The 144,179-nt window shown below is 37.5% G+C and overlaps 2 protein-coding genes and 1 long non-coding RNA gene across 8 annotated transcripts in view; 2 read left to right on the top strand and 1 right to left on the bottom strand.

Annotated features, from left to right (window-relative positions):
* Positions 1 to 1,234, top strand: part of LOC120298626 — a 2,094-nt gene extending 860 nt beyond the window's left edge. Inside the window, exons 2-3 of the long non-coding RNA XR_005554157.1 lie at positions 989 to 1,087; positions 1,195 to 1,234. This is a non-coding gene — a long non-coding RNA (uncharacterized LOC120298626). The remainder of the gene's footprint in view (positions 1 to 988; positions 1,088 to 1,194) is intronic.
* Positions 1,235 to 25,240: 24,006 nt separating this feature from the next.
* LOC120298624 (testis development related protein) lies at positions 25,241 to 59,201 on the top strand. Of its 2 annotated transcripts, XM_039322578.1 has the most exons (5): positions 25,241 to 25,396; positions 26,091 to 26,279; positions 42,101 to 42,166; positions 54,013 to 54,116; positions 54,683 to 59,201. In XM_039322578.1, exons 2-5 carry the CDS (start codon positions 26,163 to 26,165, stop codon positions 55,026 to 55,028), a joined length of 633 nt encoding a protein of 210 aa, XP_039178512.1. In that variant the 5' UTR covers positions 25,241 to 25,396; positions 26,091 to 26,162; the 3' UTR covers positions 55,029 to 59,201. The 2 variants fall into 2 exon arrangements, with proteins under 2 accessions (XP_039178512.1, XP_039178513.1); XM_039322579.1 differs by lacking the exon at positions 42,101 to 42,166.
* Positions 59,202 to 66,389: 7,188 nt separating this feature from the next.
* Positions 66,390 to 91,739, bottom strand: FBXO25 (F-box protein 25). 5 transcript variants are annotated; one of them, XM_039322586.1, is made up of 11 exons: positions 91,601 to 91,739; positions 90,390 to 90,532; positions 82,065 to 82,162; positions 80,096 to 80,145; positions 79,325 to 79,417; positions 78,172 to 78,265; positions 77,725 to 77,909; positions 77,049 to 77,231; positions 76,305 to 76,448; positions 74,872 to 74,898; positions 66,390 to 67,517 (listed from the first exon to the last, which is right to left on the bottom strand). In XM_039322586.1, exons 2-11 carry the CDS (start codon positions 90,524 to 90,526, stop codon positions 67,428 to 67,430), a joined length of 1,101 nt encoding a protein of 366 aa, XP_039178520.1. In that variant the 5' UTR covers positions 90,527 to 90,532; positions 91,601 to 91,739; the 3' UTR covers positions 66,390 to 67,427. The 5 variants fall into 5 exon arrangements, with proteins under 5 accessions (XP_039178520.1, XP_039178521.1, XP_039178522.1 ...); XM_039322587.1 differs by lacking the exon at positions 91,601 to 91,739 and adding an exon at positions 91,437 to 91,540; XM_039322588.1 differs by lacking the exon at positions 91,601 to 91,739 and adding an exon at positions 91,497 to 91,516.
* Positions 91,740 to 144,179: the final 52,440 nt, after the last annotated feature.

Here is a 144,179-nt window from a genome sequence, read left to right as displayed (position 1 = left end):
ACAAGACATCTGTCAGAAAATCATCTGGGGGAAAAAGTGCCACAGTCAGAGATGTAAATAATTCACTTCCCTTACAATCCTGTTTTAAGTTTCTCTTTTTGTCTGCTTATTTATATTCTATGATTGATGAATGTTGATGGCAATTTCTGCATCTTAGCTGGAGGAGGAAAATCATTTTTTGGCAAATGAAGTCACCAGCCTCGCAAACCAAAATAAAGACTTGGCTCAATAATAGCAACTATGGGAGGGATCTAGGTATCTTAGTGGACCACCACTTAACAATGAGTCAGCAGTGTGCTGCAATTGCCAAAAAAGCCAACGCAATTCTAGGCTGCCTCAAGAGTGGGATTGCATAAAAATCCCAAGTGATGGTACTACTCTGTACCACATTTGTGAGGCCATATGTGAAATACTGTATCCAGTTCTGGTCGCCACGATAAAAAATGATGCTGAGAGTTTAGAAAGAGTACAGAGAAGAGCAACTAAGATGATAAGAGGCCTGGAGCCTAAACTGTATGCCTAGCCTATCAAAGAGAAAGATTAGGGATGACATGATAGTACTTAAAGGACAGTCATAGAGATGAAGATGTTGACTTATTCTCAAAAAAACATCTAAGAGCTAGACAGGAAGCAATGCGAGGGTGCTCCATCACTGGAGCTTTTCAAGAAAAGATTGGACATCGATTTGTTCAGGATGGTATAACAACTCCTGCTTTGGGCAGGAGGTTGGACTAGAAGACCTCCAAGGTCCTTTCTAGTCATTATTCTAAGTGATGAGAAAGCAGCTACTGTTAATCATAGCCATATTATGTATAAGGAAGGAAATGTATTCAGTTTTAACCAGATAGAGGAGCTACACTGGGGGGGGGGGAGCTTTGTGCTCTCTGAGCTTGATTGTTTTCTTCCAGACCTTTCATTACCTAAGTAAGTAACATTAGCAGTTCACCTTTACAGCCACTTATTCTTCTCTTACACTCCCTTCCCCCAGGTTGCCAGTGAAGGAGGAGCGGACAGCTATTACGCAAAATGCAAACAACTAGAAGAAGAAATACAGAGGTTCCAGAAAGAGGTAGAGAAAATGAAAATTGTAAGTATCTTACATGCTAGTGAGAATTAAAACAACCTCAGTAAGCAAAATTGTATAATGCATTGGAAGTTAAATTTTGATTGTGCTTCGTCAATTTTGTTTTATAGGAAGTAGAAGAAGAGAGCAAAAAGCAAAAGGTGATGGAGGAAAAAATAAAATAAATGTACACAGAATTCTATGATGATGGTAAGACTTGTTCTTTCGTTTCTGGAAGAGAAAGAGACATGTTTCAATTGATGACTTTGGGGAGTCACAATTGGGAATGTTGTCTCATCTCTTCATCCTCCCTCGCTGGAATTTTATAACCTTTTAGCAGCACGCTTTCTTTGAATACATCAAAATAGTTCTTATAGAAATCATATTATTCAATATGATAATATTTTGCATTGCAAAATAAGCAGTTGTAAGATTATAGGTCAATTCAATGTTAATAAAATGCATTTTTTCTTAATGTGATGTAGCATAAAAACAAAGAAATATCTACGTAATATTGTTTAAAATATCTGTTTCACTCTTTTCAAATTCTGCTGGAACCTCTGAAAAAAAGTAAGACTGTTAAAAAGATAAATAATACAATTTTAAGATTATTTTTATATATTTGGTAGAAAAGTTATCATACAAAATTCAGTAGTAAAATAAAATCAATTTTATTGTTTTATAGCACCTTGGTATCAGCAGCCACAAAGATTTTGCTGAAAGACAGTGTCAGGGTCCCCAAATAAATGTATTGTTTTCTCTTCCTATGCTTTGCTTGCCTTTGTAACCATTCTTTGGGGCCTGCCATTCTGTTGGGAGGAGGGATGCTCTGGGATGCCTTATACCAGTGGTGGTGAACCTATGGAACGCGTGCCAGAGGCGGCACTTGGAGCCCTCTCTATGGGCACGCACACCATGCCCTGGAGATAGCAACCGTCCTCTTCAACTAGCCACCCGCTAACTTGCCAAGATCCCACGTGGCCGGATGCATCCCAGCACCCATGTGCTTGCTGGCCTTTGTGTGCGGGGACCGATGGTATCAGGCAGCAGCCACCCCGGCCCCTGCCTTGCTTTGCCCTGCGATATGGCACCCCCGCCCTGCCTCGCCTCACCCTGCAGAACCAGCTTCCTGCCCACTGCCCCACCCGCCAGAGACCCCTGGATCTCCCCCAACCCTGCCCAGCCCCCACAGGCATCCCTCCCCAGGAGCAACATCGAGCTGGCCATGCCCACCCTGGCCATGCCCACCCATCTGCCACACCCACCCGGTGGGCCACACCCACCCAGAGGCCACACCCACCCAGCACCCGGCAATACATAAGTGGGTTTTGAGTTGAAGTTTGGGCACTCAGTCTCTAAAAGGTTCGCCATCACTGCCTTACACTGTTTTGCTGTTGTACCCTTCCCCCAGGAGAAGGAATGCATCTCCCTTATCGGGGTGACGGTTGGTGCCTAGAGCCAAACGAGAGAGACCTTGAAGAGCATGCCAACAGAGCCAGTTACCAAAACACTATGCCGATTGGCTGGAATTCAAATGGACACTAGGAACCTTTGGGGAGGAGTAATAAAGATTGGTTTTAATATGTTATTTGCATGGGTTTTTCCCCAGAACTGGCCTTGCCATCCCTGCTGTCACTAGCCCCTAATAAAAGTTCCTTTTCAGATAATGTCTGTCTCAAGAGTTCTGCTTTCTTGGGAGGCTTAGCTGAGGTGGGTATTTACAGACAGGAGCTTTATATCATGAACTCATTTTATAAGAAAATGGACATGGAAGAGTCATCTGGGTACACATCATGACTACATCATGTCAAGTGATAAAACCATATTCGGCAATTATACTCTCATCAGTCGCTTTAACGTTGGAAGTGACTGTAGAATGGTATGAGCTGAAGTGAAGATAGACTGTTGAAAAGAGCATATGAAAATGATAAAGACGCCATGAAAAACAAAAATAAAGAATGATAAGCAGTTAGAGAAGAATAGCGATTTTGAGATTAATTTAACAAATTGCTTCATTTTGTTGCAAGATTTGGAAGAGATGAACATTATGGAACAAAATGAACAAAAGTCCAAAGTGAATCTAGTATATCTATAGCACCTCTGGAAAAACACTTTGTAGAATCAAAAATCTCTGATGAAACTATTGATTTAATGAAAAAATGACGGGCAATGAAAAATGTTGGAAGTTTCATTAATAAACTGGAGTATGTTGAACTTTGCAAGGCCATAAGAAAATGTATCCAAGAATAAATGTGTCAGTTTAACATGAAGCTTGTGAAAATAGCAATTGTAGAAAACGAAGGGATTAATATAGCAAAATACAAGCTTACAAATACAAGACAGAAGGTTTTTGCATTAAAACTAAGGAAACTCTGAAAAATGAGATTATAAAACACCAATCTAGCACAATTACCACTGAGAAAAAAAATAAAGACCCTGGATGAAATCAGCATGGCTCATGTACAAAGAACTCTCTGAGAAATTGAGAGACAAAAAGGACAAGTATAAAAAATAGAAAGAGGCACACATAATTAAAACAGAATAGCAGCAAAAAGTCCGAATCTACAAAGTCAGGAAAACTAAGGGTCAGACTTGCAACAAATGTCAAAAATAATTTTAAAAAGTTTCTTTTAACATATAAAAAACAAGGAAAAGGTCAAGGAAAAAATCAGTCCTCTAAGAGGAGAAGATGGGAAAGAGGTGATGTGTAGCAAGGAGGAAGCGGAACTGCTTAATTCTTTTTTTGTTTCCATTTTTACACAAAAAGAAATATACAGTAATCCAACATATCAAAAGCAGTATCATAAAAGACAAAATAGGAATACAAATCAAAATAGAGAAGAAAATGTTAAGAGAACACTTATCCACTTCAGATGTGTTCAGATCACAGCCAGATGAACAGTCTCTCTCTCTCTCTCCCCCTCCCTCCCTCCCTCCCTCCCTCCCTCCTTCCCTCCCTCCCTCTCTCTCTCTCTCTCTCATAAAAAGTATGTTGAGGCATAATTTACAGAAATAAATACCAGCTTGATCATCGCCCAAATTACAGGGATAGTGCAAGGTGTTGGAGTTCCTGGACATTTGATGAAAAATGGACTTTGAAAACATGGCTCCTGGTTGAGTAATCATGGCCAGCAGCCTTGCCAGAAATAAATCAAACTGTAAAGACAAACCAGGGGGAATTTGTAGTAGAAGAAGCCAACACAGCTATTGAATTGTTTATATGTGGAGCCTATTCTTTGCCTCAGAAACAACAAAGTTCTTTAATGAAAGAACTAGAAGAATTGAATCAAAGAATCACTGAGTATATAGAACAGCATAAAAACAGAGGATAAGATGGCCTGCATTGAAGCTTGTTCAAAAGAGACAGTTAGCACAACCATTAAATGATACCAATATTGTAACAGCAAATATAAGTACTAGCTCACTGCAAGAAACAAACCAACTAATGTACAGCACAGCTGCAGTAAAACTGAATACCTGAGATGTAAAATCAACAAAGAGGGAGGAAAAAAAGCAAACGGTGCACCACCAAAATGGAAGATCGGGCTGGAAAATAAGATCATGAAACTGTAATTAGATGCAAGCACAGTATAACCAATGAAAGAAAAGAACCCAAAGAACAAAAAGACTAAATAATATTAGATCTAGAAACATCAGCTAGAAACAAAGAAGACTAAGGGAGCAGTGGAAATAACAAATTAACAAATAATGCTATAGCCAAGAAGATCAGCAGATAAGAAGCTTGAAGTACAAATTATAGACAGAACCTCCAATTTCAATCCAATCAGAAGCAGTTCTACCAATCCACCAATGGAGAGACTGCAGTGAATCATTCAGTACCTGACGAGGAAGAAACAGTGCAGTTCTGGGTGCAGATATGGGATAACCCAAAGAAGTTCAAAAAAGGTGCAGCTTGGTTAAAGGAAGTACTGTTTGTCATTGCAGTGATTCCTCTATCAACAATACTGAAAAACTCAAGCCATGGCTCTCAAACATCAAAAACATCTGCCAGGCTACCCCACCTGCTTTACATGGACAATTTGCAGCTATATGGAAAAACACCATCTGAAATAGCATCTCTGCTCAACACTGTCCAAAATATTGCAGTGGACTTTGGACTGGACAGATATGCTCTGCTTATCATTAAACATGGAAAAATAGTGAAAACTGATGGAATCAAGATGACCTATGAAATAATATCAAAAGTCTGGATGAAAATGATCATTATAAATACCTGGGCATCCTTCAAGCTGAAATATCAAGCACAATGTAAGAAGAATCAGTGCAGTTCTGGGCGCAGATATGGGATGACCCAAAGGAATACAACGATGCAGCTTGATTAAAAGAGATAGATGAGAATAAAAAAGAAGTTGAAATGTAAGAACTAGTAATAACAGCAGAATTGGTAGAGAAAAGAACAAAGAAAATCAAGAATTGTTTAGCACCGGGTGAAGATGGAACTGCATGATTTTTGGTTGAAACATCTAACTGTACCCACTCATTGCCAAGCAGCTTAAAAACATACTACAAGGAGGTGAAATTGAATATTGGCTAACATGGGGGAAAGCCTTCCTGATAATGAAAGATCTAGCAAAACGGGCAGCACCAGGCAACCACAGGCCAATTACTTGGTTATCAACAACTTTCAAATTGCTAAGTGGTCTGGTAGCTAATGCAATCCAACAGAATCTAGTTGAAAACAATCTTTTTTTCTCCTGAGCAGAAAGGAAACTGCTCCAATAGCACAGGAACAAAAGATGAACTCCTAATTGACAAAATGATTTTGGAAAACTGCAAGAGAAGGAAGACCAACATGAATATAGCATGGATTGACTCAAAAAGACATTCAGCTCTCTGCTTCGTTACTGGATAATCAAGTGCCTAGAAATAATAGGAACCAGTAGAAAGATCAGAAACTTTGTGCAAATATCAATGGCACAATGGAAGACACAGTTGCAGGTCAATGGTGAGAGACTAGGAGAGGTTAATATGAAGAGAGGAATATTTCAAGGAGACTCACTATCACCACTACTATTTGTCATTGCACTGTTTCCTCTGCCAACAATACTGAATAACTCAGGTCATGACTATCAAACATTAAAAACATCTGCCCGACTATACCTTTACATGGACGATCTGAAGCTGTAAAGAAAAATACCATTTGAAATAGAATTGCCGCTCAACACTGTTTGTATATATAGCCAAGATATTGCAACGGAGTTTGGATTGGACAAATCGAAAGAAAGATTCACTATCAATCAAGGAAACATAGTGAAAACTGAAGGAATCAAGATGCCCCATCAAAATAATATTAAGGGTCTGGATGATGATGATTTCTACAAATACCTGAATATCCTTCAAGCTGACAACTTCAAGCACACTGAAGTCAAGAAAAAGATTAGAGGTAAATACATCAAGACAGTGAAGAAGTCCAAACTCAATGGAGGAAATACCATCAAGGCAATCAACACCTGGGCAATTCCCAGGGCTTTTTTTGTCACAGAACTCCCAGAACGGAGTTCCGGCACCTTTTTTGGATGGAACCTTATAAGATAGGCAAGGTGGGTTGTATGACATGTGTGAGTTCTGGCACCTTTTTTTTTTAACAAAAAAAAGCACTGGCAATTCCAGTTCTTAGATACACAGCTGGACTAGTGGACTGGATTCAAGCAGAACTAAAAGCAATGGATAGGAAGACCAGAAAAATAATGACAATGTATCATGCCCTTCATCCTTGTAGCGACATTTAGACTCTATCTACTAAGGCAAATAGGTGGGCATGGAATGTTGCAAGTACATCAGATGGTTGAAGAAGAAAAAATGGCTTTGGAAGAATATCTGAAGAACAACAAATAAGATACACTGAAGTTAGTATACCAGGAAGGCTTATGGACTACTGGAGAGACCAAGCTGGCCTACAAGAAAGACCAAATGAAGAACAGAATTGAGGCATGGGAAGACAAAGCACTACATGGTCAGTACATTAAAAAAAAGTAGCAGGGAAAGCAGATAATGACAAGATCTGGCAATGGCTAAGAGCAGGAAAGTTGAAGAAAGAGATCAAGGGACTAATTCTGGCTGCACAAGATGAAGTCTTAAGAACAAATGCATACAAAGCCAGAATTGAGAAGCCTGCAAAAGATAATAAGTGCTGCCTATGCAAAGAAGTTGGAGAAACAGTGGATCACCCAGTAAGCTGCTGCAACAAGATTGCACAGTCTGACTACAAGCAGTGGCATGACAAAATAGCAACAATGGTACACTGAAAGGTTTGCAAGAAATATCATTTTCCTGAAAGCAAGAACTAGTGAGACCATAAAATAGGGAACGTCATAGAAAATGAAGAAATTAAATTGCTTTGGGATTTTAGACAGACAGGGACCTGCCACATAACACCCCGGACCTAACAATTGTTGATAATAAAGACAAAAAAGTATCGATAGTAGATGTGGCACTGCATGGAGACAGCAGAATAGAAAAGAAGGAGCTGGAGAAGATAACAAAATACAAAGACTATAAACAGAAATAGAATGACTGTGGCAAAGGCAAGCAAGGGCAGTACCAATAGTAATAGGTGCCTTGGGTGCGATTCCAAAACAACTGGAGCACCCCTCGAATATAATTGGCATTGACAAATTCACCATCCGTCAATTACAAAAGGCAGCTTTACTGGGAATAGCTTTCATCCTGCAACGATATCTGTAACAGCACCAAACATCCAGATCTGCGTATCCCAGGTCCTTGGTAAGGACTCTATAGGTAAACAAAAATGCCAAACCCAATCTGAACATCTAGCTGACTATGCGACAAACAATAATAAATAAAACCTTGAAATACAATTTTGGTACTTCAGCAAAATAGTACTGTTCTTGTCTGTAACTTACAGGATCCCAGTCCCAAGATGGCTTTCAGTTTACCTGGGACTGGGATCAACATAATAAACAAATATAAATATAATAAATATATTAGTAAACTGATATAAATATAATAAACAGTCCAAGTAGCATTTAATACCTTTACAATAGGAAATTAAAAGAAGCAAGATTATAGAAAGTATAAAACTATTTTCTTAGTGTATATTCTGAGAATTAGTAGAGAGGAGCTGTCTTCACCCTCTTTCTCTCACACAAAATATCTGGGCTGAGTTGCCTCTTATTCCTCTGGAACGTATCCTCTCTCTCCTGGTGATCCAGACTACTACATTCCATCACGCTCTACTTGTTATAATGTTAATTTGCACCAAGAGGTTCACCTAGAATCAAATCTCCCAAGCTAAAGAACACGTGTGCTGTTTTGCTTACATTACCAAATAGATTTTGTGACAAAGGGGAGCTTCTAAAGCTTGCCAACCAGATTTAATCTTGATATTCTAATCATTTCACTCTGCATACTGAAAGGCAACCTGTTACCTAGTGGTCTGTGATTCATAGGAATTATTAAACAGGTATGGAAGGAGCCGTTCATTGTTCAGGTAGGAGTATACTAATAAGTAGAGTCACTGCAGGTATTGGGCAACTGCCAGAGAAAGAATAATGCACACACAGGGGCAAAAATTCTATCTATGGTCCAGGAGTTGACTTAAGAGAAAGTCATTGGGATAATTTGATTTATGTGGGAATAATGTCCCCCTGGGTAAAAAATGGAAAGTGATGGTGGAGATCTCCCCCTTACTATGAGAAAAATGGGAATGGTCCCTGATCATGAAAACCCAAGTAAAAATGTTGTTGGTAGGGCTTGGTAAGGAAAAGGAAAAAAAGAATGGGGAAGAGGGGATGCAGGATATATGATGGGAAGGAAGGCTGAGAAAAGACTTGGAGATTAGGGAGATCGGTACAGTCATGAATTAGCCTTTAAGATCAGTGTGGTATTGTTGGAATATGACCAAATGGATTCCTATAAGGTAATGAATGGGAGCTGACTGCAAGTGAACAGGGAGAGGATACAGAGAAGGCACTGTAGTAATGACAGGTTGAGGAAGTATATAGGTAGTCCTCAACTTATGATCAGAATTGAGTCCAAAATTTCTGTTGCTAAGTGAGACAGTTATTAAGTGAATTTTATCCCATTTTATGACCTTTCTTGCCACAGTTAAGTGAATCAGTGCAGTTGTCAAGATAATAAGATGGTTGTTAAGTAAATCTGGCTTGCCCATTGACTCTGCTTGTCAGAAGGTCACAAAAGGTGATCCCATGACCCCAGGACATAGCAACGAACATAAATACATGCAAATTGCTAAGCAATTTTGCTAAGAATTTTTGATCATGTGACCATGGAGACACTGCAACGGCTATAAGTGTGAAAAAGGTCACCAGTCACTTTTTTTTTAGTGCTGTTGTAACTTTAAACAGTCACTAAATGAATGGTTGTGAGGACTACCGGTAGAGGGAGGCATCAGGCTGGCCATTCTAGAGAAAGGGGGATGAGTACTTTGGTGCCATCTCCACTTCTGGCCTAATTACTTTAGTCCTGATGGTCATGTTTTTGGAGACATTGTCTCAGACTTCTGTTGGTAAATACCAGGTCTGAATGGATTAAGCTTACGTTTGCATATAAGTTAGTGTTGAATTAAGAAATGAACCTGATGGGTATTATAAAAATCCTAGCCAGGCAAGGATGCTGAGGTTGCCTCATCAGAAATCTACCTTCCCAGATTTGGGATCATCCATTAGCCATGATCCTCAGATAGAGTAGTGATTCTCTGGATATTTGATAATCACTAAAGGTAAAGGTCTCCCTGTCAGTTGTGTATGACTCTACGGCAAAGTGCTCATCTCTGTTTCTTAACTGAGCAAGCCAGTGTTGGTCACGTGGCCAGCATGGCTATACACCAAAGGTGCATGGAACTCTGTTACCTTCTCACTGAAGTGGTATCTATTAATCTACTTGCATTTGCATGCTTTCAAATTGCTAGGTGAGCAGGAGCTGGAGCAAGTGGCAGGAGCTCACTCCTGGGCACAGAGGTCGGGTTTCTAACCTAGACTGTAAGCTCTCCACCTGACAAGCTCAGAGTCTTTAACCACTGAGCCATTGCACCCCACAATAGTCACTAGGTAGCTATATTTCTGTTGTGATAAGCTACGAGCATCTGTATTTGAGTCTGAATGATCAGAACAGTCTGGGGATCCTGTGGTTACACTGCTTACTTTGTTATATAGCAGATGTCTTGCTCAGCTTCCGGACTTGATTGAGAGCTGGATTGGGTGTTCAGCTGTTCTGAAGAACTTCAATCTCCATGCCATGCAAGAACTGACACCCAGATAGCAGCAGGATTGCCTACCCCAAGAAGAATCAATCCATCCAATGTGTACTACATTGATCATCCCCAGCCAAGCTAAAATACAGTGTAGAAGGGAGCAACAAAACTATAGGTTTTTAAATCAATGCTCTATTTCTCTGTCCTTATACCCAGAAAGGCAGATGGATCCTGCCCTGATGGTTTTTAGAAGAGTAGTTGAAATGAAACTCTTGCACAGAGCATTTGGTAGTTGTTGCACTGAGTATGTGTCAAGTAAAATTTTGTTATTTTACTATCGTTAGCCATGAAGGTTGTAAATTGGGAAGATGTCTCAGCCATCTTTTGTGATGAAAGTATATGGTTCTTGTCAAAGGTGGTAAAAAAAATTGGCAGGAGTTTTGGCTTTCAATCCACTGGAGTGATGCCTAAGATTTATTATTTCCTTTAATAGTGAAAAAGTAAAAAAGCTATAGTTGGCCTATTCCAGTGAAGAAAAATAGTGGCAAACATTCGATTGCATTCATCCTTTGTAGAAAGGTAATAAAACAACCTTGCCTTAAATGTTTACCTCTCATGAATCTCCTCAGCCTGAAGCACTGATATTCATCAGAGAGGAAGCATCCTGCTACTTATATTGTGCCATCACTCCAGAGGTATGTGAAATCCAAGAGAACAAAAAGCATTTCCCAAGGCAAAATATTTACACACGGGGGAAGAAGAATCCGTAAGTTTACAGGAAACTGTAAGCAGATATAAAACTATTATTTTAGCACCAGTGTAACAGTTTTGACCATGTGAAGGAATGCTGAACGTTTGAAGTTTACAGGACTAATATTCAGTATGGTAATATAATGGAGACGCTGGGAGTAGAAATGAAAGGAAGTCGTAAAAATAAGTGCTGAAACACAAAGCTTCAGCTTCAATCAGAATAGAGCTGGAAGGGACCTTGGAGGTATTCTAGTCAAACCCCCTGCTCAAACAGGAGACCCTATACAATTTGAGACAAGTAGTTGTCCAGTTCCTTCTTAAAAACCGCCAATAATGAAGCACCTACAACTTCTGAAGGCAAAGCTGTTCAGCTGGTTAATTGTCATCATTATTAGGAGGTTTGTCCTTAATTCCAGGTTGCTTCTCTCCTTGATTAGTTTTCATCCATTGTTTCTTTCTTGCCTTTTGGTACTTTGGGAAAGCACCAGAAGTGCTGAAATACAAAAGCTTAATATTTGGATTAAAGCATTAAAAATGTAAAGGTTTAATTTAGAATAAAGTTAAATGCTGACTTTGTGTTTCTCTAGTTCCTGGGTAATAAGCTACAATGAAAAGTAATTTAACCTCCACATGGAATTTTTCTCTCCTTCCTAAGTGCCTCATGTAGCAATTTAACACAAGCCTATGGTGCCCCAATTATGTCACTTCCAGGAGCACAAATAATAACCCTGACCAGGATGACTCAGAAAAAGATCCCAGGCGTTCTCACAGCAGTTAGAATGACATTCTGCCTCAATGCGTGTTCTCACCCTTGTTTCCTGGAACACAACAAGTTGGCCTAATAAGAGCACTGATTTCTGACTTCATAACTTTTGAAACATAACTTTTTGCATCTTAAGTGAACTAACAAGTCAAAAGGGAAGGAGAGCCACAGGTGGTTTGGCTACCACAGTAGCCATCTCCTTATCTGTTGCCATCCAACCCCTGGGAATGGTCATCTGTAACACTCTGGGGATCAAAGAGTCTTAGTTATTAACATTTATCATCAACCTCAATTGTCCAAACGTTCATGTAAAGGGAACAATGACAAATTGAAAAACTGCCTTGGAGACTTAATGTTAAATTTCTTTGCTGCAAATGTACTAATTAGAGAGGACTTTAATGCCAATGATAAGATGTCATATATCTATTACTGTTGATGCTCTCCTGACACCTGTGATGAAACCTCATTGCTACAGCATCTATTTAAAGTCAATATCACTAACTATATTGGCTACCATTCTAGCTCAACTAACTTACTGTTTAAATCTGAATATCCTAAATAGGGCAATGTTGAATGACTGTCCAGGAAAATACACATACTGGGGTGAGGGGGAGGAGCACCACAGATTATTTTATTTGTTTGTTGTTTGTTTGTTTTCATATACCACCTTTATTATTTTTACAAATAACCCAAGGTAGTGAACATACCCAATACTTCTTCTATTTTCTTCACAACAGCAACCCTATGAGGTGAGTTGGACTGAGAGAGAGTGATGGGCCCAAGGTCACCCAGTGGGTTTTCATGGCTAAGGCGGGACTAGATTATATCACAATCTCAAATAAAACTAGAAAGTGACTACCTCCCAGTAATTTTATTCTTCAAACTATTTGTATTTTACATACACATTGACACATTTCACCAAGCTGGCTTGCTGGTAGAAGATGACAGATTTAACAGGAGAATGAAATAGGCTGGTAAGATAAACTATGCTGTTATCCAATTATTACCTTCATGATAACGAAGTGATGCAATAAATTACATGTAAAATTATGACTGATGAGACCAATGGCAATGAGAATAATAAACTGCTGGACCTTGAAAAATCATACCATCAAATTACAGGGAGTTCTAATAAACCAAGTAGCAAAGATAGGCTCCTTAGGATACATGGCTCAAAACTACGGCTTGATAAAGACTGCTTAAAGGCAAAAATAGATCTTGCCCACAGTTACAATTAATTCACGAATAAAATGAGGTATGAATCCTCAGATTCTCTTGCAAATCATATGCCAGTAGAAGCATTTAATCATAGATAAAAAAAAGATAGCAAACATAGCAAGGGGTCTCAGCTCAGTGAAGCCATGAGGTTGAATGATTCACATACATTCTGGCATAACAACCCCAGGCATTAAGGATTGAATGCTAATTCCAGTCTTTACCCAGGAGGCCTTTTCCAGTGTCTGTACTCTCCACAACGTCGCACAGATGTCAGCACTGCGCTGGAGTGCATCATAACTCTTGAAGTGCTACAGTGTCGGCCATTTGTATCTATCAGAGCTATAAGACAACTAATTGAGCAATTGAAGTCCAATGAAGCCCTAGGTAAGGACTTTATTCCCAATGAAGTTCTCAAAAATAATACTGACTGGTGGGATCCCAGTTCTTATTGCATTTTTCACTATTATTGGCAACATCATTCATATGCTAGAAGAATGGGGTACAGCCATTATAATTCCAATCAATAAAAAAGAACAAAAGAAAAATCTGGTCAACTACTATCCAAGCAGTTTTTAAAATATAATTAGCAAGTATGGTAAACACCTACTTGAGAAATTCTATGACTGGATTGAAGATAATAATATTTTAGCTGAAGAAAGGCTGGTTTTAGACCAGGAAGATTTGAAATAGACCAGGTAATAATATTACAACACCTAGTAGAGAAATACATCCAAGAATCCAAAAGTTTTCTTTATGCAGTTTTATAGATTTCAAATCTGCATTTGACTCCATATCAAGAGAACTATTGTGGAAGCAGCTGTTATTTACCAACATAAATTATTACTTTTGTTAATATATAAACTTTACAGCAATGCCAACCTGAAGGTAAAATGCGGTTCCTGAGGGCAGCTAATTATAACAACAGAAAGAATAAAGTAAGCTTGTATTCTTGTTCCATTATGTTTTAATTTTTATATAAACTCAGTTACACAAACTTAAATAAGGCAATTTTCACTCACCAAAACTAACCAAAAGATGACTTTCAGTTCTCCTCTAGGATGACAACATGGTTATTCCATCATTGTCTGTGATTGGGATGTGAACACCCCTTAGACCGCTTGCTTAATATTGTGAAAAAGAAAAATTGATGATAAATTACCAAAAAGCAAAACTTCTGACCTTTAACAAAAGATTTATAATCCATATATTAATGGCAATAATATTGAGCAAGTTAAATGTTTTACCTACTTAGGAATTTTTCATTCTTCAGAATTGAATGCAGGGACTCACACTAACCCACAAATCATAGGACACCCAGAGAAGAGCTACTGCCATATTCTTCTTTGATTTCTCTAAAGGTTGGTGTTATATTACAGCTGAGCTAAAACTATTTGAGGCAAAAGTTATGGCACAACTACATGGAATTCTACTGGGGTGTTATATTAACCGAACTGCAGTCCAGAGGATACAATCCAAGTTTCTAAGATTGATCATGCAGGTTCCCAGAGGCATATCTAATGCAGCTTTAAGGCTAGAACTAGGTAGAAGCCAGGATCTGGATGGTTGTCTTTAATTATTGGCTAACCCAACAGGCTAACCCAACATACCAGGAACAGTTGCTGGAATTGGGTATGCCTAGTTTAATGAAGAGAAGGATGAGGAGGGACATGATAGCAGTGTTCCAATATCTCAGGGGCTGCCACAAAGAAGAGGGAGTCAAGCCATTCTCCAAAGCACCTGAAGGTAGGACAAGAAGCAATGGATGGAAACTAATCAAGGAGAGAAGCAACCTAGAACTAAGGAGAAACTTCCTGACAGTTAGAACAATTAACCAGTGGAACAACCTGCCTCCAGAAGTGGTGAATGCTCCAACACTGTAAGTTTTTAAGAAGAGACTGGACAGCCATTTGTCTGAAATGGTATAGGGTTTCCTGCCTGAGCAGGGGGTTGGACTAGATGACCTCTAAGGTCCCTTCCAACTTTATTATTATCGATCATCGCACAGTCAGCCAGATGTTCAGACTGGATTTGGCATTTTGTCTACCTATCGAGTCCTTACACAGGACCTGGGATAGGCAGATGTGGATGTTTGATGGTATTACAGATATCGTCGCAGGATGGAAGCAGTTCCTAATAAGGCTGCCTTTTGCAATTGACTAATAGCTAATTTGTCAATGCCAATTGTGTTCAAGTGGTGCTCCAGTTGTTTTGGGATTGCACCCAAGGAGCCTATGACTATTGGTACTACCCTTGCTTGCTTTTGCCACAGTCTTTCTATTTCTATTTGTATGTCTTTGTATTTTGTTATCTTCTCCAGTTCTTTCTCGTCTATTCTGCTGTCTCCAGGCACTGCCACGTCCACTATCCAAACTTTTTTGTCTTTCTTATCGACAATTGTTAAGTCTGGGGTGTTATGTTGCAGGTGCTTGTCTGTTTGAATTCTGAAGTCCCAGAGCAGTTTAATTTTATCATTTTCTATGACTTTCTCTATTTCATGATCCCACCAGTTTTTGCTTCTGGATGTTGTTCTTTCCAGAACTGGTGCATTCGTTTTAGATATCCTCTTCTTGTTGGACTTGATCTGTAGTAACAGATCATTATTTCTTTGTTTTCCATCACTGTGTATTTGCGACGGGTAAACACCTTTTCTTCCAGTAGTTCTGCAGCTGCTGGCCCTGGTTGCTCAGCCAACAGTCCTGAGTCCTGTAACCCATTTTTCACCAGATATCCATGAACTCCAATATCTAGTGCGGACCTTGTTAACCCGGGCGACGTCCGAGCCGGTATGGCATTCTGCAATTTACGTCTCACCATATTTTTTATGGGAGAGACACTCTTTGTCTGACTCCTCTGATGAGACCTGTCCAGTATGGTTGAACCTCTGGCATAGCTCTCATCTTCCTCAGAGTACACAAGCCCCACAACCACGTCGTTGTTGTTGTTGTTGTTGTTATTATTATTATTATTATTATTATTATTATTATTATTACAATTTTCTATTTTTTTGTCTGCCATTCCTGGTTTACAAGTGTAACTTCCAATCTACCTGGAAAATATCCATCAGAGAAATATCCATCAGAGAAAATATGGTTTCGCTAATGAAGCAATACAAAGAATGTGTCATGGTCAGACAAAACAATCATCAAATAAGAGGCTCCTTCATATGGGATGTCAACAAGATATTAGCTTAGTAACAAAAGTCTTGGAGACTATCTTTACCATCAAGCCAGCTGAGTGTTTGCTGATCCTTAATAAACAATAGATATCACTGAGCATTTGCTCTGGCTAGATTCAATGCTCTCCTTTAGTAGTTATTGATGGTAAATACCAATTGATAGTATAGTGGACTGAGAGACTGCGAATTTTAGTCATGCCTTGGGCAGGAAGTTAGCTATGTGACCTTTATCAGTTACTCTTTCTTAGCCTAGGAAGGAGTAGGCACTTGGTATAGCACTTCTGAATCTATCTCTGTACCTATCTACTTGCCTATCTACTTACTACAAATTGTTAGTAAATAAGCTAACCCTGAAATGCAAACAATAAAAACGAATGTCATGAGACAGTCAGTGCTTTCCTGCCAGCTGATCAAAAGTGTGAAAGCCATTCTGTCCTCAATGCTTGGAATCAGCCTACTGCAGGCACTGAAACAATTAAAATTCCCTCAATTGCTTCACATGGCCTACAAAAGCTCATCTCCCCAATAAATAAATAAATACACTGATCACACACACATACACAAACATTTCAAGTAAGCTTTGCATATATTTTGGCAACTGTTTGCAGAGGGAGTTGAGCAGTTGCTGCAATGGGCCAGCTGCAGATACGACAGGGTTTTTATTTTTTGTTTTTGTTCCCCAATCAGACACTATTACTGACAACTACAGCAATGGCTCTGAGGTGCCTCAGTGGCTGGATTATGATAGAGAACAAGATGATCTTCAAGTACTCTTGCAGACACTGGAGGCTGCATAATGATTCTGAAAGGACAGAAGTTCCTCCCTTGCTTCCTGCAAAAAGGAAAGAAAGGGCTAGCTCCCATGCTATTCACAAAGCTATCCCCTGGGGGAAAAAAAAGAAAGTGGAAAAAAAGATGATGCTTTGCGTACAGTTGATCTCTTACCAAAGATGGGAGGGAGCCAGACAAGAATATTGTAAATTTCACCCTAGCTTCCTTTACATAATTTACTAAGCAAGATCTATATAAAAGAATATACTTATATCACGCATAGATAGTCTTCAACAATTGAGTCTAAAACTTTGTTTGCTAAGCAGCTGTTAAGTGAATTGTGCCTCAATTTATGTCACAGTTGTTAAGCAAATCACTGCAGTTGTTAAGTGAATCATGCAGACATTAACTGAATCTGGCTTCCTGCATTGACTTTGCTTGTCAGAAGCCAGCTGGGAAGGTTACAAATGGTGATCATTCACCCCAGACAGTGCAACTGTCATATATACATGCCAGTTGCCAAGCGCCTGAATTTAGATCATGTGACCATGGGGATGTTGCAATGGTCCTAAGTATGAAAAATGGTCATAAGTCACTTTTTTCACTGCTATTATAACTTTGGTCACTACATGAATGGTTGTTAGTCAAGGACTACTTGTATATACATATACATAGAGGTAACGCATAGAGATATGATCAGCTCTGTATTTGACTAGTCATTAATCTGAATAGCTCTGTATTTGACTAGTCATTAATCTGATAAAGTATAGAATTTATTCCTTATGTGGCACTGATCACATCAGGGTCAGTTTCTGCCAGGAGCACCCTTTGCATTTGGAGCTCTGATAATACAATGGGGAGACTTCTGTAATATACAGCTAAATACTGAGGGAGACCCCTTCTTTAGACCACACAGAGCTTCCTGCACATGGGCTCACATTTCATGCAGTTTATTTATTTAAAGGAATTGTATAGCTGCCCATCTTCCACAAATGTAGCCAACTTACTGTTACTTTCCAAGTCAAGATCATTTATGAAGCAAGTTAAAAAGCACCATTTCCCACATAGATCCTTGGGAGACTCTAATCCTTACTTCTGTCCATATAGAGAATTGCCTACTTACTTCTGTAATTTGATTTCTACTTTTAAAGTGCAGATAATACTCTAAGACCACTGGACTTTTGGGTGAGGAATAGTTAACTAACATAGGGGTCCCCATTACCGGGCTGCAGCCCATTCAGAACTGGGCCACGGAAGTGGGAGCTGATCGTGCTCACGAGTACAGCTCCACTTACATGTCAGCGAGTGGGCGAGAGTGCACATGCAGTTCCATTTGTGCAAGCAATAGGTGCATGTGCCTGCCACATGTGTAAATGGAGCTGCCCCTGCGTGCTCACCCATCGCTCACATAGAACCATCCCTTCCCCTTGCCAGTCCGCAAAGCTGGAGAGGTTGGAGACAGCTGAACTACACATCTCCAAATGAGCAGAGATGATGTCACAGCCATGACTAAAGGACCAGCGAATAAATAATTTCTTTGGAATCTCTCCAGAAAAGGAGAGGATGGAAGATCAGCCACTTGTACTTTGGATAGCTGCTACTCCTGAGGGGACCACGGGACAGTGGTTCTTTGTAGGATTGAATACCAGGAAGACCAAGACAAACCATAAAATCTCTCAACCACAGCAGAGCCTTTTTAAGGATATTGGATCCATTAATCCCACTTTTGAATCGCTTTTGGAAATTTTTGAATTATCTGAAGGCTAATAGAGATCTTCAGAATCACAAGTTTGCAAAACTACCTGGTGAGTTTATCTTCATTGCAAAATAAAAGAAAACCTATAAACTTAAGAATTTGAAGAATTTGAAATTATTATGGGCCACAATTCAGAGCCTGATCTTGAATCTTATGATGTTGTTCCAGCCGAGCCTGTGCTTCAGAACTGTCAGCCTCTGGAATCAGTAAGTCAAGTTTCAGTTGAGGCTGTTCAGCCATAAGCATCTTCTATTCATCTGGAGCAGTCAGATTACAAAGTACAACCCTCAAGCCTCAGCTCTAGGAGCATACAGAAGTGAGCACACCAATGTGACTCAAAGAGGGTTCTCAAAAAATAAAGGCAAAGCATGAATAATTGCAGCCTGCAAGCTATAGACAGATTTAGGTATCTCCTGTGCTTGCTGGAGACAGCCATTCAGCTATCCGGCTCTTGAATTGTGTTCCTGCTTCTTGTTTTTAACTCTTGACCCTTGGACAGGCTGACTACTCAGTTTGGCATTCTGTGATTTCTGGAATATCTCTGGATTATCATTGCTTCCTGAACTGTATTTGGCTTCTTTTCAGGCAAGCATTCTTTACTAGTTATTGAATGACATTTCTCTTTTCTGTTATCTGCCTAAATTGTGGTAAATATTCCTGCTTCTAAAGTACTATGTTTGCTATGTACGTGTCAACAATTTTGAAACTGAACAGAAATAAAGAACTTTTAAAAAGCTATATAAGAGTTAACGTTATAAACAAATTAAAGGATAAGAAAAAACCAGAATATTAGGTCTTTTGCTATAAGCTTTTGGAAAGAAATATATAAATAAATAGCATCTCTGTGGAAACTAGTCAGGTTTTCAGTTATAAGAGAAATTTGAGACTTCGTGATTTCAGAAATTGGACACTAGAGGGGACTAAGGATTCCAGACAAAAAGGGGAAAAAAAGGTTTGCCTTTTATGTTTGGTCAGCACTACAGGCAAAATAACAGAAAATATGATGACATGGGAAATACTTCAGATCTTTGAAGACTAGGGTCAGAAAATAGGAATTGCAGTGTAACATGCTTGCTTCTATGGATAGATTATATATTATAATCTATAGATTATAGATAGATTCTTCAAGAAGAAATGACAATGTGAAAGAATACCTTGGAAGGACTGCAGGATAAGAACCTGAAACAAACTTCTCTTAATGCAGAATTATTAGAATATAAAGAAATTATTGAAATACTGGAAAATAAAAACTAATGTGGGTTATAAAACAGAGATGATAGTTTAAGTGGAAATGCCAATTAAAAGCCAAGAGAACAACTTTGATAATTGACCTTATTGGATTTATAAAAGAAGTTTACTAAAGCCTTGAAGAAATGTTTGAAATGGAAAAAAGGAAATTTAACAGAGATCAAATTCTATGATAATATCTGAATGAATTAAGGACTGTTAGAAACAAACACAAGGAGTTCAAAGTTGGCTTGTCTGACCCAGATTAAAATACATGTTTCTAAATGTAAATCTGGGAACCTTTTATGTGTATTTTACTGATACTGAAGGACTGAAATGCTAATGATTTATTGGTTTGTGTATTAATAAGGGATGGATTAAGGGAAGAAGAGATACTTTTATGTAACCTTATGGGGGATAAGAATTACCAAGTTTGTTTGCACTTGTGATGAAGATTGGAAATCACTTAAGTATTCCTTTCCTCCTTTTCTTTCTTTCTTTGCACATTCTATTCTTCCTTCTTCTTTCAGAGTTTACATTGTCCTTATTGTTATTATTTCTTTAAAAAAATCAATAAAATTATTTTTAAAAATATCCTATGACACGTAAAGAAATTGCTTGGGGAGCTTTATGAGACATTAGTGGACAGTCTTGAAGCTTTAGTTGCTTCCTGGGACAAGAAGAAAGCTGCAGCCTTGCATATGTTTGCACCTATCAGCTTCTCCCTTCTTGCTGATCCAAAGGGACTTCTTGGTTTAAAGAGGTTTTCTGGGAAATGAAGCAGTAAAAGAGGCCCTTAGAACACCGTTGGTGGAAAACAAGGAATGAACCTAACAGATTCCAGGAGAGAACATAATATACTAGGGCAACTAGGCTGGTAAAACAATATTTCTCAGCTTTCATTGTACACAAAGACTGCTTCTTAGTGTCCCTGTTTAAAGTGACCTAGTTCCCATTTGAGACAGATTTGCTGGAAGACCAATTACAGAACTTCTATGAGAAATATTCTCTGCATCTGGAGGATTAATCTAATCCTCAAATTCATTGGGATGCCAGCTGGGCCAGAAGTGACTTGTGATACTATCTGGGATCAGATAATGTGAAGCTTTAGGCTTATTTCAGCACAAGGACTGCACTGATTGCACTTGTAGATTATTTTTGGCAAGACCAGGTGTTGTATGATCTTTCAGTGTCATCAACCACATTACCCCTTGGACCACCTCTAAGGGTTGGGAGCCAGGAGCATTGTATTTCAGTGACTTTCTTCTTCCTGAAAACAGTTTCAGCTGATAGTGGTAAAGAGGGAGCAATTGAGTCTGAGGTGTCACAGGGCTTAGCACTTCACTTCAAAATCTACATGAAATTGTTAAAAGGAGTTGCGTGTTGGCATAGCTTTGCATCTTAATACCAAAGTGAACTGGCGCTCTCCTGGTTGGTGTCTGGATGCTTGAATAAAAAGAAAAAAGAAAATGCTTTGGTTTAATCCCAGCAACATGGCTTTGGATGAAGTCACCTAGTTCCAAGAATATTTCCAGGGATGGGGTTACATGTTTCCGTACTGATCTGGTTCATAATTTGGGAGTCCTTCTTGAGTCTCAGCTCCTGCTTGAAACTTAGCAAAGCCTCCATTTGCACAACTCAGTTTTCTGTGACAAATCATGACCTTTCATGAAACAGCAGACTCAATCACTCATGTCTTAGTCATATTGTGTTTGGACTATTGCAATGTATTCTACAGTCTATACTGTACATAGGGCTATATTTGAAAACTATATTTGAAGCTACAGCTGGGTAGAATGCAGTGGTTGAAATAGAAATGAATGCTTCATGTGACACTGCTGTTGTGCTATATTGGGAGCAACACCAGTTGCCAGTTGGCTTTCAAGAACAATTTAAGGTGCTGGTTATCACCTTTAGAACTCATGGTAGAGAATCTGGATATTTGGGGAACCGCCTTCTCCCAGTTAGCTCTGTCAATCTGATAAGATTTTATAGGAAAAAAAACTTATTTCAGGTCCCTTCACTTAAGAATCATCCAACATGCCCTGGAGTGAACCTTTTCTATTGCTGTCCCTTTTCTATGAATAATGTTACACTGAGATCTAGTGAGAATTTACCTGCTGGATTTCAGAAAGGCCATAACAAACTGGCTTTTTCAGCAGGCCCTGGGGATGGGGATGTTGTGAACTACAGGTAGTCCTCAACTTACAGCCACTCATTTAGTGACTGTTTAAAGTTACGACACAGAAAAAAGTAGCTTATGACAGTTTTTCACATGACTGTTGCAGCATCCCCATAGTCACATGATCAAAATTCAGATGCTTTGAAAGCTGGCTCATATTTATGATGGTTGCAGTCATATGGGTCATATGATCAACTTTTGTGATCTGACAAGCAGTCAGTGGGGAAGCCTGATTCACTTAACCACTGTGTTATTATACTCTGTGCTTTTTTTGTAAAAAAACAAAAAAAAGGTGCCGGAACTCACACGTCATACAACCCGCCTTGCCTACCCTACAAGGTTTACCTTTATAGTTGAAAAAAAAACCCTTCAATTTTTAGTGTATCTAAAAGACTAGGATTTTGTTCAAGGTAAGTTAATACTATTAATGTTACCATGCACTGTGTGGCTTTAAATTACAAGAAGGCATTTTATTAATCTTTTGGGACATTTACCACTAGCATACCCATTTAGTTTAATGAGTGGAAATGTCAGCTTTCTATGTGGAATGAAATTGGCCCAATAAAACAAAATTTGATTGCTTATAAAAGATTGAATTATGTTTAAGAAGTTGTCAAACAAGGTGGAAAAATTTACATTTGGAGTTTAATATAGATATTGAGTTGAAACAAATTAAAGTTGAAACTTTTGTCAGTGAACAGATTACTTTTAATTTACCTTTAAGTTAAACCCAATTTAATAAATAGATCTGATTAAACCTCATACTGTAGGTCTACTTTTACATCTGACCAATACATAATTAATATATACTATTATTAATAATACCTCCAAATCACAAGACATTGGCTTTATTCTTATTCTTCCCCTCTGCAGTTTGAATATAAAGTATAAAAGACTAAAAAGAGATTTTCGTAGATATTCCAGCCTTTGAACTACCTAAGGAACTGAAACAGCAAAGTTTCGCTGTCGGGCAAGCTTCCACGCCAGCAGCCTTTCTTTCTTCTCGCTGTGCCTCTTTTTAACCTCACACCCCACCTTCTGGAAGGGAAGGCAGAAGGCTCACTCACCCTCTTGTGAAAGATGGACTCCATGTTTATGTGTCTCCCCCACCACCATCAGCTTCCACACCACATGATCCGACCCAGCCAACTAAGCCATACTCTGGCTGTGGTGGTCCAGTGCCTCATGGCTCCTCCGAGAGGAGGCGGACAGTGCCGGAGGGGACCCCGCTCACACTGTACTGCCAATGGGACATTTTCAAAAGCAAACGAGGATAGGAAGGGCAACAATAGGAAAAGAACGCAACTCTGGAAAATCCGTCAAAAAAAGGTGCCGGAACTCTGTTGTGGTGCGTTCTGTGACAAAAAAAGCCCTGATAATTTAACAACTGTGTCAAGAAAGGTCGTAAAATGGGCAAAACTTACTTAACAACAGTGTTGCTTAGCAATAAAAATTTTGGGCTCAGTTGTGGTCATTAAATCAGCCATTTCGCATTGTAGTTAAGAATTCTCAAGTGAATGCCACTAAGACCCAGGGAACTGTTATATAACAGATACCTGAGCTTGTAATGATGTCCTACAATATCTTTTATTGTTTCCTTAGTGTTTTACTCATTCCAATTCCCTCCCTAAGTAATTAAGTTCAAGTGACTGTCCTATACCTTTTGCAGCAGTGACCGATGCAAAGAATTATTTCAGTTAATATGCAGTTTCCATATCTTCCTTGAACAACCATTTTATTTTTTTGTGGGATCATTGCCCAACTGCTTTCCTAGATGAGAATCACAGCTTCATGTGGTATCAAGTCAAAAGAGAGGTAGGAGGCCGGATAGAGATCAACAAATTTCATGCTTTTATATTATTGTGCTATCTAAAAAAAGGTGAAGAACACTTCAGCTAAGGCAGGGATGTCAAACTGCCAGCATACAGGCCGGTTGCATCATGTGGAGGTCACACCTACCCCAGCTCCAGCAATGTGAAAAAAGTTCCGATACGTCGTGACATGTCATGTGACACGGCAAGTTTGACACCTGTGAGCTAAGGTGTGGGGAGGGCAATATAAGATGCTATCCGTTACTGCTAAGGAAATGGCCTCTGCCATGCCATGCTGTCTGTATCTTTAAAATTGTTAAAACATTTTAATGGAAATATAACTTTAAAGAATATGGCCATAATGTGACCATTGTTTGATCTAACCATGATTCATGCCTATCAATGACTGGAAGAATTAATTCCATTTGTTTAGTTTTTCTTACATCTAGCATGCACTTATTTAATTTCTGTGTATGTCACCTTCTTTAAATTATATTACAGTAAATGTATGTTTAAGTCAGTTTTGACTCCTGGCAACTGACCAGTCCAGTCCAGTTTTCTTGGCAGGATTTTCGGAATCGGTTTTCCATGACCTTCTTCCTTCCTAGGGCTGAGAGAGTGACTAGATCAAAGCTGCCCGAATTAGGACTGGACCTCAGTTCCCCAGTTTCTAACTTAAGTGTCTTAAACTACTGACCAAATTAGCCCTCAGTCCACGGGAAAGCAAGACAGAAGCCTTGTGGCATTTCACAATCTTATGGCATGAGCTTTATTGGACAGTAGTCTCCTCCATCAGCCTCCTGTAGCACAACCTTCCTCCCCCCAATTTTGTGTCGCCTTAAAAACTATAGGAAGGCGGCTCACGTCTGCTATCAAAGAACAAGCACCCCGAAATACTGAGGTGGGCCTTCGTGGTCCGTGTTTAAAATCCCGAAGTACGCCCAAGGAAGTGCAATTTTGCGGGACGGAGATAGGAAGGCGGTTTTTCTCTGTACGCGCGACTCTTAGAAGCTACGGCACTGTTAAATTTCATTCCTGCAAGCGAAGGAAAGGGGGAAAGGTGTCGTATGAATTGGTCGGTGGGCTGGAGAGCAGACTGGCCGAGGAACAGGATGACGGATCCACTTTTGCCCCGCAGGCTTTTAAGTTATGGCACGAGTTTTCGAGGAATTCCCTCCCCCAATGCGGAGAGCGCGAGGCGAGCACACAGCGGGTCCTTGGGGAAATCTCAGCCCCGTTCCCCCCACTCTTTCTCTCCCCCTCCCTTTTAAGGCCGGTGCCGAGCGAGCGCGCGCGCGCTGCCAGGTTGCTGTGGCGACGTAGCAAAGCCCCTGTTCTCTTGGGCGCGTTCTCCCTCCCCCCTGCCGCTCGCGCTCTTCCTTGCTCCGGCTCCCTCCCATCGCCCAGTCAGCCGCAAACATGGCAGCGGCCGCTCGCAGGCTCTACGCTGCGGTGGCGGCTCTGACGACGACGCGGAACGGTCACAGGTGAGGGGGCGGGAAGGGTCGGGGTGGGTGGACAGGGAGGCAGTCTGACACCCCTACCAGGCCGCGGCGGCAGCAGTAGCAACTCCCCCCTTCCCGTGAGGAGCGTCTCTGGAGGGGTGGTGGTGGTGGTGGTGGTAGAGTGACGGCTTATCCCCGCCTCCGCTTTAGCAGACACAATTAGGGAGGGGGCGGGAAGGGGATGGGTTCCTTGCCTCCCTCCAGCTCTGAGCCTTAAGGTCGGGCGACTGCCCTTTTTACAGCTTCGCATACTTTGTGGCGTCTCCCGCCCGCCCCTTTCTCTGCAAAGATGCCTCTGAGCACGTACAGATTGCATCCACCCCTTTTACGTGACTGAGTCAGCGGGACCCATATATTTGACCTTCGGGAGAGCAATGGGATTATGCTCGGAGGGTGAGGGAAGAAACCTGCTCTGTACTACAAACCCAGCAGAGAAGGCGCTAGGTCTCTCTGTGTATGTGCGCGCAGTCGGTTGCGCGTTTCACTTTTTTCTCGTGCTTTTTTTTTTCTTTCTCCCCCCACGACAGTGGCTTTTCTGGAAGTCTGCCCGCACATCTTAGGATCAACCCGTTTAGCTTCCTTTAGCTGTTTCTCCAGAAAGCTTAATATCTGGAGGCTGGTGGCTGAATAGCAAAGTCATTGCCATTTCACCAGGTTCTTTTTCAAACTTTCTCAGGCATAAATAAGGACCAGGCCAGTTTTTACCTCCTCCCCCTTCCTCTTCCTCTCCCTCCCGCCTCCACTCATAATGTGGAAGCTCAACAAGAACAGTAAAGTTCTCCTGGATGATTCACCAGAGGAAGAAGACAGCCATCAGCAGGAAACGCCATCTCCACCATCTCCAGCAGGCACCTTTTCAGCTCAGGTAAAAATCAACAGAGTGCTGACTCTGTGGATCATAGTATCTTTAATACTGTAGTTCTGCCCTGGTGGTTCTCTCACCTTTTGTTCTTGTTCACAGAACATACTTTGTCTGCTTTTTCTCCCTTTGGCCTTTACCCAGGCCAGCATCTTGGTGTTTTCTTTTTCTTTTTAATAACTCTGATCTGGCATTATGAATAATCACTTTCTGTTCTCCTTGGATGCCTTAATAGTGATCTTGTGGCAAGAAGGAACTGGTATGTGCTGCTGTTTATCCTCTGAAAAGCTATTTTCAATCTTTTCCTAAAAATGCCCCACTCAGCAGGGTTAAACCTCTGCTGCATGCTTAAAGAACTTTTGTCTGTGCTTTTGAATTTAGGTGTCCAATTATATTTTTAATTAAATACAATAAGTAAAATTACATTTCATATCAGTTAAATGTAACAAAATAAGGAGCACTAAAAGAGTGCACTGTTGACATTCTCACAGTTATATTCAAAATAAGGAGTCATAAAACTTGAGGTAGAATTTTGTTGCAATTGAGCATGCTAACATGTTCAGATATATGAAAATACTTTTTATAACTCTTAGAATCTACATAATCTGCATTTTAGTAGCACTTGAAGACATGTTTTTGAACACATTTTGAACTTGTTCTTTAATTGCTTACTTTAAAAATTCTGCAAATAGTTTGTGTTAAGATTTAATTAAAAAGATATAATATTTTTATATTATTTTTTCTTCACCTTTTCTCAATTTTTATTAGTTTATCAAAATGTAAAATACAGAAATACAAAGACAAATGAAAAATGGGAAAATAGGGGAGGAAAAGGGGAAGAGGAAAAAGTGTAGGAGAAAAGGAAAAGAAAAAGCATCGATTTCCTACTCTTTTTGGCACAATAGAATAAGGTAATAATATACAACCTCAGCTTTTTACTATACAGTATAATAATATATACTAGCAATTTTCATAACAACAGCTAATCAGCAAAACCCAAAATCAAAGTTTCACTTTTTTTCCACCTCAATCACAAAGTCCAAAAGCGGTTTCCAAATAGAAACAAAATTAATTGTATTCTTTTCTTTAATCAAAGCAAATCAATTTAGCTATCTCTGCTAATTCCATCTACTTTTGCAGCCATTTGTCCACTGTAAATTAAAGTACCCTTCCATTTTTGTGCATTGAATATTCTTGCTGCTATCAGCATATATAACATCAAAGTTTTATTTTTTTCAAATTCTTTATTCATTATGCCCAAAAGAAAAGTCTCTGATTTTATCTTTACATTCACTTTAAGAATTTTCTGTATTAAGATGTGATCCTCCCCTACTCCAGTATTTCTTTGCTTTATCATAAGTCCACTAATTTTTCGCCACTTTTTCAGAAGTGAATGGTGTGGAGAAATGAAATAAACATTATCATGAATGCTTGAATTTTAAGATCTAAATTATATGCACTTTAAAACAGATCTCCTAAACTTCCAAAATTATTTTTCTTATTACAGAATACTAATACCATGGTCCTATGCACTTTATATTGAAATAAGTTCCATAATGTTTAGTGAAGTAAAGTTTACTTAGAATTGCAAATATAGATGTGCAATTATAGGTCCTTAAAACTACGTACGATGCCTAATCTGCTCAGAGGTGTGTATCATTATTTCAGAGGGGTTTACTCTCAGATTCATATGTGGAATACTGCAGCTTTATATTCATTTACCTCAAAGTTGCTCCTTAACTTGATGGCAGTTACAATAATGGAACTTTAAAAACATGTCTGTATTCAGGATTGCACTGTGAATTATACTTTTCTGAGGTTCTGCTAAAATTATATTTTAAAAGATAATAGGTTTGTTTATGAAAAGGAATATTGTAACAACTTTTATAAACTAAAATATAGGTCGCTTGAGCTTAAATATTTTATTAATTTAAACACAAAATTAAATGAATTAAATGTTACTTGAAATATCTAAAAGAGATTAATTTCTGATGAAAATAGAGAAATGTAAAAATATATTGTCAAGCAATTATGCAGAACATTTAGTGTTGTTTTAAAATTATAACATTATTTATTGCCACATTAAAAATTCATAAATAAATATAATACATTTGCAGTTGGTAAATAATATACCTGTTTAAATTACAATAGATGTATGTTCTCAGATTTTCTATAGTTCTATAGTTAGACCCTATTCAATGCAAGCAACATATTGTCCCAAACTACTGTTTTATTAATAAGAAATAAGCTCCTTTTATTTTGCAAAAAGTAGTCCTTTTGTTACCTTCTTAGCACTTTTGATGGTGTAATTGATGTCCCTGCTCATTTGGCCATGTGCTTTACCTAAGTGCAGATATTATTAACCCTGCATTCTGAGCAAGAGAAGTGTTTGTTTTCCTTACTTAAATGAAGACTAGGAAACAGCAGTGGAAAACTGGAAGAGACCTTACAGCACCTCTTTGAGTCACCTGTACCATTTTATATTCCATCCTAACAGACCCAGTAATGAGATGTAATTTATTCACTTTAAGTTGGTCATAACTTTATTAAATATAGCAGCTTTGCCTGAAACAATAGTTCAAGCTTTTAAAAAATTGGGAATGTTCAACTTTTGCTTTAATTTGCAACAAATAGCTTGTTTGTTTGTTTTTCCTACCTGTACTCTCCCTACCATAAAGAGCTAGCCGTTGTACTGTATAGTATTGTCTCTCTATCCACGCTCAAAACATCTTAGCAATATGTTAATATGTATCATTTTCTGAGAGATGTAAGATATTAGCTCTATATTATTGTGACAAGGAATAGTCTGTTTCTGAATGTTAATGTAATACCTTCTCTATTTAGGGATAATTACAGGCTATGAGCTCTGATATATGACTATCCTGTATTAATTTGTGCTTTAAATGCTACCTGTAACTTAAAGTATTTGCTTTCCGGTTTCATGAATTCCTAAGCACTCTAAAACATTAAAAAAGCACCTACAGGTAGACACATAAGGTCTCCTTTGAGCCAAGCTTGACTTGTATTGATTTCATGAATTTGTCTCTGTATTTTGTTTTCAACAGTATGGATTATCCATCTAAAAAGGATACCCAGTTTAACTGAATTGCATGGTTTTCCTCCCAAATTTGATAGCCACTGACTCCTTTCTTTCCTGGTTTGTCTTTTATTCCATCTGTTGGTCATGTGCTTTTGGGAGGGTTTTGGTACTTTTTGTATAGGCAGTGATTATAGCACCTCAGAAAGCTCAGCTTTCCTCCTGAGGAAATTCAGGACATCCAAAGAACAGGTGAATGAATGTTTGGTCACTAAACACTTGACGCATTCATGTTTGACCAGCCTGATGATTTATATATTTTAGCTGTAAGTGAATTTCTTCAGGATAAGTGGTTGTGATTTAATGTTGGCTACATATATAATATTGCATTCGAGTAATAGAGGATCAAAGAGCCTAAAGACTGCTTTGGTCTATCAAGGCCATAAGTACTTTTATAAAAGTAATAGAGTTGGTAAGGAAATTTGTTCAATTTTACTAGTTTCCTAAAGCTATATTTTTTTATATTTTCTGTTCAGATATTTCTGTGATATATAAACTCTGATAGTGACATACTTTCAGTTTCTGAGGAATTAAAGGATGGGATCAAGTGCCCTACTGACCCTACAGTTAGAGGGAAATTAACCCTGATTTTAATGAAAGGAGGTACCACTAACATTGTAGGGGTCTTGTTCCCGCTATACTCACTTATCCTTATTGAACATGGATTTGGCAGCCCTGGAATACTATATTAAAGGCATGGATTTTTTTTTCTGTATTTGCTTGCTGATCCCAATATGCCTGGTTTGAATAATTATGCAATTTAATAAGATCTTTTCTTTCACCTACTAATAACAAACAAACTTTTTTTCTGCTTTTCCAACTGTACATTTTCTTTAAATATATCTGATTTTTCATTTATTTGTTCAGAACACCTACATGTGGGCCAATTTCTTGTAGTTATTCAGCATGTTTATCAAATTTATTTCAGTAATTCTTCTTTCTACTTTTTATTAAACCTTCTTATCCTTTTTACTATCTTCCTTAATGCATTTAAATTATAATTTAATTGTCTTTGTTTTAGGATTCTTTATGAGAGATCATATACTTCAAGATTCTTGTCCTTATTTTAGTTTAAGTCTTGCTTCTTTCTGGAACTATTTCTTCTTTCCTCTAACAAAGTTTATTAGATGTCTCTCATCTTAAACTTTCTTAACATGAAGATTGGGTTTTATACCATTTTAAGCCACTTGTTCCCTTGTAATGGGAACAGGTTTAACTTTTCTCATGTGAGATGACTTTTTGAACTCTTCTGTAATATTCTTTGAAAATAAAACATGGCCATTTTAATAATTTGGAGATACATGTTTTGTATGCAGTCCCTGCATGTTGTAAGCTTTTCCTTCAAAGAATTTGCACAGTCACAATATATATAATTAGAATCCGGCTGCATAGTTGCATGCACAGCTGCAGTAATCCAATAGAAATATAGTAGTTTCTATGGGACTCTTCCATATTCTTGTATGCACTGGAATGAAGAATTACAGGATTGCTGTCTATCCTTTTCTCATATTGCACATAACAATGTTAACTCAGCAAGATTGTAGCTGTTTTATTTGTGTTTGGTTCAAGAGTTTCTTGTTAGTGAATCCAATCTATAGAAATTCACTACATATATACCATATTTGTTGCTAAGTTTACAAAATTATAAAACATTGAGATACCTCTGTCCCCCATTGCAGCCAGTCAGTGATTTGTCAAACATAAATAACTGCACTGATAGGATTTTTTTTTAAAAAAAAACCCTCAGTCTTATAAGTAAAATTATAAGTATAATTAAAAGTATAAAAAGTATAAGGCTGGACTGCTATCTGTAAATTAATAAAAGGAAAAAGTAAAGTAGCCTGAAATATTCTTTTGTATGGTCTTTTGGATAGTTTTCTTTAAAAATCTTGTATTATGTTGCATTTAAGTAGTCAACGTAAAGAGAAACATTTCACATTATTGACTTAGGATTATTGTAAAATGATTTAAAGAATTTTGTAAAATGGCAATAGCAAGAGTGCATAGACTTATATACCATTCCATAGTGCTTTACAGCATTCTCTGAGCTGTTTACAGTGTCAGCTTGTTGCCCCCAACAATCTGGGTCCAGAGATTTTTTTCCCCTATAACCTCTCCAGTCAAAGTCAAGCACAACAGGTTGAGTCTGCCAATAGCAATAGCACTTAGACTTGTATACCACTTCATAGTGCTTTATAGCCTTCTCTAAGCAGTTTACAGAGTCAGCATATTGCCCCCAACAATCCAGGTCCTCATTTTACTGACCTTGGAAGGATGGGAGGCTGAATCAACCTTGAGCCAGTCAGGATCGAACTCCTAGCTGTGGGCAGAGTTAGCCTGCAATACTGCATTCTAACCACTGTGCCACCACTGCACCACCATGGCTCCTAAAATAATTACACTTAATTTGATTAATTGAAGAAACCTAACTACATACACTGAGAGAAGTAGATAATACTTTTTGATGGATTTTAGTAAAGAATATCAACTGAGAAGAATGAAGCCAATTTTATAGAATATAAATATACACTTAAATAATTGATATAAATTGGGAAATAAAATTTTGGAACAAAATAGAAATAAACTGAAAATTGGATTATATAGGCAAGTTTATGTTTGGATTATTCATTTCAGTGATAGTACCTGTGCAAAAAATTAAAGTTTAGCTCTCCTCTCCTAGGAGTGTGTGTCCATGGTTCCAGTTCTACTTAATTTCCTTCAGCTTCCTCTCCCATCTTTTGAATTAAAAATCAATAATGTCTGAAAGTAGCTAAATATCTATAATACTTAAATAGTTTATTTAAAAAAATAGATTAAGAACTGATGAGTCGGAAGGTACTTTGCTATTTCAGGATACTTTCCTGTCTTGGTGGCATTAGTGTATGTTATCTAGTGTACTATTAGAAAGAATGGAATTCTGTCAGCGCACAATTTAATACCTATAAAAAGGAAGAAATGAGGGGTTGAGAAAATGCACCAAACAAAAAAGATGCTACGTAATCCTCCGTGGAAAAAAGATAAACTACTTGGGAGGGGATTGCTTTTTTTGCTTTGTGTATTTTTGTGTATACTTGTATTTTTGCTATACTATAAAGTACTTTGTAATTTAGAATCAAAAACATCATTGAATTCATTTTGAAACAGTCTATGTATTTAGACTATTTTGAATCTAAAATGCTACTCAGATTCTTCATCAGAAATAATTAATTATGGAAATCTGGATTTATATACTGATCTTGCATTACATCTAAATTCTTCCTTGCCCTTTAGGCATGCAATCTGAGATATTTTACACCCTTTTGAAACTATGCATGAACTAGTTTTTGCTCACCTTGTTGTTCTTGCTCAAAGAAATAGCTCTTGCATGCAGGATCAAACTTTTATGATTTTTGTGCTTTAGCAGTGAGCCACTGCTGAGATTTTCCAGCAGTTTCCATCTGGAAAGAAAATCTTTTAAATGTTTTTAAAAGACTGGAAATAATGTTTTCTGTATTCATAGTGTAAAGTCAGAGTGTCAGTTGCATGCAAGAAGCCTTCTAGCAAAAGGCAAGAGATGATTTAGTTGTCACTTGTTGCTACAAATTGCTATCCAGAGGCATCCTTTTATGAAGAATAAATCTCTTAAGTGATTGTTCTTATTTTCTGCTTGGAGAAAGTTTACTTGGAATTACACATGCCAAGGTGCCACAAGCTAAACCAAATGCTGACCTTTTTAAATGTTCAGTGAGATGTTTTTATCTTAGACAACCACAGCTATCTAGCCCTTCCTATACTGTACAGTAAATACTATTTTTATTTTCCTCTTGTTTCTAATAGGGATTAGAGTTGTATAGCTTTATTTATATAGCTTCATATACTGAAACTATATATTTTTTTCAGCACAAATATTTGTAAGTTGAGATTTTGTGACATTTGCAGATTTGTTAACCCAAATCTTTCCTCCTGGGCCTTTTTTTTTTTTTAAAAAATTCCCTCATAATGATTTCCAAACAAATTGAACAAACATGATTAAAAGATGAGTTGCAGGAGAGAGAACGAGAGAGTGAAGAAACAGATTTAATTTTGACTAAACAACCCATGCCCCGTTGGGACATCATTTCTAAAATATTTTCTTACCTGAATAGAGAAACAGAATGACCAGGGATGGGCAAAAAAGCACCGGTAGAAATTTCCAACTTCCTGCCAGTTTCCTTGTGGAAAGCTAGTAGGTATTATCAAAAACCTACCTACCTTCCTTCCTCCCTCACTCCCTCCCTGCCAGCCAAGAAATTCTTAAATGACAGCAATTAATTCTTTTTTAGATTTATAGAAAATGCAGAAGACATACAAATTATATATATGAACGGGAAATGTGTGTGCCGTTGTTTAAGAAGTCCAATTATTACCTCAAACAGATTCAATCAATGTAGCAGACTTCAGTTTTGACAGTCAAGTTTGTAGGATTGTGTGAAATAATTTGCACTTTCCTACCACAAAATAAACAATAAAATGAATGATTATTATTTAATATAAATGAAAGAGATGACACAGCTTAAAATTTAATCTCTATAGAAAATAGAGGGTATAATTAATCCCTTGAATACTTGTACATTTGAAGAATATTCTAGAAAAGAATATTTGTACATTCCTCTAGAAATATTGAACGCACTGGCACAGTTACTGCCAAAGTTTGAAAGCTTGTTACCAAGGTACAGCAAAGACAAACTGAACTTCAGGAATGCTGAGATAAGAGTCTTATCCTTTGAATAAAGATGTGAAAGAAATACAGTAGTTTGACCAGAGAGCATAACATTAGGTTACTAGCTTAAATTAAGCCATTAAAATATGCAATGTGGGTGTTTAGTTACATGCATGGCCTTTGAAAATTACAAGGGAAGTATGAATACATACATATAAAAATTTGCTTTGTCCGCTGAAACGAATGAAATGAATTGTTTCAATTAAAGAAAGTTCCTCTGAATATATACCGTATATGCCGGCGTATAAGATGACTTCCGCAAGCGCTAAACTCGGCGCCAAAGACGGGGGTCTTCTTATACGCCGAGTCGTCTTATACACCAGAAATACTGGTAGTTTCCGGCGTATAAGATGACTTTCTAGGAATGCGGCTCAGCGACAAAGACGGGAGTCGTCTTATATGCCGGTCGCCTAATACGCCGGCATATACGGTAAATCTTTTGATTTAAAGTTGGGGATATTTGTAAATTTGCAAACTTCTCTGTAAGAAGCACTCCAGATTTCAATATGGTTAATTTTTGTTGTTGTTGCTATTTAATTTTACTTGCTATTTCGGTTGCATAATTCAGGGGTTCCCAACCTGTGGGCCGTGGCCCACTACCGAGCTATGGCTTGCTGGCCACCAGGCCGCAGGAAAGGCTGACCAATGCATGCATAATCACCCCCACTTGCGCCAGCACCATGCAGCGAAAACGGAGTCACGCTAGTGCCCACAGGGCAAAACCAGGATGGTGCTAGTGAGTGTCATGCAGGGGCTAGCACCGTCCCATTTGTGTTGCCATGCTCGTGGCCCCTCCCTTTCCCTCCAGTCCGCCAACTGAGAAAGGTTGGAGACCTCTGGCATAGTTGATTGTTCACAGTGAGAACTATGAGTGTGAGCTGGAACTTGACTTGAATGGGAAGAAGAATGGCCAGGTTCTTCTTTTGGCATAATACATTTGCCACTTCATATTTGTATGTGGCTTACCTCAAAATGTGATAGAAAACAAAACCTATTGAATGCCATTTCCTGCAGAGCTTTGTTTTTATTAGAACGCTCACTCTATGAAGCAGGCATAGCTTGTCAAGCAGGTTTAACCTGAGTAACTTAATTTATGAGACTAATGACAGCTATTCTGGGGGAAGATGCTGCCAGCATGAAAAGGCACTTTGCAAAATATGGTGCTTAAAATATATCTCTGAATTGATATTAATTAATAGGAAGTTTGCTAATATACTAATAAAGTATTTAATTTTTAGGGAAAAAATTTCAAATTATTTAGTGTTAACTATTAGGCATGCACATGTGCGCACATATACTTTTTTATTTACTTCTATAAATAATATGGTACATTTGCAGTAATTTAAGCCCAACCTTAAATACAAGTGTATGCATCCAGTAACCTGTGGAACAGAGCATTTGATGTCATTTATAATCCCAATATCATTGCCCTCCCTCTTTCCCAAGAAGAGAAATGGTTGCTGAAATATTTGAAACTTGGTAAGGCAGATTACACATAATATCACTCAATTAGTCACAGATTTTCCATCATTCTGCCTTGATTATGATGCTGAGAAGTAGAATCTTATGGAACTTGGACCTTATATTAAGCATTAAAAGCTTCAAGTGAAAAGTTTCAGTAATCTACCATCCAGAACGGCAGGAAACAGCATTTAGATAGAAGTGGGAACTGGCACTTCTATTCTTAATAGGCTCCCATGAGATCTATCTCTATCTGTCCCAGTTGCAATCTTATTTCAATCCTCCTGTTTTTTATAGCCAAACTGCCTGTTAATCCAAGCTCTCTGGAACATTCTTGACTGGTAGGTTATGGAGTGATTAAGTTTATCACATGAATATTTCTGGGCCATGGCTCATTTTTCAATTATACAATTTGATAATGTGCAATAAATAATTTTGAACAAATTTTACATTTGAATGTTGATTCTAGAAATAGAGGCATTTTGTTTATATGAATGAATTTTCTTCCTCAGTTATCTAAAACTCCAGCATCAACATAGTTAACAATGGTGAGAATCTTTCTGCATTCATAGTTAAGCTGTTGCCTCTTTGGTCTGGGAAAGCATCTTCCTTCCCAGGAAGAAAATTGATTATAGGACTGGTATTTGCAATTAGTTCTAATGAACTTAACTTTATTGTTTTGTTTGTTCCTTTCCTAGGAAAAAGTTATTCAACTTTTAGCTGCTGTTTTTATTCTTTTATTTTATCTTTCCAGTTCTGCTGTCTCTCACAAATTTCTTTTTATCTTTATGTTGTTCTTTATGAGTCTATTTTCTTCCTTGAACCATGGTGCTAATAAAGTAGTCTGGTTATGAGACTTCCGGTTTGACATTGTGGTGTGTCGGGTGCAAGAAGACGGGGCTCTGTCTTTCACATTCGATTTTGCTCCACTTGGGACCCTAAAAAGAGTCAAAAGTCACCTCAAAGAGGTGACAAAGAAGGAGGGGACCCTCGTTGATTGCGGAGGGACGGCAGCCTTTCCACTAGATTCGAGGAAGCCCTTCAAACCAGCAGGGGAAAGACTGGCTACATTCGTGTGGCCAGTCAGAAGCTGCTGACAACTGAAGACAATTGCTAATGAGCAATTTCTGAGCAACGTGGATGGAACTGGATGAGACTTTATCCTCTTTTTATGGCCCTAATACTACTATCCTGGAAAAAAGAATGCCTAAAGCAAAGAATTGTCCCCGATGAGAGAGGGAAGGGAAGTTATTGCCCTGCTCCCTCAGGAAAAGAAAAGTGGCGAATTAATTGCTTTGGGGAAAAACAGAGGAAACTACAAGATCAGTTTGGAACTAATATAGATCTATAGCTTTGAAATTTGGGGATTAAAAGTACCTTTGAGACTTTTTTTTTTTAGAAAAAATATTTGAAAGTGTAAATTAACCTTGGATTTGGAAAACTGGAAGACGATGTCAATGACATCTAGTGGAGAATTATGGCACTACAATTTATTATGCTTAAGGGAAACTTGGCTTGAAGCCCAGACTCAGATAAGACTCTTTGTTGTTCCTGGACACTTTTATTTTTGCAGACTACAGCTGGGAAAAGGGAAAAACGAAAACTCTTGGGCTGCTTATCTAGGTTGGGGACCCTACTGGACTACAAAGACTACATACAAAAGCAAAATTGAGTGTTCCATACTCAGCCTTAAATGGTAAAAAATCATCTTCAAAACATGTCTCCAAAGCTCCCAGCTTGATATATCAACAGGAAAATGTTAATGAATCTTAGAAAGAAATTCTTTCCATGTTGAAATCAATCCAAGAGACAATTGTTTTATTTCAGGAAGAGACTAAAAATAACGCAAATGAAATAGAAGAACAATTTTCTAACCTAAACTTACAAATCTAGACAATGACTTCAAAGAAGGAACTAATAACCCAGAAAATGGAAGGAAAATTAGAAGAAATGGATCCAAAGATGGAGGACCTAAGGAAGGAATTAACAGACACAGACAAATGAAAAATTAGAAGATGCGATGATAACACCGGAAACGGAAAAGACATCATACTTGTCAAGATTCAGAACACATTTGAGGATAAGGAAGAAGGGCTGATCGAATGGATGATAAAGCTATTAGGAAAAATGCTGAATATTGACAAACAAATGAAAAAAAACTGAAGAAGGATGGAGGCTGTTTAATGAATATAAATGGGTTGAGTATTCTTCTAAAAATTCTTCAACCAAATTCTTTTCCTCATTTCAAATAATATATACAAAAACAGAGGAAGAACTACTTGATGATTTAAATGTACTGACTTGGAAAGTTATTTGGCAAAGGAAGAAAGCTAGAGTAAGACTGAAGAAAATTGAGGATCTTACCTATCAGATGGGATATTATACTACTAAATAGATGTTTGAATATGGCTAAGAAAATAGATAACTGTTAGAAATAAAAGTATTATAATTAGAAGGATAGGATTTGTAACTAGATACTTTGTTATGAGATGAGAAATATGAAAATTCCAAAAGGGTTTGAATAAGGGAAGCTTTTAGTTACCCAAATATAATTTATTATGAAAAAAATATAAGTGATAAAAGATATTATGAACATTGATGGGAAATTAAAAATTTTTTAAAGCGGGAAAAATAGGATATTGATTCAATAAATGGATTTTAAGTGTAAATGTAATTGAGCTATATTTTGGCTAGAAAAGATATTATAAATTGATACTATTGATATTATGTATAATACCAGAAAAATGTGAAGAAGATGTCTATATTTAATTGTATATGTATTAACAGTAACAAGAATTGTATTTGCCCAGTGTGGAAAAATGCATACCACCAGAAGAAGAGAGAGGACCAAGGAAGCACTGGATGGTGTAGTATTGGACTAGACTGAAAAAGTTAATATGTACCACTGAATTACTAATAGATCCAGACAACACATTGCTTATTAAGTACTTATGATTGTAAAATTAGAAAAATTAATAAAATATTTATAAAAAAACAAAGTAGTCTGGTTATACCAAGCTTGTGAAACAGAAAACAAGAAGCCAAATAGCATATCATAGACAAGATTCATGGTTAACCAGATTCTTCCACAAATGTTCATCTGCCAAAAAGAGATGAGCCATATGATCTAATGCTAACACTTTTATTCAACACCAATATGTATGTATGTATGTATGTATGTATGTATGTATGTGTATACACACACACACACACACACACACACACACACTGTACCTTTGCATATACAGAGGTGGCATATCCGCTAAAAAGTGAATAAGTTGCAGCATCTGAAATGACTAGGTGACATAGGGATGGATGCCCATCTGGGCCTGTGCCAGCCAGTTTTCACTTATTTAGAAATCTTCGCTCCCTCTTCCTTCTGGTATCCCAAATCTCAGATAAAGATGAGACTTTAAATAGAGTTGTAAACCTGTCACCCACACCATTACAGAAGTGTAGGCCATGTGATCCTCATTCCCTTGGAGAGTGAAGAAAATTGTTGAAAACCTCAGGCACCCAGCTGGAATTTTATACTTTCTGTTGCTAAGTGAGACAGTTGTTAAGTGAATTTTGCCCCATTTTACGATCTTTCATGCCACCATTATTAAGTGAATCACTGCAATTGTGAAGTTAGTACCGTAATAAGGTTAAGTGAATCTGGCTTCCCCATTGACTTTGCTTGTCAGAAGGTTGCATGACCCAGGATATTGTAACCGTCATAAATATGAACTAGTTGCCAAGCATCCAAATTTTGATCACATGACCATGGGGATACTGCAACGGTCATAAGTGAACAACAGCCATAAGTCACCTTTTTCAGTGTCATTATAACTTTGAATGGTCACTAAATGAACTCTTGTAAGCCAAGGACTGCCTACGTACAATAGTGCTTTTTTATATTTCTATCTTTACATTCTTCAATTATCGCAAAGCCCACAAATACAAACCACTTCACAGTTCCGTTCATAAAACATTTATCTATATATCTGGCTATCTGTCATATTTCTACACCACCCATCTCACCTAAGGGACACTGAGCAGTTTATTTCGTTTAATCTTATTCAGGAAACTACATACTCTGAAACTATAACAAAAGAATGAATGTGCAAGTATTCCTTTAATATTCTTTGATTTATATCTTTTGACTTGGTAATTATGAAGATTTGAAAAAAAAATGGGTTGAAAACTAGTTTATCTTGTTTGAAACATCTTAGCTCTAGTGGTTATCAATAGCACCTTTTTTCTCTGATGTATAGATAAGTACATTAATGTTGTAAGCTAGTTTTTCAAAAATGTGAATTGTTGCTGGATGGCTAGATATCAGTCATAAAATCTCCAATGCTACTTAATAAATTTGAAAATAGCATGCAGTTGATAGTAATGAAACCTACACAATGCCAGAAAATAAGGATATCAAATTTTTGAAATAATTGAGCAATTGTTAATTCCTTTAATTTTATTATCAATTACTTGAAACCTTTATATACTGCCCATCTTGTACCAAACTCTGGGTGGCTCACTTTATGTTTTGAATGACACATCTATTAGTGGGATGAAACAGATTACTGCAATGGGCATACAACATTTGTCATTTGTAAATAAGTAAAATGACCAAGGACAGTGATGTGGTTTGGTAATATTCCCACCTATCTTGACAAATTGTTGCCATTATTGTGGTTGTTGTGGAAGAGACAGAGCTGGTAACAGCTGAGAATGAGCTGTTGTGTCATGATCCTAAGGTTGGTAAGAGGTGAAATGGGTAGCCTTCTGCCCATCATGAGAAGCAAGGCAATATTAGGAACTCTTATCTGGATAGGAAAAAGCAAGCTCTGACAGGAAGAGCTTTTAACAGCAACGGCTGATCCCTGGGAAAGATTATATGGGAACATGATTTTGATTATTTGTCAGTAACATTCTAAATCTCCAAACAAGAAACAGTAACAAAAAGAAAAAGAAAGGAAAAGAATGTGTGAACATACAGAAATGATGGTTATATTTTTTAAAAAATAAAAATAAAAATGGTGAAACAAAGATAGAAAAAATTACATTAAAAAGCATTCTGATAGCTCTTTTCTCTTCTTCCTCCCCCTTTCTTCCCTAGTTGCAAATTGCTACTTGAATACTTTTATACTATATTTTGGACATCTATGATTATTATTTGTTTCTATTTGGATCATTTTCATAATTTTTTTAAAAAAACAACTCATCCTTTTTCTTCAGAAACTATATTCCAAGCATCTTAGCTTGCCTTGCTGTGTGATAAGCTATTCAGTATATGAGGGAGTTGTTCCTGCTTCAATTTGTTTAAACTTTTGCTGTGGGATTTTTTTTTCCATTGCCTCCTTATTCAATTTTAATTTACCAATTCTGTTTGTCTTTTCCAATGTTGTGCCAGATTGATTCTTATCATTATTCTTCATTAAGCGATTCTAGTAGTGTCTTCAATCTATTTCTTGAGTACAGCTACTTTGTATTGGCATACATGTTCAAATCTTTCTTACTGTAATTGTATTTAAAGTAAAAAATCATTGATGTGATTATTTCAAATAGGACTTTATTGCATTCTGTCAAGTAAAGTCCTAAATATTTTACTGGATCTTTTATTATCTCACAGCCAGTCTCTTTTCTACACTTTCTTCTTTTTAAGTTAAAGACCTTGTTGCTATCTTTCTTTTCTTTGATTTTATATTCAGAAAAGCAACCAAATCTTTTATTACTTTCATCAACTATAGAATTTTGTGCTTATAATCATATTGTATAATTTTTAGTATTACATCAAGTGCATAGCATTTCATATTATACTGTGTTTCTTTCCTTGAATGTTCATTCCAATTATCTATTATCTTTTCATATCTTGTGGTCATGACTTCCAGAGCAGTCACAAAAAGTAAAGGGGATAATGGACACCCTTGTCTTGTACCTTTGCTAATTGAAAAGCCTATGGAAAGTATTTCATCTTTGCTGCTTGCCATGGCTACGCGTTCTCCACACGTTTCAAATTCTTTTCCAGGATTAATTCTGTTTAAGACTTCTAGTAAAAGCAACCCATTCCAAATTGTCAAAAGGCTTTTTCCAAGTCTAGAAGTATTACTATTGCCTTCTTTTTCCATAATGTTAATGAATTCTAGGACATTTATGATAAGTCTGTTATTTTTCATCTTTCTTTCTGGAATGAAATCTCTCTAGTATATTCTGTATATATTCTTTCTGGTATACATTTCTTCATATGTTCAGCTAGTATAGTAGTAAATATTTGTAATCAAAATTCAGTGAAGAATTTGGTTTATATTGCTAAGTTTATTTGGGTGCTTCCATTCTTTGTTCAAGTGGCATATTCTTATGTATGTTTTATGTTTTGCCATGGAAAGTATAGATCTGTTTTTAATAAAACAATAGAGGAAACTAAATGGTCCAAGTACATTATTTATATGCCAATATCTTTATTCAATATTAACAATTCTTGTTATTTCTTATTCATCACAAACATTTGTTAAACTCTCTTAAAATGTATAGTTATTTATTCTTTTTTAGACTAAGAACAAGGATTCATGTCTTCAGGATGAAGTAACATCTTCTGTTTCACAACTCGCAACAAAGGTTTGTTTATTTTTGAGATGTGAATTTAAACTTTATTTTGGATTTCCCCTATTGGGGATGTTTCAAGTACACTACTATTTGTTCAAGCAAGATTCCTTTGTTATGACTGTACAAGATGATTTATTATATTCTATTAACCTTTATATTCTTACTATTGCATTATTAGTTATATTTTGCTATAGGTATAAAATAAAACATGTCAGTTTTGTTGTTTAAAATATAAATTATTGCAGCTTTTTTCTTTCTTCTTGTGACAACACAGGATCACAAACATCTGACAGTGGTTTATCAAAAGAACTGTGGTTTAATATACAACATGAAACAACAACATTCAGAGAGAGCATACAGAATACAAGGCAGTCAGTTATGTACAAATGGTTCAAGTGAGCTAAAGATTCCAACTGCCATTCCCCTCAGACACAGTCTCTTAAAGGGATACTACCCCCCAAATACTCTGCTGACTTATTCTCCAAACATCACTTCTGCCGGTCAGCTACTAAATTATAATTACCTTGACATTCCTCCCATTTAGGACTGAACGACTGCTAATCTGAACGCCTTTACCCAATTTTGATACTTGTCTAAACTCAAAGGCTTTGTTAATATATCAACCAAATTATTTTCAGAGGGACAATGCTTTAACTCTATTAGTTTATTCTTTACTGATTCTCTTACATGACAATTCATTATTTTGTAACACCTTTTTATATACCCACTTACATCCCGTGGCCTTTTTTCTTTCTGGTAATCTCATGGGTGAGAACGCTTGATGCATATCCATAGATTCCATTTCCCTATCCATGGTTTCTTTCCATTTTTCTCATTCTGTTTTCGGTAAGGAAATCATCTCTTGGTAATTGCAAGGTTTATAATGCAAACTACATACTCTAACCTCACTTGCCTTGTCTCTGTCAGGAGGCTCTCCTTTATTTCATTCCAACCTCCTTGGTAACACCTGTTCCTGTGCTTCTGCGTCTTCACTTTTCATGTCGGGTCTCCTTTATGTTTACAGTTTCTAATCTGCTACCTATTTTCTCTGATGATGGGCCTTCTGTAGCTTCTCCTCCCTGAGATCTATTACTATGTGACAGAATAAACGCTTCTTTGTTGGCATGTACCCTATCCCAATTACTATGTTCTGCAAAGCTGGCAGAATGTGAAATCACAACTTTCTGAGCTCCATCAGTAAACCTATATCCCTTGGATTCTGGCTCATATCCTATAAACTTCAGTTTTCTGGTCTTTTTCTGTTCCTTCCTTCTAGTGCTCTTAGGATTATGGACCCAGGCATAACTACCAAAGTTCTTAGGTGAGCCAATGAGGGTTTCTTGCCGTATAACAAAAAACATGGAGTTTTGTTCAAAGCAGAACTCTATAATCTATTTATTAAATAGTTAGCTCTTTTTATGGCTTCTCCCCAGTACCCTCTACCTATGCCTGCATCTGCAAGTAGTGAGTCCTTCATGGTCTGTAATACGCCATTTCTCCTTTCAGCTACTCCATTTTCAGCGGGTGTATATGGGTTTGTTTGTCTGTGTCTAATACCTAGACTCCTAAGCCAGTGTTGAAAATAGTCGGACATAAATTCTGGTCCCCTATCTGTCTGCATTTGGCATACTTTATGCCATATCTGTGTTCCACAAATGTCACCCGTTGTTTAAATTGTGGTAATACCTCTGTTTTGTGTTTGAAATAAATAACAAAATCCATATCTGGTATAATCAGCTACAATTACCAGAGCATACCTTGCTCCTCCAATAAATGGTGCCATAGGACCTATTAAGTCAGTGTATACTAATTGTAAAATTTTGTCTTTCTTACTTACAGGATAAACCCTAGATTTTGACTCCTTACATATGGCCCAATCTAGGTATGCATCACAGTCTTCACTTTCAGCCCTTCTGCTATTTCTGGCATTTTCTGTAACACTCTAAAGCTGGCATGACCTAATCTCCTATGCTTTAGATACACATAGTTATCATATGTGGGTGTGTTTTTCAGAGTACGTGCACAAACATCCTTCTGTTCAAATCCTCCCATCTTTCTTGATAGTATATTTCCCTCTAGCAAACATTACTTCATATCCCTTGCTATCTAGACATGCAACACTTATAAATTATGGTCTATGTTTGGCACATTTAACAACTTTTTCAATGTTACCCCTAGTTCAGGTACATAAACATATCCTTCCCCTTTAACTGCTGACCGTTGTCCATTAGCCAGGCTGACAAAATCCTGGTTAGTTGGTCTTAAACTAATAAATGCATGTGGGTTTGCTGCAATATGCTGGCTTGCCCCAGCATCTAGTAGCCACTTGTTGAGTATGTTTTTCTTCATTGCTGCCAGAATAAATAACGTCCCATCTTTGGTTGGTTGCATAGTTCTATATCCTTGTCTTGCTGTACCTCTGTTTTTCCTCTCTGGACAGCATCTTTGGAGATGTTTTGTAGAACCACATGCATAGCAACATTTTACAGTGCAGACGGTCTCAGCTCCTCTTTTTTGTTGCTGTCATAGGTCTGGTTTGGGCATTTTCTCCTTCCTTTCCTCGGTACCTATCCAACTGTTTCTGTTCTTTCTCCAGTAACCAGCCAGTTAAATATCTCATAGTTAAATCCTGTTCATTCATGGATTCTAAACTTGTTACTAGAATGTCCCATGAATTGTCCAATGAACTGAGCACCACATAAACTTTGTATGCCTTAGTAAAGGTCATTCCTCTTTCTTCTAATTCTAGGAATGTTTTTCTCATGTCCTGCAAATGCTTAGACATGCTCTCTCCCTGTTTAACTTGTGCTTTATACAGTCTCCTTGTCAACATTACTTTGCTGCCTGTAGTCTCTCTTACATACACACTGCGCAAAGCCTCCCAGCACTCTTTTGCAGATTGGAGACCTCTTACATGTATCAATTGGTTATCCTCCAAACTCAGGATAATGTTACCTAACGCCTTCTCATTTTTCCTTGGTCCCCTTCATCCAGTTCTATTGGAGGATTAGTAACTATTATCCACAGCTCCTCTCTTCTTAGATACATTGCCATTTTTAAACTCCAGGAGAGATAGTTCATTTCATTCAGCCGGGATACCGCAAAGCCTCCTCCCATAACACCGACAGAGGCCATTTTTTGACTTTTACCTTGTATCGCCGCAAACCATACTCAAAAACACAATGCCCAGTTCCTCTGACTCTGGTCAGATTCTCATTTGTTTTCTCTTGGCTTTCCTTCACTCTGGGTTTTTCTTCATTTTGGGCTTTTCTTCAAACTGGGCCCATAACCTGTTGTTTAAAATATAAATTATCGCAGCCTTTTTCTTTTTTTCTTCTTGTGACAACACAGGATCACAAACATCTGACAGTGGTTTATCAAAAGAACTGTGGTTTAATATACAACATGAAACAACAACATTCAGAGAGAGCATACAGAATACAAGGCAGTCAGTTATGTACAAATGGTTCAAGTGAGCTAAAGATTCCAACTGCCATTCCCCTCAGACACAGTCTCTTAAAGGGATACTACCCCCAAAATACTCTGCTGACCTATTCTCCAAACATCACTTCTGCCGGTCAGCTATTAAATTATAATTAACTTGACAAGTTTATGTTCTTTATAATAGATTGTGTGTGACACTTTCAACTCTACTTTCTGTTTGTTTTCAGGGTCTAAATATTAATATTATATAACCAATTTTTCTTCTAGATACAGATTTCTTATGGGCAAATTTAGGTGTTTAATCAGTTTAGCATATGGCAGCATCTAGTTGATCTTAACTGTTCTCTGAATCTAAGCAAGGTCAAATCCAGTTGGTACTTATCTTCTTTACTACCCCCTCTTATTGTGATGATGATGATGACGATGACTTTTGCTTTGCATGTACACTGAGAGCTTCTGCACCAGAGACAAATTCCTTGTGTGTCTAATCACACTTGGCCAAATAAAATATTCTATTCCTATTCCATTCTTATTCCATTCCATTCTATTCTATTCCTGTTCTAATGGGAGACCACTTGCTAATTCCAGAGCTGTTGAATAGAGAGTAAAAAAAATCTGGAAGAAGGCAGTAGTGAACTTATTCTGTAACAAACACTGCAATGAAAATTGCATGGATTAAGTCACCAAGACTCAAAGTCAGCTTTACATTTCTGTGTGTAAGAACTAGTCCTTAAATCTGCTTTTCAAAGTTTCTATATATTAATATTTTGACGGTTAAAAACCTAAAACTAGAAAATAGATCATGACTCACAGTATTAAAGAAAATAGAGTCCTATTTTAGTAATGCAATAAGGAAAACTGTCCAAGTAATCCTTGGATAGGCCTTCTTGATTTTATTGTGTAAATAATCTTTCTGGGCTATTGCAGAACTTAATCCCCCATTTTTCAAAGTTTATTGTAGCAATTGTCTTAAAAGCAATCACTTCCTGGGCACTTTATTTTTGAAGACTTGAAAGCTTGCAATTATCACCTTGTTGTAATGCAACTGTAATGGATGATTTCTGTCCCACTTGCATTGAATGATTCCTTGCAAGAAGTTATAATTGTCAAATTGACTGCATTAGAGCCAGCAGACGATATTATGCTGGATAGCTACAATTAAGTTGTTTCAATAAATATTAACATCACAATTCTTCACTGCCAGGAAACATACAACTATGCACCATACCTGGTTTGATCATGAATGCCAAGATGCTAGGAGGTCTCTGAGTCAGTATTTAAGCATATTTCTAACTGTATAAAGGAAACCCTGGTTTTTGCTCAATATCTGACTTACAGAAATCCAAAAGCATAATAAACAGTTAAGCCATGACAAAAAAGAAAAGCTGTAAGAGAATCCTGGCAACGTCTGATTGTGCCAATTCATATATAGCAGAGTTCCCCAACCTTTCCAGCTTTGTGATGGGCGGTTGTGGGGGGGGGGGAAGAGGGATTGTTTGTGTGTGAGCTGCCAGTAAGCATACACATGCATGCTGTTCCATTTGTATGAGCAGTGGGGACATGTGCCCGCTGCTTGCACAAGTAGGGATGTCTGTGTATGCATGTTTGCCCATTGCTTCTGTAGCCCGGTTCCAAATAACTCTTAGCCCAGTAATAGGCTGCGGCCTGGGGGTTGGGGACCCCTGATGTATAGAACCCTACTGTTTTTTGAGAGTGAATCTAGTGAAGGCTAGCATTCGGAGGGTGGGGAAGTAAATGTGGGTGTTTGCTAGCGTTTTCCACTCCAGAGTCATTTGTTAGTGTTTTCCCCTCTGGAGGAAAGGGGAAAACAACTAGCAAAGGCCAGCATTCTGAGCATTACAGAACAGTGGCTTTCCTTAGCATTTTTGCTAGATTTGAAATCCATCCCATGGCACGCTAGAGGAATGGACATGCTGGCAAATACCATTGTTCTAGTGATTGTTCCCTCCAGGGGGCAGGGAGAGAGCCGAGGCTTCCAAAGCATGGTGGGAGACCTAGCCCTTCTTCCTGCCATCCCATGCAGGGGAGGCCTGGGTCCTCTCCCCAGTATTCCACTTAATGACCTGCACGGTCTCTTAAAGACTGCTATTGGGAGAGCAAGGATTGTGGTCTTTAAGGAAAGAAATCATGGTGTCTTGCTTAATGACTGCTTCATTCAGCAACTCAGATTATGTGCCCAATTGTGGTTGTAAGTGGAAGACTAGCTATACTGTAAACTTTAAAAACTCTTCAGTTAGAGAAATGTCTGCTGCTTTTGATATTTAGAATTTTGAAGATGCAAGACTGAAAATCAAGTGTAGCAATCAAGGACATGTCACTAAAGTAATAATTGTAAGGAAATGAGTTAGACAAATGTGTATTGACTGCAGTTTTATTTAATACATAAATTCTTGGAGCTTCCTCTAAAGAAGCACACTTTCATTCTTCTAAACAGGTCCATAGATGTATCAGTATATTTTTCCATACTGTTGATGCAGCAATTTTACCTGTGGCTCCAGTCAGCCTTAAGAGAGCTTTGCAACCACTCCATATTGCAATAGGAAGGAATTAATTTTAAATTTTGCCCAGACAAAATCATCACCTTCTCTAAATATGTAACAAATCTTTAGCAGTTGGGTGGACACATTATTGACAGTGGAGTCCTTGGTACACTCTGGACTTGGTTGTTTCCTTGCAGATGTTTCATTACCCAGCCAGGTAACATCATCAGTGATAGTGAGTATTGGGTTTGCTTCTTGTTTATATATAGTAGCTTGCCTTGTCAGTGTTGGGGTTTGGTTTTCTCCTTGGCAGCGGAATGGGGCATCTCGCCACAGCCAACTCATCCCAGCCAGCTCACTACAGCCAACTCACCATGGCCAACTTGCCTCAAACCAACTCACCACAGAACAATTCGCCATGGCTAACTCACCATGGGACAATTCACCACAGGACAGTTCAACAATTCAATTTAATTATTTAAAATAATTAAAACATTTTTAATTTTTGTCATTCGTATTTCATTTTGTTCCTCCTTTGGTATTCTTTCTTTAATGATTCTATTCCACCATTTATTCAATATTAGTGTAACTCTTGTCCTGTGGGAAGTTGTCCTGTGACAAGTTGGCCATGGTAAGTTGTCTCATGGCGAACTCGCCATAAATTGGCTGAGTGAGTTATCATAGGCCTCCTTGATAGTTCCTTGATTAGAAATGCAAGTTTTTTGAAAAGCAACCCATACTAACCAAGTGCTTCATTACCAAAATAATATCCCAACTCCCACAAGGAAAGCTGTGTAAGATTATTATTCAGATGAGTACAAACACATTGTAGCAACCCAGAACACCAGAAAAAGGAAATAGGCCACTTATATAGCATCTGCTGACAAAATGAATACCCATGCAACTTTATCAAAAGTTTGGGTTGTAGTGGTCACTCAAGCCACTACAGCCCAACCAAGAAGGATAAAACTGCCATTTTTCAAAAATAGTCTATAGATTATTACAGCCACATGGCATTACTGCAGCACACAAACCAACCAAAGCTCTCAAAAGTATCTTATTTAAACAAAAAGACCCCATAGTCCAAGAAATAAAAACAGGCCTCATCTACAACATACTGTGTAAGGACTAGAACAGCCATTTGTGGGACAACAGCAGTAGACTATTGGAGCACATCCATGAAAAATTTAAAAGCACTCAGAAGGCATGATGAAAACTCCTTAATCTCACAGCACATGGACAGACTTGAACATAGTTTCAGCTGGGAAATTGAGCATCCCAGATCAAGCTAAATCCAAAAAGATTTAGGGAATTGCTGGAAACTTGGCATTCAGACAAATCAGCCATCAGTAGCTACAGAGATAAATCACATTTGCACATCATTCCAAAAAGGCAATAAAAAAGCTAAGAAGGAAACCAAAAGATAAGAACATATCCACTCCAGCAACCAACACCCAGATAAACAATGAAGGGGGGAAAAAACCTAATCAAGGAACCAAGGAGAAACCACACCTCCACCAACACTGTACATAAGCAAACTCCACACTCTGTACCACTGATGATGATGAGAGAGAGCCTATGCTTACATTATGGATTTTAATGTAAGCCACCTGAAGTCACCAGATGTGAGTTGGGTGACTATATACATTTGTTTAATAAATAAATAAAATAATAGCAACAATGATGCACTGGAAGATCTGCAAAAAATACAATTCCCTGCAAGCACGAACTGGTCGGACCATAAAATGGAGAAAGTAATAGAAAATGAAGAAGCTAAAGTACTCTGGGACTCTAGAATTCAAACCGATAGGCACTTAACAATTGTCGGTAAGAAAAAGTCTGGATAGTGGATGTGGCAGTACCTGGAGACAGCAGAATAGATGAGAAAGAGTGGAAAAGATAGCAAAACACAAAGACCTGCAAATAGAAATAGAACAACTGGCAAAAGAAAGCCAGTAGAAATAGGTGCCTTGGGTGCAGTCCCAAAACAACTGAAGCACCGCTTGAATACCATCGTCACTGACAAATTCACCATCAGTCAATTGCAAAAGGCACCTGTACTCAGAACAGATTTCATTCTGCACCAATACCTCTAAAACCTATCAAAGATCAATATCTGTCTATCCTAGATCCTTGGGAAGGACTTGATATGTAGATAAAAATCCTGTTTGGATATCTGGCTGACTGTGCGACGAACCATAATAACAACATGATTAATGATGATATTGTAAATGGTTTGATATTTAGTATGTGAATAAAATATTTCATAATAGGATTTAGCTGGTTAAGAATCACGAATCTATTGATTTCATTATCCATCTTTGAATATAGAGACAGTGATCTATTGATGGCTGAACATAATGATGACGTATTGTGGCTATATATTGAATTACAATATGCCATGTAATATAACATCAGTGAACTTAAAAAGCTTTTTTAAAAATGTTTGAATCTATGCAGAAATTAGATTTTATAATTTTAAAACAAGTCGCTAAGCACGTCATACAGGTTAAGATAGTTACATTTAGATTTTAATAAAAGCTTATCTTTTCATTTTTCTTTTTCCAAAGATATCCTAGGCAATCTTATAGAATTAAACCAAGAAATTAAAGTCATACTATCCTGTGTACAATTAATCTATTATCATTAGCAATAATACACAACTAGTATAGGTAGTTCTCGACTTACGACCACTCTTGTATTTGGACTCTCCATTGCTAAATGAAGCAGTTGTTAAGTGAGTCATGCCCAAATCTTACATCATTTTTTGCTGGGCTCGTTAAGCGAATCACCGTGATCGTTAATGAATCAGATGATTGCTTCCTCCATTGACGTTTGTTGGAAGCTAGCTTGGAAGGTTGCAAATAGCAGTCACATGACCCTGGGACACTGCAACCATCATAAATGCAAAATGTCCAAATGTTGATCATGTGACCAGGAGGATGCTGTGTGGGTCATTAGTGCAAGGATCACTGTAAGTCACTTTTTTCAGCATTTTTATAACTTCAGTCACTAAATGAATGAGTTGTGAGTTGAGGACTACCCACGTAATTTTCCTTTCAACTATGGAGTTTGTGTCTTTTTTGCTGTTCTTAAATTGAGATTAATACAACGAGCAGGGTTTTTTTAATTCTAGGAAGTGCTTTTGAACACTTCCCTTTGAAAGCCTTTTTTTCCTTGTCAAATCATGCAGTTTTTTCATGTTTCCAGCATATACATTGAGACAATTATCCATTGTTTAGTAATCATGCTGTAGATATATTTGGTAAAGATTTCCCTGTCCAGTCATGTCAGCTTTAAGTCATGGTGCTCATCTCTGTTTCTTGGCTGAGGGAACCAACATTTTCCAAAGACAACTTCCATAGTTATGTGGCCAGTATGGCTATATGTCAAAGGCGCACAGAATGCGCTTACCTTCCCACTGGAGTGCTACCTATTTAATCACATTTGCATGCTTTCGAACTGCTAGGTGGAGAAGGAACAAGAACTCATCCCCCCCCCCATGTGGTGCTTGGATCTCGAACCCGTGCTGTCAGCTTTCCAACTGACAAGTTCAGCGTCTTTAACCGCTGAGCCATTATGTTTCAAAATGATAAAAAATAATAAACATTTGTTTATGAACTTTTAATTAAAATTCCTCTGCATATAATTTATTACTATCTGTCCTTACCACTTTATTTTATTATTCTTTTTAGTATAATAAACTGAATGACCATTGCGTTTATTTCACTCACAAATATACACCTTTACTTTTTTACTTCTGAGACTGTATAAATTTCATAAAAGAATGAATTTTCCTTTATTATCCTTGAAAGATAATATTTTCCTTTAAACATTTTCATATTTGAAGATCAGTGGTCCTAATTATGATTACTTCTTAGCAGAGTTTTTTTTCCCTTAAAATTGTGAATTTATTTAGTATAGCATATAGATAAATAGGAGTGATAGAAATATAAGAGTTCAATTATGTGCAGTTTAAATTACAATATATAATCAGTTCATTATTTATGGAGGGTCAACCATTAATTCAGCGTCATACTTTCTATATATAAAAGAATGAATATAAAGTCACTATTTTAGCTAAGATCTGCAGTAATGATAACAAGTATTAAATAATTTATTATGTAATTTAAAATATTTTTGAAAGAAAAAAGATTATGTAAAATTATATATTTTCATGCCATGACCAAAAATCTATTACTTCCTTGATAAAACCATTAACTTACTATAACAAATTAGAAATATTTTGATATACAATTATGCTATATTTTATCTCATGGTACATTTTAAAGAGTATTATGAAAAGTGATTGCTTAAATAACAGGAATTTCATTGAAGTCATAAAATGTATTATTCTCCCCCCCAAAAAATGCATAACAAACTAAGGGAAATTGTTTTAACATTCCAGGAAGAGGCCCAATTTAAAACTTTCCTTTGATATATAGTACATCCTGCAATAGAATTTTTGAACATTTCCTAAAACAAAAGTTACTACCAGACAAGACTGATTTAATTCTGCTGCGAAATTACTTTCCTACATGTATTTGTTCATCAGAAACAGTGGCACACAAATATTTAATATATGCAGTATTATTATATATTATAATAGAGTGAGGACTCAGTGTGATTTAGTGATTTAACTCCCCCCCCCCCCCCAAGGAGACCAGAGAAACAGGAAAAGCAAGGGAAAATGGAATGGGATGGTTCGAAGTTCTTTTATTTTAGTTTTTTAAATTCCATGCTCTAATGTTTTACCTGAGATTCTTTTTATCACATTCAGTTAAAAATTTCTTCCTAGCCAAATAATATACCATTTAGATTTAGTGTAGGAAGCCAGCAACCGTGAAGTTCTCTTTATAAAGTCACAGTGCACCAACATTTACAAAATTTGTGCAAAACCCATTATAATCAGCAGATTTTTAAAACTAACTAAGAAATAAAAATGGATTTTCTGCTATATTTCAGGAAGGCACAGTGAGGCATAGCTGGATTCCTTTATAATAAAATGGTATGGTTCTGACGCAATATGATGAACTGATTTCATTTTTCAGACAAGAACAAAGATCATTTATTTCTTTATATTTTTTATACTGCTGAATTTCACCTGATTCTGAGCAATTCACAACAATATGACAACAACAGTTTTAAAAGATGCTGAAATATACCACAACAAGGGGGTGAGAAGTTTCTGATTCTAATCCGGGTTAATAAATTATTGTAAGCAACACCAATCACTCCAAGATGATTATTCTTAATACGTATTTGTTTTATTTAATAGATCTAAGCAGGTGTTTTTCTCTAAAGCACAAATTTAACATTCATATCTAATTCTTGAGCAGTATAGGTTAAAAAGTTTACAAAGTTACTATGCAATATTTAGATTAACAACTGAAGCATTGTTATTTTCTGGACCATATAAATATTAAAGCAGATTAGGAACACTAATACAGTAATTTTTTTAAAAAGTGGTAAAAATGTCATGACATTTTGGCACTGTAAAGTTTTTTTTAAAAAATATTTTAATTTGCAAAAATATATTTGGAGGTCAGTGAACATTGTGTACAGGTAATATCTTTGCAAACAGCAGACTGCCAGTCTCCACTTTAGACAACAAAAACATTGGGCTGAATCTGAATCTAATGTTTTTGTAAAGCCAAAAAAAATTAGCACAGAAATCTTTTAGGAAATTTAAGGGTTTATTACTATTAATGCCTTATTGTTACATTACATTTGCTTTAAAACAAGTTGCAACTAGAATACAATAGAAATTTCAAATTATATTAAACTTATGAAAGAAAATATACGGTACTTTAACTGTTTAACCTTTTCTGCAGTATTGCCATATTTCACAGATTTTAGGAAATATTTTCATAGAAAAATATTTATAAATATTTTTATTATATTCCTTATTAGGTTCAAGGTGCAGGTTTTCGGGGTTGGAAAGAAGTAACCTCCATATTTAATAAAGATGATGAACAACAATTATTAACAGGATGCAGATCTCCAAAATCTAAAGGGTATGTATATAATGGAGTGCAAAATGATACTAAATGTAAGAAGCTGTCTTATAATAAGTTTACTCAGATTATTAAAGCTAGAATCAAGGCAATACATCGGAAAAAGTAACAAAGATTCCAGAAAATTAGACAACATACAGTTAAATTCTGTACTGTTTTTCATAACAAAACATTCTCTTTAAAGATTTACATTGAATAGAAGCTGTGGTTGTTATAGATGACTTGTGGGGAAAAACTGGCATTATTCCCAATAATACAGCTAGAGCTGCCAATTCATAGAAATCAAAGGATTCGCAAGTTAATTAAATTTTTACTATTCTGGTTAATCTTATATTCACCCTTTTTGTCTTTAGCGATTTTTTAAAAGCTAGAGATATAAAAATAAATGCTTAAATGAGCTGAATATAGTCAGTGAGTGAAATTTGAACAATAAGAGGAAGATATTGGAAAAACCATCCTAAGCATCATCTTTCATCCAACGATAAAACAATGTGCATCTACTCCCAGACAATTAAATATCTTCCTTTTTCATATGCTTTCCAAATAAACTATTTATTATTATCCAGAACAAATATGAAACTTAAAGAAGATTTGAAATCAGAAAAGAAAAGTGGATTTTGGGACAGCTTGGTGATAAAACAGAACATCCATTCCAGGAAGCCCGATGAGATTGAAGGATGGGAACCTCCCCAGATTCCTGCCAGCGACCACCTCAATGATGCAGAAAATACTCTAAGTGACTCTTCATCTTGGTCAGGCTGGGAAGATGAAACCAAAGGCTCAACAAAGTACACAAACCTGGCAAGCTCAGGGAATAGTTCAAGGTGGAGTATTAAGTCAGCTGGAAGGTTGGTCAGCATTAGGCGACAAAGCAAAGGTAACCTTACAGATAACTGGGAAGAACTAGAATGATATAAAGGATTAGTTATGACAAAGTGTAGCATTTCAGCTTCAGTGTATTCCCTGTTTTTCTTCAAGAATAGCCAGTCTGAATCTGGGATGTGTGGGTGCATGCATTTCTAGAATACATCTAGAATACTATGAACTTGTTCCACAAATGCTAGCACCAACCGGAATAGTTGGATCCACCCAGTCCACAGGAAAAAGTGCAAGTTTTGTTCTGCATGTATCTGCAAAAGATGTGGAATGTTCTAAATATTGTTTTAAGTTAGATGAGTTATGTATGTACTTAAACCAAATCAAAACACTGCATCTTTTTACAGAACTGCATTATTCAAATTCTTTAATAGTTGACTCATTGGTTTCTTAGACCTCACTGAACGAAGTTCAACACCAACTTTGTGCCTACAATTTCCACATTCACACTGTATGTCACCTTGAGTTGCTCTTTAAAAACTGAAATGATTTATATACACTGGTTGAATAGTGAACGTGTTAATGTAAGATTTAGATTTCTTGAACTTCAGGTAAATTTTTTGAATGCTTTCCCTATTTTGTGAAAATGCTGGTTTGCAGCTGATACCTCATTGTTCCAGCTTTATATTGTTTTCTTGTTCTTGAGATGGACATTTTGACCTATCAAAATTCTGCATTATTCTAAAATACCAAATCAAATATGAAGCGCAAGAACACCAATGTTTTCCTTCTGTTGCAAACTTGCCACAGATGCATGTTTGCAACAGAAGAAAAACTATTTCTGCATATTAATGATTCTGCATATTGTGGTGTTGAACTATCATTCAGCTAAAGCAGAAGTGCAATCATCCCAAATCATATACTGCAAACACAACTCAGATGTCAGCCTAAGCACAAATTCTATCCTTACAAGTAGCTGGGTATAGTTTGACTCCACTTTGTAGCAAAAATAGAAGCAAGAACTCCTCATCTGTGCAAATATGGAAACTTTTCAGGTGGCTATTGCTACTCAGCTGAGTCATTGAATGTATTACCATCATTGCTGATAATAACGTTACATATTAAGAGGTATTTTTAGGCTGTTGTATTATTTAGAAAACTAAGAAATCAATCCTTTCGTACAGTCCAGCCTATAAGAAATGCTATCACTCAGTTTATGCACAATCCTTTTATAGATTAATTACTTTTCAATCTTTGTCCTTTTATACTTTGCCCACATGATCCTCTTTGTCTTTGCTGCTATGTAGGATTTAATTGGTTATGCTCTTTCTTTACATCCTCATGATGACAAACATTTTGTCTTGGCTACCTACAAATGCTTCCTTTAATTTGCTGTTACACAATTTATTTGCTAGCTGCTGCTAACACTATTACTGAAGAAGAAGAATCTTTCGTAGTGCAAAGAGAACAGAAGAAATGTACTCTTAACATTAATTTGGGGCTTCTTTCCCCAACAGGATATTTTTATATATACATTTATTGAAAATTGTCCCATGTATCTACTTAGCATGATAGAAGACACTGTACTTTTGTATGCATATGTGTCCCCATAAAAGAAGAAAGAGATGCAATGACTTTGAACAACTTTCTTCAAATCAATAAGAAAACATGTTAGATAAATGCTTTTTTGCATTCTTCATTATAAGCATTTTTCCAGTCTTCTGACTGCTCCATGTATGAAGTTCCCTCAAAGATTAAACTTGCTAAAAATTATTTTACATAAAATATGTCCTTGTGAAGGGAATCCAATAATTTTGAATTGGAGAAGATAGTTACAGTTAAATGAGAAGCTACCAAAGAGCCACTGCTCAGCTAACGGCTAGTACTACTGATTTCAAAAATGAAGAAAATATTAAAAGTGCCTTGAATTATAATAGTTTGCTATAGAAATGTTTGGTTAGAGAAATTTACTGTTTTTGTTTTTCTCATCCTTAAAAAACTTTGATTATTTTTTGATTTCAGGTTCTGTAAAATGAGTATCTAATTGAGGATGGTAGCATATTTCTTGCCTCTTACTTACCAATCCTTACTTGAAACTGATATTGAGCATGCATGCCACTGGTCATTATAGAGTGATCTGTTTAGCAATATAGAAACTAAAAATCTATGTTCAAAATTTCTTTTTAAGAATCAGGTTTTTTAACAGGACTGTTTTATAACTATGCAGAACATTTCCAAGGTATAATTCCTCCCTACAGGTAAAAGCTTCAGATTATATAAAAAAAATAAAATATCACAGATAAAAATTATGGCTACAATCCAGAGATACAATATCTCTCAGTCATACACCAAGATTTTATAGCCTTCCTCCACCATGTCAGTGCTGTCTTATGTCTTTGAGCATTTTTCCTTGCTGCTCTATGGCACTTTGAGATGCCCTTATGCCAAGCAGTATCTTATGATCACATGACTTGCATGCAGATGGAAAAAAATTGGTGGACTGGGCTGCTACAACCAGCCTGAGTCTTGAAAGTGGGCTATTAACACACCATTATTTTTTTTTTGCTTTTTTTCCCCTACTGACAGATGTATTTCAAGCTAATAGCATCTGCCCTATGTTGAAGAAAGATAGGCAACTTTTTTTTTTCAAACACCAGATTGTAAAATTGTAGCCTAAACATAGTTGCTATGGAGGAATAGGATTTTATAATAGCATTATAGCTGAACTAATAATTTTGAATAAGCTTTGTTTGGGCAAATTAAAACAGAGTATTTAAACCACTGAGAATGAAAGTATATTAAGACCCCTTTCAAGTTCAGAGAAAATTTTACAAATATGTGTATTCTGTTGAAAGTGATTTACTACCTGACTATATCTAGTATGTGCCCTAATTTCTTTAAATTAATTGAAAGTAATTCCAGAATATAGCCATTTTCTTTATGCAAAGACCTCTTTGGTTTACAGTTTATGGAAGATAACCATACAAAAGAAGAAAAGTATGTTGGCATTGAGATCTGACATAGAAACAAATCCAGGAGTGAAACTTTAAGAGTCAAATATGTATTCTTACCATTTATGGAAACTTTTTTATACTGTAACAGATAGAAGTTCTACCTTGCATATTATACCTGTCAAGTGCCTGTATTTCACCTTGATGTCATTTCTGTGATTTCTAGCTTAATTCCATGTATTATATTCACATGTTTGTCCTATATTTATATAGACAATGATGGGTAGATTTACAAAGCTAAATCCTATAGTAAAACAAATTCGATCATCTGCATCCTATGTGTTGGCTTAAGCTGTTGCAGTATTAGTAACGAGTTGTGATGATGAAGTTCATCTACCTGAGAAGCGGAACTGATATGGATGGTTTGGCCCCACTGTTGCAAAAGCTGTTCTGTTCATTGGCCCCAATTGTGATTGGCAGTCCTTTAATACAGCCTTCACAAAACCCACAGACCACAAGTCATTCCTCTCTGACACGCACTGCAAATTATACATGGAGTGATGTCTTGCCATAGGAATTCTAAAATGCTATCAGTTGCTATGCTGAATCCTTTTGTGTGCAATAATGTGCAATATGGTATATTTGGTCTTAATGCTGGATCTCATGTGCTCTGGAAGTAGGAAAAAGGTCCAAAGATCAGGCCTAAAGTAAGAATTAGAGATATATAAGGTATTGCCTAGGAGATTAAAGCTATGGAACTTGTTTTATAAACAAGCACAGAATCTATCAAAAGTTGCACACTGTTAACATTAGTTTCTGTATGTTTAATGTCATCAAAATTCATGGGATATAAGTGTCCTTTACTTTGACTGGCTTATGTCCATGTTTTCTTAGAGCAGAACTACTTAATTCTTAAAGGCAATGATTAAATTTTAATATAATTTATTGATATGCTTTTGTAGATTTTTAAAATATAATTTTCTTGTGAATATTTGCTTGACAACTTATTTGCATTTTTCATGTATCAGTACTTTGATACGTCAGCCTTCCTTTAAACAATACATATCTTTTTTCTTTTTGTAACTATTTGATTTTAAAAACATATGGCTTGAAAGTTGCACAAATGTAATGATTCGTTTGTTCATGTTGCCTTTTCACTACATCTATGCATAATTCTTGGCTTGAAGTCAATGAAGATGAAATGCTTTATGTGACTTTAATTAGTCACTTAATGGTCATGTTTCCTTTTCTGTATTTTATTAGTTTCACTTAAAAAATAGTATTTTCACAGATGAATAAAAACTTAATTAAAATCAAACTTATATTTTTTTATTTAATTCAATTGATCATATGTTCCAAAGATTGTAGACGTAGAATATAGCTATTATTTACTGTACTTCTAAAGCAAGGGTGTCAAACTTGCAACGTCACATGACGTTTCACGACTTTTTTTCCATTGCTAGCAATGGGGTGGGTGTGGTTTTGGCATGATGCATCTGGTCCACGGGCCGGCAGTTTGACACCCCTTTTTTAAGGGATTTGCATCCCTATGTTTGCCACACTTGTATAAGTGCCATTGATTAATTTACTTTGATTTTATTACAGGCAGCATCCTATGCATAGATCCTTAGCTTAGACATTTTCTTCTAAAAACCAATAAAAATCTGCTTATTTTTTATATTTGTATCCCACACCTTTAGGGCAACAAGTCAGTAAAAATGCAATGCCTAATAAAACTAAATAGCCCACAAAATAATTCAGAATAACATTAAAAAATCAAAAGCATAGTAAAAGTTATTACAAGAGTCAAGCCTCTGCAAAAAGAAAGGCTTTTTTGAGGGATCCTATGAAAGATTTGCAAGAAACAACCAAGCTGTCCTCCTTTATTGAAATCTCTGTATCCTTACTGCATTGAAAATTTCAGGAAAGAAAACAACTGAAGGAAGATGGGTTTAAATCTAACACATGAGATTTAAAACTATTTACTAACTTGAAATACATTTTAAACTGATTATCTGTACAATATTCACTTACTTTTGGACTTGTTGTTCCAGAGCTTGAGTGAGGTCACTGAGAATGACCTTTCTAGCAGATTTATAGCAGTAGGCAGGCTGATAAAGTAGTAGGTATATTATTCCAGTAATGTCACGGGAGGCAAAAACATTCTATCATATTTACCCCACAACTCTCTTTTAGCAAAGGCCCTTTTCAATATTAATTACATATTCATCTTAACAGTTTCTACCCATTTTATTGGCAGCTGTAGTTAGCCTCAAAGGAATTGATGATATATAGACTCCTAATGCTGTAGTATTTGCTTGTTTACTAATCAGATCTTGTGATGCATGAGGGACAGTATAAAATAGCAAAGCAACAATTTGACCATTGTGATTGCAATTTGAAATTCTAAACAAATTATGACAAATCTAAGCAAAAATCAATACTCTTAATTTATAAGCAATCTAGGCACATCCAAATAGTGTTAAGTATAAACAGCATCATGCAGCTATTCTGTCTTTTTCTAAACATGTATTTTCCGGTAAAGAAAAAAGACAATGCAGTGAGAAAACTCAAAAATATTTATACGTTGAAAAGAGTGTTGTTTTGACCTTTTCTGTGAACTGAAAATTCTCAGAAAAGCCTCATTTGAAAGCATTCAAAATCTCTTATTCTTCTAAGTCCAGTAAATCAGCTCACATACTGTGAATCATGGGCAGTCGACTATTGCAATGATCTTGGAAGACTGGACAAAAAAAGGCTGCAAGGGAACAGTCAAGACAGCGTAGATAGCAGGTGGGGCAATGACTCAGAAGAGACCCTCCCTAGCTTCTCAGGTTGCAAAGGAGATGGGTGGAAAAGATTCTACTTTCAGACTTGCAAGATTCTGTCAGTGTGGCTTTACATTACATTAAAGTAGAATTAGCTTATCTGCTTGTGATTTCCTATCTGGTTTATCCAGTGCTTTTTTTTCTTAAAAAAAAAAAAAAAGGTGCCGGAACTCACACATGTCATACAACCCGCCTTGCCTACCCTACAAGGTTCCATCCAAAAAAGGTGCCAGAACTCCGTTCTGGGCATTCTATGAGAAAAAAAGCCCTGGGTTTATCCATAAGGGCCAACACCTGCAGAACGATGACAGAAAATTTTGTTGCAAAAACCTGTTAATTATATATATAATTAGAGTTGAGATATTCACCAACTTGAGTCATTTTCTTGGCAAAAGCACGAGAGTGATTTGTCATTGCTTATTTAAGAGTATTTTTAGAATTTCTTATCTAGGATAAACCTAGGATTCTTTGGTGATCTCCCATCCAAATACTAAGCGTGACGGTTGCTGCTTAGGATGGTTTTTGTTTTTTTGTTTTGGATAGTATTACACAAGATCAGCAAGGTCCCATCACATCAATTAAGTACTATCACAAGTAGGCATTGCCATGCCTATGATTAAACTAGATAATTGTTTAATAAACTTCATATAGTTGCTGTTTTATTGCAGTTTTTAGAACAAAAGCTTATTCCAGAATACAGATGTGTGAATAAGAAGTGACAGGTATGCTGTTGCATATACATATACACATGCATACATAGATACACAAGTGCATTCTTTAGTTTACTCAGGTGATGCCAATTTTTGTTTTTAGATCTGAAGCAAAATATGAAAAAGTTGCTGCATGTTTAGAACAGGACATGAGCCATGATTAACCTTTAGTTTTTTATTTCAATTGGTATACTCTCTAGACATAACTACTCTAACATGTTCTTCCTAAACTTCATAAAATTTATTGGAAAAAGTCAGTACATAAGTTTCATACTGGAACCTTGGAGTATGTGTTTGTTGTGGTTGTAATGCTTTTTTAAAAAAAAAAAGTTTGGGTGAACTATTTTCTGAGAAATGGTTGCAACCACTTCACACAATTGTGAGTGTACTTTTTAAAACTGCCTTTCATTGCAAAATGTAAATGAATAGAGGCATGTGGCATATTTCAGGATTAAGCATACTGGGAAAATTCACTTAAGAAAACAATGGCTATGTAAATATGTAATAGTGAAACAATGTTAGTAAACAATACTTCTTTGTTTTCTGTTTTCAGTGAATAATCATAACACATATTTAAACAAAGACACTCAAAATGTTCTTCAATATCTTTATTTGCAGATGCACACTATTGCTCAAAAACCTTGTTTTTCTTTTCTTTCCCCACCTTTTCCCTGTTGTGAATTCTGTTTAAAAAATAAGCAGCAGACTCAACCATAAATTGGCAACAAAGCAAATGATAGCGACAAACTAAAGGAAAAGAAATCAAGCTTTACTTCCCATTAGGAAGTAAACTATTGTCTCAGAAGATCTATGGGTTGACTTCCTTCAAAATGAAGAAGGCCCATAAAAACATACAGCAGATTGTATTATTTTTGTACTAGCATAACTGACTGGTAAAAGAAAACATTTCTGATATATATTTTTTTAAAAAATGTAAAAACTGTTTAGGCTCTCTGGCATGATCAAACGGCATCTTTTTGTAAATTAGAGGTCCTTCTATCTCCAGCTGTACCTTGGATTCTGGCCAGGGTCAGTATCAGGTGGTATATAATATTTCCTTGCACATTTTTTTATGAGTGTGCCCTTGAGTTTTAAAAAGGTGACAGACATTGTTCTACCAAGTCAGAAAAAAGATTAATAAACATTCCCATTTCCTGAGTGGCCAATCAGATGCTTACAGGGATTTTTAAACACGATAGTCTGCTTCACTAGACCCAGCTGCTCAACCAAACAGTCCTCAATATTTCCACTATTACAGCTCAGAAGATGATTATAAGCTTATTTAATATATCTATCTATAAACCTGCCCATCTCAAAATTGCAACTTTGGGGAGTGAACATGGCATTAGAAACCATCATCATCAGTAATACAATAATGTCATTTCACCCAAGGGCAGTCTAACTCAGACTATACAGGCATGTCGGGGGGGGGGGATGGACTGCTTTGACAAGCTTATGCAACCTGCACACCCCATGCCAGGGGAGCATCTGAGTCTTTAAGAACTTATAAAATGCCAAGCAGAATTGGAGCCAAATGAATCTCAGTGGATATTATATTCCAAAGGGAAACCGCTGTGGCCAAAATATCTCACTTTTTGCATCTCATTAATTGGCAGCGCTTAATAGATTGGGTCTGGAACATCCCCAGTGTATCAGTTGTAGTGAGGCAGGCAAAAACAATTAGAAAAAAGGTGGCCCCAGATTTAACCAGGCTACATGCCATGCAGGGTTTTATAGGTAGCATCCACACCCAGTTGTCCACTGGAATCAGCGTCCCTGAGCTGGTCCAGAGAATATCATGACTACTGGTATTGAAAGCTACTGAGAGATCAAGGAAAACAAAAAGGAAGAATGCAACGTGCCATGCCACTCCCACTTGCCCAGATTTTTCCACAAGTCCAATCAGTGCCATTTGGTCCCATATTCTGTCCTGAAGCTTGTCTGAAAAGTGTCCGAAAATCCTCCCAAGACTCTTTGCAATGCAACCAATATGAATCAGCATGGCAAAACACGAACACGGTGCCACTGTGAGACTACATTTTTGATCTCTTGTTATTTTATGTAAAAGGGATTCGTTAACACAATGAAGAAGAGCGAGGAAAAAAACAAAAGATACCCTGAGTCACTTCATCGGTGAGGTGGGCAGCATCTAAATTTAATAAATGAAAATAAAAAAGCTTTGTTGCATCTTCTTTAGCAGGCTTGGTGTCACTGCCACCTTCTGTCTCCTGCATAACTCAACCCACCTTCACAAGTTAGGAGCGCAAAAAACCATTCTCATTCACTATCCACAAGAGTAGAAGGCTGCAGGTTTAATCTGTCTACCACAGCAGGGATAGAAAATGGATTGTCAGTTGGTGTCCTCTCTCCAGATCCATTTTTGGAATTTCTGATAAACCCAAAATGTAGGGGAAAATGTTAGTTCTTGGTGATGCATTTTTCCCCATGTTTATTTCATTAAAATAAAAAAGATAAACTCTCTGCTTGTCTTAGTTCCTTTCACCAAAACCTCCAATCCGTGAACAGCAAGCCAAATATTTTATTCCTCCAGCGTTCATTGCAGCTCTCTGAGCTGATTTTCAAACCAAATAAACCCTAGCTCCTCGGGCTCTCCTCAGTTAACGGATAATGGTGTGACATGCTTGCTTTCATCTTGATTTTAAATTGTATTTAACCAAGTATCTGAAATTGCAAGGAATTAATTTCAAGCAGGAATAAACAGGAATGCGATGCCATCAGTCAGACAAGCCAAGGCTGACCTAAAATGGGAAAGATCAAGAGGCTGGGAAGTTTTCTTGACAAAAAGACTTCCAGGATGCAGAAGTGTGGGGAGGGGCTACCCAACTGCTGAGGCCGTTTTTTACCAAATAAGCCCCTGAAGTTTTAGAAACCACTTGATCTGAGAAACAGTGCTTAAACCACTTACCTTTGATGAAGTTGACACACAGAGACTTTTTCATAACGTTATATAAACTTGTGCTTTGTGGAAAGCCCTAAAAGCTTGCCTTTTTTGTTGGAGCGCTCTGCAATAGTGATTTCATGTCATTAGCCCAGTATTTTCACCCTTTTCTTCAAGGGCATAGCTTATGCTGCAGTGACCAGACTTGTCACTTTAAAATATACATGCAAGGCACTCAGTTCAAGCAAATACAGTAGTTTTTGTTAAGGCTGCCAAGCTGAGAATGCCTAAAGATTACAATTTATATAAGATAAGCCATGATGTAGTTGGATGATTGGAATTGTCAGTTTCGGTTCTTGACCAAGTTTGGTATTCCTTTCCCTCTAAGGTCAATCTAAACCAAAATGTGAGTATGTATGTATGCATGTGGTGTATATATTTAACATAGCTGCCCATCTCACAGATGTCAGTATGGGTAGCACACACATAGAAAAATAAACTATCCAAACAAAACCATGAAAAACAAAGAAGTAACCCATCTCTTAAGCCTGGCAAACATTTGTAATTGGGTATAAGGAACAGGATTAGAAAAAGGAAGTTGCCTCTCTTCTTTCAGGCAACTTTAAATTGAACAACTGAAGCCCCATGTTTGAACAACACGGATCAAATCCTGATGTATGCTCATATTTCAACATCCTCAGTTGTGGGAGGAATTGGGGAGACCTAGGCTCCTAGGACCATTCAGACCACAGCCCTGTTGCATCAAATGCATTCATCGTCATCAGCACAATTTATTGTCTGTTGCACCTGTGACTACGCACTTACAAAAAGAAGAAGAAACAAAAGAGTTGACGTATCACCACCATCTAAGCTCCATAGATTCTGCGTTTTTGCAATGAGACAACTTTGAAGGGTTTTGCAGAAAACAGACTCTCAAATTTTGTCTTAACCAATTGGTAAGCTCGCTGCACAACCATGTGATGATGTAGAAATTTAAGATAGGATGCAACATGAAAACTATCGCTCATGTTTTTCACTGGAATATAAATTGGTAGCAACTGATATTCCAGCAAAAGATCCTCATCAGATGAAAATCAGCATGGTGTGAATTTTTGCCTACATAATGCAACTTTTTTCCTTGTGCCACTTTAAACCTCCTTCAGAGCATCCTCACCTCAACCCTGAGGAAGGGCCACATATGGCTTCAAGTGAAAAAGAAGCTATTGTCATTTCACTTATTCTGACAGATAGATTTGGTTAGATTCTTTTCATTGTCTCTTGGGAAAGTATATTAAAACTTGGTCCTACCTCAAGTATGGGCTTATTTCTATTTTTTGAAACTTTTTCCCTGAGGAAATGTGAATTTTGTGCAAAATTATATAAAAGATATTATAACTTAGATGCAGATATATATATTAAGTCTCCCAATGCTTTAAAAAAGAGATCTGATGGGGATAATCTAAATAAAGAACAAGTTACAACTTACCCTAAGGATAGTTTACCTTAACAGACTTACTATACTGGTTTTATTTAAATTCTCAGTGTGCGGTTTTGGGGGAGACACAGGGGACATGGTTGTGTATGTAAATGAGGGCACAAGTACTTAGGAGAACCTCCATTTCTGATCTCTCCAGGCTTGATCCAACTTTAGATGAGCTATTGGAGATGATGATAAGGAGAAAGAGTGACCATGTGGGTGATTATTGGTTCCTTCCAGCAATGCTATTCCACCAAGAATCAAAAATAACATATATTTTTCTTAATAGAAAAAGAGCAACATTTTTTCAATCTCTGGGAAACCATTCTTTCTTGAAATTTGATACAAACATGATGTTGGCTGCTATCCCATAGGGCTACTATAACAACATATTAATATGAATTGCTAGGCTAAAGTACTGGAACTGTTAATCACACCTGATCATAAAAACTAGTGGTAGGCTTTCTCCATAGCTTATAGCTACATATATCAATATAAATATAGGTGTAGCATTAGAATCCATGTTTATAAGTAGAGAATGCTAAAACCAGGAATATGTAATGTTCTTAACATAAAGAACTCCACACTCTAGTTAGAAGATGAAATGATTTATTTGGGTAGAAACTTGGATTTAATACATATGGTGGTACATAACATAAATCCTGTGTTTATCTATATATTGTCTTACATGGAAATGATGATTTAAGAGTTTCTGAACACTGGAAGCTCTTGCAAATTTGCCTTTCGCTTCTACCAGTTCCATTCCCAGAGTAGCGTGGAGAGCATTCAGATTATCTTCCACTTCTGAGAAGCTAGCCAAGATGTTCATAGCAAAACTTCAACAGCGCTGCTTCAAATGAAGTCCCATTCTCTCTCAAAGCCCAGCCACATCTATTTTGCTCAAAGCAGTTAAGACTTGAGGAGACATCAATGAGAAGACATAAACCTCTCACTCAACACAATTCATTGGATTGCATCTAGAAAACAATATCTTGGCTCAGCAGCCAGGATACCAACAGCTCACATTATTTAGGACACAGAGAGATGGGACAGAATTAATATAACATATTTTAAGAAAATAAATATTGTGCTGAATGTATTTACAATATGGAATTACGGGCTTTCCTGCACAACTGGAATACAGAACATTTTGCCCATGGGTGATGCTCACAATCAACATGATATATACATAGAAACCCTAAGAGTATCCTCTGAATATTTACAGGATGTACCAACTGGGTATATTTAGAATTGGGCAAGTAAGAAGAAACTCATCAGTTTCTTCACTTCAGTAACAAGTGAACTCCAAACATCTCACTGAAACTCAAAGAAAACATTAGCGTGTTGCTGGATATCAGCCAGATAGCCCAATTCCAATTATTACTTTCACAGAAACCTATCTCTTTCTGGTATATCTTCCCTTACTAAGTGAATTGTCTTTTCTTCCTCCTCAGAAATTGAAGGTTTTAATGGACGTTCCAGCAATGTTCTATTTGACCTGATTACACCCAGATTTTAACTTGAAACATAACAGGAAATATATTGCACACACACAAAACCCCCCTTCACGTACTGCATGTGGCTGCAAAACGTTTAGAAAAAACACCTCAGCCCCTGCCCTGGATTGCAGTTAAAATTTGAAGAGGTCTATGAAGTGCTGAGGAGATACTGGTGTGAAGCAACCGGTGGGATCATTGGCTGTGCAAGGATGACCTGTGTCCTAAGGAAAGGAAAAACAACTGTTATTCTTGTTATGGACTAGAAAATTGCTGGCCACCAAGTGGGACTTTGTACAGGAAGCAGCACTGAGACAAAGGAACATCTGGGTCAAAGTCTCTTGCTTCTATTTTTAAATCAGAACTGAGGCTGGATCAAAACATCTCTTGCTCTAAGGCCCCACAAACAATTCTAGAGTTCAGGAATGCACAGTTTGTAACTCAAGTCACAACTTAAACCCATACGGACTTGCCAAAAGTTTTTATTTCAGTATGAAACAAGAGGGAGAGATTGTTAATGCACTGGCATTTATTCTTAGCCTGTCGGCTACAGTAAATATTTACTTGAAATATATGGAAATAATTGTTTTGCATGTATTTAAGTAAAATCACATGGGTCCTTTGTTCAGTCTCACTCTGAAAATCTTCCAATGTACTATTCAAAGGCCAAGCATAACTGTTGGCTGAAAAAAAGTTGATTTCATCTCTCCCAGAAAGATTTTGGGATATAGAGGTAGTCCTCAACTTACAACCATTTGTTTAAAGACAGAAATTACAATGGCCTCAGAAAAAGTGACTCACAACCTGTCCTTGAAGTTAACAACCATCAACTACTCCTGTGGTCATGTGATCACAACTCAGGCATTTATCCCTGGTTCCTTAATCAATTCAGGCCTTTACCCCTGGCTGCAGCGTCCTGCGAGCAAAGCGTACTTCCAACAAACAAAGTCAATTGGGGAAGCCAGATTTATTTATTTACTTATTTATATCCCACCTTTATTATTTTTATAAACAATTCAAGGCAGTGAACATACCTAATGCTCCTTTTTCCTTCTATTTTCCTCACCACAAAAACCTGTGAGGTGAGTTGGACTGAGAAAGAGTGACTGGCCCAAAGTCACCCAGCTGGCTTTCATACCTAAAACCGGAGTTGAACTCACAATCTCCTGCTTTCCAACCTGGTGCTTTATAACCACTAGACCAAACTCGGATTCGCTTAAGGATCATGTGATTTGCTTAACAATTGTAGTAAAAATTATCATAAAATCAAATCCAGTCCCTTGGTGACCTGCTGAATGACTATGTCACTTAGCAGCTGAAATTCCGGTCCCAAATCCTAAATAGAGGACTACCCTGTACTTTAGCTTTATTCAATCTGGTACTCTCAAATGACACTGTAGATTTTAAAATCTACAAATATGTCCACAATGACAAAAGATTCTAGAACGCTCAGTCTCAGCACCCTTGGAGTGTTCCAGATAAGGAAACCAGCTGCAGATTGGGGAAAGTCATAGCCGGGATTGTCTATATCGGTTAACAGCAAATCTTGGGTTCTAGACTAGGTTCTTTCACAGCTATACCTGGAAATGCTAAAATCTGCTCTTGGTGCCCATTATGGCCAAAGCAGGCGCTTTACTATTCTTTCCAAATAATTCCTGTATATTTTGTAGCACATTTTTTCCTTCAAGCAGATGAAGCCAAGAGTTAGGTATATGCTTGCATACAATTCCAGTTCTTTCAGAGAAGTTTCTAAGACTTAGTGTAGCTTTCCCTAACTTGGCACTTTTCCAGGACCCTGGGACTACAATTCCCAGACTCCTGGCTATGCTAGCTTGGAATTGTCAAGCTCAAAGCCATTGCCTCTAAGGACCCCAAGTTGAAGAATAATGCCAGGGCATTGTCACTTGGCTTAAGAGCTTTCAAAAGGCTCATCGTATAAAATGCATCTGTGATACTGGGCTCATATAACATGATCAATAATTAACTAATTTGCTTATGTTTTAGGTTTGTGGAACAAACCTAGCCATTTGCATGTAAAGTATGATTTATGCCGTAAACAAAATCTGGAAGCTTAATCACCTAACACTAGTTACTTTGAAATGGAGTACTATGCTACACAGGAAAACCTTAGAATTTCTACTTGCAATGCTGTCTTCAAATGAAGCCCTTAAAAATTAAAAAAAAAAAATAGTCTCACACTGAAAGATTATTGCTTTCCATTTCCTTAACTATCGCAGAACAATATATTTCCCACCATGCTTAGATTTTCAAAGCTCTTTATTCATTCAGAACAAATGCATATAGCTACCAGGTCATTTTTTAAAAAGTCATCTTGTGATGCATATCTCTGCACAGATCTGTTTTGATAAATGGCTGAGGTTGACGGCAGTGTAAGAATCCTTTTTAACTCTTGCCCTCCTTGTTTCTTTCATTTTCTACAACTCTGCTATTGTTTTACAATAGTCGCCTCTAGCAAGTAATGCAACTTTGCAAGGAGAATAAAAACCAACAGGATATGTGTTTCTACAATTCCAATGAAAGAAAATTGTTCCTTAGGTTTCCAGTTAATTAAGTATTGGGTCTCCTGCTCAAGCAGGAGGTTGGACCAACTCTATTATTCTATATTCTCAGTTGAAGGCATGGTGGTTTCATAGTCTTTGTTCCTTTTTGCCCCAAATTAATTATTAGGAATAGGAAATGTCCCGTTTCTATCCATGAAAACTTAGCTCATTAGCTAAAAAGAGAAACAAAAGCATTTATCAAAATATTTAGAAAAAAAAAAAGATTGACTTTTGCCACCCAGGCTTGACACAATAATTGCTGAAGGGCTACATTTTATACAATGGAATAGAATATATTTTTATTCAATGTGGAACACTTTTAAAAATCAATGGTGGTGGTGGATTTTTTTTTTTTTTTTTTAGAAATAAGAGGGAAAAAAGTTTTAATGGGGCAAACGGATGAAAAGAATCCTTTGAAAGCTCATCTCATAACGGAAGAATTGTCCTGTGTTTTGTATCCTTCATCTCAAGAGGCTTCATTAACTGCTGTTGCGAAGATTTGTAGCAATGTGCCAGTGTAAAGTATTTCTTATTGAATTATCGTTCTATAGAGTTAATCTCCATCTAGTACTGGGATCAAACTTACACATGAACAATAATGTAATCTTTCCATCTCTCTGTCATAACACAAAGCCTTTTCTATCAAGATCCTCAACTTTGGGGGCTGATGGATGAATCTGGAACTTTAACAGCATGCTGCTGGAAAACGCTGTGAAGAATGAATTTCCCCATTAGAAAAAATAATAGCAGCCTTGCTGGTTCAGAACACAGACCCATCTAACTTTCTCTTAGATTGTTAATATTCTGCTCATCTAGTGCAGGTAATCTTTGACTTACAAGCGCAACTGAGCCCAAAATTTCCACTGCTAAGCAAGACAGTTGTTAAGTGAGTTTTGCCCCATTTTACGACCTTTATTGGAACAATTGTTAAGTGAATCACTGCAGTTGTTAAGATTATAACACGGTTATTAAGTGAACCTGGTTTCCCCATTGGCTTTGCTTGTCAGAAAGTCACAAAAGGTGATTTCATGACTCCGGGACACTGCAATGGTCAAAATAAATGACATTTGCCAAGAGTCTGAATTCTGATCACATGACCACGAGGAAGCTATAACTTCAAACGATTACTAAGTGAATGGTTGTAAGTTGAGAACTATCTGTATTCTATGACTCATAGTGACCAACTGGAAATACAGTATTTGGAAAACTCCCGAGCTCAGACTGTAGGATAATAGTTCATTTCTCCCATCAACAAGCATCAATAGTATTGATTTAGGAGTAGAAAAATCAGCATCAGTACTTGTTGATAACTTCACTGGTTCAGTCTGCTTTTAAAATGAAATAAACCGGCTCCAGGAAATTTCATAGCTTCATTACGTGTTTTATCAGAAGCAATTTTTCTTCTCTCAAGCTGGGCATTTAATTCCAATAAATGTTACCTCATCTAATACAATGAGGGGGAGAAAGCTTTTTGTTATACTATCCCTGTGATTTAAAGTTATACACCCCTAATCAGTTCTCCCCTTCCGTGTTCTACGGTAAAATGGCCCAATTTTTATCTGGTAAAGGAGATACTCTAGCCACATAATCCCTTTGGTGGCCTTTCCATGCCGTTTCTAGTTTTGTAGTTTTCTTTTCAAAAGCTGTATGCAATCCTCCAAGTGAAGCCTCACCTGAGAAACGTTTCAGGCATTTCAACATCAGCAGTTTTATTTCCAATCCTCCTAACCATGCCCAGCAAGGTTTTTGCTTTGTTTACAACCATTGCTAACGGGTTGACATATTCATCAAATTGTTCACTATGATTCCAAGATTCCATTCCTAATCCATCAATCACTGCTATGACAGTAACCAGTGATCAATTTTTCTGGGCCGGCTTGCATTATTTTGCATGTTTGCACAGAATAATTTTTACCATTCTGAGGTTGCCCAAGTTGGAGAGATCCTTCTGGAATTCTTCATAATCTTTTCTTGATTTTCCCATCCTGAACATCAAACATGGGGATGTCCTACTCAGCCCTAACCCTAAATCATCTGTGTACACACTGAAGCATTAGTCTCATACATCCCTGGCGGGCACCACCTTCCACATCTTGTCAATGGGAGGATTTTCCATTTATTCCTACTCTGCTTGTTTTAATCGGTTGCCAATCCATAAAAGTGCCTGTCCTCTTATGGTACAACTGACTTTGCTTAGAAACCTTTAGATATGTCGTTTGCCAACAAACGACATATTAGATCACACAGGTCTACACACTTAATCCCCCCAAACCCTAACTAACTAAAGTAACTAATCAGCCAACTAACTCTGTCTGTCTGTCTGTCTGTCCTCTTTTTGTATCTGAAGACACATTATTTTTTACAAAGGTTCATTCTTCTAATACAGAAGTATCCCTCTCAATAATTCTTTTAACATTTGTCCTAGAAGATACATTAAACTAACTGAAATGACTTTCAATTTTTTTTAAAGTAGGTTTATATATTTTATTGAAATTTTTATAAAGAAAAAAACTTATACAAACTAATAAAATACTGTGGTATTTTTTTCAAAGAAAAAAAAGAGAAAAAAAAAAGACAAGGCTAAAAGTGCAAGAAAAGAAGTAAAAGAAAAATAGGAAAGAAAAGATACAAAGAAGTGGGTTCCAATATTGTCCACAACAGCTATAAGTAAAAACATGTTTTAATTCCCTTCTCTAAAGTTACATCAAGATTCTCTTCTTTCTATAATTTATCCTACCTAATCATCAAAGCCATAAATCACGAGTTCATGCATATAGGGAAAAACTAGGGTCATATTGTGTTTGTTCTTCAGACTCTGAAAATAACCAATGTTAAAGTACTTATTGTTTGTGAAAAGATCAGCAATTTTGTATTTAACTTCGTAAAGAGCTGCTATTTAGTTTGTCAATTTGACTGCTCACTTCAGTTCTTGTTACCTCAGTTAATAAAATGGTGGCTCTACTTGGTGCAGCTTGTTATAAAATACTCATTTTCCACACAGCAAATTGCTGAGATTGTTCTCGGCAAGGCCTCCCATCCCTGCAGGGTGTTTTCTAGGATCGCAGGTGACTTTCATTTTCCCTTCCCCAGTGGAAAGGTGCTCCTTTATGTAAATCTCTGCATTTTAACCCACACATCATTTTTATTTTCTAAGAGTGCTTTATGAGGTCCTAAAACATTGCTGGATCTTTCCAGCAAGCCAGTTTCCAAGAAGTTAAAAGATACATTTTTTCAAGAACAGGTAAAACCTGGGTGGTTGCAAGAGAAGTATCTCTGGAATTGTAGTTCAATATTATTGAGTCTGTGTTATATTCTAAGCCAGTGGTTCTCAACCTGTGGGTCGGGACCCCATTTGGGGTCGAACGACCATTTCACGGGGGTCCCCAAACAAGGCTGTCTGCCATTTTTCCCCCTTTTCTTTGGCCAGGCCCCTGGCACCCGGTGATGTATAAGTGGTTGGGGGTCACCACAACATGGGGAACTGTATTATGGGGTCACGGCATTAGAAAGGTTGAGAATCACTGTTCTAAGCCATCAAGTTTATTCCCTCTCTTCACCATAGTTTCTTTGGAAGATACCTATTATTATATTATTATTGTTATTTTAATCTTCAATTTGATTCACAGTCTGGGACTGGTAAAAGTTCAATTCCTAACCAAGGATCTAAGAGCTGTTAAGAGAATGTTTGAGTATATCAGGATATTCAGGTCTAATAAGTTCAAAATTTCCATGCATCTAGGCAGCCCTTTGGGTATTGCTTCAAGAGCTCCCTATTACTATTGGTACAACCATTGATTTCTTCGCCCATAGTTGCTCAGCTTCAGTTTGTAAATCATGACATTTTGTTATTCTGTGCCTAACTAGGCATTTCAACAATTCTCACTCCAATGAACTCTGTGAGGTGATTTACAGTAATAAGAGAGCAGAAGGCTGATATTTTAAAAAGTCAAAATTCCAGAAAGAAAAAGGAAACAGTCCATCTTGAAGCAAAGCAACACAGATATTCCTAAAAGGTTGTTTGAAATGCTAATGAGAGGTAGGGAAACCCTCTGTCCCAGATATAGATAACATGGCTTAAAAAGGCATATTATGAATAATTATATCATGTATCTAAGTGGGCTTTACTGGGACTCAGAATGACCTTCCCTCACACAGATTATACAGATTTCCTCATTGATTGTATTATGGGCTTCACTTTTCTCAGCATGAATTACCCACAGTTAGAATATCAAACTATGAGGGAGAGAAAAATGCACACAAACACAGATGCACACAGTATTCAGCATGCTGGATTAGTCACTCACTCAACTTAGTCTACTTCACAATGTTGCCATATAAAACTGAAAGGGGGAATACATGCCATTTAAAGTCTATAGAGGCCAGGCACTTTACAAATGCAATAAAATATCAAATATGCTCCTCATGTGGCTTTCTGCATTTTGGAGCCCCCTTGTAACACACTATGTCAAGACTGGGTAGAGGAATAATTGAGGTAATCAAAATCAAAAAGCTTTTTCTTAGTATGTTCTCAATTCTCTTAAGGCAGGCATGTCAAACTGCTGGCCCATGGGCCGGATGCGTCATGCCGAATGGGGAAAAAGTCACGATACATCATGCGACGTCACGTGACGTCATGAGTTTGACATGCCTGCTGTAAGGCATTAGCTAAAACTCCCATAAGTAATCTGAACTATCTCTTTAAGAGGAAAGCACATGAAATGAATGTTAATCAAACATACCACTTCTACCATGCAGAAGCAGGCAAAATGTTGCAATTTAAAGTGCTCTTTCCCCTATGGATAACTCCAGTCCACACACATCTGTATTCTCAAGTTAAGGGACACAATTCTACAATGCCAACAGTCAAGTTAAGGGACACAATTCTACAATGCCAACAGTTATGAGAACAGCAAGTTCAGGGTTGTAACATTCCACTTATAAATGACAAGTCTTTACAGTTCAGTTACAACAGCACAGACACAGAAGAATGCCAAGTGGTAAGTACAATGAAAAGTACCTTGAGTAACAAAGCAAGGTGGTAGTCCTTTTGAGGTCATGGAGGAAGAAACAGGAAGGAAGGCAGTGAAACAAAAGAGAGGAAGATTTTATTGGACAGAACCAATATTTCATTCATGGTTATAAAAAGGTGCTGTGGGCACTATCAAACAAAGACTAAAGGGAAAACTTCACTTCTCTTGAAAAAAAAATTAGAAGTAGCAAATTAGCAATATATTTATTGGAAGCAAATTCGCTGAAACCAACGGATCCATTCTCCTTATCAATAAAGTAAAATGTTAGACATAAAACAATGGAGAAAGAAAGCTTTTAAGATGACAATTAGTCATTGCTATTGACCAGAGCTGCTATTATCAATTTTTTATTCCCATTTTCAGTGTTTCATCCTTGTAATCTTTTCTGTACAATAGTTCTTGCTACTCAAGGCTGCATATGCAAAAAGAGTCACTGGAAAGGCAAGGAGCACTAGTGCACCCTTGTTATAAATCAGACTGAAAACGTCCTTAGGATTTACTGATTCCCTACCTTTATTATATTTACAAACAATACAAGATAGCAAACACACCTAACTCTCCTTCCTCCTCCTATTTTTTCCTAAAACAACAATTCTGTGAGGTAGGTTGGGCTGAGAAAGAGAGTAACTGGCCTAAAATCACCCAGCTGATTTTTGTTGGATATAACAAGAAGTGCAAACCAATGAAATACCCAAGCATCTATATTCCCCTCTAGAATCAAACAGCCACTGGGAATAGCAGCAAAAAAAAGCTACTATTCACACAGACCTTTTAGTAGGGTATCCAGGAAAAAGTAGGGTGCTAGGTGGGACTTCAAATCAAAGTATATTTTTATGAACATGCTTTAATAAACCTACTCACCCAATGTTAGGAAGTGAGAAAGATACTCACTCTTCCTCAAACTTTGTAGCTGAAGAGGTGAACAGGGATCCTACACTTTTCCTGTAAGCTTCAAATGGCCAATAAATGTTTCAAGCTCACATGAGGCCACGGGTAAAATTCATTCTACTTGTTCTTGATGGCCCAGATTTCAAACACAAATTATTTGCTAAATGTCAAATTTATTTAATGGATCTTATTTGCAGAGCCAGCTTTTGCATACTCGCATCTGTCTGAGAGTAAGGAGATGTTTGAAAGCAAAACAAAAGAAAAGTAAAACTCTGTTTGCTAGTCTATTTAGCAATATCAAAGCTGCTTGCAACTCTGACTTCGGTATGTTCTTAATGAAATGTATACAGTATATTCCTAAAGTGATTTCTGCAGGCATATCATTGTTTTTCACAGCACAAAGCTGAACTCTTCGATCACGTATCTTATTTGGAAAGCTATTTATATATTGGAACAATGACCACTCCAGGAAATAGATATTAATACACAGCTAATAATTTTTCTTTACTCCAAAGTATTACATATTTCTTACCTTCCAGAATAGAATACTGCAGTGACGACAAAATTGCAAGGTATCTCCATATTGTTCCTTTACTGGATAACATTTCTGAAGTGCAAAATACATCAGCTTCCAGTCAACATGACCTTTTTCTGACAAAATAAGATGCCTACAAAACTGAACATAAAAAGTGACATTTGAAGGCAATCATGTTTCATCCAGCAGCCAAGTCAGATAACAATAATGGAACAGAACTATGCATATCAGAAGAAATGTTTTAGAAAATAGTTTGTGAAATAAGTTAGAGGATTACTGACTCACTAAGGGGGTTTTTTTGGTCCCTGCCCATAAATTAATTGTTAGCTTATGGCATGGCCAGCAATGCTAGGCAAATATTCTCAATCATTATAGACTCTTATTAAAGCCAAGCAAAACATGGGTCTAGATCAGTTTTTTTTTCAAACTTGGTAACTTTAAGATGTGTGAACTTCAACCCCCCCCCCGCATTCTCCAGCCAGCATGAGTACAAGTTCTTTACCATTAAATTTATATTTAAATGGAAGTAAATTCTGCTGAAACCAGAGATTTCTTTCGGAACCGCTATGTTTAAGAGAGCAAAAAAGTACTGCTAGTAGTTGTTACATACTTCCTTTGGGAACTGCAAGCAAGTTGGATTCCTTTTTTTCTCTCCATTTTTTTCCCCTGATTCTTTACACAGAAGCAAAGTTTCAGAACCTCACTAGACAAAAGTATATGCACAACAAAATTTTCTCTTACTTGTTTTTCAGCAAAATGGTATTGACACAGCTTTTTCCATAACTGCCTATCTTCACTGAGCATATATAATGTCGGAGTCACTTGTCCTAAAGTAATGATATCCCATCCATCTGAAAATCTATGCAAGATGTTGTTCAGCATATGTAAAGGAAGATCGCTAAGTGTAAGTCCATTGTTGATGTGCTGAAAATCAAAAACATTACACTTAGTTGTCTGTTAATTTAAACACCAAGCATAAACAGGATTTAGAAAATCAAACATTTATATCAAAAGCAGAGCTTAATAAACAAGCATGATATTCTATAACCAAAAGAAAATGTTCCAATAATTCTGAAAATTAGAAGTAGGCTAACTATATATTGCTCTACAGTACATTTTCAGGTGCTCAAATATTATTAAGTTGTTAGAAAGAACAGGATGTGTTTAAAAGAAACAGTGAGAAAAACAAAGCATTGCCCATTTCTTCATATTTTAGCTATATTGGCATTTTTATTCCTTCACAGATCATCTATTTTAGATTAAGATTTTTTTTATTTCATGCTTTCTTGTCCTAAAGAGCAAAATGAGGGGAGATAATTCTTAATGAGATTCTCACAAAAAAAGATGCCCCACTTTGTCTCCCAGCATCTCCAAATGATTCTTCCAGATTTAATAAGGGCATGAAAGCTGGATGTACCTTGGTCATCTGAAGATTACTGAGCTGCTGCTGCCACATAAGGATAGTTTCCAATCGGCAAATCCAAATATTGATGTTTCCTACCAGCACCGATTTCCCTACACTCCTGATTAACATACAGAGGGTGGAACTCAGATCCTGAAGAAGATCTTTAATCAGGCGTGGATTATACTGGTCTTCCAAAACTTGGAATGAGAATTGAAAGATATACACAAGTAGATGAGTAAACCTGCTTTTAAATATAGTGCACACACTTTTCATTCTCTTAGTTAAAATAGAACTTGCCCCATAACATGCTTCAAACGCACAGGTAATTTGATCTGACTATGTAATCTTTAGTATTAATCAGAATTAACTCTACAAATAGCATAAGTAACCCTACTGGTAGGCAATCTTTTGGGGCCGAGCGAACAAATCTGAAATTCCAAGAACATGATACAGCTTTACCTTTCTGAACAATTTTATCCAAAATGTTGAAGTAGTTCTTTTGAGCTGCGCCACTCAAGGATGTCAACTGGGATTTGGCTATTAACTGCAGAAGCTAAAAGAAAACAGCCACCCTTCAATAGTACATAAAGTCAAATGACACATATCACAAGAAGCTGCAGCAGGGCTAATCAAGCGGAGTGCAAGTGAATGACTCTTCTGATGCTGTCAAAAGCAGCTGGGCTTTGAGTCTGGGGCTTGCTCTTCTCTCTCCATGTGTGCAAATTCCCCTTTGAGTGTCACAGCAGGAGTGCAAGTCACTTGTACATCCACCTGTCTGCCCTGCTCTTAACATCAGGAATTGCTTTAACAGTGACACATAATTCCCCTCCAATTTAATCCTATCAACTTCAAATCAAAGGCACTTCCTGAGTGATAGTTTTGCCACATGAAATGTCACAGGAAAAGGTAGTTTTCTAGTTCCTGCATAGCAGAGGGGGGGAGGGGGGAATGAACTCTTGCAAAGCTGTTTCCTTGAAAATATTTTTGAAGTCTAGAAAATGTTTTTGCTCTACTTCATCAAACATTTATGAGGGAGATGCAAATATTATTACTATGCTGGAGCCATTTTAAGCACATTCCAACCACAGCAACTCCTGCTGATTTCAATAGGAGGATTAAGAAAAATCAACAAAAGTCACCCAGAAAGGAGGCATGCTCAGATGCTCAATATGTCTGAATATTTAATTTAAAGATACTTAAGTACATTTCAACATAATCCTAAGCAGGTTTAATCAAGTAAATATATTGAATGGATCCAACTATGTGGCTCAGCCAAAGCACAAAACAGTAACTTTAGATAATGTGCTGGTTAATGCTGCTGGCCAAGGGATTCTCTAGGGTGTGAAAAGCTTCTGGGAATAAAGAAGCTTCTTTGTAACTACTCCGGTAATAATATCATCCACTGAGTTGGGATGCAAGTAGGTAGATAGTGAAATCAATGCAAGATTTAGAGCCAGGCCACCTAAATGTATTATACTAGTCAACATGCAGATAGCCACATTTTACACTAGTTAAAACTTGTTCTGAATCATCTCAAGGTCAACAGCATAAGGCACATTCATTAACTATAAGAATCAATCATGGAACTACACAGGCCAGAAACTTTACTTACTTTAACTACGTAATTGAACCTCCGTATGTCCTGAATTGCACTTGAAAAATCCAAACGATTGAAAGCTTCTCCCAAAGTGCAATAGCCATGCCTCTTGAAGCAAAAAGAAAGAAAACAGGTGTTATAATGAAGCAGGAATAAGAAGTACACAAAGAACGATTCACATGCTCCAGTTTCCAAGCTGCCTAATCTCCTAACATCTTCACCAAAGGAATATAAAGGAGGGAAGGCAAGAAGAAGTTTCTATATAAACCTAACAGAGCTCATTCTGCTTCTATATTCATCTGTGGCAAGCATGTCTAGACTGCTTTCTTTTATCTCTCAAGAGGGAAGGCACACATGTAATGTTGTACTTTAGACTAGTGGTCCCCAACCTTTGCAGCCCACTGCTTGCGCTAATTCAGCTGCACAAGAGTTGAGCTGTGCACATGCATGCCAGTCCATCTCCTGCATGGCTCGGTTCTGAATAGGCCGCGGCCGGGGGGGGGGTGTTGGACATCCCTGCTTTAGCCCAATTAAGATAACAAATATAAGGTATGGGAAGAAAAAAAATAAAATAATGATTGATACTGAGGCTCCTTCTCCTCGAGTCTCGTTAGATCTTTTTTTATAGATAATATGAATAAATTGATCAACATGTTTTGATAAACTGTCCCTATCCTGAAAAAGAATTATGATACAATATATCCCTTTCTGCAGTTGCACGAGTAGATTCGTTAAATGAGGGACTACCAGGGCCTTTTGGAAACAGTCATCGTACAGAACACTTACTTCACGGGTACTTTCTTTATGAACATATATCCAGTTTTCACGATAAAAACCTGAAAGCAGAACCAAGCACAAATTCATTGAATAACCTCAAGTTTAGGATGGATAACGTTCTCCCTTGCCGAAATTTCTTTTCTATGGCACTCATAGAATTCTATGGCTGAATTTAGAGTGACTCTCACCAAAGCAGGATTGCAGTCTTTTCAAGCAGGCTTCTGGTGTTGGTGAAAATCTGGTGCTAATGTAAATATCAGTTAAGATTTAATATTGATAAATCAAGTAATGTCGCAATACGTTTTGTCTTAAGGTTGTTCTGTGAATGACTCCAATGAATCCATATATCTGACCATTTGCTGTCCTGTGAACTAAATTATTCAAAATTATTCAATAAAGATGATTAGACGTATGTACGTACAGGACAGTTCTTCCAACAGACTGCCCTCATTCAAATCTAGAGAAAGGGACTGAACAGTCTCTTTGGGGGGGGGGAGGGAGAATCCCATAGTGTTTAGATGGAATCATCATCAACATGACATACTTCTAGTTATTTCACAGGCTACCAAATCTAAGAGTTATGGGGAAACAATGGAACAAAGAGGACGATATTTACAATTTTGGCTTAGGATGAAATTTCAATCAGTGGAGCAGAGAAGGTAATATTGACTCAAATCACATCATATCAAACTGGGAGAAGGAAGAAGTGTTAAGGTGAGCTTTTCGCTTTCTGTTTAGCTTGAATGCCCTCACTACCTTTTTACTTTAAACAAAATTAGATTGTCAGACTTTGGGAAAGAACGTAATTCAACAAAATAACCAGCAAAAGCTGCCTCTCGCTAGTCATAACAGAAATGTAATTAACCTACAAGTTCTTCTCACATCTCTCCACTTCCCTCTAGTTAATCATCATGTTACAGTGAAGCGAGATTCTGTACAATTTAAAAGCTTTTGCAACCACCTTTAAAAAGAGAAAGGCCTACCATCTCTGGGCCAATTCAGACTCCCTTTTTAGAGTAGAATCGCTCCAGCCAACACTTCGGATTTATATTCTAACTAGAGTCAGTATATGATTCCCTGGACTGATCTGGATTGCTGCAATTTTATATGAATTTATAAATCTATATGAATTTTGCTAAGACCTATGGTTGCAAATAAATCTTTCATTGTAAAAATGCCAATGTTCTGGGATCATCTGGAAGTGAATTTGACTGGGAAACACACTTTCACATCCCAGTTTGGTATTTAGCCAATTTGCTTTTGATTCTATCTCAGAAACTTTCAAGCTAAGTACCAGGGCTGTGGATGCTTCAAAGTACTTTAGCCAGAGCACAAGCAGAGTACTTCACACCAGGCTTCAGTGCATTAACATTACCATGTTGAACTCTTGAGAGCAGAGCACTTTCTTTTCAGACCTGGGAAGAGTGAGAAGCCTGAAAGAGTCAGCCTATTTTAATAAAAGAATGGAGGGTTATGCTGGCATTTGGTGCTTCTCCTGAATCTTTCTCACGGCATGACTTATTAGGAGCCTCCAAAGGGAAAATTCTTAAAACATACACTAACATTTACACACATACAGTTGTTTTAATAAAAGTTTAATAAAAGCGCCTTAAAAAGTTGCTTTAATGCTCTTTTTATTAAACTTTTATTAAAACAACTGTATGTGTATATATGTAAATGTATGTTTTAAGAAGTTGTTTTAATGCCCTGTAGAGAGCATAATAGCCTTGAAGGGCAACTGTGTGAGTCAGGTAAATCCTTTGTTCCTTTTTTGTTTTTAGAAGAAACACTTTGGTGCAAATCCTAAACATATGCAGCTTTTTATGCACATATACACATACAGAGGAATCCTTACCCAGCCTATGCTTCTCATGTACACAAGTATTTTGTGGGCATATTTATAACGGCCCTGCTGAGGCAGAAAAGCTATTGTCAAATTGCAAAGAACATTAAAAACTGAAAAGCAATTCTGGCTTACACTGAGATTTTGCAGTGTTCCTAAAGTGATCTTTTTTCCTTTTCTTGCTTGCAAATTCACACTCGGTACCGCATATTTCTTCATCGCTGTTCAAGAGGCTGAAAGCAAACCACAGAGGCAATGCATGAAATATGTTTGACATAGGAAAGAGCCAAGCAGGCTGTGTTCAAACAATATTTAAACAGGCACCAGGGTGAAGAACTTGGATGAGGTCACTCGCAACACCGTGATGCCTCTGAAGAAGAAAGGAGCTCTCTTCTATTTACAAAAAAAAAATAAAAAAAAATCCTGGCCTCCAGGTAAGGATGAATACACTTCACACAGAGAATGGCTCAGACTCTGTTCTGCCACCTCGGCTTAAAATACACCACATGGCAATGCTCAGACAGGCAAGTCTTGTAAATTGGAGGATATGGATATATGAATTATTATTGGTATAAAGTAATTATAATTCACATAACTCTTTACAAGCAAAGTAGCTATGTTAACTATAGCTCAGGCACCACAAAAAAAAGACAGTTCCAATAAAAGTTATACTCAAGGGTAATACAATATTTTATTTTTGTTTTAAATCTAGTATTTTGTGCTATTCAAGATACTTTTAAGCTTCCTTTAACTATGAGTTTAATGTAAAAAGTACCAAGTGATCTATGTGAATTCTATAATTACACTTTCAATTTTCATAAATAATTTTTAAAAAAAGTTTTGTGAAAAAGACACAGCAAACTTTATTTTTCCAGAGCCCAATCCAATATGGTTTGCTTCGCTCACTTCACAAATACTGGAACTATAAACATGAACAATGCAACGACGTGAAAAGAAAGGTGTTACTTTGCTACAGTATTTTTATTCTTTGATGGGAAAATTGTGTACAGGAATTTTCTCCATTCACTGAGCTCAGTATCAAATGAAAAGTATTTATCACTGTCAGTTCAGATTTAAGAAACTCACACTGTATAAGCTGTATCCAGTAAGCACCAAAGAGAAAAAGAACAGAGGATGCAGGAAAAAAAACCTTCCACCCACTTCTCTAGGGATAAAACAGTAACTAATAAAGTAATACAGTGCATCACAAATTCAACATTGCAATGTAATCATGTTTTTGAAGAGAAAAAATAATTCTCTTTGGATTTTTTTTTTAAATCCAAGTTCAACCAGTCATATGTGGCATATAAATTATCTGCTCCATATAAATCTAAATCAGAAGTAGAGTCTTCCAATAACAAATTTTAATGAAAAATATCTCAGTAGAAAAATAGTGCTATGAATCACAAGGCCAGAGATCTTGGATTTATTCCAAAGTAAGAAATGAAACCTGATATTGCTATCTTGCACTCACCTGGGACTTTAGGTTCACTTCCATTTACACAAAAAAAAATCTACCAAAATACCACAGAAAACAGCAGGACCTATTAGCCAGAAAGAAGACTAATTCAATTATGAAAGAGTTTTCTCTACTACCAAAGAACTTGATTCAAATGAAATAAAGTATTAAGAATGTCCCATTCAATCCCAATCTATGTATTGCTGCAAGTCCACAAAGAAATAAATTTGGAGGGGGAGGAAGGTCATGGCCCTCCAAAAGTTGCTTGAAGAAAATGCTCCTTACTCTTTGTCAGCAGTCTTGCTAGCTGGGACTATGGAACCGGAACTCTAGCATACTGGCTCTTGAGGGTATGATGCCATAAGAGCCATGGTGCCGCAGTGGTTAAAATGCAGTATTGCAGGCTAATTCTGCCAAACTGCCACCAGTTCAATTCTCACCGGCTCAATGTTGACTCAACCTTCCATCCTTCTGAGGTTGGTAAAATGAGGACTCAGATCATTGAGGGCAATGTGCTGACTCGCAAAGACACTTAGGGAATGAAGCGGCATATAAGTCGAATTGCTATTGCTATCTCCACCTATCAGAGAAGTCCATTATTATACCATTAATGGAGTAACGAAGCATTGAATTCTGGTGCTATATTTCTTGTTGTCCTTCTCTCTTTCTCATCTACAAAACTGTGGGCCTCTTGAAACTGACTCTGCCTTTTTCTCCCAACAGGAAGAATTGAAGAGGTGGAAGGAGGGGTGCTGGGATAATGGTGAGTTAGGGTCAGAAAAGTTGTGCTTCACTTGACATCTGGTCCCCGCCTTGCTTTGCCCACCTTCCTTGAACCAACTGCAATATACTCAGTTTAGGCAATACATAAAGCGTAAACCAACTACCTCACAGTTTCAAGCACATTATGTGAACCCACAAAATGAAAAATTCAGATGTGGGAGAAAGGAAAGGAATGGTGAAAGGATTAGCACTTTGAAGACACTCCTGGGGCTTTCAGACTGGGTTCCTGCTCCTTAGCATCCCTTTAGTGTTAATGAGTCAGTAGAGAGCTAATAAACCTGTGCTCCTGCACATTTTTGCTATGGAATAAATGTGCATAAATTTGCAACAAGTGAAAGCAGCATATAATTCTTGAATGATCTTTCAAAATCTAAACAGCATCAGAATTGGTTAAACTTAACTGAATACCCTACAAAAGTACAGAACTTAATTAATGTTTGCTCTATTTTTACTTAATACCATATTTGTCCTGCGTTCTGAACTCCCTATTCAGCTTCAGATCGCCTTTTGGAAGCTGTGCTCGTTTCATTTGCCGTAAGACTGAAATAAAGGAATTGGGTTTAAAATTATACATAACTGAGAGCGAGAAATAGTAAAACCCAACCAAAGATATACTGTAAAAGCACTAATGGATTGAATACCAACTTTCTGTTATTGTGTTTTATTTTAGGCCCCAAATACTAAAAAGACAATAATTACGATATGTGGGGCTGTCAAATTTTTGATCTAACAAGATCATTATGCTGCAAAAGCTGTAGAACCATTACTTTAGAAAATTTTTATTTGCTATACTGTGCAGTACTATATAACAAGTTAAAACATAGGTTAAAATGTTAGACACAATATTTAACCTCTAGTTGAAATATAGTTATTAATCAAAGACACATAAGCACTTGTTATCACAATCTGATTGCAGGATGAAACTCTATTGTTGCTTAACACTTAAAGGAAGTAGGCATACAATCATATTCTTATATATCTGAGCAGTTTTGTTTATATTTATTCCCAGGTGAAAGCAAATTTGCAGATATGCTGCAATAGGAACAGAGTTAATACATAAGCAAACTATGTTGAAAGTGGTTGCAGTGAACTCATGAAATGAAATGGCCCAATGCAGCACAGCATAAATAGTTCAAGAAGACTCAAAACATTTGTTGCAATTAGCTAGAATTCATCAGCTACAAATGGCTAGTGTTGTGACTATTACTCATACACAAACTATGTGATCCAGCTGTGAAGAACAAAGACAATTTTTTGATATAATAGGCATGGAATTTCTCCAAAAATATAGGATTTGGAGAGTTAAGAGACTCCCTACCTTGTACACATCTGGAGAGCATTAGGCTAAACAGGATGTTTTAAATCTGCTTCAGGTCATATTTGAAGTAGCATTTTTAGCATAATATGTTGAGAAATGAACATTATTTTGCCCATACATAAAAGCTCACTGTTAAGCAATCCAAGCAGGATCATTGTAACTAACCAGTTTCCTATATTGTTTGAACTTGTGTTTTAAAACAAGCCAGATATTAAAGCATGCTTATCTAAGGAACAAAGATTTCTTAATTTGCTCAAATAAACAAGTGGACTGAATGCACATGCTGGCAAATTAACAAGTTAAATTATAAACTTCTAGACTTTCATACTATACTGATCTCCAGATTCTTTATTAGGGTTACAAATATCTAGATGGCCCAAAGGTGTTTTTTCAAGAGGCAATGGGTTCTTGGGTGAGAAGCGAAATGTCTTCAAAGAAAAACAAGAAGTCCAGTTGCCTCTTGAAAAAGCACCTTTCGCACAACCATGACCTGGATGACTGAGAATCTCCATAGAAATATCTAGATAATTGCTAGATGGTGGCAAAGGAAGCTTTCCCTTATATTGCTTTGCCATCACCTAGCAGACATTTGGTTGGGTTTTTTTTTTTGTTTGTTTTTTGCAGTGTAGCCCTGTAGTTTTTGGCTTTTGTCTTTCACCTAAAAGCAAAATTCACCATTGCCTTCCTGCTACTATCAGTGATTGTCAATCAGTTATGGCCAATTTGGAGATACATTACAATTCAGCTTTCCCCAACCAGGATTCCTCTGGTAGATTGCAATTCTAACCAGTAACTATGTTGGCTTGGAATTTTGGGAAGGCCAGCATCCTCCAATACAGAGAATGCTCAATGGGAAAAAGCTGGCAAAATTAAGGCAGAAAAAGACTCATGTAAGAAATATCATCTTGTTATTACCATTAGAAAGGTTGATGACTACATCCAAGGACTTTTATCCTTGTATAAGGAAAAATATACAAAATCACCGGCTCTTCTTTCCTGCCAAAGTGCTCTCATTGCTTTTTTGCCACTATTGGAAAATTAGAGCTTGTGTCTTCAAACTGCTATTTCTTGAATAACTTTGTAGTGAAAATACTATTTCTTCCCAAGTCTGCAATTTCATTTTTTTTCCCCAGCTCAAACCTAGTTTTAGCATCATGGGTCCAACAGCCCACCTTGTATTTTAAATACTGAAGTCCCCATGGCAACACTGCATCAGATAATTAGGTTGTTACATTACAAATGAACACCATGATATTTTAAATAAATACAAGCAGCTTTCAGCTCTCCTTATCTTACCCAAAATGGATGTCTCCTCACCATGGAGAGTACACGACTTGTGCAATTACTCTCATAATTGATTTAAATGTATAGAAACAGCAGGAAAGTATTAGTTTTTAACTTTTACAAGATCACACTTTGTTTACATCCAATTATATAAAATTTAAGCTGCATGTTTCAAAGCAGCAGTAAGATCTTTTGCAATTAATTATTGCTGACTGCAAAACATTCTACTAAAACCTGCCAATGTTTTATCCCAAGATGGGTGGATTTTCTTAAATCTAAAATCCAGAAACCAGCAGCCTGAGTTTACCAACATCATTCAAAACCCACCATCTTCTTTATTTTTTTCCATATATTTTATTGATTTTTTAAACATAAATTGCTTAATAGTTGGCAAACTGTGTGTTTGCTGGGTTTACATTTGTAAAGAAAAATCATTAACAATTGGTTTTTATAATCCATAATCCACATAGTACATTTAGTTGATTTCCCCTTTTCCCCAAAATGTCTTCCTTGCAAACCTTGAATTAATACAGTTATTATTTTGATAAATAACAGTTACATATATGATTTCCCCCCCAATATTCCTAGAAATAATGATCACATCAATATATTTCTTTTCTATCTAATCCTTCTGGTTGCCTCATTTTATATCCTGTTACAGTCCTTATTTACATTTGTTTCTCCCATAAAGTTCAAAGTATTCTTGCTGGTTAAGATTTTCTCAACAGTTAATTACATTTAAAAATTTAAATCCATTTAAACCATCTCAACACTTTTACATTTCTTAAAGAATAGATAAAAACAGTAAAAAAAGGAAAAGAGTAAAGAAACATAAAAACTAAAATATTACTTAAAATATATATTCCTCCTAAGCTAATATATATTCATTCCCAAAATTTCTTATTTTTTTTAACCATAATTAAAAATATATTTAATCTTTAAATATTCCATTTAATGTATCTAGTTATCTAATCCTTTAACTCTTATTCAAAACATTTTTTTCTTTTTTATACATTATAATTTCTCTAAATTCAAACACATTTAATTATCTAAAACATTTCCTTCATCTAAGCCATTTCAACAGTATTATATTACCTATATCAAGAAATAAAATAAAAAGGGGGGGGAAGCATACAGTATTATTTAAGGAATTCATCCCTCTTAGAATAACATATGTATTCAGAACCTTTTCTATTTCTTTAGCCATATTCAACCAAATGTTTCTTTTTTATATATTATCTCTGGTAGATCCCATCATCTATTTTCTTGATTGTCACTTTAATCTTTTTCCTTTGACCAATATCTTTCTTAATAAATGCGTTTTGCTGAATCAAAAAGTTTTTCCATATATTCATGACTGTGGCTGTAGGTATAAGAAGTAAATCGAATAAAGTGTCTGTATATGAGGCTTTTGCCTTTCCATGTTTCTTGAAGATCTTTTTTCTTTTTCTCCTTCTTTTCTTCTCTCATCACTTCCTTTCTCTGTGATGTTTTCAACATCTCTACATTCCATTTTATCCAATCTGTTTTTTTGTCCTCAGATTTATTTTGTAGTCTTAAGGAATGAGTTGTTTTTTCCATTTCTTGTAAATTTTTTCCCACTAGGATTAAATCATGTTTTCTTGCTTTGTTAAGTTCTGTCTTTGAGTCTCTATTTTTGATTTTTTGTCCACTTATTTGTTTTGTCTGCTCCTTCTCTGTTGTTGTTTCCTGGAAGTTTTTTTGTTGTAGAGTTAACTTAGAAATAGATTAATTTATATTTTCAAATTTATTTTGGATTTCTTTGTGATTTGAACTCAGTGATATTTGAATTAGTTGCAGTATACTATATATCTCCTCCTGAGAAGTATTTATGTTTCTTAGTGTGTTCTATCTACATGTCTCTGATCCATGATGGCCAAAAGTTGAAGTTTTCCTTCTTATCTGCAAATAGCTTTGGAGTCCCAGTTAAATAGATATTTATAATCCAAAGAGTTCAAAAAAATTTTTTTTCCTAAAGTTTATAATTCTGTCTCTAGCCCAGATTGGTTTTTTTTTGGGTCACCGCTGTTCTTTGTTATTAAAGCTTTGAAGTCACAAACACAGATTAGCTTTTCCCATGTTTTGGCAAATTCTCTATGAAAATCATAGCTGTCATAATCTTCATCCACCACTAGGTGTCAGCATCTAATTTAGTTTTCAATATAAACAATGGTCTTCAAAATGAGAGTCTTAACCATTCAACAATTTTAAACTTGTCCTAAGTTAAATTTTAGCTTTTGAGTTTATAAATTTATTTCACTACCATATATTTTGATCCTCCATGGAAATTTTAATTCGCCACTTACGTTAGTATAAGGGTGTGGCGGAAGTCCCCCTCCTTCACTTTCAGAGGTATTTTGCTTCTTGGGGATCTTTTCCAGGAAATTAAATGTAGAATAGAAAAGGGAAAATCAGATTCCTCACCCAGTTTCAAGCACGCTGTTTACTGTTGTGCTAGTCAGTTCTTTTGGACTTCGGTTACAAGTAGCTTGGGCTGATTGGTGAAATATAGCCTTTTTCTGTGCTGTTAAAAGGCTTTCCCCAAGACGAACAGAATGACTGCCATCATTCCAGAGTCACTGGGGCACCCTTCTTTCTTCGCCACCTCTCCGGGGCAGCTTGGACCCATTGGGATCTCCAGACAGGATGAAAATTAGCCGCAGGGGTGCAGCAGTCTGCAAGCCAGCGACCAGTCACTACCGCATAAGACGGGAAGTCCCACCAACTTCTTTAATTATATCAAATATTATATATTAATTATCAGATTAACAAACATCAGGGTTTGTCCTAGTGGTCCCTTCTTCCTTCTGCCTGGCCCTGAGAAAAGTCTACAAAGCCTATTTCCTGGGTATCCTAGTAGAGGTTCATGACATTACACTAAAAAAATATACAACATGCACAGGCCTGTCATTTAGACAGGCCGTAGTAACCAAAGAATGGAAGGTAACACAACTGCAGCAGCAGCAGCAGTGTTTGGTGATTTAATTCAGGTACTGTATCCAAGGAGAATATCACTGTGTCAGGTATCTGAGCAAAGAACTCTTCAATGTGCCCTCAGCAAGGAACACCTAATTCTTATTCAGCAAAACGCTGCTTCTCCTCAGCAACAGTGCAGTCTCTGCGCTATTGGCAATAAGATTGTTTCAATAAAGACTCAAGGGTCAAAGCAGTCCATTTTTCTAATCTGTCTTACAGAGATGCAGTGCAGCATGGTTCCAGGAGTGGGGCATCCCCACCAGATGGCTTGCTTGCAATTATACTCAGGCCTGGATATCTTGTGAAAAAACAAAGTTCTTTCCTGCAAGAAAAAGGCATCCATTCCCCCATTAGATGTGGGCTTCATTACTGGAGTGATACATGCACCCACTGAAAGCACATACACACACACGAACTAAATTCCAAAAGAGCAAAATTATGCAGTTGCATTGCTGAATAACATGAGCAACCATCCATATCTGAATGGAACTGGAGGCTCAAGGTAGCTTCCTCTGTGGACTAAATAAGTTGGCACAGTGGCCTTATATACACAATTATTCTATTTACCTTATGGATAACCCCATTTTCATTTTTCTATGCTGTCTCCAAGAAAACTTACATAGCATGGTTGATGTCATTAAGCAGATTGCCTTCATCCTCAAATTCAGAGCTGCAAGGCTCACTTCTCTTCCAACCGTCTTCTGTTTTAATCCATCTCCATCCGGGAGATCGCCAGTCCTGACCCAGAAAAGGCATGGTTTCCTTAAGGAAAACAAGCAATAAAGCTAATTAACCATTTTGGTCTTAGGCATGGGTGAGCTTCAGAATTTTTCAAGGAAATTAGTATAAGAGACAGCCAAGCATGGAAGCTGAAACTGTCAATAATAATCAGCTGATCTTAACAGAACCCATCTCCTTTTGCTTATGATGAACTTTCAAATGCAAATCAATGGGGAGGCAACTTCAGAATAAAAGCATGCTGGGGATACATTACATTTTCCAGCACAGGCTCTTGCAAACACCAGGTAAGGATTAATGAACTGAGACTGAATTAAGGGGGAAAATTACCATTAATACACTGTGGGCAGGTTGTTGAAAATATGGGGAAATAATATTCTGTTATGGAATCAAACTCCCTTCGCAGATGACCTCAGTCGTCACTTTCAAGATAAAGGAGGTCAAGACACTGATCACCACAGGAACTGGAAAGCAAAGGGCAACCCTCCAAAAATTGTAGAGGAGCAGCAACAAGGAAGTGGGCTTAAAAAAACACCTTTCAAAGGCGAAGGGAGAAAAAGAAAGGGCAGCGACATACGAATCTTTCATCAGTGTTGCATTTGGGTTCCTAACCACGTTACCGATCTGCTTCTGGGTAAGCCGTCACAGGACCCGACTGTGCCAAGAGGCGCCACTTGGCCAGTACAAGGCGTGCTTTATTTGTTCGACAATAGCGGGGACGTGTCGAAGGACACACAATTCATTCGGGAAAAGGGCTGCGCTACGAATTGGATTCGCCCGGCGACCTCCGCCTTGCAAAACCCCTGCGCAACTTCTCTTTGCTGGGCTAGATGAGGGCAGGACCGCGGAGCAGCGGGAAAGAAGGGAAACGCAGCCACCAGCTTGAGGAGTCCTCCCCCACTTCCCAGTACGCTCTCCTCCAACGTACGGCAATGGAGAACAAAAAGGCTTCCCTTGCCGCCCAAGCGAGAGGCAGGGTCCACCATACCGGCCGCCTCTTCTGCCAAGGCAGCCCCTTCCTCCGCCGAAAGCGTCCTCTACCCCCGAGCCCCTTCGCCCACAGCAGCAGCGAGATCCTCCCGCCATGCTCACCCCAGCCAAGAGCGCGAAGCCCCAGAGACTCCCAGGACTATGTTATTGTTATTGAAGGAAGCGTCACGGAACTTCCATTATCCCCACCCCTTTGCTTTTCTCGGATTGGTCCGTTGGCGCCGCGCTTGTTGCCATCCGGGATCCCGCCCGGCCATTGGATAACGGGTCGCAGTGCTTTTCCAAGTGTTTCGGCCTCACGTGATGAGAAGCAGAGGAGCACGTGCCAATGTTTTGGTGAACAGGAGGGAGGAGAAGAGGGCGGGGTCAACTCTCCCTCCAGTGGGCGGGGCTTCAGGCCTTACGGTGTTGGGAGGAGTTGGGGGAGATTATTGATCGATTGAATTTATCTGTTGAATTGATTGAACTACATAGGGTTGAAAGCAGAAAGTCAGCACTGTAGGCAATTTCGCACGCGCAGGCTTTCTCTTAAGTAGAGCGTGGCCTGCGAGACTGAAATCTCTTGCTGTACTTTGGAGAAGTTTGACAGCACATAGCTTTGAGCTTGACAAAAATAACGTTGGCAGGTTTTTATGCGGATGTTAAGTTTTGACCATTTGGACCATGGCTTTGCAAATGGGCGGTGTATGTGTGGAAATTTCGGGTTCCAATATGTTTTTAAGAGTGTACAGAACTAGGAACAGAGTATTTGCATGGTTAAGCGCCAGATAGATTTATCCCAGCTTTTTCTTGGCAAAGTGCTTTAAAAAACTGCATTCCAAGATTAATGTGTCATAAATATAATTTATATCCAGGCCGTTCAAGCTGCTAGGGCGCTCTCAAAGCAGCTGAAAAGAGGGCAAACAAATCTTACAACAGTTAAAATTATTGCTGACCTTGACCCAAGCTTAAAAGGCTGGGTTGAAGAGAAGAATCTTAATTTTCTCCGGAAAATAAAAATATTGTGGTTGTCTGCAGTTCCCAAAAGGATGTATGCCCTTAATATGGGTTGCAGAGAAGAAAATACCTTTTTTTGTGAGTCTGACAGCTTGAAGAGTGTGTTTGTATTTGCTCAGCCATTTCAAGTTACCCACTTTACTAAGGATGGCCATATCATTTTGTGCTTCAATATCCTTAATTCTTTGGGCAAGAAACAGGAAGGCCACAGCTTCTTACAAAATTTGTCAATTTAGTGAACCAGGAAGTTTGTGATTGTAGTTTTATTTGCTCTAGTAGGCATAACCTGGGGAGTCTATCACTCTCCATTTCATTAATTTTATGCCAGTAACTATATGTTCTAATTTTGGATAGAACATGAATTGTATGAATTCCCAGTTCAGCTCTAACTGCTGCAGCAGATGTTCTTGGATCTATGCCCAAAATACATCTCAGGTGCTGGGACTGCATTTGTTCTAGTGTTGTAATCTAGTATATACCCCAAACTTCTGCTCCATACAAAAGCATAGGAGTAACCTTAGTTTTATATACTCTTTAATGGAACAAGGGACCCTGCATAACTATGATTTTTTTTAAATTTAAGCAGTAGATTCAAACAAGCCTTTGCTCTAAGTGTGCTCTGTTGATGATGGCAAGCCCAAGACCCAGTCTTGGAAAATGGTATGCCTAAATATACAAAGATGTTAACCTGTTCAATTGGTTCACCATCTAATTGCCATCTATGTCTCTCATGATGTTTTCCAAACACCAAAATTTTTTATTTAGATTTACTGATAGTTAGGCAATAGGAGTTAAACCTTCTTAACAGTCTGCACAATCCTATTTGTGAATATGATAATAGGATCATATGATCGGCATAGAGCAAGCTATTACAGTATGTATTTAGGATCATTGGCATATATACCATGGGATCCTTCATTAACCCTGGCAGGTCATTAATGTATAGATTAAATAATAATGGGGCCGGATACACCCTTGTCTTACCCCTTTATTTGTGAGAATCCTGTTAGTCAGGGCCCCATTAACCCCATACCGCACCTTCAAACAGGTACTTGTGTAAAGGGCTTTAATCAAAGCTAGCAATCTAGGTTCCATTTTAAGATATGTCAGTTTACTCCATAGTACTTCTCTGTTTACATTATCAAATGCTGCTGTAAGATCTATAAAAGCAGCAAACGGGTCTCCTCTTATAGGCATATTTGGCAATTAGATGGTTCAGGACAAAGCAGTTATCAATGGTAGATCTGTTTTGTCTAAAACCTGCTTGTTCTTCTGCAAGGATATGATTTTCCTCTACCCAGATTTCAGTTCTATTCAAAAGGAACCTAGCATATATTTTTGCTACAAGGTCAATAAGTCCAACGGGCCTATAATTACTAGGATCCTTTTTATTCTCTTTTTATATATGGGGACAACTATTGCCATCTTCCACCCATCTGGTATATGGCAGGTGTTATTTATATGTGTAAAAAACCTGCCAGTACTGGACCCCACCAGTCGGGGAATTTCTTAAATAATTTTCCTGGCAAAAAATCGTCACCTGGGGCTTTATTACGCTTTAGGCTTTTAATGATGGATTGTATCTCTTTTACCAAGACTGGAGGCCAAAGGGGCGGAGTTCTAGTATTTACTAAGTCACTGCTTAAAGACGGTTTTTCTACAGGTTCCGTAGAAGCAAACAGACATTGATAATAATTTTCCCAGTCCTCAGCTGGGATTGGTATATCAAATGCAAATCTCTGTTTCTTTAGGACTCCTGCTACAGAGTGCCACAATATTACTGAGTTGTGACTTTTGGCAGCCAGCTCAAGTTCTGACCAGACTGAAATGGCAAAACTTTTTTTCTTTAATTTTGTAATTTTTTTATATTCCCTTCTTGTGTGCAACATCTCAGCTTTTGTATGAGCAGTAGGATTCCTCTGGGCAAGCCGCATGACTGCCTTCAATTTCTTTTTCAGGCGCTGGCATTTAGGATCAAACCAACAGGGTCTACCCACTCGGGCTCTAGTTGTTAGGTGTTTCTTTAGGGCAGTAGTTCTCACCCTTTCTAATGCCGTGACCCCATAATACAGTTCCCCATGTTGTGGTGACCCCCAACCACTTATACATCACCTGGTGCCAGGGGCGTGGCCAAAGAAAAGGGGGGAAAAATGGTGGACAGCCTTGTTTGGCGACTCCCATGAAATGGTCGTTCGACCCCAAATGGGGTCCCGACCCACAGGTTGAGAACCACTGCTTTAGGGAGTTACAGAGATTAGAGAACCCGTTAAAGCCTGATAGCCAATCAGTAGAAGATGACTGGATTGTTCTGGCCTAGTTGGTAGCATTCTCTGCTTTAAGGCAGTCTGATATTGCCTTAGTGTCAACTTTGGCCCAAGTTATCCTTTTGTTTTGGGTCACCTCTACCTTTTTGGTGAGCCATCTGTCAGCCATTTTATATGGTCTCAAATCTGAGTGGCTTCGCAATATCACACTTACAGGCTGATGATTGCTATTGTTGCTAAAGTGTACCGTATAAGCCTATACTTAAATTCCCACTTTTTACAGAACATATTCACATATGATGAGTAATTATCACACCTTAGTCTCTCCCTTCAAATTCGATTTTAGCTTTGGAAGAATGCTCCGATTACATATGGATCAATATATATCTTTTTTAAAAAAATGTATACTGGAATTTCTGTGTTTGAGCTGAAATTAGAAAGCAGGGTTGCTTTCATGAAATAATTGGGAATTTAATGAGCTTATTTTCCTATCCTAAAATTTCTACTATAATATAACAGTGAAATATGTATAGACGTCTTTACTATTCATCCTTTTTACCATTAAATCCCTAGTGAATCAGGGTGGCTAAGGAATAGGCCAGACCTAATGGTAGCAGGTACCTGTCTTTCCAAGCGTTGTGCATAGACAATGTATTGTTTGGGAGACTGATAGCACAGGGAAAAGGGTGACAATACCTTCACCCATTGCATCTCTATATGTCTTTATTCTCTTCAATCATTTTCTCATTTTACGGCTCATTACCCAAGTTGCGAAAAGAAGTCAGTTTTCTCATTCCATTCCTAGGTGGGTTTGGATGGGCCTCTTCCATCCTGAACAGTGCAAGAGAGAAGTGCCCTTGCTCTCTGTTTTTCTTTTTCTTTCTCAATAAGAAACTGGGAATAGAAGATCACAGCTGACCCATGCTCCCAAGACTGCAGAATTAGATCATTTCCTTTCCTCCCTGCTGGTGGCAAAGCAACTACCAATCGCTCTCCTCAACATGAAGTGAGGGAAGAATAGGCAATTTAGAACAGCAGGTTTAGCAACATGTCAAATTGCCTAACAGGTTGCTAATGCAGAAAGATATGCCTTGCTAAGTAGGAGGCAAGGTCTTCTATGTTCATACTCTGACAACCTCTCCTCTCTGCCTCTCGCCTGTCAGTTTTAGTATTTCTAGGTCTATGGTAGAGATTTTCTGAAAGATGAGTCCCATAGGAATGGAGTAAGTCTATGGTGTAAAATGGCAGCTAACAATGAGTGAGTTCCATCCTTGACTAAGGTTTGAAAGGAAATGTCAATGATAGTAGTGAATGAGGAAGGATTCCGGTTCTGGTCTCACAGCAGCCAGCAGCACCTACTGCTATTCAAGCTGGGAGGGAGTAATTTCTCCCCACCAAAATAAAAATAATGGCCACCATGTGAAACCCTTTCTGGCAGAAGTAGTGAAAAATCTGTAGTGCACCCAATGGGGTGAGCTGGTAAACTTAAGTTTTTCCTTCCCAGTTTCATTTTTTTCTGTGTAGCATAACGTTAGTACTCACTCAAGGAAGTGCTAGTTCTGATATTTAAATCATTAGTTTAGCACTCTTTCCAAATTGACAGGTGAAAGTCATTGCTTTTAACTTTTGGAGACTGTAGTGAATTGTTTTGGCAGAAATAGGAAATCTGGGTGGCAACAGTTTATGGTTACAAATCTCTAAGGGGAGAGGATGGATGAAAAGCAGGGCAAAAGTGGACTCTAGTCACCCATATATCCATCAATGGAGAACTTACTTGGCACCATATTTCTGCTGCTTGGCTGAAGTCACTTCACAAAAATATCATTCCAAGTGCTTTGGAATAGCGACAGAAGCAAACATAGGGCTGGCAAAGTCTCATTTATAAAATGGGAAAGAAGGCTTCTAAGCCACCTGAGTTTTCTGTTAGCATTTAATCATAAAATTAAGCACCCCAGTTTTGCCAAATGGAAGTGCTAATTTAATGAATCACAAGGGAAGGTCATAAGGCCAGCAGTTAAGAGATATTATGATACATTCTACCAGGAGAGAGAAGTAGAAAGAGAGGGGAGGGGGGAGAAACTATTGGGTGAAGCAAAGTTACATAATGATGAATGTCCCAAAAGTCATAATTATGAGATATATATTATTTTGGATGGTGGTAATTTTTAGCACTAAACAGCTGGAACTATAGTATAATTACACCATCACTTTTTAGAACATAAATAGAAATTGGCATAGAATCCTTGAATCTGGAAGGGGTTGATTTAATCAAGGACACTTTTTTTCCAAGATGGCTGAGTGGGGAGGATTTTTTTTTTTCTAACAGGAGGATAAGTTAATGCTGTTTATTATATGCAGCATTTCCATTCTAGATATTCAGTAAAATCTAATCTAATGAAGATTGTTATTTATGGAATGGCACATTTCATATGTCCTCAACTATCCATAATGGTACACGTGATTGATTATATTATTTTATGAAGGCAAATATATGTGTCCCAGGATAATGTTGCATGAGTCTGAAAGCTCGGAAAAAGTAAACCTCTGGTCCCAACTGACTCAGATTGGATCTTGCAATATTATTTTATCCCCATTTTTTAATAAATATTTTATTAGTTTTCTATTTTTACAAACAAGTGCTTAATAGACAACATGTTGACTGGATTGATTAATAATTCCATGGTACTTATAAGCTTCTACAAACTAAATCCAATATTACACCATCCAATACCTTCTCTCTTCTTCCAGTAATAAACATATTTCCACATTAAGCAAATACAATTCTTATTGTTGTTAATAGATATACAGTTGAATATCTCCATTTATTACAGTTTTCTAATAAAATCAATGGTATCAGTTTAAAATATCTTTTCTAACCAAAACATATCTTAATTGCATTTGCACTCAATATCCATTTATTCAGTCAGTATCCTATTTTCGCTTTTTTCTTCAGTTTTAGCTTCCCATCCACATTCAAAATATCCCAATCATTTATAGTTTCAATACAAGTTATATTTGGGTAACCAAAAGATTCCCTTATTCAAACTTCTTAGCATTTTCTTATTTCCCTTTTCATGCCAAAATATGATATTCTGATTACCAATCTTATCTATCTAGTTATAATAATATTTCTATTTCTAGCAATCTATTTTTAATCATTTTCAAACATCTAATTGATAATATAATATCCCCTCTAACCGGTCAAAGCTTCTGTTTTCTTCAGTCTTATTCTAGCTTTCTTCCTTTGCCAACTAACTTTCCAAGTCAGTGCATTTGGATCATCAAATAAGTCTTTCTCTATTTTTGTGCATATTATTTGGAGCAAAAGAAACAATTTAGTTAAAGTATTTTTAGAAGAGCTAGCCCATTGATAATCATTAAACAGCCTCCCTCTTTCTCCGATTCCCCACAGTTCTGGTAACAGCTCTATCTTCCGTTCCATCGACTTTCCTTCCTTATCCTCCAGTATGCACTGAAATCTTGGTGGATAAAATGTCTTTTCCATTTCCAATGTTATCATTATGTCTTCTAATTCTTCATTTGTCTGAGTCTGGCCGTTAGTTTTTTCCTTTGGCTCCTCCATATTTAGGTCAGCTTTCTCTAGTTTTCCTTCTATTTTCTGGGTTGCTAGTTCCTTCTCTGTGGTTATTTTCTGGGTTTGTAGATTTAAATCTGAAAATTGTTCTTTTATCTCCTTTGTGTTATTTTTAATCTCATCATAAGTTAAGGCAATTGTTTCTTGTATTAATTTCAACATAGAGAGGATTTCTTTCTTTGATTCATCAGTATTTTCTTGGTGGTATGTCAAACTTAGGCTTCTGGAGACAGACGTTAAGGATGTTTTTTTACCATTTAGAGCTAAATATAGAACATCCATTTTATTTTTTGTAAATGGCCTTTATAGAAATCTGTTTGAAAACTTAGGAAGTTTCAGTTAATTATTATTGCAACTCCAGATTATCCAACCAATTTATCAATCCTTTCTTAAACCTCCCCTAAGCAAATATAAGTAAAATTCATTTTTTTCTGTCCAATAAGAAATATATCCTTTATCATGGTTCTAATAGATCAGCGGTTCTCAACCTATAGGTCGCGACCCCAGTGGGGGTCGATCGACCATTTCTCGGGAGTCGCCAAACAAGGCGATCCGCCATTTTCCCCCCTCGGGGGGCGGCGCCGCGCATGCACGCTGCGCATGGGGGCGGCACCGTGCATGCGCGCTGCGCATGGGGGCAGCACACATGCATGCTGCGCCGCGCATGGGGGCACCGCGCATGGGGGCGCCGCGCATGCGCGGCACGTTTGTGTGACGGGGGTCGCCGTCACACAAACGTTGAGAAGCACTGTGATAGATGAAACCAATAAAAGAACTTTAAGGCAAGAATTCTTCCTTAAAGAACATTTTATTAGGAAACAAAGTATCCTAATGTAAGTTGAACCCAAAACTGAAATTTCCTCCCCCAGATGCAAAGTAACAAGTTGCAATTCCCACCCCAAAGAAGCTGTCAGAAATCACATTCTCCAATTAACACAAAACTCAGGCTGTCCTTCCCAGCTCCTCAGCCTGCCAAAACTTTATCAAGTAATGACCTTGAGTTCCCCCACAGCTGCAATTGTTATGGCGAACTAAGCCCTCAAGCATTTACTCCATCCCACCCTTCTACATCTAACTTCAAAACAGTAAAAAAATACACTCTAAAAGCAAAGGTAAAATGGCTGCTGATTCTTAGTTGTCAGAGCATTGACATCCATTGTCAGAGCATTGACAACCTTTCTGTCCAGGGAGAAAAAAGAACCATTAAAAGTTGTTTATCAATCAAGATTTATAATCCAAAATGTTCCATCATATCAGGCAATAGTGTATATTTCTTCTACAGGAAAATATTCCACAATACAGTTCTGAAAGTCAGTAGTTGTATTCGTAGTTCAGACAGGCCAATTTTAGAATAATTTATCGTCTCTGCCACAGAGATAAGCAGCCCCCAAGCCTTTTCTTTCTCAGCTGCAATCTTCAAAAGTAAAAGCTTCCAAGGCCAGCCAGAGTCTTGTCTAAATCTGGGTTTTGAGCCAGGTTTCTTTTAGGCATAATAAGTTGTAGTGCTGTAAATTCACCACTAAATGTCATTGACGCCATTTTCCAGTTTGTTTGCAGATTTTAAAAATCTCTTTTTAAAAAAAGGTCTTAAAAGCACTTTTAGTCCCTGAATTTCCAAGCCATATCTATATATATTAATTCCAACTTAGTCTTGTAGTTTTCTCCATTTCCCTCAAGTAATTAAATTGCTGCTTTTCTTTTTCCGAGGGAATGGGGCAGAAATTCCCCTTCCCTTTCTCATCAGGGAAAGTGCTTTAGGCAGTTTTTCAGGAAGAGGTCTTAAAATCATAAAGAGAGGATCAGGTCTCACCCAGTTTCATCCACGTTACTGTAATGTTGCTTGTTGGTGCTTATTGTCTTCCATTTTCAGCAGCTTAGGACTGGCTATGCGAATGTAGCCAGTCTTTCCCCCACCAGTTTGGAGGGCTTCCGCTCCCTGCGATCAACGAGGGTCCCTTCCTTGCTCGTTGCCTCTATGGGGCAACTTTCAACCCTTTCCAGGGTCCCCCAGTGGGGTGAAATAGAACACAAAAGATGGAGCCCCATCTTCCTGCATCTGTTCTGATGTGATGTCAAAACCGGAAGCCATTTTATTCACATTTTTATGGGAGCATTTTGTGTTATCTTGGTCAAAGTTATTTTAAGAAGTGTAGTAATAGACATTCTTTCTCTCACTCTCTCTCATGCACTTTGTCTCTCTCACACATACAAACACACATGCACATGGATGGAGGCCTACCTAAAGTAATATTCAATGTTTGAAATGATTAAGTGGTTCCATGCTCATTAAAAGCAAGGCAAGTAGTTTAATAAAATAGAATTACATTATTAATATGGCTTTCCTCACATATTCCCATAAACATGCATGCCCATTATGCACTTTCCTTTCAATCTAAGCAACATTAAGAGAAGTGTAGAAAAAGAGTAAGGCCTGGTAAGTTAATAAATAAAAGATAGCTGGAGAGGAAAAAAAACAATGCTCAACAGTTGGACATTTATCTATTGTCCTCTGCTTGCCCTTCCTCGTGTCTTTGATCATCTGAGGCTCTCAGATAGTGTTTTTAGTAAAATAGAGATGGAATTGACTAAACTTAGGTGCATATAAACAAGGGATAAGAATAATTGTATGGAATTACACACAGTGAGAAGGCAGGATTGCTATTTCAGCTCTGGAAAATCCAAGAAACCAAGAATGACTTAAGGAGTTACTTCTGAGTATGTAGTTTATTGTATAGATAGAAATCTTGCCAGACTTAAACATTTATTTGTATAACTCCTAGATTTACCCTGTGAAGTTCTAGAAGTTCACCTTTGCTCTTTTTCTACATACTAAAGATTCTGAACATCTTTGTCTTTTTTTTTTTTTTTTGCTCACTTGGAAAGAGTCCTTCCCTCCTGTGACTCTGCCCCACATTTCAGCACCTCCCTTAGATCATGCTGACCTTGTTCCTGACTACTGTTTGTTGAACAGAATGAAATAAATTTCAAAGTGTTGTCTGCTAGTGCCACAAAACTGTGCTTAAGCAGAACAATTGTGTAGAAGCATAAAAGCAGCAATCAAGTGAATGAGAAGCTTGGCCCTCCAGTAAGGATGGATTCACTGTATGTAAGCAATCTTGAGTCCTCTGATTCCATCCCTTTATGCTCATTGAACAGGATTCCTTATCCTAGGAAGATAGTATGAGTTCACATCATCTGAAAACCACGCCAAACTATGCAATTGAGATTTCGTGAAAGAAATGGCAGACTGAAGACTGCTCCAGAGAATCAGTGCTTGCAGCTAAGAACAAGGAGGCAATGAGTAGATTGGCTCCCTTGAGCCTCTATGGAGAGACTGAGAGCATGTGAGATTGCCCATGTTGTGCACCTCACAAGAGGAATGCAAGCAGTGGTCTCTAGAGCAGGGGTTCTCAACCTTGGCAACTTTAAGACTTGCTGGCTGAGGAATTCTGGGAGTTGAAGTCCACAAGTCTTAAAGTTGCCAAGGTTGAGAACCCCTGCTCTAGAGGGTAGGGAAACTGGGAGATGAGAGAATTTGCTGTTTTTGCTCCAGCTGCAGTTAAAGCACACTGAATTTGCACTCCCTTTGCTAACCACCTTCAGAAATTGAAGAGATTAATTGGAGTAACTTTTTCCTGCTGGATTTACAAAAGAATTTTGTTAAAATTTTGAAGAAAATTTAGGCAAGGGATACTGATTATTTGAAAAGGATTAAAGAGCAATTTTGTTTTATATAAAAGGAAGGAACATAACATTTACTTATTTGGCCAAGATTAAAATGGGATAAGTTATTTTGGGGAGTTCTTTCTGAACATGCTGATATCTGGACTGGAAAAAAACATTGTGTGTTGGATTTGCTTACAGTAAAGAGTTGAGATACGGAATGATGAGTTTTATATTTGTTAATAAATGTGATTATTTTAGGGCTATTTGGACATTGCTGAAACTTAAATTGGAAAAGCCATAGTTTATTGAACTTGCCTATAGTTACAAGTTGAGTTATGGGATGAGGAGTTTTATATCTATTAACTAAGAGAGGTATAATGATAGTGAAATTGTGCAATGAAGGCAGGAAATTGTTTTCTTGGGGTTTTTCTTTGTTTTTTTTTCTTTTGCTTTCTTGTATCTTTTCTCTTGTTTTTCTATTTTTCTTTTTAAAAATATGTTTTATTAAAGCAGTTAAAACTGTTAATCAATTTTTTTTATAATCACAAGTGCTTATTTTATCAGCAACATATTGTCTGAGTTCCAACATGTAACTTACTAATACATATTAAGTTCCTTTCTCTCTACCTCGTTTTTCTATTTTTAAAAGGACAATGCAGCAGCTGACAAAGATGAATTTGTGCAGCATCCTTCTGTGCTGTGAAAGAGAGAAAACCTTTGAGGGTTGTTTTATAAAGAACAGTTTCATAAAGAACATCTAGGCTAATATACAGATGCCATGAAAAAGTGCATATTCAGAAATATACTGTTTCTGCAAAGGTCCAGTGCATAGCAGAAGTCTTGGCTTTGCTATGAATTTTGTTATCTGGACTTGGGGTTTTCTTGCACTTTGACACTTCAGCTGTTTTTAAATAGCCCTTGTGAGACTCTTCAGATTTGAAGAATTAGACCTCACATCTTGCTCTCTCAGCTGTTTTGACCTCTAATGTCCCACGACTTTGCAATTAACTTCATGCAAGTGTTTTATGGCCAGCTTAAGCCATGAAAACAGGACACCAACAATGGCATAATACTGTGTTGCAAAAGGCTGGGCAAAGTTAACAGTAGGACATCTCAGTGGGCTCTGTGTCACTTCTTCTCCCTTCTAATCCAAAAATATTCCTAGTCTTAACTAGGGAATGTTGCTTTTACAAATACAAGTGTCCAGGAGGAGTTAGAGTTAGGAAGCATAGACTCAGGACACCTTTCCCTAACTGGGTCCACTCCAGATATATGGGAGACTTTGGTTCCCAGAATTTTCAATGATTGCCAATAGTGGCTGGGGAATTTTGAGAACTGAGAGTTGTACATCTGGAGGGGGACAGGTTGGGAGAGGTTAATTAAAATCTCACACACATTGCATTCACACACACTGCATACAATCATATAAGATGATAAATTGCTACTCTACTTTGATTGGCAATAATTATCAGAGTGCAATCATTCCCATCTCCTGCTTCCTAGTCCAGGGCTTTTCAAACCATGATATGCGTACCACCAGTGGTACTTTAGCACCTGGCTGGTGGTATGTGAGCCCTACCTAATTGTAGTGGGGGAGGGAACCAGTTAAAGCAGAGCCGCAAAGACCTGGAGGAGATCAGTTGGAGTTGCAGAGCTTGGCAGGATCCCCAGGATCTGCCATGTGGTGACATGCTAATTGGAGCTTCCAGTGCATCCGGAAGAGAAAAGGAGGAGGAGGGTGGAGAGAAGAGAAAGTATAAAAGGGGCAGACCAAGAAGAGAAGATGCTTTTCTTACCAAGCAGTGAAGAGAGACAGAGCGAGCGGCCTGTTTTCGGAGGAATAGCGACCGAGTGGTCTGTTTTCGGAGGAAGGGTGAATGAGTGAGCGGTGTGTTTATCAAGCATGTGCTTTCAGGCAAAGGTTGAGTGAGAAAGTGAGTGAGCTGGGCAGGAGCCCAGGAGAGCAGCTACAGCTGATTTGCGCTTCTGCGGAGCCGCCCAGAAGCGCAGATCAGTTGTAGCCTGGCACTAATCCTGGTGCTTCTGCTAAATTAGCAAGCAGCATATTTTCTGGCGAAGTGCAAGCAAATGAGCTGGGCAGGAGCTCAGGATTGGGGTGCACAGCTACAGCTGATCCGCACTTCTGCAGAGCTGCTCAGAAGCGTGGATCAGCTGGAGCCCAGCACTGATCCTGGCGCTTCTATTGAGCCCCAAAGAAGTGTGGATCAGCTGTCAGGGTTCAGGAGAAGCACCAGGATCAGTGAAGGAAGGAAGGAAGGAAGGAAGGAAGGAAGGAAGGAGATGGGAATGAGAAGGAGGGAAAGAAGGACGGGAGGAATGAAGGAAGGAAGGAAGAAAGGAAGGAGATGGGAATGAGAAGGAGGGAAAGAAGGATGGGAGGAATGAAGGAAGGAAGGAAGGAAGGAAGGAAGGAAGGAAGGAAGGAAGGAAGGAAGGAGATGGGAATGAGGTAGGCAGGGTAGAAGGGAAAAAGGAAGGAAAAACCCCCCCCCCACGGTAACCACAATGCTAATGTGGCCCTCAATGAAATTGAGTTTGACAGCCCTGATATAAAAGGTTGTTAAGTGAATCTGGTTTACCCATTGACTTTGCTTGTCAAAAGGTTGCAAAAGGGGATCACATGACCTTGAGACACTGCAGCCATCATAAATATGAATCAGTTGCCACGCATCTGAATGTAAATCACATGACCCTGGGAACTCTGAAACAGTCATAAGTGTGAAAAAATGGTCATAAGTCATTTTTCAGTGCCGTTGTAACTTCGAGCAGTCACTAAGCAAACTGTTGTAAGTCAAGGACTATCTGTACTTTATCACTTTTTTCCTTTTTTGGGGGGGGGGTCAAGTTTTTGACACCTTGCTAAATAACTGGTGGTATTCGGATATTGCCATATCCTAAAAGTGGTACAATGGGTGAAAAGGTTGAAAAGCCCTGCACTAGTCCTTAAAAATGGTGATAGATAAGGATTGAACTTGAACTCTTCTCTATATAGAATATGGGTCTGTCCTTGAAATTCATCTAATCTTCTTAGGCACCTACTATTGAAGAACACGAATAGAAAGAAGAACCAGTGGTGTATAATAGTTAAAATGTTAGACCGTCACTGAAGAGACCCGTGTTAGTGATTTCCAGAAGAAACTGTGATAGTGCCAGAATGATGCATCACACAAATGTCACCAAGAATTATTTGTATCCTGATGTCTGATGCAAGAGTGTAAGTTGTGACATTTGCATGATAGTGTGATCATCATTCACATGTCCTCATTTGCCATGCCCAGGTTCATGTTTCCACTTGATCATTCTCTTTGCCTACATTCCCACACCATACATTGGACCTGGGGATCTTGTGAAGATATGGCGCCTGCAAAATGATAGTATTGTTTGTAAGATATTTATTGCATTCTCCCATGATATGTTACGGTAGGACTAATTGTTTTAAATGGTTTCTGAATTAGTTTTTGCTTTTAGTGTCCTAACTGTGTGAACTGTCCAGAGTCACACATGTGAAATGTGCAGCTATATAAACTGAACAAAGTAGGTAGAATGAGTTTACCATTGAAAAGGAAAAATGGACCATGTTGGGACAACTCAAAGTCTTAAAAAATGAAATGAAGAAAGGGACGGCTATTTACCTTGCTCTCCTAATAATGAGAAAACAAGTACTTTTGAAGCTACATAGATTCTAAAATTCTTTTGTGTGGTTGTGTATGTTATGCACACAGTAATACATACAGAATTTTTTTTGCTGCATTTCTTAAATGATGTTTGAATGCTAGAATGAAGGGTTTTTTTTCATTTTCTTCTGTTAACACTTTTGTATCATTAATATGTTCTCTCTTTGTCATCTGGTCAAATTCAATAGGTGAAAAGGGTAATTGGACTGATGACAAATGAGCATGTAATTTTCTGTTGAAAACTTGGTCCTTCATGCCACAATGTGTTGGCATTACTGAATAGTAAGATCAAATTGTCAACTGCAGAGGCTCAATTCAACCACTTAAAGAAAAAGAAATGACTTTAAAAGGAGTGGAATGTACATGCAAGCTGGCAGAGTTAAGTGAAAACTGAACTGCATTAGCAAAGGTTTACGATGTCTTCTCACATAGGAAACAATTATTACAAACCATTCTACCAGCTTTTGACTAACTCAAAAATTGTAAGCAAGCTTCTGTTTATCAAAAGATTCAGTTCATTCCTCCCCTATCATCACAACACTAGTCATGGAGCAGCCTGCAATGACAATAATATTATAAATAGTTTCTGTTGAAATACTGTATACTAAAATAGTCAAAGATATTAGTTCTGGAAATGTGGAAAGGAAGTTTCAATAGCTTGTAAGTGCTGGAATGTGTCAGTTCCAGGAGCGAGCTGATAGATTCTCATTTCTGTAGCACACAAAGTGGTGGCCTCTTAATGTGTTAGGACTACAGTATTTTGGAACTACAAAGACCATTCTCGCTGGGAATTGTGTGAGTTTCAGTGCACATCTGGAAGATTTGTGGGAAATTTGCATGGGAAATGTCAATCTCAATTAAAAATTGGTATAAAGTTCCTAAGTGTTTATTTCAAACTGAAGGGTTTTAAACCCAGCGTATTCTCAGGAAGAGATTTTCATAAAGTCCTCCTCCAGCTCCAGACTCTGCTACTCCTACACAGTTTGAGCAGCTGCAGAGAGCTGGGAAAGGAGAGAAGGAATCTTCACAAACAAAAGCTGCAGAAGTGTCTAAGAAATCCAGATCCCACTGAGACCTCCAAGGGTTACCATTTAGGGAAGGAAATGGGAGAGAACAACACCTTGTTGCTTATGCAGACTGAAAAGACCAGACGTTGGTTGAAGACATCCCAGGTTGAAGCTGTTGTTTTTGTTTTAGATGAACATTCTTCAAATGGGTTTTTAGATACACATATCATGCTCACATCAAACATATAATTAACAATAGAATAGTTTTGGAATGTGCAGCCATGGCAAGGATGGAAAGGAGAAGAGGACTCAAGGTAGAGGCAAGATTTTGAGAAATGTGTGGATTGCATTCAAAAATGCGGTAGGACCAAGAACAAGGAAGTGAGTTGGGCGAGGAGAAATATATTAAGAGTAATTTATTAAATCAAATATTAGATTTGGTTTTAGTTAAAATGTTTTGTCTGCTTAATCTCCCTGTATTACATTATTATTTTTATTTGACACATTGAAAATTAATGTTGGGTGGCAACTTCTGGCAACTTTGCATCCAAAGCATTAAAAAATACCCCACATCTGTTTTTGGAGTTACCAACTCTTCACTATTGGCCACGTTTGCTACTTTTTATATCACTATGATTTTTATAGCTACTCTCAGAAGATTTCTTTTGGCACAGCTCTTTCCATAGGAGATCCAGACTCCGTCAGACCTTTCCTTTTGGTGAATGTACATAGTATCCATAGTGCAGGAAGGGACCCTCTAATCCAGGGGTCCTCAACCTTGGCAACTTTAAGACTTGTGGACTTTAACTCCCAGAATTCCTCAACCAGCTTTGCTGGCTGAGGAATTCTGGGAATTGAAGTCCACAAGTCTTAAAGTTGCCAAGGTTGAGGACCCCTGCTCTATCCCTTGCCTAAAGCAGAATCATCAGACCATTCCAGGCAAATGGCATCCAACCTTCACTTGGAAATCTCCAGTAATAATAGAGAATCTATGACTTGGATGCACATATGATGTTTTACTGAAAGTTTGAAATGTAGGAATGGTATCTTATATATAAAATATAAGATGTGACATTTTCTTGGTCTTGACACTAGAGGGCAACAGCATCCATGGGAAATGAAGGTTCATTCCCTTGCCTTTTGTGAAGTATGCAAAAGAGAGAATTTCGGTCCTTAGGGTGCATTTTTGCAAGAATATGACATCAAATTAAAGACCAGACTCTAGCCCATCTTTCAGTGTGTGTCTCACTATAGTTCCTGATCCAATAAATTGGTCATGGTTCCAACAGATGAAACTGTTCAAAAGAACTTCGAGGCATTGTTTACCTTAAAAAATCTTTTATTCAAGAAACAAAGTATCGGCACTACATAGTCGAAACCAAAAACTAAATTCCCCTTCCTTGGATACAAAATAACAAAGCACAATTCCCTCCTCCAATAAACAGTCATAAACCACATTCCCCAGTTAGCTTGAAGTGCGGGCTTTCTCCCCAGCTCTCCAGCCCACCAAAACTCTATCAACTCTGGGCCCAATGACCCTGGGTTCCCATGGCTGAGTTATTATTGTTACGACTAGCTGGACTCTCTTCCACATTCCCTCTCCCAGCATCAACTAACTCTAAAAGCAATAGAGAAAAATGGTTGCATTTCCATCTGTTGTCAAAGCAAGAACATCCAATGTTAGCAGCGTTGACAAAATTAGCTAAACTGACATGCTGTTTATATTTTTCTCTTGGATTTTATCTGGTTTCACTCACACATACTTGATGTTGTGGGCTGGAATGTTATCCTAGATAGTCCTCAAGTTACGTTATGATGCTTGCCCATTACAGTTGTGAATCGTGATGGTCGTAAAACATGTCAGTCATTTGATCAGCCCAACTTATGATCCTTTTCAGCAGTTGATTAATGAACACAGGCTGTTAAAAGAATCCATGGTTTCTATGAGCTGGTTTTGCTGAAAACCAGAAGTAAATGCCAGTATTCTGCAAAATTGTTGTAAAATGTGGCCATGTTGTAAAACGTGGGTCGCTTCAAATAGCCATGAATGTAGTCTGGTTGCTGAGTGCCAAAGTGCAATCATGTGACTATGAGAGGGGCATCAAATTTGGATTGTAAGTGCTCCAGGTAGGTACCTTCGAATGGTCGCTAAGTAACCAGTTGTAAATTGAAGACTCCTGTGTAATATTAACTGATATCAATAGAAGAGAATATTTGCAGCTCAGGATTGAATTGGGAGGTCCTTGGTGCTCTCTGAGCTTGGCTGTTTTTTTGCAGACGTTTCATTATCAAACTAGGTAGCATCATCAGTGCTAGAAGGGAATGGGTTTTGCTCTCTTTTTATGTACTAGTGACTTGCCTTGTCAGCATTGGTGGGAATGATCTTGGTGGTTTCTTGATTAGGCTGTTATGTACTGTTTAGTTTGTTTGTCTGAGTTGGTAGTTTCTTGATTGGGGTATTGTTTACTTTTTGATTGTTGGTTTAATGTTAATCTTGGTTTTAAATTCTGCTTATCTGAGGTGTTGATTGCTGGTAAAAAGAAGTGAAAGGCATCCCTTCTAGTCATGGTTGGGAATAAACCATGTTCTAATATGTTTAAATAATAATGATAACAGTGAAAAGATGTAGGGTGTGAACTGCCAGATAACTGTCACATTATATTGTATTAAACATTGTCTTCATTGTCTTGCTTTCAGATATGGGGTCTTGCTAATTAGAAATAAGTCTCTCAAACGATGACATGCTTAATCTCAGGTAAACCCTGCTTAAGAGTCCATGTGGATTCAAGTAAGTAAAAATGGACCACAGGCAACGTCTCTGTGTATTTGATGCCCAAGCCTGAATCCAGGCTAATGGTTGGTTTTGCAAATCACTTTGAGACCTTATTTGTTTAAATTTGGGTTTGTTGGATAAATGGCAAATTAGGCCCCCTATAATCACTTCACAAACTTTCACCTTTAACATTTTTGGTTTTGAGAGCAACAGGACCTCATCTGAATAAACTCGCTTGAGAGCAGCGTCACAAAAAAAGCAGAATAATTCTAAGCCAGAAGCAAAAGCAAAAGCAAAAAACAGTCCTTAAAAAGGGAAAGTAAAACAAAAGAGAAAGGAAAAAAAAACTCCGACACTTTCAAAACGCCATCTTAAATCCTTTCACTAGTATAACAAAGAAAAGGAGGAAAAATAGTAAAAATCAAAAGATAAAAAAATAAACACCTAAAATATAACAAAAAATCCTTAAACTGCTCCGTCCGTTTAAAAATTACTCACCAAAATGCTGTAAACACGGAGATAGAAGCGGCGGTTTCTTTTGCTTCCTAAGAAGCAAAAACAGCTGGGAGGCGGAGATCAGCAAGAGCTCCGAGGGAACACTCCTTTCACCCCCTCTAGAAATAAGTCCAGAGGGGGTTCAGGGGTTCTACCTCTACTCTTGCGTTCTCTATCCCTTCCCTTTGCCCGGGAAGGGATTTCCGAGCCGCGGGCCAGCTGATGCGCGCTGCGCTCCGCGGCTCTGACACTTGTAGTTCAAATGAGAGAGGAAATGACTCAATTTGTTTCACAGATTAAATCAGAAATTAAATCTGATCTCAAAGAAGAGATAACGGGGATAAAGTCTAAATTGCAAGAAAATAATAATGAATTACGACAAGATATACTGGCAGCTGTCTCAGGTTTGGCTACCGTGGTGGTTAAGCTCGATGCAAGGCTTGAGGAAGTGGAAGACAAAGTTGACTCTTTGGATGACAAAATTCAAGACGTGGAAAGGAAGGTGGACTCCTCACAAGAAGATATTTTGATGTTTCAATATAGACAGATGGAGTATGCCCTGAGGATTAGAGGCTTAAAGGAAGATATGAATCAAGATCTGATGGAGGTGGTTCTTAATGATTTGGCGCTGGCTCTGGATATGGATAAAGGAGAATTACAGAGAGAAGTGGAAAAAATTTATAGACTCAACTCCTGGATTGCTAAGCAGAAGAATTTGCCCAGAGATGTGGTGATTTACTTTACAAAGAAGTCCCTGCGGAATGAGATTATACAAGCTTTTTACAACAAAAGATTTCAGATTGCCGCCCAAGATGTCATCATTCTAAAGGAAATCCCATCCAAAATTTTAAGAAGTAGGAAAGACTTTGCTTTTTTAACCAATGAGCTTAAAGCTAGATCGATGCCATTCAGATGGGAAATTCCGATGGGTATCGTTTTGAGCCATGCTGGGACACGTTATAGATTGAACACAGTTGACAAAGCTAGAGATTTTTATACTTCGGTCCTGAGTGCAGGCTCAACCTCATCTGGTCGGAAATCTTCGAGTGGTAAGGAAGCTGAGCAGCAATCTGAGGCACTAGACTTGGTTTCCGCAGGGATGATTGAAGTGGCAAAGCAACGCCAAACGGAGGTTAAAGAGCAGAGGATGACTCGTGCAGCCTATAAGCGCAAAGAGAAGGAGCAACGTAAAAAAGAGCCCAAAGAGAATTCTCCTGGAAGTGCATCACCGCCGGTGGGAGGAGCAAGACCCAAGAGTTATGCAACACACGCAGCTCTGTCAGAGTTTGATGGTGTCTTCTCCAGGCTGCGTGCCAAGGGAGATGGCAAAGTTTTTGACCTGGAATGTTAATGGATTGAATTCTCCTCAGAAACGGAAAAAAATCTTTTATTATTTGAAGCAACATACCAATGATGTTATTTGTTTACAGGAAACTCATATTCTACTTAAAGATCAGAAATATTTAGTTAATGCTCGTTTGGGATCTCATTTTATATCTCCTGCACCTGGGAAGAAAGGGGGAGTTGTTATATATGTTAAACAAAACCTGCCAGCTTGTCTGGTAGAATCAGATCCCCAGGGGAGATATGTGATGATTGAACTTGGTATTTATGGCAAGAAAGTACTTATAGTTGGACTTTATGCTCCAAATCAACAACAGGAACAATTTTATAAACAGTTACACCAAAAAATAACTTTGCTTGATTATAGATCAGTGGTATTAATGGGTGATTGGAATGGTGTCTTAGATACACAAAGGGATAAGAAAGGTTCCTCTCCTTTTCTTAAACAAGCAAGGCTACCTAAAGCCTTTTTTGATATGAAAGAAGACTGGGAATTAAGGGACTATTGGCGGGAACGTAATCAAGAGGAGAGAGACTTTACTTTTTTTTCTGACAGACACCAATCTTTTTCAAGAATTGACTTTTTCTTAATTACCACGGATTTGTATAATAAAGTAAAGAATGTAAAGATCTTTCCTAGATCACTGACGGATCATAGTCCAGTTTGGATGGAGCTGATTCAAGAGAAAGAGGAAAGAAGATCCTGGAGAGTTAATGAAAATTTGTTTAGACAAGAGAAGAATGTTCAAAAACTAAAGGACTGTTTAAAGGACTATTTTGCTTTGAATATGTACAAGGGGACTTCAATGTCAATGGTATGGGATGCAGGTAAAGCATTTATGCGCGGTGTTTTGATAAAAATGAATAATTTTTATAAGCGAAATCAGATTCAGAAACGTAGAGAACTTGAAGATGAAATTAAACTAAAAGAAAGGGTTTTGATTCTAAATCCTTCTGATGAAAGTACTAAAGAATCTGTAAAGTTATTAAGGTCACAATTTAATATGTTGATAGCAGATCAAGCTGCAACCAACTTATTATTTATGAAACAAAATACTTTTTGTAATGCTAATAAGCCGGGGAGATGGTTGGCTTATCAATTAAGAAAGAAACAGAGACAGAGAATAATAGAGAAAATAAATTATAAGGGTAAACTAGTTTCTCAGAAGGAATTAATTAAAAAATCTTTTTTGGATTATTATCAAAACCTATACAAATCTACTAATGTACAACTGTTAGATATAAATAAATATTTAGCTGAGGCAAGTTTTCCTAAACTGACTGAGGATCAGAAATATGAAATTAATGGTTTAATTACCAAGGAGGAAATTGCCTCAGCAATTCAACAATTGAAATTAGGGAAAGCACCGGGTACGGATGGGTTAACAGCTGTTTACTATAAAGCCTTAATGGAGGAGATGATCCAACCATTAAATGATCTTTTTAACGGTATCTTACAGGGTTTAGAGATTCCTCCTTCATGGCGTAGTGCTTTTATATCATTGATTCCGAAGGAGGACCAAGATCTTACTTTACCAAAAAATTATAGGCCTATATCTCTTTTAAACGTGGATTATAAGATATTTGTAAAAATTTTGGTAAATAGGCTCATGAGGGTGGTGCATCATCTTGTGCATAAAGATCAATCAGGGTTTATAACAGGAAGGTATATGAAAAACAATGTCAGACAAATTATTAACTTACTAGAATATTTAGACAAGAACAACCAAGTCTCTGCAGGGCTCATATTTTTAGATGCTGAAAAAGCATTTGATCAATTGAATTGGCATTTTATGTTAAGAGTAATGGAAGAAATGAATTTTGGTGAAAAGATATTACAAGCCCTTACGGTAATATATCAAAAACAAACGGCACAACTTATTGTTAATGGAGGTTTGTCGGAGGTTTTTACAATAGAGAAAGGTACTAGACAGGGGTGTCCTTTATCGCCATTGTTGTTTGTTTTAACATTGGAAATATTATTGATCAAAATTCGAGAGTCTCAGGAAATTAGAGGAATATATGTTAATAAAAAAGAATATAAGTTGAGAGCTTTTGCGGATGACTTGGTTGTTACTTTGTCGCAACCTGACTATTCTGTAGTAAACTTATTAGAGTTGATTCACCATTATGGTTTGGTCTCGGGTTTTAAGATTAATGTAAATAAGACTAAAATTTTACCTAAAAATATGTCGAGTCAGGAGAAGCAGATTTTGGTTAACTTGACGGGCTTTGAGATTGTTAATAAGGTAAAATATTTGGGGGTGATGCTGTCTGTTTCTAATGCAAAATTATTTAAAAATAATTATGAAAGGTTGTGGGTCAGGGTACAGAAGGACTTGAAGAACTGGGAAAAGCTGCAATTATCCCTTATGGGAAGAATTGCAGTGATAAAAATGAATATTCTACCTAAGTTTCTTTTTTTGTTTCAAATGTTACCAATTTTGAAAAATGAGATTAATTTAAATGAATGGCAGAAGGGTCTCAATAAATTTATTTGGGCAGGGAAAAAACCAAGGGTTAAGTTCAAAATTATGCAAGATTTTCGTGAGAGGGGTGGACTCAAGGTACCAAATTTGAAATTATATTATGATGCGGTGGCTTTAACATTAATTAGTGATTGGGTAAATTTGACAAACTCTGAGATACTTTATTTAGAGGGATGGGATTTACTTTATGGGTGGCATGCCTATTTAATATTTAATAAAAAAATAGATTGGGCTTTTAAATCTCATATTTTAAGAATTTCTTTACTTAGGATTTGGAGAAAATATTATAAAAGTGATTTTAAAGTACCATTATGGGCTATACCTTGGCATGCGATAGAAGGAATAAAAAGAGGGGTTAAAATGGATATGGTGTCTTATAGACAGTTACTTAAATGGGATGGACAAAACTGGCAATTAAAATCACGGGAAGAATTAGCACAAGAAAATTTTACTTATTCTTGGTTCCAATATAGGCAACTACTAGATAGATGGAAGATGGATTGTAAGGTGGGTTTTCTTAGAGAAGATGAAAATCTTATTAAGCAACTGAAGGATCAAAGACAAACCCACATTAAGAGAATTTATGGGGTTTTAGTTGAATTGGACTCAGAAACGGAACTAATTAAAGATTGTATGATTAGATGGGCGCAGAACTTTGGTGAGCCAGTCTTATTGGACACCTGGGAAACTATTTGGGTGAGAAATGTCAAATTTACTCAAGCACAGAATTTAAGGGAGAATTTTTATAAAATGTTTTATAGATGGCACCTTGATCCACAAAAAATGTCTTATATGTACCCTGACGTACAACCAAATGCTGGAGATGTGGTTATAAGGAGGCTTCTTATTATCATATTTGGTGGTCATGCAGAGAGATAAAAGCATTTTGGATCAAAATATGGTGGAATATCCAGAGAATTTTTAGAAGGAGGGTAAAATTCACTCCGCAATTATTTTTGTTAGGTATTGTTACAGATTGTGATACAAAGGAGGTTGTATTGATGTTAAATTTGATTACAGCCGCGAGGCTGTTAGTTGGACAATATTGGAAGAAGGAATCTTTGCCTACATTGCAGGAATGGTTTTTTAAAGTAGCTTATTTGGCGGAAATGGCAAAGATTTCGGCTTTCTTAAAGCAACAAACGCAAGAGAAGTTTCTTGCTATTTGGGATAAATGGATAAAATTTATACAATTTAGATTGGGTATACAAAAATATCATATAGCTTTTTCATAAGTTTTATTTTCATATATATTATAGACATCTTTTTTATATATATAAATATAAAGTTTTTATTTTAATTCTTATCTTTATTTTTTTAAGCCTATATTCTGCTCTGGGAAGCTCAGAGGGGGGAAGGGAGGGTTTTGGGGAGGGGTTTGGGATGGGGTTTTTTTTTATATATGTATTGTTTAATTTTTCTTTTTTGTATATGTTGTTCTTTGTTTTGTATTGTTTTTTTTTTTTCTTTAAAATTTATAAAACTTTAATAAAAAAAAAAAAAAAAAAAAAAAAAAAAAAGCAGAATAATTATTGCCTCTCGTATATTTAAACTGTCCCCTTCCTAGTCCTTGACAGCCACATTTGATTGAACATCTGTGTTTGAGGATTTCTGCTGTGTTCATGCCATTCAAAAACACCGTCTAATAATTACTAGAATATGGATTCCTGGGGTGATTAAAAATGGGGGGGGGGAGGTTTGCCCAGCATGTCTTTCTTTTTCCATTTTTTTTTTTTTTTAAATGGATTGGCAAGATTCTGATTGTGCTTTTTGTGTGACACCTGTGGAGTTACTACCACCAAATTGGTCATGCAGATTCCTCACACCCTGCTTTCATTTTTCTTCTCCTTTCTCTGAGAGATAATAGCAGCTGTGCTCCATTGCTCCCTGAGATCTGCCCGTAGTACTAATCCCTGCTTACTTTTCCTCATGATTAAGAAGTACAGGTAGTCCTCTAGTCAGGACCACAATTGAGCCCAACATTTATGTTGCTAAGTGAAACATTTATTAAGTGAGTTTGCCCCATTTTATGACTTTTCTTGCCACAGTTGTTGAGGGAATCATTGCATTTATTAAGTTAGTAACATGGTTGTTAAGTGAATCCAGCTTCCCCAATGACTTTTCTTGTTAAAAGTTTGCAAAAGGTGATCACATGACCCTGGGACACTGAAACCGTCATAAAATAAGAGCCAATTGCCAAGCATCTGAGTTTTGATCACATGACCATGGAGATGTTGCAAGAGTGGTAAGTCATAAGCCATTTTTTTTCAGTGCTTGTTGTAATTTCAAACAGTCACTAAACGAATGATTGTAAGTCAAAGACTACCTGCATACAGAACTAAAAAACTATGCATATATATATAGTATGTACGTACTCAAATATATCTAGAGCTGTCTATGTATGTATAAATTGCAGATGATGACATTTTGGAGCTTTGGCTTACCATTCCCAGTCATAGAAATTTCAAGAGGTTTTTGCAGAGGAACTTTTAGCGAGACTTTGTGTGTCTGTTTCTCAGACACAAATTGAAATGATGCCTCATTTTTAATGAGCTTTGCAGAACACAATAGTCATATCTAGTAAACTAGATAGATGTAATTGTATGCAAATTTTAACCCTAAATCTCTTGCCACAATACTACGGCAGTAGCTTCCTTTGAATACAAAGCAGCGTTCAGGTTGAGCTGCTAATTATGACATTTCAAAATGTTCCCAAGCTTTTAAAAACCATCTTCCAATACACTGCCTGCTAGCAGTTTGATTAAACTAGTAAAAAGAGCTTATTCAAAGTTCATTTCAACCTGCCCAGAATCTCCCATTCTATTAAAAATCTTCTGTTTGGCACAATCTCCCCCTTCTTGATTCATCCCTGCCAATGGAAGTTATTGATTCCTAATTTTCTGTCATCCACCATGAGGAAGAAAGGTTAGAATCAAAATTAGTATTCCCTTCCTTATTCCTAGATTCCCTGGTTCTTTGCTTTATCCAGAATAGTGATGAGAACTTTACAGTACATCAGGAGCAATTAAGAAGCTCCCTTTGGATTAAATATACTGTATATACTACTAAAATTCTCATTCCTATAAATCTTAACTGGGCAAAATGGTATATCAGCAGCAATTTTTGAACTGAGATACCTCAAATGGACTAACTTACGGAATGGGTCCAATATCTGGAACTTATGACTCCTGTAGAAATGAAATTGGCAAATTTCAGAAAACATTTTATGATGTAAAATGATCATAAAACAGTTTATGATGTAATACAAACACAACACATTTCCCATGCTGATGTTTGATTGTGGTATATAGTTCATCATGGGCTACTTTCAAGGCAGATGGATCTCTTAACGTATCCTAACTTTTCCAGTGAAGGCAATCCATTATAAGCTCTATCATTGTTATTGGCATTGTGGAATCTAGTAAGGAAATACTTACTGTATCTCTAAAAGAAGGATCCAACGTTGTCTAGTATTTTATAAAATAAGTTTTCTGTCTGTACTTACACTCGAAAAGAATAAAGTGCCCTAATGTTTGCAAGGATGATATCCCAGGATCAGCCATGAAGGGATTTCTGTAACCGTAGAGCAGCTGTTGGGTTGCAAACCTGGTCTGTTAAGGGATCTGAAGGGGCTTAAGTATCATCTTTCCCTGGAGAAAGAAAAGATGAGTCAATGCTTTGCTAATTAATTCATGAGTACTAGATGTTAAATTTGTCTAGTTGCTAGCACTAATACTGATTTTATTATCTTTTTAAGAATACAACCTTCATTCTGATGTGATCAGTGGTTAACCCTTTCATAAAGATGCTGGAATTGGTTCAAGAGCAGCTGCTTAAAGATGCTAAAATGTCAAGGCATTCCTCAAGAGTTTTCTGGAGAAAATCATGCAGCTATGTTGGCAGTACTGAAAAAAAAAGGTGACATGTGAATAGAACAAGATCAGTATTAAAAGTAACGAAGGCACAAATTGGTGGCTGCATTCATATATTACATACGGCTATGATTTGCTGAAAATAGCTATGATTTACAAACCACAATAGCCAAGCTCAGCCAAGAAAAAACAAACCTCTCTATGACTTAGTGTTGTATGAATTCAGCCAGTATAGGCTTATACTTGTATAGGGGCATACAAGAAGTTAGGTTCATCTAATGATTGACTGAGGGAATAGCCAATCAACGGAGAGCAACATTGGGTGTCTCCTTTCAGAGGCTATTCCAGTAGAAGAAGGGAATTAAGAGAGAGCGTTTTGAGAAGAATAGATGGAAGAACAGGTCTAAGACATGTTTGGAATCCAACCCTGGTAATAATTTCCTCTGTCAGGTAAAGAAACTTAAGAATAGACCTCCAAATAAGGAGGGTATATAGCTGCTCATAATAAAGCAAGATGCAGATGGAAGCAACTTTATTTAAGCAGACGTATATAGCACGTGGTTGTGTGTAAGAGATACAGGAGCCCCTTATAAAAATTGCTTAAGCCCAGACTCACTCAGTGAATACATGAAAATTATTAAAGTGCATTAATTTGAGTATAATTATTTCATAATCAATAATGGGGCAGTTTTCTGAAGCTTGGTACCAATAGAGCATTATGATTTAGAATACAGGAACTACTTAATCTGTGTATCAGGAATCAACAACACAGCACATTCAGGTGCCAAGACATCTGCTAAGATCAAGAGATTTGTCTACTAGAAATAGGAAGAAGGAGAGAAAAATTGCTGCAATCTCATAATAGCTTAGCAATCCTGCTAAAATTTAGCCAATTTGGTATAGTGGTTAAGGTACTGGGCTAGAAACTGGGAGACTGTGAATTCTAGTCCTGCCTTCGGCACAAATCCAGCTAAGTGACCTTGGGCCAGTCCCTAGGTCCTAGGAAGTCACCCTTAGCCCCAAGAAAAATGCAGTGGCAAACCACCTCTGAAAACCCCTGCCTAGAAAATTGCAGGGACTTGTCCAGGCAGTTGTCAGGAGTCAACACTGACTTAGAGGCACCTGAAAAAAAAGTCTCACTTAAAGTTCCTCTCAGATCCTGCAAAAATCTCTTCAAATTTCTATGATTGGGGAGAGTGTTCCCAGCACCAAAATGGCACCAAGCCCAATTTATGCATCCATAGAGAGCTCTAGATATAAAATTATGTATTTGGGCACACAAACATATATGTATACATATTTTATAGTTATGTATAAAGACTTCATTTTTCACCTCAAATGTGGCACATGCCACCAAATTAATCCAACAAATAAACTGGACAGTGGCATTCACCTTCTAGAATCCATGCCTTTCCTTCTCCTTCACTTCACATAATATGTGTATTGAGCAGGTTCCATGTTGGTTCACCTTTGGGAACACAAGGTTAACTCTCAGCAGTAAATTAACTTATTCTGAGATTCTGTCAGATGAAGAACACTTTTATGATAATAGTGGGGTGCCAAACGTGATGTTGAATTAAAACAGAATTGTGATGATGATAGAAAACAAAAGTCTGTTGTGATGTGGTGTCTGCCCTATGATTATATTATCTCTGAAATGCTGCATACCGGGCTATTAGCATTACATGCCATCAAATAACTAATATAAAATGGAACTTTTGCACATGATATAGAATACAATTTATTTTTTATTTTTTAGTAAATCTATGGGAGTCTAAATTATCCAAGGCATCTCATAATGACAATCTATTTCAGATTGTTCTAATGAAATGATTTTGTATAACCTTTAATTATCTATAATGGGTAATTTCATTCAACTGGAAACATTAAATGACTGGATCAGCATTGGACCTAGTACAGAGGAGACAAGAGTAAATATGATTTATTATAAGTTGCATTATTATTAAAATGAACCTCAAAAAGTCTCTATATCCAGCATATTGAACTGGAATTTTGGAAATTTACTCAGAATACGCCTCATGAAAATGGCGGACAGAGAGTGGATGACCCAAGTATGGGATCAAACTGTCTCTTTTTCCTCTTGATCTTGCCCTGCTAACTATGTGGGATGATTTTCAATTTGCATGGAATAAGGCAGTGAACTAAAATCTCATCCTTGGGCTTCTCTCCAGGTTTTCTGTTTAGCATTGGGTATCACTTGGCCAAAACTCTTATGAAACAGCGTACAGCAAATCCTGAATGCCAATTGGACCTAGCCAGTCTCCAACCTTTATTGCCAATGTATCCAACAGGTACTCTGCTTCCTCATGACCTTAAAGTACCTAGCCTTTGGGGGGGGGCCTTCACTCTGGCACGATGTCATGCCCTCCCCTCAGCTGTCCTTGAAGACCAGTGTAGGAAAATTCCCTATCATAAGAGACAATGTCTTTGTGACTTTGGACATGCAAAAACAACCGGGCATGTGTTCCTTCAATGCCTGCACTATAGAGACAGTCATATTCACCTCATTTCACCAATGCTGCATAAATATCCAGGATGAACAGGACAATTACCTCCCTGCTACTTGCAGACAGTGATCCTGCTACAACATACAATGTTGCCAGGTTTTGTGCAGCAGTAATTAAAATCCATGAGATGATGTGCAACCAGCCTTAATAAGTATTTAACTTGTCAATTGAGAGCGTTCTGTATTGTGACAGATTTACTTAGCTATATACTAAGTTTTATATTTCTCTGTATTAATATTTTATCCGTATTTATAGGGGTTTTTTTAGATTTTTGTAAGTGTATATGTATAACTTTTAAAAATGTTTTTAACTTTATGTATTTCATATTTTTTTAGTTTTTAAAAGTTCTAATTCTATTCCTCTCGTCTTATGCTGGTTTACAACTGAAATAAAGAGTTGATTAAATTTAAACTGGTCTTACAAAATAGCACCTGAGTACTACAAAGTATTTCCTAGAATGCTAGGAAACTTGCCATATGGCAGAACATATTTCCTTCACTATTCCCCCCCCCCCAAAGAGATTGGCATCTAATAATTCATGCTATTGAGATGGAAAGCTATAATTCTTATAGCAATAGCAATAGCACTTAAACTTATAAACCGCTCCATAGTATTTTACAGCACTCTCTGAGCGGATTACAGAGTCAGCATATTGCCTCCAACAATCTGGGTCCTCATTTTACTGACTTCAGAAGGATGGAAGGCTTAGTCAACTTTGTGCCCCATCAGGATCAAACTCCTGACTGTGGGCAGAGTTAGTCTGCAACACAATTCCTCATCCATCCAAAACAGCAAAATTATTTAACTTGTGTAATGATGTCACCATGCACTGAGATCCAGAAAGGCCACAATGCATGAGTGGAAGATTGTCCTTTGCTTGTTGGCTGGTTACATGTACCTTAAGTAATGTTAGGAAGCAATCATAAAGGTTTTCTTTCTGGGATCTAGGTGGAGCAAAATATCAGTATACATTCTTTGACTTGAATGATAATCAGGACCAGTATCTTTTGATGTGTTACGAAGCCTGCCAAAATAACTGTTCTAAAAAACATTTTAGTAACAGGTTTGGTATTAGAAGAGAGTGTAAGTCACCAGCTTGTTTCTCTCATCAGATGCTCTATGAGAAGTTGATGTTATTTGGACTCAAATTATTAAAGCTGCCCTAAGTGGATCTGCAGGCATTTGCCTTATTTACATTTACATATCTTTCAGCTGAATGCTTTCCCCCCCTCTTATTGATATTTCAACAATATCTCTGTAGTCCTTGATTTCTCATCATCAGAAAAACAAGCTGCAGATTGTAGGAGAATTAGCTGAAGAAAACATTCCAATCTGTGACAAAATGGAAGAGAATGTCAAACATGAAATGGAGAAATGAACTAAATGTTGCACAGGAGACTAAACAGAAGTGTGATTTTTCATGGATTTAGTGACTTGACACAGATAGACAGGCTGTGTTCTGCCTCAATGTGAAATTATAAATCTTGTTTAGTAAAAATAAAAATGGTATGATTCAGTGACAGCTGCAAAAAAAAAAAAAACCCCTGTTCCAATTTTCAGCTAATAATATCTAATATAAACAATTTGCTGCCAGCACGTTTAACTATTTCTGAATAGTTGTTGATGTTTGGAGACAGTTTCTCTTTAGCTGAATGCTAAAAAGGGAAGATAGAGGCAAACTGTATTTCCCTGTGAAGTGCATTTCTTTGGTTTCACTGAAATTAAGCAGCTTAGACTAAAGTTAACACTTTAGTCAAACGTAGTATTAAAACCTAAGAACACGGTGAGCCTTCACAAGTTTCTAGAGGAATCGTTCATACCAATATCTCAGCCATGTTAGATTATCCTTATAATTTCACAACTTGTGTTCAGAAATAGCCAGAGTAAGATGTCACAGGTATGGCAAAGGTGATCCCTTCTATTATGTCCCCCCAACAATTAATCAATGGAATAACCCTGCCTCCAGAAGCAGTAAATGCTCCAACACTGGAAGTTTTTAAGAAGAGACTGGACAGCCATTTGTCCGAAATGGTGTAGGGTTTCCTGCCTGAGCAGGGGGTTGGACTAGATGACCTCCAAGGTCCCTTCCAACTTTACTACTACTACTACTACTATTATTATTACTTCTGAAGGAAGAATTTTCATCAATTATACCCCACTTTCCAAATATTTAAATTGATAGGTCTGCAGGGGAGCTAAAGTTGCCATGGCCTGTATCACAGAAAATATATCATGAGGTACGCAAATTGGCATTGGAATAAATAAAATAGTGCTTTTTCCCAGATTAATAAAATCTGTGTAAAACATAGCCGTATAAAACTTATGCACAACTTGTTTGGTCTATTGATAGCATGGTTTCATGAAATAGCTATTCATGCAAATATGAGAAGCTGCCTGCTGCTGAAAGCAAAGTTATTAAATAATATCCTTCCAATTCAATAATTTCCATCTCAGTTTTTTTCATTATGGAAGTTTTGAGAACTCATAGCTCAGAAGGCTTATATTTGCTATAATCGAAAGCCACGATGATTCATTTGGGATTTAGACAGTAGGTAGAAGAATTACAAATTTAATTTTTCATTTAATGGACTACTTCCCCTTTTCATCATCTTGAGTGTCATTAAAATTATGTACTAAGGAGCACATGTACATCAAATATGACTCACAATTTTTAATTAGAAATGTTGGCAGAAATAATAGGGAATATGTCTTCTGCTACTATTCATTTCATAAATTATATTGAATTGCTGCCAAAATTTGTCATCCCGGTTGATTCAAAACTCCTATCAAAAGCAGCCTCTTTAGTTGATCACATTTCTAAGGTTCCTCCTATTTAAATAACTTCTAGTCTGTACTTCCCTAAACTTTAATTAGAAATGGATCCAGTATAAATTTGAACCATCAATTTCAGCTCAAAGTTGTAATGACTCAGTGGGGTGTAACCCAGCACTAATTATGGGATTTTCCTATGACAGACCTATTCAACCAAATGCTCTCCAGATGGCCTACAGTTCACAGAATTCCCATCTCATATGAAAAGTATTGCCAAAGTATCTCCAGTAACTGAACAAGACCAAACATTGTTAGACAATTGTGAAATATTCTTTAAAAACCTAACCAAATACCACCACCACCCTTTTCTCTCTCACACACACACAAGATTTAGTTCCTTTTGGAAGTAGGGCTCTCTGTTCAGGTCAGAGAGAGGTTGGGTTACTCTTAGCTTTACTTGGAGCACATGACTCAGGAGAAAGTCAGACATCACCAAAACCCCAAGAAGGCTTCCTTTCAGACCTAGTGGAGAAAAGGAGATCTGGAGTTATAGCCGTCCAATAAAGCTTAATATGAGGTCCTTGGTGCTCTGAGCTTGGCTATGTTCTTGCAGATGTTTCATTACCAAACTAGGTAACATCATTAGCACTGATGATGTTACCTAATTTGGTAATGAAACATCTGCAAGAACACAACCAAGCTACACAGCACCAAGGACCTCACAGTTCAATCCTGAGCTACAAATATTCTCTTCCAAAGCTTAATATATAAGATTTAGAGCCAGTGGAAGATAGAAAAGAAAACCTCTGACTTGTGTATGAGATTTTCATTGCATTTTTTCCCTTGCTATGCAACAAAGGATAGGGAAATTTCACACCATTCCTTCCCACTCCTAATTAGCTTGTCAATCCATATCTGTCAGTATACACGGATGCTCATGTAGATGAGTGTTTGTGATGGAGTGCCATCACAAGGCCTGGCAAATTTGGAAGTGAATCAGTCCTTTAGAAAGTAATTGGTTTAACTTCTCTTCAAGATATGCCATGGACAAGAATAGAATAGAATAGAATAGAATAGAATAGAATAGAATAGAATAGAATAGAATAGAATAGAATAGAATAGAATATGGATATGGATATGGATATGAGGATGCCTTCTTTATTTCCACAGAAGAGACATAGTGACTGATAGGTGAGATTACTGAATCTGAAGCCAGGTAGACATCATAAAGAGAAATTACCTGGCCATATACTCTGGAAGATATCCACTCTCAGAACCTTCCTTGACATGTATAGTTGTGTCTGTCCTTAGGCCTCTTCAAATTGTATCATTTGTGTAATTTCATATTCCTTGAATTATAACTTGAGTAGGAAAAAGTATTTTCCCTGAAGGAAGCATTTAAACCAGAGACCAGGACATGGTTACATTAAAATATAAATTTATTTATTTATTTAGAGGCACAGTATATGTCAGTGATGGCAAACCTTTTAGAGCCCGAGTGCCCAAACTGCAACCCAAAACCCACTTATTTATCGCCGAGTGCTGGGTGGGTGTGGCCCACTGGGTGGTCATGGTTGTGGTTACGGCAGACTGGGTGGGTGTGGCCAAGGTGGGCAAGGTCACCTCGATGTTGCTCATGGGGACACCTATGGGGGCTGGGCAGGGTTAGGGGAGATCCAGGGGGTCTCTAGCAGGTGGGGTGGTGGACAGGAGGCTCGTCCTGCGGGGTGAGGTGAGGCAGGGTGGAGGTGCCATTGCTGCGGTGCAAGGCGAGGCAGGGACCGGGGCAGCTGCTACCTGACACCATTGGCCCCTGCACACAGAGGCCAGCGAGCGCAAGGGGGCTGACAGTGTCTGTCAGCAGCCCCAGCCTGCCGGCCCCTCAACTGGCGCATTCTGGGGCTCCGCAGCCCACCGCCAGCAGTTCAGAGAAGCCGCCTCTGAGCTGGATGGCTGGCCAACAGTTGAGGAGGCGATGCAGTGGGTTGTGCCCAGGAAAAGGAGAGCATGCGAGGCCAGGAGGGATGGGATGGGGGGAGGGAAACCAGCCATGCTGGGATGCATCCAGCCACATGGGAGCTCGGTGAGTTAGTTAGTGAGCGGCTGGTTGAAGAGGGACAGTTGCCATCTCCAGGGTATGGTGTGCATGCCCACAGAGAGAGCTCTGAGTGCAACCTCTGGCACGCGTGCCGTAGGTTCGCCACCACTGGTATATGTGATCAGAAAGTAAAAACCTAAAGAAGGATGGAGTTATAAGGCCTCTTTAAAAATTTTACTTTTCTTTAAAATTACAATTAATTAACAATTGTAATTTCTCATTATAATTTGTGTGATTTATATGTTTATAAGCTTTAGTGATTGTATAAATCCACATTAAGTGAACAGTAAAGGGATGGAAGCATGAGATCACACTTCCTCTGTACTTACTTATGTCCCTTAATCTAAAACTTGGGCTTTAAACCATAGCTAAATTGTTATTTTAGTCTAATACCTATCAAGAATAATCTTGATAGATAGATAGATGTATGTCAAAGATGATACACCACGTTCAATGTTTTTTTAAAAAAATTCTTTCCTTTGTATTCAATAAAATATTATTTTTTAAAAAATTGATGCTTGGCAACCAAAAAAAAAAAAAAAGAATAATCTTGTCTCTCAGTGCCTAGTGTTAACAATTCCCAAGCAGGCAAATGGCCTACAATTGTGCAGTTAATACATTCACTTACATAGTTGGTGTCTTGTTACTGTAGGGTTAGAGCCAGGGTATGATTCCAGACACCTAATTACTTTTATCTGAATTTACAATGTTACTTAATTAGAAGATGCAGATGAGTTAGAGGTCCAATTGATCTATTCCTATTCCTCTTATGGTAGTTATAGGCACACTTACATAAAAAAGGCAGGTGGAATTGATATATGGGCTAGGTAATTCTACTCAACAATGCCCCAACATCTACTATACTGCAGGGAATGTAAGATATTCTGTTCAGACAGAATTATATGGCCACATGTTTCCCATCCAGGAATAAATCTAGGAAGATGGGTGTATAGGCTGCAAAGTATTTGATATGGACTACTCTATTGGGCGTTTTACAAAGCAAGATATAATGAAAGCTCTCAGTTTATAGTATGGTAAGTGAAAAGTAAAATTGTACATGTTGTAAAAGACTGTTTTGGTCATATTCTGAATATATAAGTGATGGGCATGGGAAATGTCCAAATAACCTTGACTTTGTTTGAGTGATTGATGCAGGAAATATCAACGGCATCAACAGATTTGTCAAAGGAAATTATGAAAATATATTAAGATTGATGCAGGTATCAAACAAGCAGTCAAATCCCATCAAGCAGTGTATACAGCATGGAAAGTGACAAGAAGGAAATATACTTGTGGAAAAGTTTTTCGAGAAGTACTGCTTCAAATACATTTAGAAAAACTCAGGGTTTTAAAATTGCATGCATACACTTTACATCATACACTTGCATCTGGCTGAAGAGTAATATATTTCAGTTGAGGTAATGCAGTAATTAACAAAAAGTGTTAGTTATCAAGGAAAGGATTTTAAATATCCTTTGAAATTCTGCACTTTCATCTTCCAGAGTATATTTCACCTTCAGTAGGAAAAATTACCCTGTTTCTCTTAGCACATCCCTTATGTGTGTTAAACTTAGATGTAAATAAAATTCAGTACTTTCTGGGCAAAATGATAGGTTTATTACCTTCTTGTCTAATTTGTTATTTATACATTCTCTGTTTACAACTGACTAGGTTTTGAAGCTCTGGATTAAAAGTTTGTTTACTATAGTTTATTGTCATGCTATACACTGAAGAAGACAAGTCAATGCACTGATCTGTCATTCACCTGATATGGGAAAAGGCTGTTTTAGCTGGCCCATTGCATATTAACAGTTCACCTAAAAGGGACCCTCTTAGTAAACTAAGTTAATGTTCTGGGTGTAAGCCATGAAATCTCTTATGAAGTGCTGATAAAAATTAGAAAATCCTCAAAAACTCTGGAATTCCTTGACATTTCTTGAGGAGTGCCAGGACAGGAATAGAATCCACTTTGGCAGAGTCCATCCAGATGCCTTCAAAAGAAACTGTGGTTCCCCTGAGTAATCCAACACAAGCAGATCAAAAGTACTTTTCCAAAGCTCAGGATATAAATTGTGCTGAAAAAACTGAATATTATAGCGGGCTGTAGAGATGACCTTGGAGAACACTAGTTGGCAACAGCTCCAAAAGCATGTTTTAGGCCTTGGGAAATGAAGACAACCTTAGAAAGAAACTCAGATTGCCTTCTCTCTGGGATATTAAGAGGGAAGAAAGGGAAAACAGAGTCAGGCTTTCAAGATTCTCTGACTATAATCTCTATCAATAGTGTGGAGTTCCACCATTCATTTGATGCCAAATTCAGATTGTATTTATTACAGTCTTAAGGCCAAATAGCTATAGCCCTTAGACTTCTAAACCACTCCATAGTGCTTTACAGCCCTCTCTAAGCAGTTTACAGAGTCAGCAGATTGCCCCAACAATCTGGGTCCCCATTTTACTGATCTCAGAAGACTGGAAGGCTGAGTCAACCTTGAGCCAGTCAGGATCGAACTCCAGGCTGTGCCCAAAGTTTGCCTGCAATACTGCATTCTAACCATTGCGCCATCACGACTTCTAATCACATACAAACAAGATATTGATTATAAGAAATATTACATCCTTGTATATGTATATTTGTATAAGAGAAAAATAATATATATAATAAGTCTAACAATAATTAAGAACATAAGTTACTTGAATAAATCCAGGCAAAATACTATTATATGAAGTTCCAGTTCTAAGTAAAGTTGTGGCGTATCATACAAATGGTAGTCTGGAACTGAGCGGCTTGAGAGGTTATTTTCAAGCCCTTGTCTGAGAGTACTAGATTAAATAGAAATTGCAATCTCTACCTGGAAATTTCTTCAAGACAGGATATATAAAGGTCTGCTTAGAGTCCTTATATAGGGGAAAATATAATACTTATGGCCTAGACTAGAGTTTCTACTGATACACTTGGCAACTCTCATATTTATGATGGTTGCAGTGTCCTGGGATCATGTAATCACCTCTTGCAACTTTTTGACAGCAAAGTCAATGGGGAAGCCAGATTCACTTAATAACCTGTTACTAACTTAACAATTGCAGTGATTCACTTATCACAGGGGTCTTCAAACTTGTTCAGCCAATGTGCCTGGTTAATTCTGGGAGTTGAAGTCCACAAGTCATAAAAGGCCCAAGTTTGAAAACCCCTGACTTATTAGCTGTGGCAAGAAATGTCATAAAATGGGGCACAGTTCACTTAACAACTATCTCACTTAGCAACATAAATGTTTGGCTCAATTGTGGTTGTACGTTGAGGAATACCTGTACATTTGGCCATATTCTGCATTTATCTTCTTGTAATTGGCAAAATTCAGAGTCACCTGTTGCCTGTCTAGCTGATTCATCAAAAGCAGCTGGGTATAACACTTGTATAGTTGTATAGAATGCTGTTGTGGTGTTGTTATCATAGTGTACAAGAAGGATTGCCCATTGATCTGAATCTAAGAATAAATTCTATCTGGGTTTGCCCCAGGGGAAATCTCCCTGTCTCAAGAAAATATACAGCTAGCATTGAGTGATAAAAAACTTTAAATCTCCAGCTTAACACTTCTAACAGCAGATTCTGCTTCGGTGAAAATAAATGCTGTGGCAACAAATAATATCCACATCTATCTAGCCAAAAGACAATGCAGTCTATAAAAGGCATTAGAGAAGTGATTGAGGGATTATAGGCTTTGCATGACAAAACTACATGGCTGGCTCTGTGTTAGCCCTTTGAGGTAGTGCAGACAATAACACAACCATGAGGACTAACTTTATATTTATTGTAAGGCTATATTAACAGTATGTTGCAAGATTGAAAGTATTTCTCCTCTTCTTCCCTTTTACTCTCCAGAAAACTAGGGATACCCCCTTCCGAAATGCTTCCCATGCCTCCTCTCCTTCTGTGGACTGAGAAACATTTTACATGCTGGTTGTCTTCTGTCTCCCAAGGTCATCCTATTCCTAGAATGATCTGCCTTGTCTCAAGCTGCTGTTGTTTCTTTGCTTTAGAAAATTCACTATCTTCTCTGTGGAAGGAAGATACTGGATACAATGGATCTTGTTCAGCAAGGCTGTTCATTTGTTCTAAGTATCAAGCAAAAAATCATCTTAATGAAATTTTCCTAGATGGTCCTGTTGGCTTGTTTTGCTAAAGAATCTGAATTGTCCCTTTGTGCAGGTACAATGGTAAGTCATTATTGTTCTTGACAATATTAATCTTAATGTACAGCTTTGTGAATCTGATTGTGAAGTAGAAGGAGGCCAGGGATTTGGGGTGCCTGGGGAGAGATGGAGACAGAAGTCACAGTACAGAATACAGAAGCTGGGATCCAAAAATTCAATCTACCTTTCATGACTAGCTCTTAAACATTGCTTGGAAATCTGAAGAAAAGACCCAAGTGCATTTGGATTATAAACAACACAGCTGTCGGCAACATCTATCTCAGAGGTCTTCAAACTTGGCCCTTTTATGACTTGTGGACTTCAACTCCAGGCATGCTGGCTGAGGAACTCTGGGAGTTAAAGTCCACAAGTCATAAAAAGGCCAAGTTTGAAGACCCCTGATCTATCTATTGTGATATAAAAAGACTATTTGCTCAACATAGTCTGTAATATTTTTGGTTTGCTGTGGGATGGAATTTTAATTCAGTTTATGGAAAATAACTTATGATTCATTGTTACTTTGCTTGGTACTTAGCTTAACAATTGCCACCTTTTGATTGAACAGCTTTAGTTAGAAAATATATTTGATTAATTCTTATTTCATCTGATTGAAGGGTGGATTTTTTTTTCAATCTCATAGTTTTTATTCTTTTAGTATTAAACATGCATGCACAAAACCCAAGTTGAATTCTAAGGACTACAACTGCTGGTTGAAGCATATAGCATAAACCTGCTGTCAGCAGTCATTGTAAATTTGCTATCAGTTTAGAATGTTTATATTGATTAAGCCATAATTTGCATCATCAGCATGCACATTTCTTTTGAACGCCAACATGGCACACCATAGCTTTAAGCAAGGCAGCTGTCATGCTCAGTTCTAGTATTCACATCAGTTGACAACATCTATTTATTTATTCTGTGTATATGGTCACCCAGCTCATATATATGCTTCTAACAATTAAAAGCAAAAAAAAAAAAAAAAAAATAGGATAAAACCACAATTTTAAAAACAACATTGGTAACATAGAATAACTACTGAGAACATTCACAACATCCCTCATTCACATCAGCCATAAGGCATGCTGAAAATATTTTAGATGACAGATTGTGAGTCTGTTCCAACAGGGTGCTTATCTCAATCAGCCACTAGTCCCATTAAACCTCTTTATTGGCAATCCACAATTACACAAATAGGGTGAGAATCTGTTATTTGGGGATTGCATGGTCTATTCTTTTTCTCCAGGAACTACTTGATACATTATGAATCCTTGCATGAGGAGACCATTGAAAAAGCTTCATTACACTACCAACTGGCAGCCACTAGTAGACATAGGGCTACAGCCACTCAAGGTTCAGGAGACATATTTCATACCATCGTGCTTTGATTGAAAGCTCTGTAATACTTTTTTTCCTGGAGAATAAGATGGGAAAAACTGGATAACTGACTGGATTTAGGTGTGCTCACAAACTAATAAAGTTACCTTAACCCTGGGAATTATTTGACTGGGATCAGTTGATCTTCTTTTAGTGCTTCCACAACCTTTATTGGCTAATTAAGTTGTGTTGGATAAAGGCCTGTAATCCAAAGACCAATTAAGCCAAAATACTTATGTCTTTTTATGGAAGAGGATGTAAATATAAACATTTGCTCTAGGATGTCCAGGTTATTGAGTTAAGAAATGTTATGTACACTTGAGTTTTTCTCCATCAGGTGTGTTGCTGCTGGAATGCTGTGTAAAATCAGCTTCATGAGTAGGTCATGAAAAGATGTACCATGCTAGGCAGCTTAATGGCCACCACTTTCAGTGAACAGCTTTTGAGAACTCTGTTCATGGCTGAGGAATTTTGGGAGTCACAGGTCATAAAAGGGCCAAGTTTGAAGACCCCTGCTTTAGAATATTGTAGTAGTGGAACGGACCGTTAAGGCCCTGCTCAATGCAGGAATCTGAAATAACGTTACACGTATCCTCCGTGAGCTGCACTGGTTGCCTATTGGTCTCCGGGTCCAATTCAAGGTGTTGGTTATTACCTTTAAAGCCCTATATGGCTCAGGGCCAGGCTATTTGCGAGACTGCCTACTACCTCATAGTTCCCTTCGTCCAGTTAGATCCCACAGGCTGGGCCTCCTTCAGGTCCCGTCGGCCAAGCAGTGCCATTTGGTGGGGCCGTGGAGGAGGGCTTTCTCTGTGATGGCACCCATGTCTTGGAACCAGCTCCCCCCGAGATTAGGACCGCTCCCACCCTGTTGTTTTCTGTAAGCTGCTTAAGACCTGGCTTTTCCGGCAGGCCTGGGGTTTATAAAATCTGACCCCTGGGTGACTGTTATTGTATTGTTTGTTTTGTCATGTTATATGGTGCTTTTATTGTTAGCCGCCCAGAGTCCTGCGGGAGTGGGGCGGCTTATAAATTTTAAAAATAAATAAATAAATAAAGCATTCCAGACAGTCAGTCAAGTTTCCACTTCACTACCAGGAGAAGCCACCATCTGTAGGCAGTTAGTTCCCGTGCTCAACTGCCCTTAGAAAGTTTTTCTAATATACCATTGGAATCTGCCTTCCTGTAAATTAATTAAACTCATTTTTTAGTCCTGCACTCTGGAAAGTGAGAGAACAGGTATTAATTTGCCTAAAACTGTGCTGTGTTTTTTGTGGTATATCATACTGCTGGGTCATATTCAGCATGCAATCAACTACTATTTCAAGATCTTTCCTATAAGTACCATTACCTAGTCATCCATTTCCTATCCTATTGGTAGCCAAGTTTACGTCTTCTCGACGTTACTAAAACTTATGTATTGAAAAGTTTTGATTGACTGATCAAAGATTTGTTGGACAGTAAAGTCTGTGAATGGTAAAAGTGTGTGAAATAAGAAATGTATGTATATATGTGTGTGTATATACTGTATATACTGTGTGTGTGTGTTAATATGTATATGCAGTGCTCTTTTTGTAAGAAAAAAGGTGCCAGAACTCAGCCCCCCCCCCCGCCAGGCCATTCCTTGCTCAGCAACCTTTCACTCCCCTCCCAAGCCCGACTGCCATGCTAAGGTGGATGGGATGGGCAGGGATGAAACTATTACAACGACTCAGGAACTGATGAAACAAGAATAATACTGTGTGTCTAAGCATATTTATGCATCCCTTCTCAAACAACACTACAACTTCCAGCAGACTTTGCTGGTTATTTACACCCACTGAGCCGAGAGGGAAGATGGAGGCAACAGGTTACTGCTGTTGCCATAGCTGTATGAGTGACATATAGGATCGGGGCAGTTCTATGATGGGCCACGAGTCAGTCGGGGGGCACTTGGGCCTGATGTGTTGCCGAGAGCTGGTCTAAGAGAGCTGTCAATATCGGGCCTGTGCGGCCAACCTGCTTACCTCAGCACCTTGGGAGCAACCACAGAATCTTCTAGAGACCCTCCTTCCCTTCCCCATTTTCCTTACTTCCTCTGGGCTGGGGTTCTCGGTCGATCACTCTCCTCACATGAGGTCCAGCCATGTCTGGGCTGCTGGGGAAGTTGTTTGGGATTGGCCCAGGGGAGAAAGGTGGCGAGAAGGGGTCTTCTCCTCAGGAAGCCATCCAGAGACTTAAAAAGACCAAGAAGATGCTGAGTAAAAAACGGGAGTTGCTAACCTGCTTTCCAGCTCTAGTGTGTTTCTCTTCTGCTGCAGGGAAATGGAGTTTGTGGAACTAAAAAATGTTCAGTCAGACCTTCCAACTCCTTGTGAGATCTTTTTTTTTTTTTTTACAAGAAGTTGGAAGGTCTGACTGAACTTTTTTTAGTTCCACAAATTCCATTGAAAAAAGGTGCTGGAAGGCTGTTCCATGCATTATATGACAAAACCCCCCCCTGTGTATATGTATATATAAAATGTGCCTATGCAACTAAAAGAAAAGGGAAGGACATAGCAGATGTGATGTGTAGGTGACCAGTTCTTGTAGAGTTAATCTAATCAAGGAAGTGAAAAGATAGGATTGACTGTGAATGAAAGGTCTACAATATGTGTCAAAAAATATGAATTGGTGTCATTTAGATTGTTTGAGAGCATGTGAAAATGGCAACCCATAGCTTGCTAACCATTAGATGCCTTGCTTCAGTGAATAGTGATAATGGAAAAAAATAGATATGGTTTCTGGATAAAATTGTAGTTTTTCTGAATGAATGTGATCTATCCACGGGAAAGTACTTACTCATTTAAGAGATATGAATGGATAGATAAGAACAAGACAAACAATTCAGAAAGAGTGATTGGGACATTTTGAAGGCAAAAAAAAAAAAGATAATGGAAGTCATGGGCTTCTGTTTAGGAAAAGCTTTATTTTTTTCAAATATGTTCTTTAAACATAAGTCTTTTCTGATGCATGTGTGACAAAAGAATCAATATAAAACTAAAATTGTGTTTATTATGAAAGATTAAGAGAATTAAGGAAAAAGATAAGGATGAGAACTTTTTAATGTGGAATGGATGATATTTTTGGTAGTGTCAATAATGAATTTAAACTAGGAAGACATGGAAGTGAAAGAGGTTAGAATGAAAACAGAATGATTGCAGGAGGGATGAGTCTTCTAACAAAAAAAATATATGAAAGGATAAACCTTATAAATGGAAAGTGACTATAAAGAAAGAAGAAAAGAATCTGTTTGGTACATATTAGAATTAGAAAAGCCATAGATCGGTATGGAGGTTGGGACATGAGAAATATGAAAAATAATGCTTGTTGGAATGATGAAGTGAAAAAGAATGTAGATATGGAAAAATACACCTAAGAGAAAGATTGTTGCAAAATAATTAGAACAACACATACTGTATAACATGCATGCAAAGAAAAAACGATATAGTCAATGTTAAGAAGAAAAAATACAGAGTGATTTTGAAGGAATAAAAATAGTTTTGGAGGTCAGTGAAAAGGGCTAAAGAGAAAGCCCAATACAATACCTAAATATATGCCCTTTCTACAGTGATCTTGGAAGGAAGATTCAAACACTTACTATTTGGGTTAAAGTTTTGCCCATAGCAATCGCAATAGCATTTATATACGGTTTCATAATGCTTTCTAGCCCTCTCTAAGCGGTTTACAGAGTCAGCATATTGCCCAGACAATCTGGGTCCTCATTTTACCAACCTTGGAAGGATGGATTGGCTTGAGCCAGTCAGGATCAAACTGCTGGCAGTGAGCATGAATTAACCTGCAGTACTGCCTTCTAACCACTACGCCACCACAGCTCTCCTTGCATGCAGCAAAGGTGCCATTGAAACTGTAAAAACACTTTTGCTCTATTGTCCATTTATGTTGGCACACATTCAGAGGCCATAACCCCACATTTAAGTTAATTTTTCATTGATTGAAACCAGTTTTAGTTAAGGTTTTTACTTTCAGATATATGCAGCCCTGTCACTTTAAGTGTTGCTGAACTCCGTAATATTATGTGGGAAGTCAGAGAATGAAATATTAAAAGGGCAGAAAAATATATTTCCTCAAAGGATCTTAAGAGGCAGAAAAGCATGCCCAGTTTTTTTTCTTAATATCCTCAAGTCTCCCAATCAGAAACCAGCTCTGTAGAACTGCAGATGTAAACCATTCGGGAAGGTTGAAGCTAGAAGATTAAGAAGACAAAGACACCTAAAATCTACATACCTCACCCAAACTCTAAAACAGGACATAATAGGTTTAACCCACAGATACCAAAGGGCACACTCAGACTCAGGTCAAAATACATGACACAGGAAATACAAAACCTCGAACAGGAACAGAAAACAACCTCAAGAGCCCCAGAGAGTATAAAAACCTATTCCCTATATGTGCTCTCTCTCTTTTCTTCCATAGCCATTCTCCTATCTGGCTCTCCCCTTCGATAAACTACAACCTTCTTTCTAAAGCAGTCACCATGTTGTTTATTCCCAGCTTGGACTGAACCATGATGCAGACTTTTCCTTCAACAATTATATGCAAAATACCTAGTCAATTGATTGATATGCCCAATTAACTTTAAAATTTGCACTTCATATACAGTACATGTACCTGGTTTTACATCACTGATTCGTATTATGTACTAGTCTTTGACCACAGTAAATATTTTTTCATCAACTTCTGTTTCCTTATTTTTTTTCTTATTGTATAACTTTAATTTCTTGGCTTGTATTTTTCCTTTCTCCACTTTGCATAATGTCTATGGAGATTCTCAGTCATCCAGGTTATGGTTGTCCCAAATATGTTTTTTTCAGAATGAGAAGCAAAATGTCTTGAAGGAAAAAAAAAAAGCAAAAACGAAGTCCAGTTGCCTTTTGAAAAAGGACCCTTGAGACACTTTGCAGATTGCTGTCTACCCTGAAATGAATAGCATAAAGGGTATGAATGAAACATTCAAAAGCAGGGGTCTTCAAACTTGATCCTTTTATGACTTGTGGACTTCAACTCCCAGAATTCCTCAGCCAGGCACTAGCTATGGAATTCTGGAGTTGAAGTCCACAAGTCATAAAAGGGCCAAGTTTGAAGACCCCTGGTCAAGAGTTTCAAAGTTAGATGATCACTTTCCTTCAATGTGCCTATTTTTTCTACTTCTTCCAGTATGCCTTGTCTTGTTAATTAGTAATAAGTCAGTTGATCCTCTTACACTTTCCTCCGCCCACCATAGGAAATAATTAACAGGAACACAAGTCCAGAATTTCCTGGAATCCTTGGCAGAGTTCATATCTCAACAGATGTTAAAATTTCCTACCACTACAAATTCATTCTTCTTTGAAAGATCTTCATTTTGCTTTTGGAGGGGATCATTTCTGTCTCTACCAATAAGACACCAATAACAACATCAATGTATTTATTCCTCCACCTTTAAACCAATCACTCCATACATTACCAAATACATTCATTTTGATTTCTGAAAAAAAATTGTATTTTTAACAAAAATCGTATTTTTAACACACTCCCTTTTTATTGTTCATTTTTTTTGAACACATTGTATCTTTCAACTACTATATTCTACTCATGGGAATTGGATGGATGGATGGATGAATGGATGATCTTGTCATCATCAGTTAATATTTTTGATTCAGCATTGGTGATTGCAAAGAGTTTTGATAGCATTGCAAAAGAGATCAGGTAAATAAAGTAATTGTATTATTGGTTTTTTACTGTAAAATAAATGAAGTACAATAAAAAAGCAGATAAAGTAAAGTAAATTACATTCGGTTTATATCACAACATTCACTTTTGATATAAAGTCCATTGAGTGCAAGCAAGATTTAGAGAGTAAAGGTTGCCTGAGGAATCTGAGTTTTAAAATAGTGTGACCATAAAAAGATCTTGTGATCTAGATCAGTCTTCCCTAACCTAGCTGTTGCCAAATTGTGGAGACTGGCTCAACCTTCCCTCCTTCTGAGGTCAATACAATGAGGACCCAGGTTGTTGAGGTGAATATGCTGACTCTGTAAACTGCTTGGAGAGGGCTGTAAAATACTATGAAGCAATATATAAATCTAATAAGTGCTATTGCTATTACACTATTCCCAGCCTCACTGATAGAGTCTATGTCAGTAGTGGCGAACCTATGGCATTGGTGCCAGAGGCAGCACTCAGAGCCATCTCTGTAGGCACGTGCGCCATCACCCCAGTCCTAGGCCTTCAGCTGCGTTTTATAAAACCTTTTCGTTTTAGGCCTCCACTGCCATTTGCAAAAAAAAAAAAAAAAAGGTTCAATCAGTCAATTTCAACTTCTAGGGGAACAAAAAGATTTTGCAAAGTTGGAATTAATTGATTGAACTTTTTAGTCCCACTCAGTCTGCCGTTACCAATGAAGCCACGCCCACCCAATGGGACACACCCACCCAATGGGCCACCCCCACCCGGCACTCAATGATGCATAAGTGGGTTTTGGGTTGCAGTTTAGGCACTCGGTCTCTAAAAGGTTCGCCATCTCTGGTCTATGTATTACAATTTAATCACATTCAGAAGACAATAGGCCAGGGAAGGTTGAATTAGATCTTGTGGAACAGTGAAGTCTGCAAATATTCTGGCAGGTTTTATTTTTAAAATGATTTCACTTGTACTTTCCTCTTGCTGAATGCGAAATACTGCTTCACTTAGAGTAGAAAAACAGCATTTACTGTACTGGTAGAAACAAATCATGTGCTTTTTCCCAGGCTGAAGGTTGCCTGAAGAAATACTTGACACCTTGAGCACTTTTTTGTGCCTTGGCACCTGGCCAAACAGCTTTCAAGTCAAGGTCAGATCAGTAGTCAGACTCATTTTCCAAAATATCACTTGAAAACAGTCACAGGCGTTAGCTAAATAATCTGGTTGTTCATGATTAATGGGAATAGTAAAAGTTAAATAGGAAGATAGCTGTGGCTTAATTAAATGTGACATTTAATGCAAATACAAGAGTTCATAAGAAGACTGAAAGTTCAGCTTGGTTAGAAAACAAATGTGAGCAGTATTTTTCCAGATATTACTAAACTGCAATTCTGAGCAGACTAAGTCAGTATGGCCAATGTGAGGGATTCTGAGAATTGTAGTTCAACCATTCCTGTAGTTCAGTTTCTGCATATTTAGCATTAGCTCCAGTGGTGTGATTCAGATATGTGAACAACCGGTTCTCTGTGTGGATGCCGCTTCCAGAAGTCCATTCTGGGCCTGGGAACCAAAAAAAAAAAAAAAAAGCTACCGATTCTGCTGAACTGGTGCGAACTGGCTGAACCCCACCACTGATTAGGTCTGGTACTAATCCTATGTCCTGATTCATGATTATGCTTGTGCTGGAGGATGAGAGAATCACCTTTTATGGACAATCACCCATAGTCTGAAGCTGTGGGAAAATCTTATTTGAAAGCTTAGTTGAATGACAAGGCTGATTTAGCATAGATGTTTTCCCTCTCCCTCTCTCTCTTTCTCTCCCTTTCAGTTGGGGAGATTATCTCTCTCTCCCTCCCTCCCTCCCTCCCTCCTTCCCTCCCTCCCTCCCTCCCTCCCTCCCTCCCCCCCTCTCTCTTTCTCTTTGCAATGTGCAATAAAGTAGCTTATCGCATGGGGCAATTCCATCCAAATCCAAATATTTCTGATCTAGGCGTCCAAAAACTGTATGTTATATGTAGCATTTGGAATTTATCTTCTGCTGCAAAAGAATCTCTGTACCTTTTATTATCCAGATGGCATACAGAAAGTCAATAAGCATTCCCACTGCATCATTTTCCGCAACAAACTAAAGATGTAACCTATTGCATATGTGTCCATGTAAATGTCAGTGGTGGAATGTAAGCTACTGAAACAAACAGCAACAGTCTTAACATTATGGGAACAGAACTGAGGTACATAATCAGATATTACCATTGAGAAAAAATATTTTGTCCCATATTTGTTCTTTTGCAGTAAAGCAAATACTGTTTAGCAGTTTGACAACTAGAGGAGTGTTGGAGGAATTCAGTACTGCTAGTCATCAACTGATTGCACCATCAAGGAAATACACCTCTCTTATAGAAATCTGCTTGCTTCATTCTCTACTTGATTTTTAAAGGACTTTAGTATAGTTTTTTTACTGGGCAGTTAGCTCGTTTCTTACATCTACACTTTCTCTTTCCTCTAAGCAGATCAAGGCAGACATGTAGGGGTCACTTCTCCTTTTATCCTCTCAACTGCAGCCTTGTTAGATAGATTGGATGGAGATCTTATCGAAATCCACTGAATGAGATTTAGAGCCAAGTGGGAGTGTGAAGCTGGGTCTTTCCAATCCAATATTCTAATCTCCCCAGTTGAATTGTTTCCTGCAAGATATGTGAGTTCAAAGGGGGTTTTTAACCTTGAATTTGTATACTGAAGGATGACAATGGACAGACAGCAACAAAATTTAAGAAGGTCAAACAAGTATACTGTATTAGAGATGTCAACATTCAAGATACCTTAGAGCAGGGGTGTCAAACTCGCAACGTCACATGACGTGTCATGACTTATTGTGACTTTTTTCCATTCCCGGAAATGGGTGGGTGCGGTTTCAGCATGATGTATCCGGCCTGTGGGCCAGCAGTTTGACACCCCTGCTTTAGAGTATATTCCCGGCTTACATCCACTACTAGATGTTGGATCTGTATTCTGGTCATTACCAAGTCAGAGGGTTACAGGAAGTGATGGAATACCCATGAAATATACCAAGCAATAGAAGAATTAGTAAAGATTCTAACTAAGCTATGCAAGCAAATCTGGGGAATGATACACTGGCCAACAACTGGCTCCAGATAAACAAAGGAGTGAGATAAGACTGTGTACTCTTCCCTTATTAATTCAACTTATTTATTGATTGATTAATTATTAAGAGAAGCTGGATCAGAGGAAGATAAAGGTGGTTTTAAAACTGGAGAAAGACATATCAATAACCTGCATTGTGCTGATGACACTGTTTTGATAACTGAAAATGCAAAGGATCTGTAAGCTCTAGTACTAAAAGTCAAAAAGCACAATGAAAAAAATGGGATTAAATTTTAATTTAAAGAAGGCCAATCTAGTGACAACAAATAAAACCTTAGAATTGTCAGTGAAGATACTGAAGTAATAGATAGCTGTTAGGATCAATCATCCACTGTAAAGGAACAAGCAGTCAAGAAACATGCTGCAGGTTAACATTTGGGACAGCAACCCTGAAGGCCTTGGAAAACATTTTCAGATGCTGTGATGTGTCTGTACCTACATAGATTAGAATCATGTGATCCGTGATATTCCGCACTATGGAAATAAAAGTTGGAATCTGAAGAAACAGGACAGGGAAATTGTTGGTGCTTTTGAACTTTGGTGTTGGAGAAGATCCATGAGAATACCAAGGAGAGTAAGAAAACAAATAGAACATCAAACAAAACTCAAGAGTTCCCCTTCAAAGCACAAGTTATCCTATTTCAAATACCTTATGCAAAGACCTAGCTTTCTGGAGAAGGCTCAAATGCTAGGAAAGGTAGACAGAAAGAGAAGCAGAGGTTGACCAGCAACAAGGTAGATTTGGTTACAGTGGCGGTGGTTGCACTGTTGGAAGACCTAAAGAACCAAATTAGGGACAAATCATCATGAAGAAAATCTACGTGGTTGTTAAAAGTTGACATGGACGAGGGTATATAATCATAGGTCAATTGTAGTAGCTGAATTAATTTTGACTGAGTTGATCTACCAATTGCATATAGAATAATTCTTGCAGGCAAATCCCAATCTATGTTTCTATAATTTCTGATATATTTCCAATATGAGAAAAATCCCTTTCTCATATAAATCTCTCAACCGATTATAACATCCCCTACTTCTCATAATCCACCAAAGAATGAACTGTGTTCTCAAACTATAATCAGTTAATTACTACAAAAATGAAACACAGACAATTTTTAACTATTCATTGCTTTTCAAATTCACACAAACAGATTGCACAGAGACGAATCTGGAGCAAAGGATCTGTAGTAAACTTGTGTCTTTCGTGAAATCCATGTCAAATTTAGCTGGAAGCATAAGGTGAAATGGGAATAAAATGTTGCCACTATTTATATGCACGATAACCACAGCTGGTTCATTAAGTTAGGCAGAGGAGGGCAAGTTTAATATTTTATGCTAACTCATAGATTTCTTTTCAAGGTTGCATTTTTATTTAATATGCAATCTAAAAAAGAATTGGGTGCTCCTAAATAAGCTAAACAAGAATCTTGAAAATCAGTCTAGGAATATTATTGGATGCATGTTCATGAATGTTATCTGTTCATGAATATTATATCTCTTCACTCAGTTGGACAACTAGGATTACAATCAGATCTTCACTTGCTTGGAAATAAGCCTTATTAAACCTTAATGGGACTTCAGGTACCCATTAGAATTGCATTGCTAGAGCTGGACCTGCGTTGAAATTAGATCTGAATTATGGCTCTTGTGTTTGCTTTTTCAGACAGAAGCAGAGGCATAGTCTGAGAATGAAAACTGTGGGGGATCCGAGAGTTCCCATTTCATTCTTTAATCAAGCTTTTTTTAAAAAGCAAAAACCCAGGGCTACCTTTAATTTGGGGAACAAGTTGCAAGTTTCCTGATAGCAGAAAATCCCAGGCAGCCTAATCCTAATCGTTTGGAACTTGGAAGCCTCAAATCTCAGCTTTGGCTAGAGATGCTAATCCATCTTTATAAAAGCAGATTTTGAGTGCTTAAGACATCCAACGATCCAACAACTAGACAATAGCATTAGTTTCCTGTCGCTTAACCTATTATAAATGCAAATCAGCAATAGCAGGTTGCATACTAACTGGGTACACACATCACTCTTACCCAGTATTGTTTTAATTGTGGGTTAATACTTAACCACACCAAATAATTAATGATAATCGCTAGTTTCATACAACATATGAAAGGAAAACCATTCAACCCATCCCATAGCTGAGGGCAATGGACAACCAGAGCACTTTTGTGATGAAGGAAGTCGAGAGAAGGACCCATCACAGCAAGCTTGCTGCCTCATTCACCTTATCAGTCCCTAATCATGTGAGAACCTCTCTCAGTCCCTAATCATGTGAGAACCTCTCTCAAGTCCTCTTCCCACTCTATGTGAAACCAGTTTCTCAAGTGCCTGAAAGCCTTTGAGTTTTTTCAACCAATTAACCAAAAATCATGCTGTAGCAAACAAAACAGGAAGGGAGAATCTACTTTACGTCCTTGGACAGATTTTGTTATCCATTCTCAATTAGCTAATTCAATGTCAAGCCTTGATAATGAGTCATTTCTACAGATCTCTCTCTCATTTTTTCTCTCTCTCTCTCATTCTCTCTCTCTCTCTCACCCACCCATCTACCCACCCACCCACCCACACACATTCATTAGAGTTAAGAGTAGGTTTTCCTGCTTTCCTGTTTTACTGAAATCTTTGGAATAACCAAAGCCAGTGAGTCTGCAAGAATTACTCTCTATGCAGGCAGCCCAAGGGAACTGAGCAACAGTACAAGATCACAGAAATGCTTAATTAATAAGAATTATAGCCCAATACTCTACACTGGATGTTCTTTGAAAGTAAAATAGCATCCCCATTCACAAGTACAAGTCTCATGATTGGGGAACACCTGGTCAATCATCTGACCACTTCTAGGCTTTCAGGTCCCTTCCCTTTGTAAAGTAAATGGCCCTGGTGAGGAGCACATGACAGACCAAATCCTCCCTTTCTGCATTATTTTTTTCCCCCTAATACAAGATAGTCCTCGACGTAGCAATCTTCCATTTAGTGACCATTCAAAGTTACAACTGTTGTAGCATCCCCGTGGCCATATGATCAAATTTTGAATGCTTAGCAGCTGGCATGTTTTTATGAGGCTCGCAGTCTCCTGGGGGCCACGTGATCCCCTATTGTGACCTTCTGACAAGCAAAGTCAATGGGAAGCCAGATTCACTTGACAGCCATGTTACTAAATGAACAATTGCAGTGATTCACTTAACTATGGCAAGAAAGGTCATAAAATGGAGCAGAACTCACTTAACAACTGTCCCACTTAGCAACAGAAATTTTGGGTTCCAATGTGGTTATAGGTTGAGGACTGCCTCTAATAAACAATATGTCCTATTATATTCAATTTAGTTAGAGCATAAACAGAATTACCTGCATGCCCACAAGCTCTGGTAGATCAGGATAGTATTTGTGACTAAACAATCAAAACCCTATTAGTTTTGCATGCAGATATAAAGGGTGTGGGACTTCAGTCACGAGGTGCCATTTCCAGTTAAAGATAATACCAAACTGTAGCAGGGAGGGGCAATCTTGTGCAGAATTAGGAGTGAGCCAGCCACAGGTCTTTTGTTGTGTGCAAGTTCCTAGAAGGACCATCGTTGCGAAGCTTTTTCCAGTCATGTGGCCAAAATATGCAAAATACAATCCTGACAATAGGAAGCACTGTTTTCAGCCATGATATGGCTGGTAGAGCACACAAATGTAATCCACAAGCCATCATTTTAACAGTTTGTTAAAAATAAGATAATTGCAGGGAAAAATCATATGTCATCTTCTTCAGTTCTTAGGCCTTCAGAAAATGCTGCTCTATCCAGGTAGTCCTTGACTTACAACAGTTCATTTAGTGACTGTTTGAAGTTACAACAGCACTGAACAAAGTGACCCATGACCATTTTTCACACTTAGGACTGTGGCAGCATCCCCACGGTCACATGACCAAAATTCAGATGCCTGGCAACCGATTCATACTTACGATGGCTGCAGTGCCTCGGGGTCATGTGATCAGCTTTGGTGACTTTCTGACAAGCAAAGTCAATGGGAAAGACAGATTCAGTTGACAACCATGTTACTAAACAACTGCAGTTTGCCACATACAGTAACAACTGTGGCAAGAAAGGTCGTAAAATAGAGCAAAATTCACTTAACAACTATCTCGCTTAGCAACATAAATTTTGGGCTCAATTGTGGTCATTAAGTTGAGGACTATCTGTAGTACTTTACCCCCAAATAGGACTGTGGCTTTTTGGCCAGGCTAATATATAGTGGCAGCTTAGCTAAGAAAATTTTTGCCTACTGCTTTAATGAGGAGCTGGAAATCCAATCACTGCATTTAACTAGATACTGACCCTTGTAGCTTTGGATTGATTAACTGCTATGCAGGCTAGATTACTGGCCAGGTATAAAACATCCATCTATTCCATCTGGAACTTGTAGTGGTGGTGGTGATTATTTTATACTGGAGAGAAATGAGATTCAGTCATGCACATGAACCGAAGGCTGCTCCAAATGCTTGGGACTGAAAATAATAATAATGCACATACATGTTGCACCAAAATCTGTCCTCTAATAATGAGATGTTCTTTTTCTGCTTTGAAAGAAAGTTACTGCATTCTGAAGAATGATTCCGAATTTTTGTTTTCAATTTCCTGGAAAGGTGTTTCAAATTTCTTTCTGTTGTTCTGAGGG

This window comes from Crotalus tigris, unplaced genomic scaffold, assembly GCF_016545835.1.
Source record: "Crotalus tigris isolate CLP2741 ecotype Arizona unplaced genomic scaffold, ASM1654583v1 scf7180000024117.2648584, whole genome shotgun sequence".
Lineage (NCBI taxonomy): Eukaryota > Metazoa > Chordata > Lepidosauria > Squamata > Viperidae > Crotalus > Crotalus tigris.
The sequence above is the reverse complement of the archived record's forward strand: the minus strand, read 5'-3'. Positions and strand labels throughout refer to the sequence as shown.

Coding starts and splice junctions, on each gene's coding strand:
- LOC120298624 (XM_039322578.1), top strand. CDS start 26,163: ATGTGGAAGCTCAACAAGAACAGTAAAGTTCTCCTGGATGATTCACCA. Junction 26,280..42,100: donor CAGGCACCTTTTCAGCTCAG/GTAAAAATCAAC, acceptor ATTCTTTTTTAG/ACTAAGAACAAGGATTCATG. Junction 54,117..54,682: donor AGATCTCCAAAATCTAAAGG/GTATGTATATAA, acceptor ATTATTATCCAG/AACAAATATGAAACTTAAAG.
- FBXO25 (XM_039322586.1), bottom strand. CDS start 90,526: ATGCCTTTTCTGGGTCAGGACTGGCGATCTCCCGGATGGAGATGGATT. Junction 77,232..77,724: donor GTAATCTTCAGATGACCAAG/GTACATCCAGCT, acceptor TTTGATTTTCAG/CACATCAACAATGGACTTAC. Junction 67,518..74,871: donor ACCTTGCTTTGTTACTCAAG/GTACTTTTCATT, acceptor TCCTTTCCTTAG/GACACAGGTCATCCTTGCAC.